Source organism: Seriola lalandi, unplaced genomic scaffold, assembly GCF_002814215.2.
Source record: "Seriola lalandi dorsalis isolate HSWRI2012SDOR001 ecotype SW California unplaced genomic scaffold, Sedor1 jcf7180002054412, whole genome shotgun sequence".
NCBI classification, from domain to species: domain Eukaryota; kingdom Metazoa; phylum Chordata; class Actinopteri; order Carangiformes; family Carangidae; genus Seriola; species Seriola lalandi.
In genome coordinates, this window is record NW_019524965.1 from 1,356,703 (window position 1) to 1,500,881 (window position 144,179).

General features: G+C 42.7%; 4 protein-coding genes and 1 pseudogene across 7 annotated transcripts in view; 4 read left to right on the plus strand and 1 right to left on the minus strand.

The window, feature by feature from the left end:
- Window positions 1-20,537: 20,537 nt before the first annotated feature.
- Window positions 20,538-57,568, plus strand: sdk2a (sidekick cell adhesion molecule 2a). Of its 2 annotated transcripts, none has more exons than XM_087175089.1 (44): window positions 20,538-20,693; window positions 22,318-22,424; window positions 22,684-22,831; window positions 25,174-25,307; window positions 29,190-29,301; window positions 29,718-29,908; window positions 30,195-30,278; window positions 30,429-30,623; window positions 31,120-31,236; window positions 31,510-31,677; window positions 32,085-32,187; window positions 33,025-33,201; window positions 33,463-33,599; window positions 34,289-34,436; window positions 35,576-35,716; window positions 36,060-36,241; window positions 38,991-39,106; window positions 39,342-39,537; window positions 39,628-39,726; window positions 39,850-40,041; window positions 40,235-40,356; window positions 40,504-40,613; window positions 40,972-41,122; window positions 42,308-42,545; window positions 42,642-42,757; window positions 42,892-43,081; window positions 43,441-43,539; window positions 44,042-44,236; window positions 44,373-44,574; window positions 44,670-44,773; window positions 45,059-45,129; window positions 45,256-45,391; window positions 45,589-45,645; window positions 46,117-46,218; window positions 46,308-46,423; window positions 46,547-46,733; window positions 48,306-48,443; window positions 49,104-49,286; window positions 49,388-49,513; window positions 49,616-49,780; window positions 49,868-50,008; window positions 51,156-51,324; window positions 53,845-53,974; window positions 55,396-57,568. In XM_087175089.1, the coding sequence occupies exons 1-44, from the start codon at window positions 20,557-20,559 to the stop codon at window positions 55,804-55,806; spliced, it is 6,543 nt and encodes a 2,180-aa protein (XP_087031215.1). In that variant the 5' UTR covers window positions 20,538-20,556; the 3' UTR covers window positions 55,807-57,568. The 2 variants fall into 2 exon arrangements, with proteins under 2 accessions (XP_087031215.1, XP_023265852.2); XM_023410084.2 differs by having other exon boundaries at window positions 49,125-49,286; window positions 51,180-51,324.
- Window positions 57,569-61,208: 3,640 nt separating this feature from the next.
- On the plus strand, window positions 61,209-73,978 carry cdc42ep4a (CDC42 effector protein (Rho GTPase binding) 4a). Of its 2 annotated transcripts, none has more exons than XM_023410008.2 (2): window positions 61,209-61,469; window positions 70,706-73,978. In XM_023410008.2, the coding sequence occupies exon 2, from the start codon at window positions 70,854-70,856 to the stop codon at window positions 71,931-71,933; it is 1,080 nt and encodes a 359-aa protein (XP_023265776.1). In that variant the 5' UTR covers window positions 61,209-61,469; window positions 70,706-70,853; the 3' UTR covers window positions 71,934-73,978. The 2 variants fall into 2 exon arrangements, with proteins under 2 accessions (XP_023265776.1, XP_087031216.1); XM_087175090.1 differs by lacking the exon at window positions 61,209-61,469 and adding an exon at window positions 69,423-69,665.
- Window positions 73,979-88,907: 14,929 nt separating this feature from the next.
- Window positions 88,908-91,791, plus strand: pmp22a (peripheral myelin protein 22a). The gene is made up of 5 exons (XM_023410094.2): window positions 88,908-89,067; window positions 89,857-89,971; window positions 90,177-90,270; window positions 90,393-90,533; window positions 90,666-91,791. The coding sequence occupies exons 2-5, from the start codon at window positions 89,894-89,896 to the stop codon at window positions 90,821-90,823; spliced, it is 471 nt and encodes a 156-aa protein (XP_023265862.1). The 5' UTR covers window positions 88,908-89,067; window positions 89,857-89,893; the 3' UTR covers window positions 90,824-91,791.
- A 24,171-nt stretch (window positions 91,792-115,962) lies between these two features.
- On the minus strand, window positions 115,963-128,310 carry hs3st3b1a (heparan sulfate (glucosamine) 3-O-sulfotransferase 3B1a). The gene is made up of 2 exons (XM_023410028.2): window positions 127,477-128,310; window positions 115,963-117,915 (listed from the first exon to the last, which is right to left on the minus strand). Exons 1-2 carry the CDS (start codon window positions 127,971-127,973, stop codon window positions 117,297-117,299), a joined length of 1,116 nt encoding a protein of 371 aa, XP_023265796.1. The 5' UTR covers window positions 127,974-128,310; the 3' UTR covers window positions 115,963-117,296.
- A 13,525-nt stretch (window positions 128,311-141,835) lies between these two features.
- Window positions 141,836-144,179, plus strand: part of LOC111657769 (rho GTPase-activating protein 44-like) — a 28,119-nt pseudogene continuing 25,775 nt past the window's right edge. Inside the window, exon 1 of the transcript XR_015437494.1 lies at window positions 141,836-142,155. The product of XR_015437494.1 is annotated as a rho GTPase-activating protein 44-like (transcript). The remainder of the gene's footprint in view (window positions 142,156-144,179) is intronic.

A 144,179-nucleotide genomic window follows, 5' to 3' on the forward strand; every position in this document is an offset into this window, starting at 1 on the left:
GACACACACTTTCCCATTCAAATGAGGAGGAAGTCATGTGACATAAATAAAGTCAAAGTCTGCATATGTGTCATCCCGGTAGGCAGTTACAAAAAAATAATTTTCCTTTAATATGGAGGATTTATTTCATCACTGTTGATCCGAGGCAGTTATGGGTCTCATTTCAATTCACCTGATTGTCACTCTGTGTAATGCTCCATATGTAAATATTTTGAATTAAAAACTATTTTGGTTGTTTATTCAATGACGCTCATGTCCCCGAGGTTTGTGAGTTGGTTTGTGAGAACGATTTTAAAACAGCAGTAATGTAAAGCTTATTTGAATTTAATAGACTAAAACGCACAGGAACAGCCATTATGGTCCTTAAAAAGATCACTAGATTTTTCTGCACTGAAGTCGGCCACATACTTAATAGGAGTCTCTTGAATCTCAGGAGTGAGGGAATTATAATTTAACCTACACAGACAGAAAATCTATTCTTTTCCTCTCGTGAAGCTGTACATAAACACGGAGCAATCAACAACATGCCCTTAACCTATAGTTATCTGTACTGACTGGGGGGGTGGGGTTTATACACTTCGCTGCCGTATTTATGGTCTGTGTCCCGGAGAAACTGACTCTGACAGCATCAAACTGACAAGGCCGGGTCCATCACTATTCAAGCTGATACACCTTCTCACAGTCCTGTCCTCCCACACCTTTCTCTCCGCTCCCTCCACTTGTCTCCTCTAAATAGCCACAGCACCGGCTTGCTATGCATGCAATCACTGTAAAGGGGGAACTCGCAAATCGTGACTTTCTGCAGTGTAGTTTCACCACAGTGCCAGACAGAGGGAGTCGGGAAAGTGATAGACAAATGAAAGCGCAATGAAATGAAATAGCTAGAGTGTGTGTGTGTGTGTGAGAGAGAGAAACGGAGAGACAGACAGACAGAGAGAGAGAGAATAGAGGAACTAAGAATGGCAAAGAGCTGAAGGAATAATAGAGTGAGAGGAATTGGGAAGGAAACAGATCGAACAAGAGCATGCCATGACAATTATAGGCAACACAGCCCCCAACGTCAAAGTGGAACCTTATTTCTGGGAGCTGTCTATTCTTCCAAATGTGAGACAGTAAATACCTTGTTTCTATCTCCCCCAGACGTCATTGTGACCACCAGTGCCACAATGGAAACCCTGATGAGGAGCACATGCAATTGCTCTCTCTTAATAAAATCTCACAGTTCCCATTACACCACAGCACAATAGGCCTCTCGCCTGGCCGCTGATTGAGTTCCTAGTCTCCAGGAGCTATAATAGCAGGCCGGCCACTCCCTCCCACCACCCTCACCCATTTTACCCTGCTTCCCTCCCCCCGCCTACGCCAGCCCCTGTCCAGCTCCTTCCCTGGCTCGGGTTTCGATTTTTTTTTTTTGTCTCAAGTGAGATTTTTTTCACCCAATGCCCCCCGTCTCTCCTCTCCTCTCCTCTGGTCTCCTGTCCTCCCCTCTCCTCCCTTCGTCTTTCATCCTTGCGACATTTCCTCTCTCACTGAGGAAAAAGTGACAGAGACCTGGTTTCTCTGGGTGCTATTGATCTGATTGATAAGTGGCTACTTTTAGAGCGTTACCCCATCTGATTGATGTGAGGCGCACCTTTATCAGGACGGCATTAGTAGCTGTGGAGATGGAGTCTGTCAGGGAGCAGTGCTGATTATGAGGGATTTTGAGGAGGTTTGCTGAAAGGGTCACGAGTCGGGTTGGATTCCTTTCCTGGAGAAAAGGGCGAGATGGTTCTCAAAAGTGGGTTAGGTTTGTGGGAAAGGGGATTTATTTGGTGTAATTGCACTTTCTTCTTTTGCAGTACTGTGGCATTAAGCACCTTGAAGGAGAATTCACCCCAGAGTAGGAACATGACTTAACAAATGTAACAGTGGCTTTAACGGGTCAGTTCATTGGGCTAAAAACAATAAAAAGTATTCAAACTCTCATCGCCAGTTAATGTCAGTATTAACTTTCTTGCATAGACAATGTCCATAAATACAGTTTTTAATCTAACAGAGGAATTTAGTCAGTGGTGGCCGGACCTCATCTGACCCTTGCAGCTTTTTTAAGGTGTGGTTTTGGTGTTGAAATGCAGCAGTGGTTGGAACGGTCGTGTGGTTACTGCAAATTAAAGGATGAGGATGGAACTCTGATTTGATTTATTAAATTCTACTGACTCACACCCACTTTGAGGGCTTTCGCAGCACAGCCCACATCCACTTTGTAGTGGATCAAAGAGGTAATTTTCTTTTCCTTGTTGACTTGTAATGATATAATCAAAACTTTATATTAGCACATACACAACAAAATTATGCACAGACACACATGCATACATAAAAAACTTACATACACATCAGTGAACAGACAAACACACATACACGTAGCTCCTCACAGGTGGTAACCCATTAGAGACCTTTTGATTAGCTGTTTTCAAGATGTGAGTCAGGTAAACCGAGGCACTCCCCGCTGCTGTGTGATGCTAGTAAAGGTCAGCAGCTGGTGGCTCCGCTCCTGTCTACACCACACTTACTCCCTGAGCAGAGCTCAGACGCCCTGGGAATAAGTACCAAAAAAAAAAAGCTTGTATTCACAAGTTAGCTTCATGTGGAGGCCACACATGTATTCTCCAGAGAAAACATACAGAATTGTAAGCAGATATATTTGAAAAAAGCAAGATAGCATGTGTTTATACTGCTTTTTTTAGATAAAAGTATGGCTTCCAGATATCACGTTTCTTTTTTTCATGCAAGGACATTTTTAGATTTCTAAACTTGGCAGAATGTGTGAAAATGAGAAACAGAAAAAGATAAAAAGAGAGACATTCATTCTAGCACTGTCCAGTCTACTGTTTAACTTTACCGAAGCTGTTTCATGAAGGTCAGGCCTCTCGATGCCTCGATGCCGACTTTCTCTCACTCTGATGCTCCTCAGGCCTGGCATCAGCTGCTTATGTCATATTCATTTCATATGGACTAGATGGGCAAGCCTTTGATATACTTTATATTGATTTTTTTGTGTGTTACTTATATTTGATCCAGTTGGCTGACTTGTCTATGTGTGAGGGTACTGATACCATGAAGATAAGGGTGTCAGATCAGTCGGGTGCCATGCTTTATTTCCCCCTTGACAAATCCGCCGAAGTTTTCACATCTCATCCCCGCACCACGGTGACAGCCCGACAGGAGGGGTCCAGTCCGACACACTGCAACGACAGACAGCTCACGCTGACAATAATGCCACTGTTGCTCACGCTGACAACAGCCCATCCTTTCTCATTTCACTGAGAAAGGATGCAGAGAGAGGAAGAGAGAGGGAGAGGGTGAATGAAGGAGATGGAGGAAAGGAGAGTGGAGAGGTGGGAAAAAGAGGGAGGCTGACTGGCATCCAGGCAAGGAGAAAAGACCAATTTTTGAGCTCTACCACCACGATGGTAATTCTTCAGCAACACCCTTCTTCTGCTGTGTAGGTAGACTGTCAGACTGATAAACACACACACACACACACACACACACACACACACACAAACACACAAACACGGATTATATAAACCAGGCCTGTACATACGTAAGCAACTCGTATGCGTGGTAACACACTGCTCAGTAAAATTTTGACGTAGAAATCACATTCAGCCACAGAAATCCAGCTGCCAATACAAATTAATCACTAGTTATCAAAAAAACACATTTTTAGACAAGGAGTCAAAAACATACAGGCACTGATAACACTGAACAATTGTGGAGGTAAAAGCTAAACGTTGTCCGTCAAACAGCTGTATTTACATGTAGGTGCTAACTTTCCCCACCAGTCTCTATGATAATAATATAATAATCTAAAGCTATACATCAGCTAATACCCAGGTAGGATGTTCCTGCTTTGTACTTAACGCTGACTCTGGCCTCGTAAGAACAATTCAAGATGAGCATGCGCATCTCATATTCACTCGTATATATGTATGTGATGTTGACATACAATCAGCGACATAAGCCTGACTGTCTTCAAATGCTTTCACAGTCTTTCTTGGGCAGCGTCGAGCGTTTTTGAGCACAGCTGGTTGTTTGAACCCACGACACAAAAACCAAAAGACGTAGCTATGCTTTCTTCCCCTTGCACAGAAAAGACGTCAAATTCCCTCCTACTGAAAAGTTGCCAAAACGGTGAGTGATTTCACACGACAGTAAAAAGCAGCGAGTCATTTGTTGTGTTAAAGTGTGGGTGTGCGGCTTTTTGAGCCTAATGTGATTTAGCGCTGCACAAATGAGTTTGACTTGACTTTTCTTATTTGGGGTTGGACCTGTTAATCCAATTTTCAGTGTGAGCTTACATCTGTGATTTTCACACCAATAAGTATGATTACTTTTAGCCTGAACTTTTAGCCTTTTTTAATTAGAATGACAAACTGTCTCTTAGATCATTTTAAAATTGTCCTTATTACTTTTGCTTGAATTAGATGTCAGTTCTGGAAATATATATATATATATATATATGTGTGTGTGTGTGTAAATATAAAAAAAAAAGAAAAAAAAAGAGAGATTTAATTGATCAACAACCTGTCCAGCTTTCCCCACACAACTGAGATGTAACAGTTCACATGTTAACAGAATAAGCACAAACGCATGCATTAAAGCGGGAAGGAGTAGGTGAGTGCATGGGTATTATTTTTGAGGAATCCCACCAGTGTTAAACACACGTAGGACAGCAGAACCTGACTACTCAACATATAAACATGACACTCTGTGGCTGATATGCATTGGATTAGATCAGAGTGGATTAGAGAGATGTGGAGGCAGGTTGGTGAGAACAGATCACCTAGATTGAAGAGGGATTTCTAACACTTCTAAATGAGATATGGGCACGCATTCGGAGATAAGAAGCCACATATGAAAATGGGTCAATTGTTCTGCAGGTTTAGCTTGTGATTAAGAAGATTACGTTCCACCAGTGAACAACAATGGCAAAGTCAGACAGAAGCCCAGTTGTACTTAGCCACTCTGTCAGCCTGGCTGATCCCTATTCTGTCCTTTCACCAGCATTCAGACTTTCATGTTTTGAGCGATGGGACTTAAGTACTGAGGCTGTGCTTGTCAGGCAGCAGATTTTCTGCTGGAACAGAACATAACAAAGCACAGTATAATTTGACTCATTCCCAGACCAAAGACTGTTTTGATGAAAGTTTATGTGGGTGCGTTTCTGGTCCTACCACCTCATCCTCAATTTTTTTTTTTTTTTTTTTTTTCTTTTCAAATGAGAGTGATTAGAGCCAGGGCACTTAGGCCAGAACTAGTGGACTGCTACTGATTGATCAAACCTGGCCGTTCAGTCCTGGAGAAGAGGGAGGGTTTTCCACGCAGTCTTCTATTCCTCCCCTAATGAAAGGGAGGCAAAGCTTGTTGCCTCCTTTGATCCAAAAGGGATTAAAAAGAGTGTTGCTTATGGAAGCAGAAAGATCAGGGCTGTCTGTTGCTCTGTCTGTCTGATGTACTGCTGGGAAAGCTATACGGCTCTCTGCTGCGGAGTCTGAGGCTGGGTCAGTTCACGGTGGGGCCAGGGGATCTCATTCACTATATGGTCAACTAACAAACCACCTGCTATCATCCGGCTTTGATCATCGGCATCATCACTCGCTCATTTCATTTCTCCCTTCCACTGGTTTTGTAAGATACGGGGTGTGCCTCTCTCTCTTGTTTCTCTGTTTGATTCTCATTTCCTTCCAGAATCATATCTGTGTTTACTACTATTACATGTTTCCTGTGTGTTTGCGAACAGTTGCCTTTGTAATGCATCACAAGCCTCCCACTGACGGCAGCAGATCTGAGGTTTTTGACAGTCTGTCTGTTCGCAACATGGAAAGCAGGTTAGAATCAATAAGATCGTTTTGATATGCACAACGGCGCCTTGGACAGCAATTTGAAGGAAGTCCTGAAAAACACTAATAAACTTGAAGCCACGCTTTCAATAATTAAAGCTGATTTTCTCTGAGAGAAAACATTTTTGAGCGAGCTGGTGAGGTGGAAGGCTTTGATACAGCCTAGAAGCCTTCATAAAAGTTTTAGATGTAGAGAGAGTAATTGACATTTTTCGCAAGTTGGCAGTCAGAACCACATATGCTTTGCCAAGTGGGCCCTCAAGTTTGTGCGGTCGGTCTCTCTCCTTATCTCTGTGTCTCTCTCCTTTTCTCCCTCTCTCTCTCTTTCTCTCACTCACACACACACATGCATATTTTCTGTCCAGTGCATTTTCAGTTTGATCTGTTTTATGGATTTCTCTCACAGCTCAGTTGAAAAATTCAATTAATTGAGCCATGCTGTGAAATATCTATCAGATGAGGATACAGTTATTTTTCAGAATGTGGACGATGCAGCATTCATATCTGCATGATGCATAGAGTGCAAAACACTTGATTTATGTGCATATCTGCCTGATTTATCTGCAGTTACACACACACACACACACACACAAACACACACATTGAGGAAGGCACTTTAGGTGATGAAACACTCGTCAGGTACTTGCAGCAGGGTCCATGGGAAAGCAGTCTCAGACTTTTGGACCCCGCTGTAGGTGTTTAAGCCCTGGGGCGGTGGAATTGTGTGTGATACGGTATGCGCAGAGACATGTGGCTCTGCTGCAAACCATACACTTGTTGCTCGCCCCTTTTGAAGCCACTCTTTGCATAGCCTTCAAACCATTCAGAACGGTCTGTTTATGCTAAAGCCGGCCACCAGAGGGTTTCTTGTGTGGCTAGTTAACACACGCGCAGTTTTTCCCACACGTATGTTACCACAGAGGGGTGGTGGAGTTGTTAAAGAGACACCGATAGCCGCTGGCAGGAGCTGTAGATCCGTCTGATCGTTCTCTCCAGGAGCGTTGTGCATGAGAGAGCGAAAACACAGCAAGTGGCATCACAGAGAGAGAGCGAGAGAGAGTCTCTCTCTGCTCTCTTCATCCTCTCCCTCCAACTACCTGCTCATTAGGCTGGAGACCGGGAGCTGCGTGAGGCCTGGTAACTGCGTGCCTGCCAGAGAAATGTCTAACATTATCGCCTATTTATCAGAAGTTGCTGAACTCGTCAATGCACTACCAGGCATCAATACATCAATAAATCAGCGTTCACTCTGGGCGTTCTTGACTTCTATAGCTTCCTGCCACCCTGACACACTTTTATATACTCTGTTTTATTCACTTTTTATGTGCCGGGTTGATGTATTTTATCGAGCTAGTTACTACAGAACATAAACTAGGGATTACAACCTTGTGCATAAAAAAGAAAAAAGAAAAAAAATCTGCCCCCAGAGAGAAATGGAAGCAATCTGTTTTTAATATACCCTACTTCTCATTCTCTGCACTGCCTCCACGCCTCACTTTTCCGTCAGTCAGCCTGCCTTCCAATGTATGCAGAGACGGAGCAACATTGTTTTTATATCCTATTATTCCGAGAATTTGCCTGGCCTTCTCAACCCCCGCCTCACACCCACCCCACCCCTTCCCCACTTTACCTTTCTACCTGTTACGACTTGGAGAAGCAGATGCTGTTATCTCCCAGGCTTTCAACAGCCTGTCACATCCACTAGCTTCTCCCTTCTTCAAAAGCTGTCTCTACGACTACCTCGCTGGATGCACTCCCTGCGGTTCCTGATACCTGCTGGGAGGCGCAGCCGGTGATGTCAAACTTGGACAACTGCAGGAAAAAAAAAAAAAAAAAAGGAGGAACCAACACAAGGGGTCAGAATGATGGAAGGAAGTCGAAAGCATATGAGTGGAAGACTGAGTGGTGCCACTGCAATAAGGTTGTTATTTATTTTTTTTCTTCTCTTTCCAAAGCTGACTTTATTGATTTCTCTAACCTGAAACACAGCCGCAGTAGAACCTTCCATCGTCCTATAGATTGGAATTGATTGCCTTGAGGCTCTCTTGTCCTGTAAATATTTGCAAGGGTTTATTGATTCCATTAGTGGCGGGCTGCTATTTGTGACAATGGTATGGATGGTTGCTGTTGGAAAGACTAAACTAATGCTGGGAGGGTGCTTTTTTTTTTTTTTTCACAGCACATTAAGGTCTTTTTTCACACGTGCGTTGTTGTATACAAGCTGTCCTTGCAGCCATTACGAGGCGAATGGCCACCTACTTGATTTGTGTGCCACTTTTTAGAAAGCAAACTATTTAGGGTGATGATATACAAGCTCGCAGCCATTGTCATTAGTCTGTTTATTCATCTTCAAAGAAGGCATCGATTCTCTGTTTAGTGCCAGATGTTTCTGTGTATGTACAGCCACACACGCAGAGGGTGACAGAGATGCGTTTTGATGCAAGGTGTCAAGGGCCTGACCTTGGAGGTGACCCTCACTAGCGCTAGCTGATTTCCACATGATGGAAAGGAAGAGAGGAGGCCACCGCTTTAAAAGAGCCGTTGTCTCACACTCGTAAAGCCTCTACACAATGCTCATATAGGGGCCGGTGATGTACAGTGGATATAGACTGTGGGTGTTTCATCTAATCTGAGGAAGCAAAGGGGCCAGGAGAGTGCTGCTTTAGAGCACAAGGGAGAGCGAGGTGGCCCACGCACTGCTGCCTTACTGCTTCCTCTACCCCCCAACCCCCCCATCCTGCATATTCTACTGTTGTCTCAGGAACACAAAGACTATTTTCAGGCAGCCAATCCATGGCAGAGTGGGAAACTGCAGCCCTGCATGCCCCTAAAAGCCTTCATGACTTTTTAATCAGTGGCTCAGGGGCTCTGCGTCCGGCGGTTTGAGAGTGGACCCCACTGCCAGAGCTCCACTCTACGGAGGGGATCAAATCCCCCCCCCCACCCCGCCTGAATTGCGGGGCCTGTCAAAGCAGTCAGGCATGGAGGCAGTGGACGAGTGGCATCTGAAGGTGAGAGAGGGAGGGAGAGGGAGAGACAAAGTTGGCAGTGGAAAAGAGCTGTTTGCGGTTGAGAGAAGGGTGGATGGTAGAAAGAAGCCAGGAGGGAATGTTTGTAAAGGGAGAAAGAATCTATGTGAAACTGCAGAGAGAAGGAATAGCCCTGCACCAAAATAGCAATTTCTGAGGTGAGAAGGAGTTTGTTCAGTGGAGTTGTAAGAGAAAAGTGATGTGTGAAGTGTGTGTGTGTGTGTGTGTGTTTGTGTGCGCATCGTACGTTCAACCCAGCATTTGGAAGGTGATGGATTGTTACAGCATACCAAACAGAGTGGGAAAGGTGGGTGGTGTATTCTATTGGAGAGCTGGAAAGGTTTTGTGATGAATAATAGTCATGAGTGAATTGGTCATTGTCAGAACCCTCCAGAGCCTATTGAATCGGCAAGGCTAGGGTTTTACAACAAGCTTCAGCCATGAAGATCAGCCTGTTGGGTCGTAATAGATGGAAAGTGAGTTGATGGAGGCAGGAGGTACAATAGATGAGGCCTGCTCTCACCACTGGAGCGGCATTTGTCTGTGAGGAAATGCGCCACAGGAGAGACCTGTGTTCCGCCCACACACTGTGCAGAGATCAGAGAGCAATATGGATACATTTGATGATCTCGTAACAGGCACATGCGCACACACACACACACACACACACACACACACACACACACACACACACTTGCACAGGTACACGCACACATACAATAAGACTCCGAGCATAGCAAGTATGCTGCAAGGGTAGCATGCTGCCTAATGATGCCCTGTTGACCCATCGCTAATGATCCCCCTCATCTCAGGCAGGAACATGATGAGCTTTGATCTGTCTGTCATTAAGGGACTGTGGAGTACATGCACAACTCTTTAATCTGATGAAGAATTCAAATATACATGGATCAACTCAGCAGACACACACACACACACACACACATACACACACACACACACACACACACATTCAGGAGCATGTATCCACATATGAATAATTATAGACGCAGACTCACATGTGAAGACACAAGTAAACACCTACTGTACCCTCAGTACAATCTGCATTTACTGTACATAAAGGCTATACACACAGACACACACACACACACACACACGCAGGATAACACAAAAAGCCCTTGAATCCATGACGGAGATTAAACATGTCATTTACTCGCCATGGTAAAAGAGCAGTAATAAATAAAACAGATGATTTATTAATATCCAGAGTTGTAATCCACTGCATTATATGTGTATTAAAGCACATTACTTACCATGGCATGGTGAGCGTTAAAGTGCTTCTAATAAAAATTTTCTAAGTGCCTAAAGGCATTTCAAAGCAGCAGCAGATCTCTGAGCAGTATCTCCTCAGTGTCTCACTAATGGGACTGATGTAAATATGTTGATTTGTGAATCTTCCCTCCAATTTAGCACTGCTCATATTGTAGATGAAGATTATCCAGGGATTATGAGGCTTGAAAAAAACGCTATTTGATGTGTATTTATGCACGGCTTATAGATGTAGTAATAAGGAATTAGGTCCCATCATGGGTGGAAAATTCAAACGTAAAAAAAAAAAAAAAAAAAATAATAGTGTCACTCCTACCTCCCCCATTTTGGCTCCCTGTCAGGTTGTCATTTAGCGATATTCATTTCCAAAAGTGGAAATTTAACAGACGTTTATGATGCAAATCACAGGCTATAACTCTGTGTGTTGTGTGGAGGGCCACATTAAGCCTTCAAATCACTCATGCCGTCGCTCAGGCGCCAGTAACATTATGCCATATCTGCTTGATCGTTCGCACATATTTCAGTGCGTGATTGCAGCCAACAACAGTCAAAGCCTCCGCTTTGGAGGTCCTTAGAGGCGGAGAAAGTTCAGAGAATTACCAACATGATATTTTTTACACTAGTGTGTTAAGAGCAGTTGTGGGAACATTTCAATAACACAGCGGGGGGAAAAAAAAATACTCTGTGAATACATTAACCTGATAGGAGATGGTGTTCCTATTTAAATTTATGTAATTTCTAATGATAACCTCCAGGATATACCTGACATTGTGTGAAGACTAAAATTGCTGCGGTTGTAATTTTTTTTTTTTATAGAAAGAGCTCCTGCATATGTATAAGACCGTGTCAAAAAATAGAGCCAACCTTGGTTTTTTACTTTTCACAAATTCAAAAACTTCTTTACACCTTCGCATGCTTCACATTCTCTTGCATATGTAATGGAGGTATATGGGGTGCTGGTTTGAATCCAGGATCAAACCAGGGTGGATTTTCCCTTTTAGCAAGGTTCTTCATCCTGTGCTCCCAGCTCAAATAGAAGAAAGCAACTTCGCCAACATCACTGCACCAACACTGGGATCAATGCTTGAGTGCAAGCTCAGGAATATAATTAGATAAACATCATTAACCTCATATATTAGATAGCATTGTTGGCACAGGGCTCCCAGCTGTAGTGTGTGCCAGTGTTATGATAGCTATTGATTACAGGGTATAGTTTTCTTGTAAGGCAGCTTGCAATTTTTAGATCAAAATGACACAATTTTTACAGGCGGAAATGTGGATTTGTTGCATAAATCAGGAGGATAACAGATGACAGGACTTTCAGAAGGTGAAGGGTGATTAAGTTTTATTGTAGGTTCATAACAAATATATAGGCAAGTACAGAGGACGGCTCTTCCACTTTGTTATTATAAGTTGTGTATTTAAATAATCAAGACAAATATACTCATCCTTAATGTTTTGGTGTGGTCTGTCGGAATAAGTTATTCATTAATTTTACTCTCCACCATGCATAATTTCATAGTATTCACATAGGATGTTATTATGCCGATTTTAACAAGCCGTGTTTCTCACACTAAACCATCCTAAAGGATCATGTGGAGAGAACACAACAATTAGTATCTCTGACTGAGAATTTCCCCTGCTTTGTGTGAATCGCATGCTTCTCACTCAGCAGCCGTTACTGTATCTGATAATTGAGATGAACAATGTGGTGTGAAGTCATGTAAGAACCAGCCAAACACTCCCATTAGCATAATGTCAGGGCGTTCAGATCTTTGTCTGCCTGCTGGCGTTGTGATGGCTGCCTGTCTTCGCACAATGCCACAGAGCTGTGTTCCTCCTCTGTCATTGCTCCTGTTTTGCAGGGCATGTGCACGTCAGACACAAGAACGGTGAAAAGAAGGAGCTCCTGTCTGTGTGGACGCCTCTGAGGTCAGAGATGTGGCAGGAGGAGGCTGGCAGCTTTGAGATTCTCTGAAGAAAGTGATTTTTGGGGTGATGGGGTAGCTATCACACCGTCACAGAGCAGGACTTAGTGCTATAGCATGGATGATGGGAGAAAATAGTGGTCAGAGGGCCTCTTGGTAAAGTAGTGGAGAGAGGCAGTGATGTGACAAGCTTCAGTCTGGTAGCTCTCACACTCTAGAGGTCCCAATTAGGAACAGGAACTCTTTGGTCCCTCAGGCTGCCCTGATCGCAAAGGTGATGATCCTGCTCCACATCACACAAAATCTCCACCAAAATTAGAAAAAAAAAATCTATTCCATCCGTTATCCACTCTTCAACTCGACTCATCTATCATCTCTAACTCCTTCCCGCCAAAGACTCCATTGTTACTCATGAGTAATCGAATTCGTGTGACGTATTTTCAATGTAAGAACCTCCTGAGATCCTTGTCCCTGAGTGCACTGACACCAAAGGTGTTTGTCGTTTGCAAAGCAGGTAAATAAGGCATTGCCAATACTGATTGCTGTTCACGCCTGGGCCCAGAGGAAGGAAGGGAGACAGACAGGCAGGCCGTGTAAATGTAATGAAGGGAGATAATAATTCTTTTCTCTGTCAGCTGCTCTCTGCCATTAGCATTTACTGCCAGCCCCTGCCACTCACTGCTTGGCGCCCATGCACTCTGCCACACTGATAAGAATCACAATCACCAGCCATTCCACACGCATATATTACAACGGTAGGCGCCCTGATACCTCGCACCTAGCAAAACACTATTAGCATGCCAGTGGTATCTTTCCAATTCGGAGATTCAAAGGGATCTGCTGGGGAGAAAAGCACGGATGGGACATGGCAGTTTGAGACCTTGCATTTTGCCTGATAATATTCTGGTGTCTGTATCTTAGAGAGGTGCAGTCACAAACACGCAAAACATGAGGGTATTTACACACATTTTCATGCACAGGCACACACCTGTGCACACATATGGTACAGTATAAAGGATAAAGGAAAACAAGGAGCAGACAGGTTTCAGAACATCAAGAGCAAAGATGACTCTCTCCTCCTAGAAAAAAAAAAAAAAAAAGTACAACTCTATCTATATGTTAATGGTGGGAAAGAAAGATCCAGATCCCGCCTGGTGCATCAAGCAATTAAATCGAGACCTGCCTGATAGCTACATCTTCATGGAGTTACCCACAGAGGTCCCAGGATGGACAGGCAGCACAGCATTGCAGGTGCATCTGATCATCTCCATCTCAATGCGTGTGAAATAATGTTTCCCCCACCATACCATCTACTAATTAGGATCTAATTATCCAGCCTAGTGTAAACAATCACAGCAGATGGCATAGCGCGCAGTATTAACTCTAATGACCTGGGGCCCTGTGGAATTCACATTTCAGCGCGTTTGTTTATTTTCCTCCGTTAGTCTTTGCCCTACTTTCTAAATTCACTTAGGCCCATTTCCAACCTTCTCATGCCTTGAGAAAAAGCTGCCCGCCTCCTATTCCCGATGCTGCTCTGACTGTTTTTTTTAATTTTTTAAATTTTTTTATTTCCTGTTTCTTCCGCTTACTGTCGTTTATCTGTTTTGTGTTGCTCTCCCTTGTTTTTTTAGTTTTTAGTTTTTTCCAAACATTGTCAATTAGCTCTCAAAAAGATCAAGTGAAAATTTGTACCTATTTTCTCCCCCACCCGCTACCATCTCCCTTCTCCCTTGTGAGAAGGGAAAAGAGAAAAGTCGGAAAAATAGTGCTGTGATGTCAGTCACACGCGCACTACAATGAGAGGGAAGCCTGGCTCATTTCCCATTGTGTTGTACTCACAAGAACTCTCCAAATCTCACTTCCTCAAGATGAAAACAATTTCATATATCTTGTCGTTACAACGTAAGAAATTGCCATAGTGTCTGGCTTAAGTTGATGCATTGAAATGTTGGCTCCAGGAATATGCTCACAGCTCGCTGCTGCACGACATAAATCTTATTTGAGTGCCACAAAGTCAGACAAGAATCCCTGCTTTATCTTTTTACAAAGCTATGACTATCCCTTGGTGATTAAAGACATAACTTTCTTACATCTAGCTACAGTTGTTCAGCCGTGGTTCCCCCCCACTGTTCATCGGACAAGGCTGAGCCGACTAGAGACTTGATGCTGCAGAGGGCGTGTAATGGTGCCTGTGGGTGTGTGAGGTCTCATTAATTGACGCCAGGCCATGTGCCTGTGCTCCTCTGCGTGCCGTGTTCTCTGCCAGGAGCTGGACTTGCTAATTAGGCTCCTGGATATCACAGACACGTCCCTCGGCACGGAATACAATATACTGCTAGTGACTCAGAGACGGAGTGCTAAGGGGAAGGAGAGAGCATGCAGGGCAAGAGGATGGAGGGAGACGGTGAGATAGGGAGGGGAGAGAGAGAGAGAGACTGAAAAAGATGGAGAGACATCTCGACAGAAAGTGCAGAAGGAAGGGACACAGAGAGAAAGTGTGAGAGAGAGCGATGACAACTGATGAGAGGGCAGGGAGAGAGAGTATGAAAACAAAGCCAGAGATCAAGGCCGCCAAGAAAGAGAGACTGCCACAACACACAGGGAGGAAACTGTTATTGTGGCGGGGAAGAGAAAGTTAAGATGGGAAGAGAAAAAAGTGGAAGGAATCAAAAAGAGAAAGATAGTTTGAGACAGGCAGAGCATAGCAGAGAGGTAGAGTAAGGCACTCAGAGGAGTAGTGAGGCAAACAGGGAAGGATTCCAAACAGAGTGTGTTTGTGTGTAGTGTGTGTGTGTGTGTGTGTAGTGTGTGTGTGTGTGTGTGTGTGTGTGTGTGTGTGTTTGAGTATGTGGGCAACTGTGAATCTGTCTGTGCTGCCTGCTGGAGTGTGCGTCCAGATAATTCAATCTACTGCCCATTGACTGGCCTCCCGCTCCGTCTTCACTCCTAATTAAATCTCCATTTGTTGGCTGGATGCTACTGCTTCTAATTGTGTTGCTGTAGCATCAGATAGACACACAGGCATACCTGTAAGCGCACACACCGTGCGCACATGCACAAAGGGCCCTGCAGCAAGTTGGGCTCCCAGACACGTCACCGCGGTACATTACACCTCAATTAATCACATCAATTACGCATCAATTAACCCGTGGCGATCCGCTAAACACAGCTCTGGTGCAGGCAGCATTTCATCTGCAGAGGACCTGAGGACTTTTCTCCGCAACATCAAAGCAAGCGCATCATCAAAAAGAAAAACATTTTAGACAGCTTAACACGAAAATCCATATTACTGCTTCATCTTTTCCTCTGAGCAGTGAGCATGACTGTATGGCTGTACGAGCTTTTAAAAGCATGTCACTTGGGCCATGAAGTTTATATTGCCACAACATAGATACCAAGGGATCTTATAAAGTGCATAGTCCTACTGAATGTTGGACAAACATGATTTAGGGGCTATAAATACAAGGGGGGGTTAGGGAGACATCAAGCTTTGATGGACTGGCCTCACATGCAGCATGCAGATGCTGATCCATGGGCCATTTCTCGAAATGAATGTAGGGGTAGATGGAGGCTCTTCATCTCCCCTCCCTGTCTTATAGTCCTGGCCTGCTTGTTTGGCTTCTGCTGTAATGGGTCGCTTCACCTTGCTGCCTAGTGTTGGAGGACACTCCCCTCTCTCTTTTCATTTTTCTTTCTCCCCCTCTCAGTCCCTCACCTCGCCGTGCCTCTACATCACTTCTCAATCTCTCTTTGTTGTTCTCATTAAACCCTGCATTTCTCTCGCCATCTGTTTTGCTGTAACTCTCTTTTTCCTCCTCTCTGTCTTTTCTTGTTCGCTCACTTTCTTAATCTCCTTCTTTTTTTGTGTGTGTGTGTGTGTCCACCTGCTTTCTGACTCACCTAAGTGATAGAGTGTAAACCAGCAGGGTGTCTGTCTTCACGGTGACAGCAGCTTGTGACAGAGTGACAGATCAGCCTGACCTTCAGGACGGACTGTGTTTTCACGAGGGAGAGGTGTGAATATTTGTGGGTGTTTGTGTGTGTATTTATGTATTTGCTTCATGTCATGGCTCCAAACGTCCTCATCTCAACTCATAAAGCACCAACGACCTGTGCGTGCGTGTTTGCTTGTCATGCATGTGTGTATCCATAAGGGAGGTGTTTCATCAGCTTTTAAGATGCTTTTAACCTCCCTTCACCAACCCCCCAACCCACACCCTTTCACCAACCCATTACTAGGCCAAGGTCACTGCCATGACTGTTGCATAACCCCCATCAGAGAGGCTAGCCATAACCCATCTCACGTGTTAAAGTCCAATTGAAGAAGCCAAATGACAGCTCTAAATTTTCCTGGGTGATATGATGCACCAGGAGGTGAACTGGAGGTGGTGGATGGAGCAGGGAAGCTGTGTGTATATGTAAGGAGAGAAAGAGCGGTGGAGAAAATACATAGCAAGGTGGAGTGAGAAATGGGGGACAGAGTGGGAGTGGATAACAAGAGAGTAGACCTCCAAATGTTTCAACAGGCATGGGCTCCACTTTATCACTGGATCTCAGTGATACAGTTGTGTCGAGTGCCAGCGAGGATGTGGTTGCATGGGCTCAGACACAGGTGTCTGAGGATTAAACAGAGAGCAGGAAGAGGCTCCCTGCTGCTGGAGTGGAGCTGGGGTAAGGAGGTGAGGCATAAAATAAGCAAGAAAGAGAATACAAGACAAAAGCCGAATGTGAACACCGTTTGTGTGATTGCATGCCAGCATGGCGCAATGGGGAGCACAATGGGCCTTGGTTTATAAAGCTGCCCCGGTGCCTGTGGTCTTTGTCTAACAGCCATTAAAATTCTGTGTATGCTGCAGGGGACCCGGCTGGAGCCATGCCACCATTCAACCTCAGCTGTCAGGTTAGAATAAGGTGTTTTTATATCTGTGGTGAATGAGCTGTGGTGGTGCAGCTTGACTGTTGGGGGGCAGCTGCTCTGCACAGCAGCCACATTAAAGCCCTCCTGGTCTTCCCATGCCAGTTTTTGGTCTTCCCTAGATCTGCCGACCCGCTCCGGTTGGCTTTTATCTGTGCCCACAGTGCGGCAGGAATTCCTGGTCCAGAAGGACTGCCCTCTAGCTTTCCATCTGGATTCGAATGCTTACAGCATGCAGGCTCCGCCACGTACCTGCCAAAACCCGCCGCTGTCTCTCCGTTCATCACTGGCATGGAGGAAGTGACAGCTCTTCTTAGCCAATGCTCTTCCTTTTATTCCTCCCTCCACTGCTGTCTCTTCTAGAAAAAAAAAATGTCAGCTTTACCTTGACATAGAGCAGCCAGGCAGTTGCAGATAGGCACATATCCTCCATTCCTTAAGCTGAGTCCCCGCTTTGTATTTTGCTTTGTCTCTGTGTATGTCTGTAAATATATGCGAGTGTCATTTACAGTATGCTTATGTCCCATGAAGCCACAGTGCTCTAAAAGGAGATGACACCCGAGACAACTTATGGATCAGATCAGCGACGATGATACCACAGTGGAGGCAAACGTATCGACCTGACAACTTAGTGACAGCGACACACTCATTTACAAAGTGCCATCTCTACTGTACATACTGTATATATTAACAGAGCTTTTTACTGCTGCATGTGCATACATATAAGCAAAAAATAGACAAGGATGTTCCCACATTGACGCAAGCATGCGTAAACAGATGCATTACTCATTCATTTCTCTGCAGCGGCTGACAGGCGCTCAAAGAAAACAGAGGAAACGGAGATAACACGTAAAAATGATGCAGCCACTGTCACAAACACATGCAGCATCTGCCACAGACACAAACAAGTGTCAGCGGTGTTTGACCTCAGCAAATCACTGTGAAGATCAAAAGCACAGTGATGAAGAGGAGAATGAGGTCCGGACAAGAGGTTCTCTGTTGGAAACTCATTAGATCCCCGAGGCCTGTGTGCAGAGGAATTGATGCTATCTTCTTTTAGCTGTAAGAATTGTTCACAGTCAGTGGTCATTGAATTTCTCACCTGGACTCAAATAGAAGATCACTTCTGTTGTGTGTATACCATGGAGAGGAAGCTCTTTGAGAGTTTAGCAGCATGGAACTGGAAGTCAATCCTGCATGATGTTAAAAACATTGACTTTTTCCTCTCTCCCTAGCTGTTGCTCTTAAAAAATATATGCTCTCCTCTTAATTTGAAATTGGTCACAAGGGGCACATACAGCCAAGACTTCTTAATCAGGGCTCAACTGAATGGGTCATCTGAGACAGAAACTAGTGTGACTATACAAATGGCAAACAGGTAAGAAGAGTGGTGATTACGGCGCGTCCAATTTCCTGTTCCACATTTCCACATCAGTAACTTGGTATTATACATATTCCTTCTCTCCGACGATTGATGTGTGAGTCTGGGTTTGGCATGTACAGGTCTCTAATGGCGGCTTGTTGATGGAGCCAGATTTTTTTATTTCTTTTTTTTTTTTTTTTTGGGAGCTACAATTCTGAGTGCACATAGCCACCATGCCCCTGAACCACGCTGGAAGTGGTCGGGTGTTGTGCATTTGTGTAGGCATAAGCGAATGTTTTGGGACTGTGTGCGTGTGCGTGTGTGTGCGTGTGCGTGTGTGTGTGTGTGTGTGTGTGTGTGTGTGTGTGTGTGTGTGTCAAGTATGAATGCATTTACTAGTGGATGGAATTACAGCAAAGCCACCACTCCAGCAGCTAGTGCCTGGGGAAAATAGGGATGGCTCCTCCATTTGGGCTCAGACAGGGATCAGTTTCAAGGGGCCTGTTGGATTTGACTGAGTTTGTTTTGGAGAAGTTCACGCAAGGGTGGTAGAAAGAAGAGATTAACCAGGTAGTGGAGTATTGTTATTACCAAACGGGAAAAATCCAAGGGCTGGTTTTGAAAACAGATGGCTGTTTGTTTGCCTCCTCTTATGAGTGGTGTGTTTGTGGGTGATAGAAGGGAGAGTAAGGGGCTGTTTTCATATGAGGTATTTTCTGTGTGCTGGTTCGCTATGTGTGTGTCCCGTTATCTGTGTTTGTGTGTATGTACACGGAGCACGCGTGACCGTTTGTGTGAAACACAGAGGTTTACAGTCATTCTTTTATTTACCGTTTCAATCAGGCTCAATTTTCTCTATCCCCCTTCCCTGCTCGGTGCAAGCTGCCCTCACATTCACCCACTTCCACCACACCATCCGCCGCATTTACCGCCATAAATCTCGGGTGTGAACTTGCGTATGGGTGTGGAGAGACAGAGAGAGAGAGAGAGAGAGAGAAAGAGAGAGAGAAAGGCTCCAGTAATCAGCCATGAGAATGAGTCAGCTCGAGTGGTAGACCTAAAACCAAGGCGCGCTCCAGGCCTTGGCGGCTTACTGCAACTATTAATACAGACTTTAATTAGCCCGCCACTAACACTAGCACAATCGGCTCAGCGTCGCCCATGGCTGGTGAGGCAGACAGATCAATAGGTCTGATCATGCCTTTTTCATCAGCTCAAATGAAAGCACTTTGTCTCCAAGCTCAGCTCTGGACCTTGCGTATCACCTTAAAGGCTTTCTTTGGCTGCACTGGCTGTGTGCAGTGTTGCGAATGGGGCCTGTATAATCTGGCTGCATTAGGGAACTATAAAGATAAATGAAGGGAGGCACAGAGCATAACTCATCCTGTCAGAGAAAGGGGTTTAAGGCTGGGAAACTTTGTGTTTTCTAAAGCAGCCCCTACCGCCCGCCACCCCCCATGGCTTCCTAGTTTCTCACTCTCTCTTCCTCCTACTTCCTTGTGTCCTTTCTTTTCTTTTTTTTTTTTTTCTTTTGTGTATGTGTGTGTAAAATCTATGCTGTATTTTTCTCCATCTGTTTTCTGTCTATTCACTCCTCCCCTCCTCCCACCACCTCCCTACACCTCCCCTTTCTCTCTCCCCATCCACTTTTACTGATGTAGAGGTATGGAAGTGTTCATTTACACTTCTTCTGCTGCACAAATTGCTCTTCTACCTCTTTGCCAGCGCATTTCAATTTGAAATAAAAGAGTAAGCTGCTTTTTGCAGTAACAACTTATTCCATGTGCTTTTTGGCAGGCTTTTCTGTTGACCTTCAAGTTCCCAATCAGTGCAGAAGAAAAATGGAAATAGCTTGTTCTGAGTCCTCATTTCCTGTGAATTGCTGGGACTGTGTTGTGTGTCTCTGCTCACAGAGGTTACTGAATCACTTCTTTTTTTTTTTTTTTTTTACGGCTAACCCTTCTTACTGCTTCACTTTGTTTCTTTTTGTCTCTCTCTCTCTCTCTCTCTCTCTCTCTCTCTCTCTCTCTCTCTGTCTCTCTGTTTTCCTGCCTGTTCCTGTGTCATTATCTTTTTACTTAACTCTCATTTTCTCCTCTCCCCTTCCCTTCTCTTTCCAGTAGATGATGTCCCACCTTATTTTAAGATGGAACCTCCTCAGGCACAGGTTCACCTAGAGGGGAACCGCCTGGTCCTAACCTGCATGGCGGAGGGCAGCTGGCCCCTGGAATTCAAATGGATCTACAATGGGACCGAACTCACACGTTTTTCCTTGGAATACAGGTAAGGAATCCAACCATGCCCGCCAGAGCTGATTCTATTATCTTTTTTTTTTCATCAACTATAATTAGCTTACTACATGAGGACAGTTTAGCGGCATTTAATTGTAACTAATAGCTCAATTGCTCATTTTTATTCATATTCCAGACTCATTTCTATGGATTTATTCAGGACTGATTTGGCTGCACGTCTCCCTTGAGACATAACATCTTGTGTTCAGGGGATTGTCAGATTTATTCCTGTTTGTATCTCACCGTATTCAACGTTCAGCGATGGTGTGAGCAGATAACTCCACTTTTCTCTCTCTCTTACTGTTTGTTGAAACTGTCATTGCTGCAACAAAATCAGAGAATGCATGTTTTTCATCAGATTTTCCAGTGTGGGTGGGCTTGCTTTGCTCTGTCAGCAGTAAGATGCTGTTCCACCGACCGTGGAGTCGTTCTGGACACTTTTTTTTCTTACACACTTCAGCCTCTAAACACAGTTCTGAAGCCCTCTACTCACAGCACAGAGTGTGGTCATCAGAAAGCAGCCTGTGCTAACAAGGCCTTTGTGTGTGTGTGTGTGTGTGTGTGTGTGTTTGTGTGTATGTGTGTGTGCATGTATGCGTCAACGTGCCATGCTTATTTGTGCATGTACTGTATGCCTACATGTGTGTTTACAGGTCACAGTTGCAGTCCACAGTGAAAGCCAGGTTCTATCTATTTCTAGCTCTGTTTTTATGCCTCTCTACTCACAGTTTCATCAGTCCCCTAGACATGGATAGACACTCATGTTGCATTGCCTGATTGCTATCACCGGCTACCCCCACCTCCCTCCCCACACACACCTTCCCTTCCCTGTCTGTCTTTCTCCCTCTGTCTCACATCCTCCCTCCCCTCTTCTCCCCCTCATCGTCTCCTTCTTCTTCCCTCGTCTTTCCTCAGCATTTGGCTGTTCTCTCACGTGGCTTAAGTCTTTCGGTCTGCCTTGCAGGCCAGCCCTCTGCTTGTTATTCTTCACCAGCCCTGATCAAAGAGGAGGACTGGAATCCATTTAATCAGACCCCCCCACCCCAACACACACACACACCCCACACACCCTGACTTGCAGTGCAGGAGGAACATGGCAGGGGCGGACTCCACACTCCTAAGTGTCTGTAGCAAACCAATTAAAAGGGGACTGAGCTCTGGGGTTATCTAGCTAGCATTTCACACAAACCATTTAACATGAATGCACATCAGGGGAGAGATGGAGCTATGGCTGCCCAGGACTAACATGTGATAGGTACTTGTATGATTTGATTCAACTGACTCAAGAAACAAGATAACAATGGGGTTTTGTGAGTCCTGCCAGTCAGGAACTCAGCTGTCTCTACAGTTTTTTCTTTTCTTTTTTTAACTTGCTATCTGCTGTCCAGTAGCTTCATCACCACTGAATGCCCGCTCTATTCTATTGCTAATTTTGAACACATATGTCTCATAGCAAAGTGGAATGCCATTTAAACTGTGTTTCAGGTGCAAACAGTGAAACATCTCGATTCATTTCGCATCTTAAGTGTGGGGGATAAAAGCGGCAAGATGACAAATGTCGCTGTCTCTCACGCTGATGATGACTAATGGCACTTTGTGTTGCGTGTGCCCATTAGGTACCTGATCCCCTCACTGGACCGATCACACGCCGGCCACTACCGCTGCATTGTGAGAAACCGAGTGGGTGCGATAATGCAGTGTAGCACTGAAGTGCAGGTTGCCTGTAAGTGCTGTTTTCTTTTGCATACATCCCCAGTTCTGACAGAGTTAAGGGGAGGACACTGTTTTTGTGAAAGGCTTGTCATGCACAGTATGTGGATGACTCACTCTGAATAAAGGAGCTTAGCTTTTGAAAAAGGTACATAACGTGGTAATAATAACAATTCCTCTTTTTCATCTTCTTTGTTGCTGGCATGCATTTCCAAAAATTCCTCCTCTAGCCTTAATTCTTCTTTTTAACCCACACTCTCTTTCCTTCATAGATATGGGTGGTTTTGTGGAGGGTGAGAGGTCTCAAACTGTATCCCAGGGTGATGGGGCTCTCATCCACGTACCGCGGATACACAGCTTCCCCAGGCCGCAGATCACCTGGTTCAGAGACGGGCGTAAGATTCCCTCCAGCAGCCGTATGTAAGTACTACCTTCTCCTCAGCTTGGTTTGTTTGATTTGAGCAGCATGTGTGTGCTCCGGACTCGTGTGCTTCTGCACGCATCTGAGCGAGTGCTCTCATATGTGAGTTGTTGGAGAACGCAGAGCTGCTGAGGCCGAATATCTTTCACTTCAGAGAGCTCTAAGAAGTTCAATACTGCTCACAGATTTTCTCCAATCCCCCCAACCCCACGCCATGAGTGAAGTTGAGCAGAATAGTTGATGAACGAATGTTGGCGCAGGCCCTATGTTCATCATTGAATCACCTCTCAGTGATAGAGCGGGTTATTATATCACCCCTATTGACTTTGCAGGCGGAATGATTGAAGGGCAGAGATAGAGCAGGCAGCAGGGGAACCAATTAGACAAAATTGGACAAAAGGCCTCAATTGATGATATGTTTGACTGACAGCGCTCACCCCTGGGTTGATATGTGTGTGGGAGTCTATGTGTGGGATCTGTGTGAGGATGTATGCGGACAGTAGGGAGTTCTTGGGGTTACTCTATACCTACGCTCCGAGGGTAAGTGTAAGTTTGGATGCTTTTTTTTCTTTTCTGTTTCTTTTTTTTTCTTTTTTTCTTTTTTTTATGTTTGTTGGATTCATGCCTGTTCAGATATGCAATCCTCCTGAAGAGACACTGTGAAGGTAATCACCTGAGATTAATTGTGCCATCCTGACAAATAGAGGTAGGCAGTCCACAGCTCCTCGGAAACCACCTCCTCATTTATTATTCAACAGCGAGCTCTGCCATGTTGACATGAGGACTTCTATCCTGAGTTGCATGCTCTTGCTTGAGGAACGGATTGGTGCGTGTCTCCTCTGCCTGCGGGGCTCCAGGAGCACAGTGCAAGCGAGAGCTGAGGGGAAATTGCAAGAAAACTCTCAACCCCCTAACCATGAACGCTCGACCAATTCCAGAGCCGGTTACCATGCGGCTGACTCTTATCAGAAATGAAGCGGTGAAGCTTTGCTCTGTGACAATGAGAGGCACTGACAGGACGCTCTGCATTTACCGCTTGTTTGCTCGCTTTGTGTCAGGCTACACTGACATTCAGCTGCGTTTGTGTATGTCGGTGTTTGTGTGTTTGTATGAGTGTCTGTTGCTTCAGTAAGAGCCACCACTCCTAATTGTCCAGGAGTGTCTCTGTTTATCCTGCTCTGATCAGGCAGATGCTGGCAGATACGAAGAGCCTAATCTGCCTGCGTGCTTAGCGTCAGCTCTCATTTAATGGGCCCTTTTCAGACGTTCGAGACCATCAGCCCAACCAGCATTCAGCAAAGCTCAAGGCTGCTGGGCTTCTGCACTTACAAAAAGGATTTTAAAGGGATAGCTTTTTTTTTTTTTTTTCTTTTGAGCCACTTCCTAGTGCTTACATACGTGTGTTTTTTATTCTCATACACCATTTTCCTTTGTATCCTGTGTAGCTTGTTACTCTAAGCACAATTAGTGAATCTACTGTAAGTGCAAAAGAGGTAACACAATACTAATACAACACATTATTGTGAGTTTGATGGGAGAAATATATAAAGAAATATATCTGTGTTTATCACCAAATTAGAGACTTTGTTTGCTCACCCTTTTAGCGTCCGACTGTTGCTGGGACTTTGTGTCTTACACATCTATATCCTTTAAATCCTGTATGTAGACATCAACCGTGCAACCAACAGTTAAAACATGGTCAACTGAGCTTCCATGGACAAAACTCAGACTGATCTATAGTATCTCACAATATCAGCCCACCTTATCTTAACCCCCTTCAGTGATTTAAATGACTTTGAACTTTTTGTTACGACTCAAGTGCTGCAGGAACAGCCAGTACACAGCAGCGAGATGAATTCTGAACCATCCCTTTAAGACATTGTGGCACCTTGTAGATGGAAGTGCTCATAAAAATTGTTTTGTGCGCTTCTTTTTCAACATAATTTATGAGTGTGTGTATGTGTGTGTGTGTGTGTGTGCGTCAGTTTACCCTCAGGATTTATTGACTTTTAGAAACAACTACTCACTGGTTTAATGATATGAGTGTGTCTGTGTACTTGTTAATGTGTGTGTGTGTGTGTGTGTGTGTGTGTGTGTGTGTGTGTGTGTATGTGCGCATTTTAATGTGTGTGTTTAAGGGAAAATTTTGGAAAGCACACCAGCTGACTGAGGCTGTCTGTTTAACTGGTGATTTAACCATATTCATCACTACCTAAAGCTGTTTGTGTTTTTATCGGGGTAAGGTTGAGGTTAGGTGAGTGTCATGAGAATGAACGCACATTAATGCAAGTATGCTTAACGAATGTATAAATGTTTGTGTGTGTGTGAATATTTACATCAGTGCCATCACGCTGGACAACACGCTGGTCATCCTGTCCACGGTGGCGCCTGACGCCGGACGTTACTACGCCCAGGCCGTCAATGACAAGAACGGGGAGAACAAAACCAGTCTACCCATCACACTCACAGTGGAGAGTAAGTACATGTGAAAACACACACACACACACACACACACACACACACTCAGGTGCACATGTACACACACATTCAAGCAACAGACTTCATCACCCACTCAAAAAGACGCAGCTCACCAACAGATTGTTTGTGTCATGAGCAGATTGCATTAACAGGTTGTTGCAGATGAAAATATTGTTTTGAAAAAAAAAAGAAGAAAAAGTTTTATTCCTTTTATACAGTATTTTTGCTCAGCTCAACACTTGAGCACTCATATGCATTCATCACAGCAACAGGTGGCTCAGCTGAAGACAATAGAAACAGAGATAGCGCCCTCTACTGGCCTGCCCTCTACTCCTTTCTGCTGTTTCCTCTTCTTCTTATCTATGCCCAACAGATCTAATCATACCCATTAAGTGCACAACAATAGCTGTCCTCTGGTTCTGCAGAACCTCCTCTAACCTCTGGCTCAAGCAGTGAATTACACTCATATGGTGTTTTTTTTTTTAAGGTGGAGTGCCAGCAACACCTCCCTGGCTGGCTGGCTGGATGTACTAGGCCCATAAAGTGGACCTTCAGTTTAATCGCTGCTCACAAAAAGCAGATTTATGAAAATGACACTGAGGAGCGGGGAATGATTAAACACACACATACACACGCGCACCCTCACAAACACACACATCAGATTAGATGGTCGGACTCACTTACAAACAGAACATGTTCACAACTTCAAATAAAGGTCGGCGTTTCTCATGTTAGTATGGTTGCACGTCAGATCATTAGTGTTTAGCTGAACCTGACTCTTCGCCATCCCCATCCTCCCACCTATAGTCACCTTCTTTCATCTAAACAAAGTCACACAAATCGTCCCAACTACCAATACATACTTTTATCTAAACATACCAGTTCCCCTTCTTACTAAAAGCAGCCAATTAAAGGAGTCACAAAATGTATTTTATAACTAACTGGCTCTAAAGATAATATTTATGATAACATTTTATACCACAAATAGTACATCTTTTAGTAAAATATATCACTGCATCCCCTATGATTTCTGTTATTTATCTGGTCTGGGTTTTGACTGTTGTAGGAGGATTTTAACCTGTTTACTGTGGAGCCGCTCATTTTTAATATCAGCTTCCTGCTCGCTCCAACATCTGCTCATCATATTGTTAATACCGTGTTTGCAATTCAGTGCTCAGTACGCATGACACAGCAATCTGCGGGGACCAGATATCACTGAATATCACTGAATCTGACCTTGCGGATCACACAACTGCATTTTGCATCTGAAAGTCAATAAGGTTTTTACAGCTGCATTTGTTCATTTTAGCAATTCTGCGGAGACAAGACAGAAAAAAATATGCAGAGGAGGGAGCATCTTGTTCCAAAGGGAGCATACAAATGAGACAGAGCTGAATCTAATAGTAAGAACCAGACTGACACTGGCTAATGCTCCAAGTGGGCAGACATTTTGCTTCTTTGTTTTATTCTTCAGAGTGTGAAATACACTACAGTTGACTTAGGTTTACAATTGTCTTTGGACACAGACAGATGTAAACAATATGGTGATATTAGTAGCGAGAATTTGCAATGCAGGTCCCCACGTTGTTTACTTTTCCCATTTAATTAGAAGATTACACACTTGAGGTATTCTCAACAATGAAAGCTTATGAACTGCAATACATTAATTAGTGTCAGCCAAGGAACCAATCATGTCCTCTGGAAAGTAAAATGAGTTCTTTGACACGTCAAATGGATTTGGTTGTGTCATTGGCAGACATAGAAAACATTTTCAGACAAATATTATGCAATTGAAGTTAATATAACCAGCCCATGACTTTTCTATATTTACAGAAATCTGTAAGACATTTCATGAATCTTAAATTGGTATTAATTTGTAATATAAGCAGAAGGGTGAACAGCAGCCATCATATTTTTAACAATGTCAACATGACTGCATCAACAATTACAATCAATAAATCATTCATCAATTATTTATATTATGTGCTGTCTATGCCACAAACAGTTATTAGTAACTAATAACTACTACTTTATCTCTTATTCTTAGAAGGGGGACATTAGTTGTGCTAGAGTCTTCTTCTTCTTTTTTTTCCTGTTTTTCTTCTTCTTCTTCTCCTTCTTCTTCTTCTTGTTCTTCCTCCCACTAAAAGTATCAGGATCTCATAGACCATAACACCCACACCAATAAACTTTCCACATAATCTCACCCATTGATAAGGCTGCAAAAATTACATGCATCAGCTAAATACTGTTATCTTACATTTTAGCCAACAGCTTCTGACCCAAGTGATTTAGATTTTTCCTCATAAATCTCTCGGACTTGAGCAAATCGTTGCAGCCCATTTAATTTCTTCTCTTTCAATTTTTTTGACTCGTCTGATGACTTGACAGCAAGCTGTTCTACATGGATTGATTGGTCCTCACTCTGCTAATTAATAATAACGTCAATGATACCCTGAAGATGATGCTTGTACCACCATGATGAAATGGATTAGTGGGGATGTGTAGTGGAATTCTAAAACCTTTCAGTCAGCTGTAGCATCAGAAAATCTGCCTATTTGCTATCAATCAATGGGTTAAACATCTATCTACATTATTATTTTTTTTTTTCAAATAAAAAACATCACATCTCTTTTAAAGGACAAATGTTGTGGTTTGTGGTAAGGAATGATCTTTTTAATCTGTGTGTAGGTGTGCTTTTCATATGTTTTACTTTCAAAATGTTAAGTGCATTCTTTGGATGTGCCGGCAAAATGTCAGCAGCAGCGAAATCTTTTTTCCTCGCTATTTGTGCTTGAAGCTGCACAATCATAGTTAATATCTGGATGAGCCAAAATCACTACTTTTAGATACAGTTGTCAAAACTTACACTACTGTGAACATTTGTACTCCATGTTTTCATTGATTTTACAACTAATATTTCAGCCTCCTGTAGTGTATTACATAACCTAGAATGTGTGCTACGGGACCCCAACAAAAGTCTAATCTCACATGGTAAATTTTTGATTTCATTTTTTAACGGTAAATTATTCAACATATTGAAGCTGTGTTTATAAGATTGTGATGCAACTGAAATCATGATTTCAAATCCAACAGCTGAAGAGCTGGAGTCTTGAATGAAGCAATCAATTGGGGGGGGGGCAATAACCCATCAGATTTTCTGCTCCCACATTCAAGTGGCGTTAGTAGAGGAAGCGTTGTCATTACTCCGCTGAGATTCTACAAGAAAATGCTCCTTGGAACGGTGTGATTTACAATGAGGTGGCACAGAATAACAACAGTGATAATAAAAACTTGATTAGGGACACTATTAACCTCTGGAAAAAAAACTTCACAGACGCACATGGACACACATCAGGCCCCCACAAACAAATACACGCAGTACATGCCATCAACACGCAATCACTCAAACACATACAAGTGCACAGCGGGCCCGTACCCGTACTCCTGGGAGGTGGGGGGAAAATGAGATCAAATTCAGAGAGAGATCACTGATTGAGGGCAGTGAATCGATGGTTGGCTGGAGGCTCTGTGAAACCCGTGAGTGATGGTGCTGCATTTAATCGCCTTTTGTGTTTGTCTCAATTATGCTACATAATGGCTTCTAACACCTGGGCTAACAGCGTGCTCAGGAAATGCTGTGTGCACTATAGAGAGGATCTAAAGTAAAGACAGGGGTGTTAATAGTTGGGCGATAGCATGCTGGCTACCTGCTGGTGATAGTGACAGATTGTCAGTAGCCTCCATGTCAGGATGTAGTCATGCTCAGTTGGCATCAGGCAGATGCACAGGCTTAATCAGAGGCCTGTGTGTAGTTTATAGATTTTTTTTTACTTTTTCTTTTCTATCTACTTTTATGTGTTTCTGTGTGCGTGGTAGATGTTGGAGGACCTGCAGACCCCATCGCCCCCTCTATCATCATCCCCCCGAAGAACACCAGTGTAACAATGGGGAGAAACGAAGCCGTCATGGAGTGTGTTGCCAATGCAAGGTAAATTTTCATTCAGAGGCTCATGCATACTGAGTATTAAAATTTTTTTTTTAAAAAACACATGCAAATACAGACATTCTCTCACCTCTATATTTGATATTGTGTGATTTGACTGAATCTTGAAGTCTTTTGTTTGAACATGATAGGAAAAGTGTTTTGTACATCTCTCATTTTGTACCTCTCCTCCATTCTTCCCTTTGATTCCAGGCTCCACTCTGTTCTCCCTATCTCGCAGAAAATCCAGCCCTGAATTCTGACTATTATCTCCTATTCAAAGACTTAATCAGAATGACAGATGTATCCCATTGCTCCTTCAGTGCTCTGTAACCTTGAAACAGAATATGAATCAGTATTAAAAACCAGGCTCCCTATCTCTTGCTCTCTTTTTTCCTCTTTGCAACATTTTCATTCCACAGACCCCTCGTCAAAATGAGTATTACTTGGAGGAAAGACGGGGCAGTGGTCAACACAGGGATCCGCGATTTCGGCCGGAGATTGGTCATCAGCTTGCCAGCAGTCAGTGACAGCGGCTACTATGAGTGTGAGGCGTCGCTCCGCAGTAGCAGCGTCCCCTCCGTCGCTGCTGGGGCCTTCCTGCATGTACTCGGTAAATAACCCACACAGCTCGCATTTTGAACTTCGCGCACAGCAGCTGAGCCTAAATTATCCAAATATTGCATCAGCAGTCTAACCCCCATGATGAGAGAGCATTTTGTTACCATTTTATATTCCAGTAATTGAGTTGATGTTGTTATCTAGAGTGGTGCAGATGCTCATTCACCAGAGAAGGGTCGAGATAAAAAAAAAACAGCAGAGATGATTTGTGAGTTGTTTTTAGAGGCTGTAATAGAGCAATGTTTTATGCTTCCTTTTTTTGTGTGTCTTTGAAACAGAGTTTCCTCTGTTTGTAAAAGAGCCACCAAGTCACATCAGTGCAGAGATGGAAAAGGTGGTGGATATCCCCTGTCAGGCACGAGGTTAGTGGTGTTTGTTTTTGTGTGTGTGTGTGGGTGTGGGTGTTACTGCATGTCTGAAAGAGCAAGAAAGCATGAACAAAAAGAATACAAAGAACAAAAGGGTCACAGTGACAAGGGGAAAAAAAAATATATCCTCTCCTCCCTCTGCAGGCACACCGCAGCCAGACATAGTGTGGTATAAAGATGCAGTGCCCATCAGCCCGGTGAAGATCCCCAGGTACAGGGTGTTGGTAGGAGGCAGTCTACAGATCAACGGTCTGCTGCCAGATGACACTGGGATGTTTCAGTGTTTTGCCCGCAATCTTGCAGGAGAGATCCAGACAAACACCTACCTAGCTGTTACAAGTACGTCCCCGTGAATTTTTTTCAAAGCTATCTGCACGTCTAGCTGCTTAATTCTGCTCATCTACCCCTCTCCGTTCCCTCCTTTTTTTTTTTTTTTTTTTTTATTCTTAAATCCGCTCCTCTGTTCTCGTTTCTAATCCTCTTTTCTCCCTCCCTCTCTGTGGTGCCTCCTACACCCATCTATCTATACATCTCCTTGCAGTGACAGATTTGTCACCTTGGATGCTCGGGCAATTATTGGCTATTTATGAATCAGAGAATGTGCAGGAGAAGCAGAGAGATGGAGGCGCTTTGTCAGGTTCTCAAAGCTATCCCTGAGAATGAGACCTGACAGCCGCCCCTTTGTCAAGTCTATTAAGCTCTCAGCTGCCGTCTGCTTTATTAGGGAGAAAGATGTTTATGTCTCTCATTATCACCTCTGTCTTACCTGATTTTGTTTGTGCGTGTGTGTGTGTGTGTGTGTGTGTGTGTGTGTTGCTGACCCCTCCCCTCTCAGGTATCGCTCCCAATATCACCGCTGGTCCCTCTGACAGTGCCGTGATTGACGGCATGTCAGTCATTCTCCATTGTGAGACCTCAGGAGCTCCACGGCCAGCCATCACCTGGCAGAAAGGTGCGTGGGCTAACAGCATGAGGTGCAGGGGAGGGGGTTTCATTATGCTGCATTAGGATTTGCCAAAGTTGAGAGTTATGGTAAAGATTCAGAACATGCATTTTCTGCAAACAAGTTGTACTTCTTTACCTTTGCTGCACTGCTTCCCCCCTCTTTGTTTTCCCTGACATTTCTCCAATATCCTAATCTCTCTTTCTCTCTGCCCCCCACACCTCCCCCATTTCCCCCTGTCCTCCATCCCATACCATCAATCACTTCCACCCTTCCATGCAGGTGAACGTGTCTTGGCCAGTGGCTCGGTCCAGCTGCCCAGGTTCACCCTGCTGGAGTCGGGCAGCCTGCTAATCAGTCCCTCCCACTTGTCTGATGCTGGTACCTACACCTGCATGGCCAGTAACTCTAGGGGCATTGATGAGGCCTCAGCCGATCTAGTGGTCTGGGGTAAGGATAACAGTAACTGGAAACTCCATTCATCTGCAAACCCTGCTTATTACATTAGAAAATATAAAAAGAAAACGAAATATCCTGCTTTTTTTCAAAATCCGTGACTTGTTTACTGATGGATGTGGAATTTAACTGTCTTGTGGAGATATTATGACTATATAGTCTAATGACTCACACATGTACTCATTTTCTGTGCATAAATTCACATTAGCAGTCCTTTAAAGTCTTGCAAAATTCTCCACCCATTGGAAGTACTGCATGATTCACTCTGTTTCGGAAAGACATTCAGTGAAAGATGAGACCAAGTCATGCAAACTCTCTTCAATCCACTGTTCAAACACTGTCTCTGAATGTGTGTGTGTGTGTGTGTGTGTGTGTGTGTGTGTGTGTGTGTGCGTGTACAGCACGAACTCGCATCACTAAACCACCGCAAGACCAAAGTGTCATCAAAGGGACGAAGGCTGTTATGACCTGTGGTGTAACCCATGATCCCAGTGTCACTATCAGGTAATGATGACATCCACTTGTAATAGCATTTTTCTTTTTTTCTTTTTTTTTAAAAATCCCATGCAATTGTAATAAATGCCAGAGACCACATATATTTTTTTGTTATGATTTCTTGATGCAAACGCAGCCTAGAAAAGAAGCTTGGGTATCAATGTTGCACTTAATTAGCTTATGAAATCTGCGAAGGATCTTGTAGTGTTTATCCCTTTGACGACCTCCTATGGGAAGATTTTGAAACTCTTAGAGTCAGATTGAGGAATTAGCCCATCGCTTTTCCTCACTCTTCAGACAGTCTCGAGCATGATAGAGTGTGTGTACATGCATCCGTCTCGGAGGGACTGAAATGATGTCTATGGAGCCCAGTGATTAGAGTGCCTGTCACCTGTGGGCCCACGGCATTGATCAGATCGCGGGGTAAACAGATGAATATGTAAACAGAGTAATAACTTCAGACAGCGCCTTTAATTAAACGCAACACAGAGGAGATTAGCTGGAGAGCCCGAACAGTTGCAATTAATCATGGGAGCCCCTAGTGTGCGCATGCGTATGTGTATTGGGGGGGGGGGGCGCACATATGTGCATATAGGACAGGTTCTGTACTGTATGTGTGACGGAGAGAGAGAGTTGGTTTTCAGAGTCTGAACACTTCGGCATCAGGCTTTTGATCTGTGTCAGCACCTTCTGTGTTTTGCTCTATGAACTGACACAAAGCAAACAGATTTATTGTCACCACACTCAGAGATAGCGTTAAGGTACGAATGTGTATATATGAGTGTGTGTGTGTGTGTGTGTGTACTACACTTACATTCATATGCACTGTATATACTATACTTCTAGGTATGTATGGGAGAAGAGCGGCTCAGTGATTGACGTTAACACGTCGCCCCGCCTGCGGCTGGATCTCGACGGGACCCTGCACATCTCCCAGACGTGGTCAGGTGACATCGGAACATACACCTGCAGGGTGACCTCAGTGGGTGGCAATGACTCCCGCAATGCCCATCTCAGAGTCAGGTTTGCATATTTGTGTTATGTCTCCTCTGTCTTATCTTGCTGTCTATTTTTTTTTTTCTTGGAAGACATGATGGATGGATGTTTTCTCCACTGCTGTGGTTTATCAGTGCTCTCCTCTCCAATCCATCAAACCTCTCCAATATTTACAATGCAAGGCTCTCAGTTTGGCTGTTTAATTCTGTTATTTGCTGCCTCTCTTGTCTGATTCTATTTGGCTTTATCACTTTGTCCCTCCCCTCACACGCACATGCTGTCATGCAGGCAACTGCCCCATGCTCCAGAAAACCCAATAGCAGTTCTGAGTATCTCAGAGAAGAGGGCCATCAACCTCACATGGGCTCAGGCCTTTGATGGAAACAGCCCACTCATCCGCTATATCCTGGAAGTCTCAGAGAACAGTGAGTGGTTTAGTGTTCAACTTCACCTTAGCACCAGTGTCACCATCACATTCACAAAATTCACAAAAAAATGCATTTTATTGTTTCTTTTATATTGCTGCCTGGAAGCACTCATTTGCTACCCCTCTTATTACATTACATTTCTATTATGCTTCAAAATTGGCAGTAGCATCCTCTCTTACCTTCTGCAATGAGAAAACTCAATTGCCTTACCTGTGCGCTTCCTTACAAAATGATCAGGGGAACCAAATTGTGTTGGTGTCCAAAGCTCTTATCTTCCTTTCGCTTGATAAAATCAAAGAAGTGTGAATGCTTCCACCCATGGAGACTGAATCGTTCAACCATTTCTCACTGAGGCTCAGGCTAACTGAGAAGATGACACACTCATTACGAGGAAAATGAATCCAAGGATGCAGATGGGATCTGGTTTTTGGATAATTGAATTTCAATCTGATATTTAGAGGGGGGAGTATACAAAATAAATGGGTTGTGTTTTATCAGTAGCTGCAATATTATTACTGAAAATGAAACAATGGTGTGCAATAATAGTCGGGAATAACATGGAATTCAAATTTGAGTTGTGCCGGTGAGATTTTTCTCAAGAATGTTAATGCTCTCATAAGGTCATTTTCCGTTCACTGGCTATTGCTCACAGCTCTGTCTTAATATGTGTGTCTCCTCCCTCTCAGATGCCCCTTGGACAGTGCTGCTGGCCAACATTGAGCCAGAGTCTACCGGGGTTACTGTTGGTGGCCTCATCCCAGCACGCTCGTACCAGTTCCGCCTGTGCGCTGTCAACGACGTGGGCAGGGGCCAGTTCAGCAAAGAGACTGACCGGTGGGTACTGTTGCTCTGCATCTACTGAATTTTAAAAATGTTGCCGGTAGTCTGTTGTATCTTAACATGCACACCGACCATGGGAACAGCGTTGTTGCACAGTTCTGGAACAGCCCGTTCTTCCCCGTCATCTCGGAAGTTCAATAGAAAAACCCTGTGATTATTTCCTGTTAAGTCCACTTTTTGGTCTTCGCTCCTGTGGGAGTGAGTGAGAGATGAGCCCGACTTCGGGACGGGCCTTTTCATGATGAAACTGTGAATGAGCTGAAATTGCGCTTTGTGAAGACTTGATGGGTGCGCTGACCCAGCTTCATCTGTCTTTGCTGTACTTCACGAGAGTCTTGAAAGAGGCAGAGATTCACACAGACTCGAATCTCAAGGGAATTCTCTCGACTAGTAAGACGAAACGGGCGTAATCACACACAGGCACACACACGCACGCATTCTTAGTTTATCACAATTCACCTGTGCACACTACTGTCTGTCCTTGACCGCATCAATGCAACCCCTTTGCCGCTTTCATACCTGCGGCAAGCCATCACTACCCATCATGCACCTTTTGCACCACACACTCGTTCACAGGGCTGAATTCGGTGTGAATGTGCCCAGACAAGGGCGCACCGCAGGAGGGTGACTGAGCGTCAGTGAGAGTGCGGGGCTTTTCTGAGGCATCTCTCCGGCACACCTCTTTGATCCTAAACACTCTGCTTTATCTCCTCCAGAGCAGTGCTCCGGTGCACTGGGAAGAAATCAAGATGTCATCTTAAATTGACTTAAGGGGAAAGTCTGCCTGGATCTCTCTTTCTTGTTCTTTTATATCTTTCTCTCACTTGCACTGTCTCTCTATTGCGCTGCTCCATTTTCACCAAGGCCTCTTTGATCCTCGTGCCACAGCAAGATGTCCCTCTGCGGACAGTATTGTAGAGAATATGTTTTGGACGGAGACACAGCCACATTTACTCCAACTTTGCTTTATGGTGTTCTGGAAAAAAAAAATACAAAAAGCTGGCTTTATTATGATTTGATGTCTATGATGAAATGGGATAGAAATATGCGAAACTCATGATAATTAATGCATAGCTTCACTCTTTGTCTCCTCTATCGTTTCTCTTTTCCTTTTTCTTTCTTTGCTGCACCAGACTAACTCTCCCCGAAGAGCCTCCCAGTGCCCCCCCTCAGACAGTCATCGCGAGTGGCCGCACCAATCAGTCAATCATGATCCAGTGGCAGCCACCCCCCGAGAGTCATCAGAATGGTCCACTCCAGGGCTACATCATCAGGTGAGATGAGCATGCCTGCCTAATTTCTTGCCTAATTTCCTCTCAGGGATAGGTGCCTGTCTGGGCCACTGCTATTCAGATGTGATAATAACTGTTATGTCAGCTCCTTTTCTTCCTCTCCATTTCCCTTCACCGCTGCAATAGAATAATTGGTGCCAATTAAATACCTTCCTCTCTATTCATCTGTTGTCACCTCTCTTTTTGTAGCCACTTTCTAACCGTTCTGCATGGCTTCTCTTTCATTGCTACTCTTCTTTACTTTCTTTTTATTTCTAGAGGGTCTGGGTTCTAATATATTTATATTTTTGTCCATCTGTCTCCCTGTCTCTCCCTCTGCTGTCAGGTACTGTCTGTCTGGTCTTCCAGTGGACTGCCAGATGAAAAACATCACCAACCCAGACCAGACCAGTCTGCTCCTGGAGGACCTCATCATCTGGACCAACTATGAAATTGAAGTGGCAGCCTATAATGGAGCAGGCAGGGGCACCTACAGCCACAAGGTCACTGAATGGACTCTGCAAGGAGGTGAGTGACTTTATTTACTTTCACAAATTTCACTCACTACCTGCAGCCTCATCAACAGTAGCTCGGCGGATATTGAGCCTGCGGCGTGAAACTTGCGAGTGATAGTTAATCCAATCATCTATTTTTTAACTATCAAATTAAGAGGGCCGTTTTCTTCACAGCACACCGTTTTTTAATCTTTTGCTAACCTTGAAAAGGTGATTCACACACGTTGTTAAGACAACGGCCGTTTTCCTCACTCCCGTCTCAATCAGAACTCGGCAATTAGCACAGACTCCGGCAACCAGGCTTTTAATAGGCATGGTCATGTAAGTGTTATTTGCCTCTCAGCACTGCTTATTTGTTTTTGTCAGGTTTTATGTGGTTAATTTCCCAGTAAATGCAGCAGTACTCCAGAACGAATTATGTGCAAACATGAGCCAATAGCTTAATCAGAGCCTTTTTTTTTTTTTTTTATTCTATCCAAGCATTTACTTAGGTTTTTATGTTTAGATTGATCACTTTCAGCTTTGTCAGCACAAAAAAAAAAGCCTTGAGACATTGGTTGGCCTGTCTGAGCACAGATCAAATAGACTCTGCACATACATTACCAGGTGATGATGTGCGTCAGACTTGTGACACACGTCGCTGAGGGAAGCTGCTTCAGTTGACTTCTCTTCTCGTTGTACACGCTGGGTAATATAATTAGAACACATATTGTGAAGGTGCCACGGTGTCATACAGCTACATATTTCCATCACGCCCAGTGATTCCAACATTTCATGTTCTTCGCCTCCCTCCCTCTCGTTGAAACTCTTCAGAGGATGAAAGTCACATTTGTTACTGTAAAACTACACCGAGATGAAATTCAAGATTATTTCGGCGCCTAGGCAGTGCACATTTCAGATATAGGTTGTGAATCTGGCTCCTCAGATTACAATAAGGATCAACCACACATTAACATGCTGACTTTTTCTCTTTTTTTTCTTTTTTTTTTTTTTTTGTTATTATCAAGAACTACAGCCAAAGTAGGCTATTGCTAATACATCAGCATGTTGAAAGGTTAATCCATGTTTTTATTAGAGGAAGATTAAATAATGCTCTCTTTACTGGCTTTCCTAAAAAGTCAATTCATAGATTACAGTTCAAAAATGCTGCTGCTAGACTTTAACAAACACAAGAAAGAGGATATCGGTCCTGGTTTAGATATGCTGCGCTGGCTTCCAGTTTGATTTTAAATTCCTTTAACTTGAATATAAAGCTGTGAAAGGCTTAACACACTTGCATATCTCAGAATCCCTGTCATGTTAAATCCACTCCATGAACAGAGATCCTCTACACCAGACTCACTAAATATTCTCAAGAGCACTCATAAGAAAACTGGGGGTGATTCCATCTCCCTATTCTGTTCTACTCCCTGCTCAGATACAGTTATTACAGAGGGTGAATCAGCAGATATTTTGGTTGCATTAGATTTTACCAGTGTCTTATATTAGCCTGTTGCGTTGAAGTTAATTTATTTATATAGCTTTTTGTCATGTCAAGTCTAAAATACTACAAGAAATAGAGCATAAAGCATTTCTTATTCTTACCTGACCTAAGCTTTTAGTCTAGTATCCCCCATCACTCACATAAAACACAAACCCTCACTCTCTCTGTCCAATAGTATAAATGTGCTGCAAATATAAACTTTAGCAAAGCTAGAAAGAAGTTGCTGACATTAGTTTTTGTCTCTCTTGAAAGTCGTTTGTCTCGATATGCTTTATCTGATTTTTTTTTCTCTCTCTATATATCCTTATTTATTGGCTCTTCTGGTTCATTTATATTACAAGCACTGAGCAGGTGTGTGTGTGTGTGGCTTCTATTTCTGTCACTTTCATTTGGCTGGATGATTACAAAACACTTCAAATGCTTGAGAAGTGATTGATTCTATCTGGCATACATTATTGTTAAAATCTTGGAGACTTCAGCTCACTTCCTGTATGATGTCTGATCAATCAATCAATCAATTCACAAGTGGGTCCAAATCAGAGTCTGCTGCATCTGCAAATAAGCAAATGTACAGCTTGTAAAGAAAAACAAGAGTTTTGTTTTTTAATTAGCAGCGCTTTGAAAACCTGGAAGGTATGTGGCAAACTGTTTTATTTCCATCTCCCTTCCCTTGCAAAAAAAAAAGAATTTCATCATCCAAGTCACTGTCAGTGAATAACGACAGTGAACAAGGCATTCATGTTGTTTAGCTCAGCTCTCATTAATTGGATGTTCCCATCACTCACTCCATTACAGGCACAAGAGCAGATCACGATGTGCATTTAAATACTTTCAAACAGAATCAAGGATAGCACAGGGATATGAGGACCAATTCTGCCCAATCAGCTTCATTAATATGTGACTCCCAGGCTGTTTTCCGCCGTTACATCAGAATGGCATGCTCACTTCAAACAAACTGCTGCAGGGTTCACCTGGAAGTCGCCTGAGGCAACCGCTCTCACACCCGGTTTGATTGGCATGTTCTTACCTCCCCAAATGAGCCAAAATAGAAAAAATGAAAAATGCTTCAGCCCGATTCTCACACTCTTAAGGAGGCTGGTCTGAAATTGCCTGCAAGTTTGTTTTTTTTTCTACCTTCCCTATCTCATCACTAGTCTGTCTTCACACCTCCTCCCTTCCCCTCTCCCCTCGGCTGTCTGTATTCCCCCACCCCCTTTCTCCATCTCTCTCTCCCCCTCTCTATCTCTTTCGTTTTTTTTTTCTCCCCTCTCTGGATCAGTGCCCACTGTGCCACCAGGAAATGTACAAGCCGAGGCTGTCAACTCCACCACGGTGCGTTTTACCTGGAGTGCCCCGAGCCCTCAGTTTATCAATGGAATCAACCAGGGATATAAGGTGAGCAGCACCCCCCCCCCCCCCCCCCCCCCCCCCTTCTGTCAACTGGCACACTCTAGTGGTCAGAGGTAGAAGAGCACGCCATCGTTGAAATTTCATTACAAGCAGTGGTCGTAACATTGTGGGAAAAAAAGCAGATTTATGTGAACAACTTTAATTTGAATTTCTACTTTATTAAATTTCGAACCTGTAATGTGCTACATTTAAATCCTGCGCCCTGTCGCATCATTTCCAGCTGTTGGCATGGGAGCCCAGTCATGCAAATGAGGTCACCATGGTTACGGTGCGTCCCAACTTCCAGGATAGTGTTCACGTCGGGTACATCGCCGGCCTGAAAAAGTTCACAGAGTACTACGCATCAGTGCTGTGCTTCACTACCCCAGGAGACGGGCCCCGCAGCCTGCCTCAACGGTTACGCACCCACGAGGATAGTAGGTGTCCCCATTCAGGGTATTATATAGTTTGCAGATAATTACATGTCAGGCTGTTCGTTTACTGCCTGTTTTTATTATCTTTTATAGCCCCTGGTGCTGTGGGACACCTTAGTTTCACTGACATCCTGGACACCTCACTAAAAGTCAGCTGGAAGGAGCCACAAGAGAAAAATGGTGTTCTCACAGGTAACCATTAAGGATAACTCCACAATGTTAACATGTCTTCTCTGCTTTGCACAATCTATGTGTCACCAAGGTATGTTTGCTGTGAAAACACAATACTATTCGGATGTTGCCACTTTCTTCCAGGCTATCGTATCTCCTGGGAGGAGTTCAACAGGACCAACACTCGTGTGACCCATTATTTGCCCAACCTGACTCAGGAATACAAAGTGACGGGGCTCACTGCCCTCACCACTTACACCATCCAGGTAGCAGCCATGACCTCTAAGGGCCAGGGCCAGCTCTCCGCTTCCACTATCTCCTCTGGCGTACCACCAGGTTTGTGGTCAAACGAGAAGATGAACTACTCGAGTTGAAATTGAGAATTTATTACTTGAAAGATCTACTTAATAAGCTGCAGAGGATTTTTAGAATAGTCATTCCACCTGCTGTGACTCGGCAGACTTCTATTACGGTATTTCTAACAGCTGTGATGCTTTGAATGTCATTTTAATTTATCCCTCTTCCACAGAGTTGCCCGGTCCTCCCACCAATTTAGCCATCTCCAACATCGGCCCTCGCTCTGTCACTCTGCAGTTCAAACCTGGTTATGATGGCAAGACATCTATTTCCCGCTGGCAGGTTGAAGCTCAGGTGAGACACTTCATATTTATTTTAACATAATTACAACAGTCTGTTTTTGTTGTTTGATGTTTTAATATTGGCTCAGGGGTTTAACAAGCTTATTTGTTTAATTTGTTTGGCTGCTGATATCGCCCCATTTCTCTCTGTGCTTTTCAGATTGGCATAATAGGAGAGAATGAAGAATGGCTGATGGTTCATCAGCTGGCTAATGAACCTGATGCCCGATCACTGGAGGTCCTGGACCTGAACCCTTATACTTTCTATAGGTGAGCCCAGACACCAGTTTACAATACGTAATGAAACTAATATTATTCACACCCGTCTTTTATAAAACACTTAATATGGATGCTGCAAAGTGCAGTATGTTCGAACTCCAAACTAAATTCGTCACTGATTAGCCTTTATCTTTATATGCTTTGTTTGCATTGTTTTCTTCAGTTCTCTCCTCACAAATACATCCTATTCTCTGTTACTGCAATGACCCAGTTTCCTTTTGGGCATCATTAAAGTTTCATCTAATCTAATCTAAAGTAATCTAATCCCTTCTCATATCACCACCGTATCATGATTAAACTCCCGCCTTTAGATGATTTATCCACCACCTGCTGGTTTTCTTTGTCCCAGGTTCCGGATGCGTCAGGTGAACATTGTGGGCACCAGTCCTCCCAGTCAGCCCTCCAGGAAGATCCAGACCCTGCAGGCCCCACCAGACATCTCCCCTGCCAATGTCACCCTGCGCACAGCTAGTGAGACCAGCCTGTGGCTCCGCTGGGTGGTAAATTCTCACAAAACATTGCGCATTGGCCCTGGCTCAGTGTGTATGAAGTTAGCAGTTTTATTAGATTATTATTAGATTTAAAAATGCGTGTCGGGGTTGTTCCTATTCAGACTCAGACTATTGAAACTGTGCGCTGTTTTGGTATGCCTTTGCATGCATATAAGCTATTTCAAATTGCTATCTTTTTTTTTCGTCCCTCTCGTTGTTATGTCGGAAAATCATGTTGTGTACAAGACTGAATTGGCAAAATTCCCTTGGATATTAATTGGATGCAACACTCATAAGATAAGCTTTGTGGAAATCTGATTTACACGATTTCATTTCGCCCATAAAAACCACAAAATCAAATTTTTTTCTTATATTAAAAAGTTCGACATTAAATGATGACTTTCTTGCATCAGTTGATTTAAAAGATTGCTTTTAAATCTCACCAAGAACACTTTTGTACAAAACCCCAATTTATGATTTTGCGCACTTCTTTGAGCAGCTAATGTCACCTTTTCCATCTCATGTGCATCTGTTCTTGTGCTCTCGGGGCTCCTACATGATGAATACAAGAGATGGCACTGATAACATTTTGGAAAGGGTGCATGCACTCTGTCCTTGATTATCGCCGATTTCAGCGTCAGCACTTCGCAAATGAAGTCTTTGCTACATCTGTCCATTATTGTAACTGTGCCAGTGCCTGAGCGAGATGCTCCTGCAGCTCCTGGATTAAAAAAAGGTACATGTTACCTGGATTTAACAGCGGAGCTCTATGATACGGCTCTAAAAATTAATGACATAGCTCAATGATTTTCAAAAGCTGGGTGTTAAACTGTAGTATAATTTTGTGGTCCGCTTCATTGCAATGGTCACGGAAGTCTTAGTCGGCCATATTAATTTCAAGAACAGAAGCTCTTTCACAGCAAAAAGCCCAATACATATTTACATGACTATGCTCACTTATCATGCGTATTCCCATGCATGTGCCAGTGTTAGATATTGAAAACAGGTAGTTTTTATCCTGAGTGACTGTTCGAGTTATTGCAAACAGCCTCAAAACACTTTCTCACAACAGTTAATTTCAATATTAATGCACTAAAAGTCACCCAGACCTGTTTTTATGGCTTGCATAGCAATTATGTTTTTAATGACTTTTCAAGAGGGTAAATAAAAAAATTTAAAAAAACATTCTCGCAGCCTCTTCCAGAGTGGGAGTACAATGGGAACCCAGATCTCGTCGGCTACCGTGTCCAATACTCCAAAGCCGGGTCTAAAGGGGGAGTTCTTTCCCATGTCATCATGGACCGGCTGGAGAGGGAGTTCACAATCGAGGACCTGGAGGAGTGGACGGAGTATGAGGTCAGAGTTCAGGCCATCAACGGTATTGGCTCTGGACCCTGGAGCCAGCCAGTCCACGGCAGGACCAGGGAGTCCGGTGAGGAGGGAAATATGTACACAAATGCCAAGATAAAATGACATGCATAGGTATACTTGCAGTGTTCTAAACATTGGTCTTTAACTCCTGCCGCAGTGCCCTCCAGCGGCCCCACCAATGTGTCAGCCTTCGCCACCACCTCTAGCAGCATCCTGGTGCGTTGGGGGGAAGTCCCAGAGACCGACCGCAATGGACTCATCTTGGGCTACAAGGTCATTCCGCAGCTCATACCATTCATCTCAGTCCGTTCAAGTGATCCAAATCAGTATCACAGTAACCTATAGAAAAAACATCCATGTGTTAATAGGGAATCGCCTAACTGTGTAACATTCCCTGCGTCTCTCAGGTAGTGTATAAGGAGAAGGACTCAGACAAAGCTCCCAACTTCTGGACAGTGGAGGGCAACACCAGCCACAGTGTCCAGCTGAGTGGTCTGGGCAAGTATGTCCTGTACGAGATCCAGGTCCTGGCGTTCACTCGTATTGGAGACGGAAGGAGCAGCTCGCCCTCCATCCTGGAGAGGACCTTGGATGATGGTAAACAGATCTATTTTACCAACCAATTTAATCTTGTTATCACTGAAATTGTATTTTTCTCTAGACAAATTGAAAAATATATATATATATGCCACTGTGCTGAGATAATTTTACTTGTTGTTAATCCATTTGTATCTAGAATTTTCCCACTCTAAGTATTTTTTCAGCAGAATTGATTGAAATGTTCTCCTTGTATGACTAAACATAATAGAGAGGGTTTTTTAATCTTGTTTTGATAATAATTGAATAACAGCCCTGCATTTTGAGATTAATATATTTCCTTGGTGCAGTTTTTATCAAGGGATTGTTATCAAGAGATGTCCCAAATAACACTCATTTTTGTAATTTATGTGTGATAGTGCCAGGTCCTCCGGTCGGCATCCTCTTCCCAGAAGTCAGAACCAACTCAGTCAGGCTCATCTGGCAGCCGCCTGCACAGCCCAACGGTATTATCCTGGGTGAGTTTACAATATACAGACTTTCATCTATGATCTTGTATATTATTGTGAGACAAAGGCAGGGCAAGTTCATTTGTATAGCACCTTTCAATACTAAGGCAGTGCAAAGTGCTGTAGTTGTGACATAAAAGGCAATAGGACGAAAATATAAAAGAAAAACAAGACACATAAATAGGATTTAGAATGAGTGAAATAAAGTGGAAGATTAAGAACAAGCTAAATAGAGTAAGACGCATTAAGCAGAAGAGTAAAAATTATAGTGCAGCTGCAGTGAAGTGTGAGATATGAATACTTCCAAATTAAATGTAATAAAAGGCAGTGGCAAACAGAGCTTTTATTTGAACAAAATATGTTATTCTGTGTCCCGTTCCGAGAAAAGAATTTTCCTTCAACTGACTCCGTGTACTGTTGTTTGATTTTGAAGTGCAGCTGGATTTTTCTATTTGCTTCTGTTGTTTTTATGCGTGACTTTTATGCATGTTAAATGAGCTCGTCTTCCCAGCCTATCAGATCACATACAGAAGAAACTCCTCAAATAGTAACGCCGCCACCGTCGACGTGCTGAGCCCCAGTGCGCGACAGTACACAGCGGCTGGACTGAAGCCAGAAATGGTTTATGTATTCCGCCTCACTGCTCAAACACGAAAAGGTTGGGGGGAGGCTGCTGAGGCTTTGGTGGTCACAACAGAAAAGAGAGGTAACTACTGCAGCCAAAATGTATTATTTAAATGACCCACCTCAAAATATTAAGTCTGAGAGTGACCGTGTGTGTGTGTGTGTGTGTGTGTGTGTGTGTGTGTGTGCGTGCGTGCGTGTGTGTGTGCGCCCTTCAGCTCGACCCCAGCCCACGAGTCGTCCTGTCGTGCCTCAAGAGGAAGTGCAGGCCCGCAGAGTGCTGTTGTCATGGGAACCAGGCAGCGACGGCCTGTCCCCGGTTCGTTACTACACAGTCCAGTACAGAGAGCTGCCAGACAGTAACTGGACTGTCCACTCTGCATCAGTCAGCCACGAGACACACTCCTACATAGTGGATAGGTAAATATGAATGTCCATTTTATCCTCGTAAACAACTGCAGTTGTTTGTTTAGTATCGCCTGTGCACGCATCGTGCTCTCTGTCTCTCTTTAAAGGTTAAAGCCGTTCACTTCTTACCAGTTCCGCATTAAGGCCACCAATGACATTGGAGACAGTGAGTACAGTCAGGAGAGCGAGGCCATCACCACGCTACAGGATGGTAAGACCAAACATGTCACCGTGCAGCACGCCGTCATTATCTGTTGCTTCTCTGTGGATTTGTAGTAGAACACGTTTGTAGTTGTGTGAACATGCCTTTACATCCATATTTTGACTTTGGATTTTCACTGTGAATATTTAACATCAACAGTGTGTGTGTTTACTCTCAAGCTGTTCCCTACCAGAATGTTTGAATTTTAGATCCCTCTCCACAGCTGTGTTGGTTTGTTAACACCAATTTTTTTTTTTTTTTTTTTTTTTTTTTTTTTTTGCTTATCTTCTCTAGCCCCGGACAAAGCCCCGACAATTCTGTCTGTTACACCTCACACCACCACATCTGTGCTGGTCCGTTGGCAGGTACACTGTTGAATTACTCAGCACTGTGTTATGTGAATGGAAGAATTAATTTTATCGGGCAGAGCTGTCGATCGCATCCTACGTTTGTTAAGTATTGTCCGTTAAGCCGACCTCTTTTCTTTCCAGCCTCCCTCTGATGATCACATCAACGGAGTCTTGTTGGGGTTCAGGGTCAGGTACCGAGAGTTACACTACGACCGGCTTCGCAGCTTCACTGTCCGCACAGTCAACAGTCCCTCTGCCAACTGGGCTGATCTCACTGGTGAGTTGACATGGAGCAAGTGAAGCTACCATGTGCTTATTTTCCAAGTCCAAGCATTGCTTTGATGCTGCCATTTAGGCTTTTGCAAGATAAACATATATCTATTCTTTTTCTAATAAACATATTTCTACTCTTTCCTTATCCTGTGTCCCACCCTTGTTTTCCCCCACCTTGCTCATCCTCTTTCCAAACTCCAGCTCCTTACAGCGTCAGGAATTTAAGTGAATCTTCGCTCACCCAATATGAACTGGATAGTAAGTTTTCTATATCCCTTCATGTCTCTGCTCCATCGCTCTCCGTTTGTTTGCATGTCATCTGCATCTATTTTACTTCCACAAAATATGCCATTTGTATAATAATTCACAGCAAGCGCGCATTGCACCGTCCTCCCACTCAGCTGTATCCGCTGAGGGGCTGGTGCTGATTCCTATGATGTGCATATGACTTTAATCTCTCCGAGCTGCCCTGTCATTATTTCAGTGTGTTTTCTTTCTTTGTAATCACTGACAAATCTTCCCCATGTCCCCACAACAACCTCATCTTTTCATCAGTTCGCCTTACAATTCCACCCCTGCGTTATTTTATGGGGGTTTTTTCAGTTCAATTTAGGATGTTGTCTTGCCACGGGCGTCACTATGACTTTGTGTCTCCCTGGAATAACTTCTTTTTTGCTCTTTTATCTTAGCTGTTATGTTATAATGCTGTTATGGGTTCTCTCCTTGCAGATTTGAATAAACACAAACGCTACGAGATCCGTCTCAGCGTGTACAACGCTGTGGGGGAGGGTCCTAGCAGTGCACCACAGGAAGTGTTCGTTGGAGAGGCTGGTATGTTTCCTTCTTTCACTGTGGAACATGTGTGTTAATCTGCTTACCTCTTTATTTCTTAAATGTCACACTCTGCCCCCCTTTTCTAGTCCCGACAGCCCCACCGCAAAACGTGGTGGTCCAGTCCTCAACAGCCACACAGCTGGATGTCACATGGGACCCTCCTCCTCTGGATGCTCAGAATGGGGATATACAGGGTTACAAGGTATGAATTATGTGTTTTTTTCAACTCAAATACATCACGGCCTCCTTATTATTTGAATTATTTTCATTGAAAAAAAAAGACTGAATGAATTCTGCATCCTCAACTCTATTATTCTGTTTATAGATCTATTTCTGGGAGTTTCAGCTCCAGAATGAGACGGAGCGCCTGCGTACCCTGTTCCTGCCGGAGCTCGGCGTGAAGCTTAAAAACCTGACAGGCTACACCACCTACATGATCAGCGTGGCGGCCTTCAATGCTGCAGGGGATGGACCGCGCTCCCTGCCCACTAGAGGGCGCACTCAGCAAGCAGGTGAGTTACACTGAATCCAGATGTGGAGAGAGAGCGATTAGAGTTATCGTTCAGAAGACCAGGGGCATTTATCTTCCAGCTCAAACCTTCTTCTGCCAAAACCATGAGTCATTTCAGAGTCTGAGGCTCTGTGCTTCTCACTGCCTCTCTGCCTTTCCTCTATCTGTCGCTTTCTGTCATCTGCATAGTGACACTTCTTCTCAAAATGTATCCTCATTGTTTAAGTGCCTGTGTAGAGCAGTGTCTCAAGGTAAGCTGCTCCATTCAGTAACAAAAGATGCCTCAAGTTAAGATCATGAGTGCTTCATGGCCACTGTGTCACACAAAACTGCATAAAACTGAAGTGCACATAATGTAAGACCAACTCCTCCTATTCACCAAGAAATAGAACATTTTCACTAAAGAGTTTCATCCAGTGAGATATAGCCATAGAGATCAGAGTTCTCTTGCCACCTCTTCCGGGATGAGCCAGGGGGGTGGAAGCCCAATGACAGCGGAGGAGCAATGAATACAGAGTGCGGGGGACACATGTAGATTAGTTTTTTGGCTGCAGCGGCACAAAGACGTCTGTGTTTACCAGCGAGCGAGAGTCCCTCCTCTGCGGTTTCAGCACAAAAATGGTTTACAGTTTAAATTTCTCCCGTCTTTTTCCGCCCCCTTGAAGGCTGTGACATTGGCGAGGGGTACAAAGTGCTGAGAACTTAAAAACACAGGCAGGAATTTTGGCTCTCTGCACCACAGGGTACTGGGAAGTGAGCCAGCACAAGCTTTTGTGAATTTTATGCAGAATTGCGGCTAAATCCTGACACTTAGCTGGATCTGGGTTGGGTCAGCAGGCGGAATTCTCACAGCTCTTGTTCAAGGTCACAGAACGATTTTGCGCACTCTCCTGTCTACCTTGGGTTTGCTTTTTTGGTGACTCATTTGTGTGTCTAGTCATACTGGATCTGTGTGTGTTTGTTTTTTTATCCACATATTTCCACATTGATCTGGGCCCCACGGCTGCTATTTTTAAATGCACCAAACATTTTATTGTTCATGCTCTGATAATAAGCAATGAACAATGAAACCTCTTTCACTGTTAATCTCATAGTATTCCTGTTTCATGTCAACCAGCTTAATGTGATTTGCATGAATATGTCAAAGCACCTTCCATGCTGTTACTATGAAACCCGCTTTTGGATTTCACTCTGACGTGTTGCGCCGATGCTACTTTTTTGTTGACAGTGTAATTTACCCAAATGTCTAAAGAATTTGAAAAAAATTATTATGAGAGCCCCCGCAACAGGAGCAATTTAACAAATGTGCTAAATTACTATTGTGACTTATGAGAACTCAGATGTTTACTGAAGAGGAAAGTCAAGAAGAAGATACATAAATGTTGCTGAACTTCAAATTGTTGTTGTATAAATGTTTCACTTAGATTTTACCAATTCATTTTCATGAGCATGTACTCCAGGGTGGTATATCCAGGTCTTTGCAGCTCAGTATGCAGTGTATGTAGTGTTTTGTTTCAGTACTGTGAAGAGATCCAGCTGTCATCACCTCTTTACCCCTTTTCTTCACCCAAAGCGCCCAGTGCTCCGAGCTTCATCCACTTCAGCGAGCTGACCACCACCTCGGTCAACGTGTCCTGGGGAGAGCCCAAGCAGGCCAACGGTATCATTGAGGGCTACCGCCTGGTTTACGAGCCCTGCACTCCGGTCGATGGTGAGAAACTCCTGCCTGGAGCCTAATAACTCTGCCATGTCTTGACATTCCTCAGCTGGCTGTGTCAGGCAGTGATTTACAACCTCTAGCCTCGTTACTATGTTCGTTCTTAACCCACGCTGCTTAAGCTCGTGCTCTAATGTATTGCAGATGAGTATAGGCCCCGCAGTAGCATATATGGCATGGCTGATAAAATATGCTGGAAAGCTCTGGTTAAACTTTGCACAGCTTCCTCTCTCGCTAAGAGAAACATGGCTAATAGCTGGCTAAGTGTCGTTGCCTGGACCAGATTGCCTAGTAATTGGGAGCAGAGGTGGAATGCAGAGCTGAGGCTGCTGTGGTCCCTCGGCTATCTGCTAATAGACCCAGAGCAAAGCTGAACTGAGTAGCAAAGACAGGGAGTATCAGCTTGTCTGTCCTGGTGTCTCTTCCTGTCTGGCGATCTCGGAGACTGCTGGAATAACGCACCTTCTCTGTTGATTCTGGAAAGGTGTGTGTGTGTGTGTGTGTGCGCGCGTGTGCGTGTGTCTGTCAGGTCTTCTAACTCTTTGTCATTGTGAAGTTGTCTACGTTCTTCTGTGTGTCTGTTCAAACAAACAAAGCTTGGCTATTTGTCGCTCGTAGAAAGCAGCATCTAGAGTCTTAGTGTTTCCTGTACAGACTCCTCTCCTCGCACTCCAGGTGTCAGTAAGATAGTGACAGTAGATGTGAAGGGCAGCACTCCCTTGTGGATGAAGATCAAAGACCTAGCCGACGGCGTCACCTACAACTTCCGCATCCGTGCGAAAACGCTAACTTATGGCCCCGAGGTCGAGGCCAACATCACCACTGGGCCTGGAGAAGGTGCTTTTTATTCTAATGTTCGTGTCAGTAATTTAATCTTTTTGAGTGCCTCCCTGACAGAATGCCAGTTTTTCTAACTATTCATTTTTTACCTCCCCAAGGAGCCCCAGGCCCTCCCGGAGAACCCTTTATTTCTCGCTATGGCACTGCCCTCACACTGCACTGGACAAGCGGTGATCAAGGCCGTGCACCCATCACACGATACGTCATTGAAGCCAGACCGTCTGGTGAGACACACACATAAACATGTCTTTGCACGAGTCCCTCCTCAATGACGACTACAGCTTGAGCAGCTGATATACTGACATCTTTTCTCATCTTGTCTTCAGATGAAGGATTGTGGGATATCCTCATCAAAGATATTCCTAAGGAGGTGACATCCTACACACTTAACCTGGACATGCTAAGAGAAGGGGTCACCTATGACTTTAGAGTAATTGCGGTCAATGACTATGGCTATGGGTCCCCGAGCGCCCCCTCCCCTTCCATATCAGGTATTTTAAAATGACCAGTTAATGCAAAACCGTGTTAATTATCTAATACATATTTCATTTAGATATTGATTTCTCTTATGTTTTCAGCCCAGAAAATTTCTCCATTCTATGAGGAGTGGTGGTTCCTGGTCGTGATTGCTCTGGTGGGCCTCATCTTCATCCTCCTGCTTGTTTTCATCCTCATCATCCGAGGCCAGAGTAAAAAATACACCAAAAAAGCAGATTCAGGTAGGAAACGCGACGGACTGCTGAACTGAGTGCCAGCATTTCACTTTCTCTCTCTGTTTCTGCAACTTAAGCTATCGACTGAAATTACTTTTCCCCTCGGACAGTTCTGCTGAGAATTGCATCTTAATGACTGCACATCCGAAAGTCTGTTCTATGAAATAAAAACGTGAAGGCTCGCACAATAAAAGTAAACCTGTATTTCCTTACATTGTTTGGCTGACAGGCACCAGTGAAACAGCTGAAACATGCAGATGAATAAACATTATTGTTCATGTTTAACTGCAGTACGGATCGATACTGGGATAAATGGCTTGGCAGTGGTTTAATGCTGAGGTCATTAGTCAGACTGAGAGTAATTATATAACTACAGCGTTAGTGGCTCTTGCACCACTATATCAAGAAGCCAATTTTCATGATTGTGAATTATCCCAGGTGACATTACCGCTGCTGGAAACTCTTTATCAAGGTTTCTGTCTTCAAACCCAAAAGCATAAGGCAGGGGAAGTTAATCAACATTAGTGGACTGGTTGTTAATACATTGTGGTTGGTTGGCAACTAATCACAATGGAGGTACCTAGGGCAATTTTTCTAGTCTTGGTCTGGCCACCCATAAGCTCAGAGTAGTCAGCAGTGGAGACAAACAGAGTGTTAGGAGGAGATGGAGGGAGATTCGCGGGAAAGAGTGAAGGGTCAGGTCAAGCCTTCAAATGGTGACTTTAGCTTAGTCAGCATTTAGCATGATGCCAGGGTTACCAGGGTCAGTAAACAGGGACTGGCTAGACCAGTACAGACAAGGACTGTGTTTGTGAGGGGATACAAAGAGGGCTTCTTAGCCCCTCTCAGCCTCTCCCCAGTTTTCCCAGCCGTGGAGCTGGACTGTCCGACTGGCGGCTGTTTGTTTTACTGGACAGTGGGGCCAGACTGACTGACTGATGATGATGTTCTACAGATGAAGTCATTTTGATGATAATAAAATACGTGTATACACAAGTTAGGTCTTTTTAGTTAAAAATGAACCATGTGCAAGTTCAAGCCTGGAGTTTTATTGTTTTATGTTGAACTAATACTGTACTTAAGACTGAAATTGTTTTTCGAGATTTGACTACAAAGATCACGAATCACTTATTTCATTCCACGACCCACACAGTGTCGTCCTCATACCCCTGTCCAGGCAACCACTCCAACTGCACAGCGCTGCCTCTGACCCATGGAGAGATGGTGCGCCTGGATGAGGGACGCTTCCCGGCCCTGGAGCTTAACAACAGACGCCTCTCCGTGAAGAACTCCTTTTGCCGCAAGAACGGCATCTACACACGGTCAGTGGAAGCACTGCGGGCTAAAAAGATTCCATCAGTCATACACTCACAACCAGCTGTGGTGTTCAGCTGACCCTTGCGTTCATTTCCCATAGGCAAAATATCCCACTTCATAAAAATATTGTTAACTCAGTTTTGCCTAAGTTTCCTCTTCCAGTAGAGTGTGTTACTTATGATACTGACAGGAATTAATAATGTAGTGCTGTGTGCCCCCTTCTTCCCTCAACAATAGTCTGTCATTCTTGAGAGACCAAACCGAGCCTGGAGGAGCCCGGCTGCTGATTTGAGCCTCCTTCCGCTCCCCTCGTTGATATTCCGTGTTTGTGCGCGGCAACAATTTATATAAGGGGACAACACAATACCAGCTAATTAGCATTCATGAGCTTGTGCATGGGCTCTTTGTCTGTCCATCACCGCCTCAGACAAAGGGTGCTTATGGGTCAGAGCCGGCCATTTTCCTTTGGCCTTGAGCCCAGAGTTTCTCCCAAGTGCAGTGCTGTGAGAGCTATCTCAACATAAAGTACGACACTGTCAGTGAGAAAGCACGTCCTTGCATCCGTCAGCGGGACTTTGGCAAGCTGGCTCTTTGGTAATATTTACATAAACATTAGATAAGAGGAATTTCACAAACTCTGCAGCATGAGACGCAAAGGGAAAGTAGAGGCATGGGTCACACATTTGGTGACTGGTCACGTGGTCGTGTTGGGGGATGGGGGTTCAGAGTCTGCTTCTTGTCACAGCGAGAAGAAAAAAAAAACTGAGGAACTTTAGTGTGCACATTATGGTTCAATGTGCTAGAAGGGGGTGCAATAAGGGCAAAGGAATCTATGCTGTTTTCTCCTTGACCAAGACGGCCGAGAAGAGGATCAAAGCGCCCTGAGATCCTCCCTCTCTTTGAAGGGCTCCAATCTGGTTCCGTACTCTCTGCTAATGATCTGTGGACTAAGGAGGAAGAGTGGGAGGGCTCCCTGTGGGATATTTGAAAGGGTGAGGGAGAGAGAGATGAATTAGACAGATAAGGCGAAGAGGAAAAAAAAAATACACTGCTTCTCAATAATTCAAAGCTTGCTGGCTGCATTTTTTGTTGAGTGTGGTAGGTAGCAGGATCCATCGCCCCTCCGCTGCACTCACGTGGCCCCTTCCTTTTCTAGTGTCTGATTTAACCTTGTTTGAATTCTAAGTAGATGTTGTTTTTTTCACAGTCTGCCCCCTCATGTCCTCCCCTTTAACCTAAAAGGAGATGTCCCTTTGTTGTGTCAGTCCTTTCATGGCTGTTGTCATGTTGTGTCTTCTAAGCTTCCTGTTCTTGGCATTCCCAGTGATTAAGCTCCTGTATATATCTCAGCACATATTCATATTTACTTGAGAGGTCGTCAAGGTTGTCTGCTTTATGCTTTAGTATTGCACTTGACATCACAGAGTTTTATGCTTGTCTATTCTGCCCCCCACGTACAGCGTTTTCCATTTCAGATCATTTAAACATTTACTTTCATGCCATTCCCAGTTTATGTAATTCTCTTTTTTTTTTTCTTCTGAAGCCAACTGAGCGAACTCTTCTCTAAGCGTTGTATTCGCCTGAATTACATACCGAGCCCACTGATGTAGCTCAGTGATGTGAAGGTAGTGGTCCAGTTTTGGGCCTCAGACCATCCCATTCAATCTCAGCAGACCTTGAACACAGCAGCGGTCTTTACTGCAGAAGAAGAAGAAATAATTGCCTGCAGATTTCTCTCTCTGCTTCACTTTACAGACTTAATGACTGGAGCCAAAAGAAGCTAGGGGTCTATTTACTTGACCTGCACTCATAAAAGAACTTCATAATACTTTGCCGAGCTCAGGGCCATTCTTAGTTACGCAGCTTTTCTGCAGGAGGTCTAAATCTATGACTGACTCAATCTGTACAGTCATTCAGCTCTAATCACCACGCAGAATCCTTTCATGGACATACTCATATGTTTTTGCACAGAATCCTGTTTGTGTATCTCATGGACGGTTAGAGTTAGTTGAACTCATGCAGAACTCACCCCCTGCCAACGCTCCCAACAGACATTTGGCAAAGATCAGTAGGAAGTAGCAAAAGTATAAAACCAAATATAATCTCTTCCCTGCTTTGTGTATTACTGGATTCCAGGAATGCACAAATAACCCGTTCTGTGCTTGTCTGAAGTAAGCTATCATTTTCATCAATGAGTCTGCGCTGAATCTCTGCATATTCACCCCACTGAGCCCCCCCCCTGTGGGATGATGAATCTCCTTCATTTTTGGAGCTGCTTTGCAGGCTTTCATTAGTCATCTGAAAGGTGTCAGTCACAGGAATGACAGGTTTTAATGTTTACTCAAATGTGTTCTCAAAGAAGAGAGAGCTCTAGAGGTTCCCAAAGAGAAATATGATGATGATCAAATGAAACGTTTTTCTTATATAACCATTGTGTGTCACGCTCACTCAGGTTCTATCTTTTGCTTTTTCGATCTCTCATATACATATACATATAGCAGTCTCCTTTTCTCCAATCTGTCCAGGTCTCCACCTAGACCCAGTCCTGGAAGTCTGCACTACTCAGACGAGGATGTCAGCACTAAGTACAATGACCTGATCCCAGCAGAGAGCAGCAGTCTGACTGAGAAACCCTCTGAGATATCTGACTCTCAGGTAAGCAGTGTCCCTGACTCGCAGCTCATGTCCTCACAGTGAACTTGAATTTAAACTGTTTAAGCTGTCTAAACTCAAAAACACTCATATTCCACTGTCTTTAACTTCTATCGCAGTCGTAGTAACCTCAATTCTTTTTGTCATAATCGCTGCTTTGCTAGATGCAAAGAAAACTAGATGGCTGTTTAATTACAAAGCAGCATTTCTAATGATGAATTAATGACAGCCAGCAAGACATTCAGCCTTAAGTGGATCACCAGTTATCCTCTGTTAGTGCAGGCCAGTCATGGCTGACATCTCTGAGTTTTAATGTTGATTTCTCCCATGGGAGAATGTGCGAGGCCGCTTCTCATGTCTCATTTGTCTTGGAATATCTTCACAACTAATTAATTTTCCTCAAACAGGAAATGTCATGTTAATCTGGCCTGCTGGGTTTCAACTGGTCACGTGACGATCTGAACAAGCTCAGTCTATGTGTGTGTGTGTGTGTGTGTGTGTGTGTGTGTGTGTGTGTGTGTGTGTGTGTGTGTGTGTGTGGAATAGGGAGGTCCAGTGAAGAGATGGGGAGGGTAGAAGTGATGAGAGATGATGGATATGAAAGGCAGAGAGGCGGATTGTAGCATATTCTGAACATCTGTCTTCCCAACCTTGCTCCAGGTCTCCCTTGCCAATTTATCTGGTACCTGCACAGTCAAAACATTGTTCAATCCGGTTTGAACAAACACGTCGCTCCCGAGAGACACAAACTGGTGTTATTCTTTTCCTCCGCATAGCCCTCCCACTGTTTACGTGCCACTTGTGCAAATAAATGGTGCTTCAACATCTGTTAAGCTGTAGTGTCTCAACAGAGCGGTAGATGGGCAGGCACTTGTCAGGCACACAAATGTGCCAAGTGTGCAATGTTTTCTGTGAGAGTAATTTGCTCTTTTTTTTTTTTTTTTTCTCCAACTGTTTGTGTTTTCCACGCCTGTACAATGTGCTGGAACGGCGACAGGATTCACCCACACACACATTTGTTCCTTATAAGGCTGATGGCTTCATATTACAACCAAAAGCAAATTAATCCTGTAAACATTATCTCTGTCCAATTCTAGGACGCTCTTGTGTACGCTTATCACAGCTGTGCTCCACAGAGCTATGGGTGAGCTCCTATTTGTGAAAGGTGCTTGAGAAAAGTGATTATGTGCCCCGTAGAATTGCAGATGGATTAATAGACTCCTAGTTGTCTCTCAGTAGATATTCCCCTGCTGTGTTATGACTCAGTATTGTGCGGTTCGTCACTGAGGATGCTGAAATAGAATTAGCCTTGATTTGTGAACATGTAAGTGTAGCTGTCTTTATCCTCTACAGTCTTTTGTTTTTCACTATTCACTATTTCGTAACTATGAAGGTGTTTTTTTCTGTTCCACGCTGACTCACAGGGCAGCGACAGTGAATATGAGATGGACCAGAGTCGGCAGAAGACCCACTCCTTCGTCAACCACTACATCAGCGACCCCACCTACTACAACTCCTGGCGGAGGCAGCAGAAGGGCGTCTCTCGTCCACCAGCGTACGGCTACTCCCAGCCCGAGCCCCTGGTGGAACAGGAGTCGCGGCCACACCCCCCACCCGTGCCCCCTCTGCCCCCTCTCCTCCCCCAGAGTGCCCCGTCCCCACAGCCGCAGTGCCAGGGCCAGGGCACCCTGTTCAGGCCTAAGGGAAGCCGGACTCCCACCCCCTCCCTGCTGTCCTCTGAACCCCCCAGCCAGCACGGCACCCTCTACCGGCCCCCCAGCAGTCTGGGCTGTGCCGCTCAGGCACCTACCGCGGGCTTCTCCTCTTTTGTTTGACACGCAGCTCTCCTTCCAATAACAACAGGACCCTGAGGACGAGTCTTTGATTTTGTTGTTGTTGGTTTATTTGTAATTCGCTTTTTTTTCTTTCTTTTCTGTCTTTTCTTTCTTTTCTTTCTTTTCTTTTTTTTCTTTTTTCTTTTTTCTTTTTTCTTGACTCTTAACAACTTAACAACAACTCTGTCTTACTGACAGAGTTGTTGCTCAATATTAAGCATTGCAGGCATCTTGAATAGCGCTTTCTCCTCTGTGAAGAGTGTGTGTGTATGATTGTGTGTAGCACGTATGGTTGGTTAGTCCATGTGATATGTATTTCATGAAAAGACAATCATTTGAGAGTTTTTATGCGTTGCTTAAGTAAATTTATTTGAAGGTTCAACCACGTAAACAAGGGATAAACAGAACCCAAGGTTCTGAAAAAAAAATCCTTGTTTTAAAACACTGTATTATTGTTTAATATGAGAGCTTTATGGAAAAACAACCACCTTGGAACCATATAGAGTATGGACCACTTGGCTTGCTGAGACTGGACAATGGAAAAACCCACTCTGATGGAGAAATATGCTGTTTGACGAAAGGACAAACTAGTGAGAAATTGACTCTGACTTGGAGAGAGACGCTAATGGTCTCTGTGGCCATTGGCTGCCTTTGACTTTCTCACTCTGCCTAATCATTGTTGGAACTGCATTATATGTTTACTATATGTACTTGTCTTATATTGTTTACCAGATATTTATATCAATCAGCTTCAAGCTCAACATTTTCAGAACATCACTAGTGACAATGTTATGAATCACATTAAAGCATTGTGGCACCTTTATAGTAGTCTGGGGAATGTGTTGATTGTGTGCTGGTACTCATGTCAGTAGATACACAGACATCGACAACGTTGATCATTGGTGCATTGGGTTGCTTTTATGTTAATCACAGACAGAGGACCAAAAGCACAAATCTTCCTCTTCTTCACATGAGATTATCTAATCACAACCACATCAGACATAATGCTTTTAATAGCTGTCAATGAAGAACAAGAATAACTCGCTTTGATCGAGTTACTAAGACATAAAGAACATTAATAAAAGTTTGATGACATAGCAAAGTAGATCTATACAGGTCTAAACCATGGTGTTGATTTTCACAACAGTGACCAAACTGAAAGCTCTAATTTTGAAAAAAAAAAAAAAAAAAAATTGAATGCAACATTTTTTAAGGAATGTGTTTCTGTGACATTACTGGAATGGCAGTATGAAACTGCTCACTCACAGAGAGTAAACTTTCAAAGTAACAGCTCATGTCTTTTGCAATCTCAGTTTGTTCACGAGACGGAAGAAGCGGTCAGCTTCATTGTGTATATGTTTATTTAAAAAGCTTTATTTAAGGATGGAAAACAACGATAACAACACATGTATTGTGCGTGACATCCACCACCAAGGACTGTGTTGTGACATGATTTGTGTTCAGCGTGTTACAGTGTAACATGGCGTTGATAATGATGACTGAAAATGTGTTTTATGCTCACAGTACACACGTATACATGTGTCATGATGAGATGGCTCCTACAACAACACCTTTGAATATGCTGGGTCTTGAACGGGACATTGCTGTGCTGGGGTTGGACCCATAGTGTATAAACTTAGACAGTTGGTCCACAAATATCATCTGTCAAATTTCCAGTGTGAACATAACTGTATACATCATGAAGGAAATAATATGGACCTATTCATGGTAGCTCTCTAAAATAAAATATTCTATTTTGTAATGGGTTTTTCTTTATGCCTCATCTTAATATTTTAGAATTTAACAGGATACTATACAGACAGATAATGTTGGCAATTGAGGTTGTCACATATGAGAAGATTGGTAAAGCTTTGAATTTCTGACCCTGCAGACAACTATTTTACACAGACAGCTCTAAGTAGACCTTTTTGCATAGTCTGGAAGACAAAGTGATTATAGGTGACACTCGATCCTACAGTGCAGAAATGACCTGATTCTCTCAGCCACAACAGAGACATAATTGGAATGCATAAGAGCATGAGTTACAGGGAAGAATTTGAAGAAGAACCTGATCCGGTGCAAGCACGCTGAAAAGCTGAGGGGAGGGTTGGAGAGTGCGCCCGGGTAATCTCCTTATTTCAGGCCGGAAAACATTGATCTTAAGAAAGGCAAAGGGGGGAAGAAACAGAGGGATCAGGCTGGAAGGTTTTAAGGGAGAAGAAAAAGTCAAGTCAAGGGTACAGATAGTTTGTGTTGGAACATATTTATTCAAAAACTAACAGAACAAAAGACGTTATTAAATTCACAAAAGTGGCTGGATCGTCGTGTGGATAATTTATCATTAGGCAAATGCCATCCTTTTTTATTGAGTCACATTACAACGATGTGGAAAGTCTGACTTAAAGTATTCCCCAACACAAAGTCGAGAATTGCTGTAGCTCATGTTCACTTTACAGCCTAACAACAACAGAAACTAAAGCTTGGTTTTAAAAACTAAATATAACATATTGCTTTGTGATATATTAAATAATTCTATTTTGTAACTCAAAATTATGGTAATTCTTCACACTCAACTCTACCATGACTATTTTCACCTTCTGCCAATTCACTGCAGGGAGTCACACAGAGTAATCTTCTGTTCACACGCACACACACGCACACACACACACACACACACACACACACACACACACACACACACACACACACGCACACACACACAGACGTGGCTTCACATCAAGAAATCTGTTACATTTTTACATTTCAGTTCAGTCAGTTTCCTCATGGGACCGACTTATACAGAATGTGTCCTAATTCTGACTGTGCTTGTTAGAGAGCGTCAGAGCACATTTGCAACACAGCTAACTCATCTTGACTGGTGACTACAAAATTAGGACAAAATCACAATGTGTGATACAGATTGGAATTGGAAGTTACAGCTTTTAGAAAGTTCTGATGAACGAAGACTTTGCTCAAAATGTCTGTTTTTATCACTTCACTCACAGACACAGTGGCGTCCCATACACCTGTCAATATATGCAGTCTGTTCAGGCATCTTGATAAAAAGGTCAGACAGTCATAGTCCTAGTTTTTGTGAGCATGGTCAAAGCCCTGGAATGGGTTCTACATTAGGTATCTCCACTGTCCACTGCAAGACAGCGTGGTGATATTTTTATGCTCAACCAATCAGGGCTGCTTGGATCTAGTATTTGTCCTTGGCTGCTGGCAAACAAACTGCCATGCACAAATAGGCTAAAAGGTTATAGGGTGACGCCTGACTTTATTTGACACCCACTGCAGTGAAATAACAAAATCATAAGATTGATATTATACCAGACACATTTGAGCAGGCCTCCAATCCACTCCAGCTTCCCTTCTTCCACTGAGGATGGAAAGGCAGAAATTGTCACATCACACAACTCCTCTTGTGGATCTGCTGGCACCACAGCAATAGCCACGCAAAAGAGATAAGCAAAAGTGCTGCCAAAAGTCCAAAATGAAAGTTCTGGGAGGTTAAAGGGATCCAATGTCCAATCTGGGAGAAACCTCGACGTCTGACCCTCTAAGCCGTACTGTAAGCAGATGGAGAAATCAGAGGGACAAAGGCCAGAGAGCTTGGGATTTTCCTAAATGTCGGAAATGCCACAAATGAGAAAGAACTTTGACGAAAAATTCAAGAGCATCAAGTATAGAGACAAAACAAAGCTGAGACGCCACTGCATGAACACCCTCCTCTGATGCTCCACTGAACAGAGCTGTCAAACCTGCCAAAGCTAAAACAGCAAGAGACTGTTGTGGTATTGCTCCAGCAGCGGCACCTATAACTGAGCATCAGTGAGCGAGAAGAAAAAATAAGGAGCCAACTAGGATTTTACATGACTTTAAGGGAAATCAGCCACACTTTGTTAAAGAAAGTTGAGATTTTGTTCGTTCGCACCCCCGCTGACTTTGTGTTGTTTTTTTTCCTCTTGACTGTTTGCTAAGAAGTTTACCTTTACATTATGCATAATTTTCAGCTTTCTTGTGATAAAGAACACAGTGAGCACTGAACGCATGAAATGTGTTGTGTTCACTCAGCACAGCAGGATCAGGGCCAGGAGAACAATCTGACCAGCTGCATGTGAATGCAGGTTTTACAGTAATCAGGTTATTGCAGTGTTTGGAAATGCGCTCTCAGATTTCCTGTCTCAATCAGATTTCATTGACCAAGTCATTTTCTGCAGAAAGGTTACGAGCAGTACAACTGATACTTTTAGGGCGTGGGTATGACGAGAAAAAAAAAGTAACATAATATTTGAATGCAGCTTGAGCCTGGACAAAAGGCCACTGCAGTCAAACTCTCACCATAAAGATCCCTGTTCTCCCATCAGCTGGTGGGACAGACTATGCTGGGAACATAGCCAAAGGCAGGAAATAGCTCTTGAATGTGTGTGATGGACATGCTGCTTCTGACATTATGAAATGAGAGATTTTCAAAAAAAAAAGCATGGACATATCGTCTGTAAAAGACAAAAGCGAATAGTCATTCTCTCCAGCTACTGAAGGACAGTGACTTTTGCCCTTTGATAATTATCAGCCAATTCACACATTCCTTTCTTTTGAGCTCAGGATGAACTCGTGCAGCCTTGGGGGCGTACCTTGGCTGCTTCCCACTCATTTCCATTGCAAAAGGTACAAGTGACCAGCCGCTGACAGGGCAACAGGTCGGCCTGGAATACACAAGGTCAAACAAATGGTTCAGTCACTCAATTAAGTCTTCAGTTCATCGCAAAGTGTGAAAGAGCTTTCGGACATCTTTCTCTAAAGTTGACTTCATTTGACTACAATTTGTAGGTTGTGACTTTTAAAAGGGTGAGAAGCCAAAAGGGGACAATGAACTTACCTTGAAGCTATATTTAAACATTCACTTTAATCCTGCTGAAAATAAGCTGCTCCTGTATAATTATGATATCCTGATATAATTGTCTGTGGCTCTTTTGGAGAGTTTTGCAAGCGAACAGTGGTTAAAGGTGTAGAAAATTAACTATCTGATCTACTTATTAGCCTTGTTCGTTTGTGCAATCTATTCTCTATGTAAGATTATAGTGAGGCGTTTCCCCTTAGGTAGAAGGAAAGCATGACACTGTGTTTTGCAATATAGATACAGGCCGATATTATGGTGCTGAGACTGGTTTAGCACAACACATTCTGTCCATATGGTTTCATTTTTATATTTTTAATATTGATATAAAATCTACTGGAAATGGTGGTATTCACGTTATCAGAATGGTTTAGTTTCCTGGTTTCTTCTCATTAGTGTACATGACACTGACCCCGCCTTCCTCAGTGAAGGAAATGATATTGAGCCAGTGTGAGCGGCCGCACGCTGGCAGCCTGTATCTTTAAGGGGCCATGTAGAGAAGGCGTGTTCACGCACACTACCGAGGCAGGAGGCATTGTAGTGAGTTATTGCACTTCAGAGCAGCAGCATCTGAGGATGCGGTGACAGCCATAATAATATTTTTACAAAAAGAAGAGAGACGCGTTTGTCTGGCTGCGGTGTTTGGAGTCGCGAGTGTCGATCCGGGCGTTTTACATCTTTCTTTTGATGAACGCAGCCTCATTGTCAAGCTGCTGGGGGGCCTAAGTGGTGCACCACCCGGCTTTTATGAATGGGATGCTCGGTAAGCGTGTGCGTTTTTATGTTTGTGCTTGCACTTAAACTATATCACTATATCAAATGTACCTTTTACATTTTTTTTTTTGCATGCAGCTCAAATAGACCTGTATGTATTGAACAGGCCAGCTTTATTCAGTGGTTCAGTGGAGCGCACCGTGTAGCAAGGCAGCTGACGCTTTTGTGGTCAGCTACTTATTGTTCTCTGTGCTATTGACCCACCCAGAATCACAGCTTTATTGTAATATGATAGAACCAGCAGCCAGAGGTAAACACCAGTGCTGTTAAATGGAAAGAATTTGCTTTTTTTTTTTTTTTTAAACATTTCCTCGTGGAGGCAATTATTGTCTCAGGGAATCGAGATATTTTCTACAGCCCCTTTGAAACAATATGAATTTATTGGTGTTATTATCTTTATTTGCTTTGTGTCTTAAGCTGCAGTGTCACTTATTTTTAACTGATCACTTTTCTCCAAAGGAAAACTGTTTCATAGGCCTCACTCGGGCCAAAACTGTGTTTGATGACGTATTGAGTGAATGTGTTGTAAATGTGAAAATGCATGTTTTTGCAATACTGATACCTTGAAAGATATGTTTAAACTTACTCAATACTGAGTCAGCAACAGAGGAACTAAATAGAACTGGTAAACTTTGAATTTATGCTTGTTATTGATTTCATAGGATAAGATGACTAAACAAAAAAGCCCCACATTACAAACTTTCAGCCCCAACATGCAGTGCACACCTGGGTTATTTTGTTCAGTTCACCACCCACGTATCCCCTGGGCCTGCTGGCTTGGCAATCCTGTTCAGCTTGCTTGGCATGGGTGTCACAATGGCATCTGATGAGCTCATTGACAGGAATAATAAGGTGATGAGCCTCAGGTCTGTAGGCCATCACTCCATCACCGCCATACTGATAAGTACTCCTCTGCAGTTGTTTGAGGAGATAATGTTATCGGGGGGGGTTCTGCTTGTGAGGTATTCTTCGTTTTCAAAAGGTTTAAATATGACATTTGGCCTGTGTTATCCAAAACATGCAGAGGGTTCTTCTGTGAGACATTCAGTGATGGATTTAGGTTGATGGCACAGCAAACAAGCAAACCTCATCGCCAAGATTTATGTGTCATAGGATTAGCCTGTTTACTTTTTCCCAGAAGTGCCCCTGAAATGCCTCGCTGAGCCAGCGACACATTTTTAACCAGCCTGCACAAGTTCTGCTCCTTCTACTTCCCTCTGTTTCTTAAATTACAAAGCATCTAATTGCCTGCAGGAGACATATGGTTAGTGCCTGAAGGTGAAAGTTATTCATCCTCCGTGTGGTGTTGGACACTGTGCCAAGCTCTGTGTTACTGGGCACAGTGCAGTGTACAGACAGCATTTCCTGGCTCAAAGCCCAGGAAACACAGCCTGCTGCAGAATTTTTTTTTACCAAAGTTGAACAAGTTTGTGCACCTTACTTTCATTTTTGAAGATGATCCACATCCCTTTTGTGGTGTTGCTGAAGTGCAATTTTTAATGTGTTATTTGTGGCCAGTGGGTGTATAGTCTTGCACCCATGTTTGAACATGTCTGCAGTTTGTGTGCTCATTAGAGGCAATGTGTGTGTCCTGTCCAGCCCCTTCACATTCCAGGAAATACCAATATAAACTGCTTTTTTTGTTGTTGTTGTTTTTTTTTCCCTCCTGGAATGCCTACGAGCATGGTGATAGTGAACTGCTGGGTTATTATAGACAACATGACAGGTTTTTTGAATGATGTGCAGTTTGAGGAACATGTTAGGTTGTTGTCATCGGCCTCGGTCACTAAACCACAGGTCTGCAAATGATGCACATAAATCCCAGCTAAGTGTAATTCTTACTAGTTGTTAAACTTTTTTTATTCACTTAGTTTCGATTGTTTGACATAGTTGCCACTGCCACTTTTTATGACCTTGTTGTTGTCCCATCCTTAAACTCTAACAGCGTCTCATGTGTCAGTGTGTGAACGCTGTGTTTGTTCCTGTGTCTTTTGTTTGGAGGCATTGTTTTCTGTTCTTATCCAACATGCTGCATTGTGACCCAGCACGCTGGGGTTGGTACTAAAAGTCGTAGGAAGTGTTCATTCTCTTTTTCCATCCTGTTTCCTTGCCACCAGTTGTAAATATTCTATAGACTTGATAAAGTTGAATAGACAATTACAGGTGCTTATTATTTTGAATAGCACAAATGTTAGAGATTTTTCAGAGTTTAAGAAGTCGGTCTTTATTTTCATCTTGGATATTTTTTGGCTATTTCATTTGTATTAATATTAAATTCTTAAAGAGACCTAATGCAGGTAAATCATCCAATTAAGAGTGACACCGTAGTTTGCCACTCTGTGGAGAAAAATTTCCCACACAAAGGTTGAGTGGTTTCTGATGTTTTTCAGAAAAGTGAAATCTTTGACGTAAATCGACCTCCAGTATAGCTGCTTCTTTGGCTTCCCTCCAGCCTGTGCATTTTGCTGCTTTTTTATGCTCTTCTGACTCTATAATTATGGCACTCTCGCACTTTAAAGCAAGATTCTCTGGATCCCATAATTTCCCTGCATTCTTTCCATCGAGGGGCACAGGTTTCCACTCGAGTGTTTTTCAGAATGTAAGCTCACTCTTCTTCTGCAGCCCTGAAGAGACACCTGGCCAGTCTGCGTCAGTCTGTCCTGGGTGACGGTACGGACATCTGGGCCTGAGGCCAGAGCTGTCATCAGCTGTGACTCAGCCACACGCGATGGAGAATATCCGGTCGTGTTTAGCTTCTAAAATAATTAAATTAACTTCATCCTGCTCCATGTGCCGTTGCATTTGGAGCTGTTGTTGAACATACAGTCCCAGCACTGGCCCGAACCCCTGTTAGGTTATTAAAAACTGAGTGTTGATGGAGATATGAGCTGTGTTTGTTTGGTTAGCCCATCAGTAATACAGTATGATGGAGGACAGCCTTGTTTACATTATGACTGGTCAGGAAGGGCAGGAAGAGTAGATTTCCGGAGAGATGGGAGGGCTTACCGTCTCATTTTCTCCCTGCCCTTCCTGTGGACGAAGACCCCACCCCCCGAGCCCCCCACCCCCAACATGTTTCTCCATGAATTGGCAGCTATGTATATTAAATCTGCTCTTTTGGAAAACAGTAGGCTAAGCGTTGAGTTTAGGTCACTGATGTCGGTCACTTATGTCACTGGTAATTAGTCATATTCCTGTAATTCTGCGTGCATGTGCCATTTTAAAAGCACCCAGATGTCTTTGTGGAGACGGGGATGATTATTCATGACCCGGAGCTTGTTGCTGAGTTTTCATGATGACCAGCTGGGTGAGAATGGAAAAAGCTCAGAAGGTTTTTAGCCATGTCTCATTCCAGAAAACATTCAGAAATAATGTTAAGTGGTTATTTCTGGCATGTTGTCTGCTTGATATCGCCAGTGACCATTTTTCCTCTCTGCTCATTCTCTCAGATTATGTTTAGACCCTCTAATCCCCACCGGCCCCCCCCCCACCTTCCATGTTTACTTAGATGCATTGCCCAGTGCACAGATGACGGTGATGTTGAGCCATGCTGGCTGCGATTTCAGAAGCATGCTTTTTATAATTTTTATTCTGATGAGAGGCGATAACCGGCCAGGAATGGACAGTATTGTTAACGTATAAAAAGGCATTGTAGATCCACGAAAACAATGTTTATAAGTCTTGTTGAACCCACAGAATTGTTTTCGTTCTTGAACGTGATGTAATGGAGTATGGCATTCTTGTCTGCCCTCCGCTGTTTGTGCCTGTAATGAAAGCTGTCGGTTTCATAAAAGCAGAGAACAGAGAGGGAGATGGAGAGAGAGAGAGAGATGGAGTGTTGTCTCTGGAGGCTATGTTGGCTGTAAATGTAAAAAAGACAAGTCATCTCCTTTCTGGTGTCAGAGGTCAGCTGGTACACGTCAAGCTGACTCGCTGCAGGCCCTGTTCTCTGCCAGGAACCCTGTCATTGGCTGTTGGGGCTCTGCTCTGTCCTGGTCATCTTCTGTCTATCACTTCTTTTCACTGGCTCGCCTGACCTGCTTGTGTAACTAAAAAGGACCTTTACTGTTGTAGTATTGATGATCGTGACGATGCTTTCAAGTTTGAAGTTTTGCTCCATTAACGCAGCGACCGTTCCCCACTGACTGTATAACATTAACAGTCTGTTTAGTTGTGTAATCATTTAGCAGTTTGCTGCTGAGTGCTATTTTTAAACACCGCTGAGTTTTGTAAGTTTATTCTTCCAGTCAAAGCTGCTTACCTCAAATATTCCACTTACTGATCTAAGGATAGCAACAGATTTAGCACTCACCGATATCAGTGGTGCCAATTCAAAAACCCACAGGCACTTTTATTAGCAGGAAAGCTCTAAAGATCTGTTGTACTTTGATCCTTAGTGAGCAAAATGTCCTGCTGGGTTGAGTGTGACATTAGCTTAACCGACCGCCTCACACCAGCTTGCCAGGTAAAAACACTGATATGTGATTTCTTTTTTTTTTCTTGATGTTTGTGTTTTAGAAATGCACACACAGGCTTTTGACTTCTTCATGGTTTTCATTGATTAAGGATAAACTGTCTTTCATTTTGTTTTTTGGAAAATGTGTCTCCAAGTTCATGATTTCTTGATTTGAGTATATAGTTATCTTTTGATTTGATCTGTCAGTTATTGTCTCAATTAATTGATTAGGTGTTTTGTGTATAAAATTTCAGAAAATAATGAAAACCGGCCCTTCAACTGTCTTGTTTTGTCTGACCAACAGCCCCAAAATACCATTTAAAAATGGTATAAAGCAGCAGATCCACTGGATGCCCATTATTAGTGTAGTGGCCAGTTAAACTTCCATCAATCAACTGATCATTGCAGCTCTGCCTGTCAAAGTGTAATAAAATAGTTGGTCACAAAACAACAAGCCAGCATGCCCAGGCCAAGGTTGGCTCTGAACAGGCGGCGGTCAGCCACTGCCGGCAGAATCTGTGACCATGCCCAATGTTTCCCCATCATTTTGAGCATTTCACAGTAAGAGAGTTTGGATTTTGGATTTGCTTTGCTCTTTAGACTGCTCTCGGGCTGTATTTGAACTGCATGGCGGAGAATGCCATGGCAAATGGGTAGTGTGGCAGGAGGGCACTTGAGATACCCTTTAGGTCAACGACTTGCTCTGAATCCATAACCCCACAAGCAAATGGCATGCTCATTCAAAGGGGCCCCAAATGGGCCGTTTCTGGCTTTCTTTAATGTAAGCTTTTAGGGGCTTTATTTGTAAATTCTCATTAGATCAGTATGTTTTCTCATTGCCGCATTTATCTCAGAGGGCAGCATCAGCTTGATGTATGTTGTTCCCTGTCTGTGTGATTGAGAGATAATGTGATTTCCACCGTTTGTCCTAGGGCTGCTCCTTCCTAAATGGGATATTCAGGCCTGCTAACTGAGTTGCATGGCAGATACCTATCTACTAGAAGCCATTTGTCTGCTTAATTACTGGAACATGTGTGTGTGTGTGTGTGTGTCTGTCTGTTGGCCTATTACTGAACAGCGGTATACCTCTTACTGGTGGTGGAATGGAATCAGGTTTGCTAAAGGTATGATCGTCAGACTAATTTTCAGTGTTAAACCAGCAGTTTTAGCCCCTGTTCTTCACACAGATTTGGATGCATGAGGCCTCCCCACCCCCTAATGCCATTTCACCCTCAGGTCATTCAGTTGTCCATCCAGGTCACTGGCTTCAAATGAGGCAGACAGACAGCCCCCACCACCACCACAGCAGCAGCAGCAGGCACCCTGTCCCAGACAGTAGAATACACTCTGGACGAATTAAGCACAAAGAAGGTGCATCAATACTCAATTAGGGAAATGGACCATTAGTCATGTTTGAGAGGAGCGTGTGTGTGTGTGTGTGTGTGTGTGTGTGTGTGTGTGTGTGTGTGTGTGTGTCTGCGAGTGATCTCTTTGTATTACTTTTGACAAGCCTAGTGTGAGAGTATTGACAAGAAGTGAAAAGTTAACGTTCGTCCTAACCACAAATTATCTAAGAGGTCAATACTTCTCTTTGGTGTTGATCAGAAGTTTTTGTCATGCAAGTAAATTCACAGTCTTCAAACTTGTGTGTGTGTGAGCTGAGCTGTAAAACATTAATGGATGCATGTTAATTATATTAATGATTTCTGAGTCATAGCTTAAGCTTGCAGCCACTGTTTGTTCACTTCCTCTGATGTAGCATCTGTCTACATTGTTGAGAAATGACTGCAGCATTTCCTTTTGAGACACCAAATTCCTCCCAGGTGAACAAACTGAGCTTATTGTCTGATTTATATTACTGCATTTTTGTTTTTTCACTCGTTCAGTTAGAGCCCTTTTCTATTTGCTTCCTTCCTGTGTTATTTCTGTGCTTTTCCCTCAGAAGAATTGGGTGTGTATTTTCCTCCCACAAAGTATAGCAGCTATAACCATATGATATTTAAGCAGATTTAGAACCCTCCATAGACCCAGCCTAGGTATTTAAATTGATAATTGAGTTGTGTGATCCATAAACAGAGCTAGCATTACATTCCCACAGCAGATATGCGTTTGAGGGAACGGGGTGGAATATCATTTACACAAACGGATGCAAAAAGAGGAGAGATGTGAAGCAGCATTGCCTACAATTTGGAAATGGTCCCAGTGTGCTCAAGTTTATCTCAGTACGTGTGTGTGCATGCTTGCATGCATGCATGCTCTGATGCTTTTTACTCAGCAGCTGCCACATCCACAGGAAGACCGGTCAGTCATCCTTAAAAGCTCTATATCATACGAGGGCTTGACAGTCTGTGGGTCAGAGATGTGTGCTGTGTGTGTTAGTTTTAAGAAGCTTGTAAACGGTTTCCAATTTCCCAGTCAAATTGAAATTGTACAGATGTGCCTCGTTTGCCTGTTTTGTCTGTTTCTGTCCCACATTCTGTGTCTCTAGCAGCCAAAACCCCGAGTGTTGTGAAAGTCTGTTTATAAAGTCAAACCCCCCCCTGCTGTGACCCCGGAGTTCCCACGCTAACTGCTGCCTTCTAAGGCCCTTTCCCACTTTTTCATTCACGTGTACACCCACACGTGCATGCACGCACACACAAAGATACACAAAGCTATAAATACAGCTGGGCTGTGAATCAGGTTTGATGTAACTGTGGAACTGTGCTGCTGCAGAGTTTCCGGGGTCTGGTTTAGATTCAGCTGATGAAGAACAGTGGGCCTGGCAGCCTGAAATGAATTCCTGCATCCATGTCCCTGCAATGGGCACCATTGAGCTTTTCAACTTGATCCTGGCCTGGGGGGGGTGGGATGAGATGAAGGAGCGGGAGGCAGGCTTTTACCATCTGTCCTTGTTTCATCTGCTGGTTGTTTTTCCCTGTCTGTTTATGCCACCCAGAAGCAACTACTCAGAAAAAAAATTGTTTTTTGGCTGAGTGTGAATTATTTCCTCCTGAAAAAAAGGAATCAGAACATGCAGCTTCAATAATAAACATGTTTCTGTGAAAAAAAGGGGGCTTGTTTGTGTGTTTTGGCACAAAACCATTTGAGGTTTATGGAAAGTTTTCACATAGTGTGTCAGCCTCAGTCAGAAATGCTGCAGTTTTACACACATATGCTTCTCTTTCTATAGATAGCTTTATTTCCTGGTCTACAGCACTGGAGCATGTATATATTTTTTTACTTTTCCATTCTGACCAATAAAAAAATACCCACAACATGGACGGAGTGAGTGAGTGAAAACATGACTAGATTAAAAGGGCGCATTGTCTGAGCTGTACATTGACACAGACGGAGGCCATGTGTTGCATGCTCGCCTGAAGCCTTCTACGGCCCGTGAACAGGAAACACTGTTGCTTGCTTGCAGGAGGGTGTTTCTATGGAAACCGAAGCAGGTGAAGGCATTAACAGGAAGTGGAGTGTAGAGGCTCAGCTGGCAAAGACGCGCGGTAGAGACAGAATAACGAGGTCAACGCACTAAAGAGCCTGCCACATTAAACAAAAGAACTCGCCCAATGGTGCTTCTACCAAAAACAACTGACTTAAATATCTTTTTGAAGCCTTGCCTGTAAGAAATCCCAAAGTAAAGGTTAAGTCGCAGACTGTTTTGATGATCTTCCTGTGTTAAGATGAGTAAACAGAAAAGAGGCACAGCGCAAAGCCAGAGAGACGCACACTTGAGACGGCAAGGTAAGCATTTTCTTCAGGCCTGCTTACGTGCAACCGTGGAGATTTTCCACCCCACAAGTCAGAGGTGCATGTGTTTTTGATGTCTGTCTGGAGTAACTGCTTGCGCTTCATTTTTGCAGACCACCATGGCAGTGTTCTGTTTTTTCATGTGTATTTTATAATGTTGGGATGGATCGCTAATGAGACACCCTGCTCCTGTCCTCCAGTGGAGCATCTGAAGAAAGCAGCAGCAGCGGCTAGCTGGCAGCCCGCAGTGAGGTTTCCTCTGTATGGGCTCCACGTTTCAATAATGCAAAAACATGTTTTCTATCAGCTGTCAGTCACAAACCTCTGGGGGCTTTAACACCGGTTTCTGAGGAAAAAGATGGCCAGGGAATATTTTGTCATTTCTTCAGTTGAAATTCCATTTACATGTCTCTGACTAGAAGATAAGTTTTCGGTCTGATAATCTGTGCTGTGCAATCAAAGTTGAGCTTTGCATCAGAAAATGTCAGGCGAAGCTCAGCTCTCCAGATCATGTTGGTCTGTGGTTGGTGTTTTTGCTCTCCATTCTAATGCTGTTTTAAAGCAGAATCCTGTGGTTCTCCACATCTTTTTTTTTTTTTTTTTTTTTTTTTTTTTTTTTTCTTCCCCAGATCATCTTAGAGGTCATCACACAGAGATTTTTGAAGAGTGATGCTTATCATTATGCAGTTGCATAATTGATAGCTTCAGTCCTTGTAATTACTGGATGAGTTGAAATTCCTAGAATTGTTTTTATTTACATGACAGCCAAATGAGAATATTCTGCACAACATGATGTGAAAGCTGCACAATAAATAGACTACAGGTTTCTTTTATTTGCTTCATGGTGCAGTTGATTCCAGCCGTTTGACACCAGTAAATGTGATTTGAAGTACCTACTGCTTGAAGTTTTTTAATGTCTGTGCTATTTTTACTTGTCTTTTTTTAATTCAAAGTTATGTTTTTTTATTTAATAAGAGTGCATCATTCTGAATATGTTCTGTGTAATTTATTGTTTTTATTTTATTTTTTTTCAGGTTCCCAGGCTAATTGGATTTAAAGAGCATCAATATCCATCCCAAGGTCTCTAACAAGCATCACATTTGAGAACTGGAAGCTCTTTTCGTAGTCTGACTGAATCTCTTCTACCTCTTTGTGCAAAATAAAACAACCTAATCAGCCACCATGCCAATCTTGAAACAGCTGGTGTCTGGCTCCTCCCAGACCAAGCGCCGCTCACGCATGGATCTGACCAGGGAGATGATCAGTGCCCCGCTAGGTGACTTTCGCCACACTATGCATGTCGGTCGCAGCGGTGATGCTTTTGGAGACACCTCCTTCCTCAGCACCCGCTCAGGTGAACCTCCCCCAGAGACCACATCCTTCCCCCGCTCTCCCCGGCCTGGCCTCCTGTCTCGTACCTTTAGAAGCAGCAAACGCTCGCAGTCTGTCACCAGAGTGGATCAACAGAGAGACAATGCCCTGGCAGTCGCAGGTGGGTCACCCACCTACGTGAAGAGCGCCATGTCTCTGCCGTTTCTCAATGATGAAGACAGAGGGGACAGTATGGTGGCAAAGAGTCTGTCCTCGAGCCCCTTCAAGCAGCACGGGGAGTTGGATGGGACGGGTGCCGCTGCGGCCCCTCACTTCTTGGAGCTGGAGGAGCGAAGTTTCGGTGAGCTGACTGAGCTTCCAGAGAGTTCCCATCACTATGGAGGTGGAATGAAGCACGCTGTGTCAGTAATGTCTTTCCATGTCGACCTGGGACCCTCCATGCTGGGTGACATCCTGGGGGTGATGGAAAAGGAGGATGACGACCTTGGCTACGAGGAGGGCAAGAGCAGCGAGGGCCGTGCCTCGCCCCCCCTCAGCACCCACGGTGAGGAGGAGGAGGATAGTATGGAGAAGGGAAAAGATGAGGATGCAGAGGAGCAGATGGAGGCGGCAGAAGAAGAAGAAGGAGAAGGAGAAGAAGGGGCAGAACTGCAGCAAGAGCCCTCTATGCACCCAGCTAGCTCTATTGATCTGGGGCCAGAGAATGGGGGGCCCTACACCCCAGAGTACACTCCTGAGATACGGCCCAAACACTTGCAGCATCTAGACAGCTGCTCCATGTCCAGCTCTGGCTCTGCTGCTCTGGATGAGAAACCAAACAGTCAGACCTATGCAGGAGATACAGACAGCGCCACCTTCAGTGCCCCCCCAGAGGAGGAGAGCAACTTCTCCTCTTTCTTGGAGGATGAAGATGATGAGATCCGTGTATGAGATTCCAAAGCCTTCAAAAAAAAAAAGAAAAGAAAAAGAAAAGACAGAAAGTAGGACAGAGCTCTGGAAGGGGTTTATGTGAAACAAGCAAGTCCTTTGACAGTGTGGATTTGCACTTGAAGACACTGTAGTCTGGTACTGTGGGAATGGGATTGTGAAGAAGACGGAGGACTCTTACTTTGTAGGTCTGCAAAGAGACTGTGACTCCATCTGTCAGAGAGCCTCACCCTCCGCTCTCTGTTTGTCTGTCAATCCATCTCTCCCTTTTTGAACAGTGAGGGAGCTGACATGGAAGAGCAGCCACTTTTTGAATATGGAACATTCCAGAAGTGCGCAGGGAGGACGGGTTAGAAAGGAACTTTTGTAGGGGAAAAACACTTTCCATAACTAAAGCTCAGTTCACGCTCTCTCTCTCTCTCTCTCTCCTCTCTCTCTCTCTCTCTCTCTCCTCTTCTCTTTTCTCACTTGATGTGTCACATGTGCTTTTTTCATTTGCTTTGCCTCCCTCTTGTTGTTGTGCTCTCTCTGTCTGGCTGTGGGACATCATGAGGCCTGAGCTGAACAGAAGGTCTCTGTCACCACAGGATCACTGGTGGGTATCTTGTCACAATAAAGGGGGCTGTGTTTTGTCACTGGAGTGTGAAGTCCTGCCTTGAGCCTCCTTTATCTGAAAATATTATCCTGACGTACCATAAAGTACCGTAGATAGTCAGAGTTTTCTTCCTCTATGTAACTCAGGGTCCTTGTGACGCTGCACAAAGGCTGCCATTTCCTGCTGTAAAGCTGGACCACAAAGCCCAAACCAAAATTCTCTTCTGTTTTTAATTCACTGTGAGCGCCACACAGGCTAAATTAGAGAAAACAGGGCTATAAAGCTAATGGAGATACACTGGCCTGCATTAACTATAAAGAATGGTGTTACTACATACAGGAAGCTGGAGGTGTGAGGAGTGTTGTGTGGCACACTGTTTTGTCTATGAACAGATTCTTTATTTCACCCTAAAGGCTTTTTTTTTCTTTTTTTTTTTTTTTGTTCAAATGGATTTCCGTGAACTGACATGAATTGGCTAGCTTCCTTCTACTAATCCGTCATTGCAAATTGAAACTGAAAAGAGTTTGATAACCACTTCCTTCCTTGTTTTTTTTCTTTCATACGTCTGAGCAACTGCAGTGGTGCAAGTGAACTGTGTAAAAGATGTTGATCCTTTTTAAGGGGATACCTTTTTATGTATCGAACAGTTTCCACCACTACTTTAGGGTTTAGGGTATGTATGGTTGAAAATGAGTGCACCACCAGGCACAATTAAACCACACACTACTTCTGTTTTGGTGTTTAATACTGGTTGTTTTTATCCCTTGGAAAGAAAAATATCTTTGCTATATTTGTGTTTATGTCTGTTTGAAGAGTGGATGAAAAAAGAAGACACAGCCAGCAATAGATGTAAGAGCATTTAGAAAAAGATTGCTATTTTTATGCAAGTTGCATAGTCATTGCAGCTTGACAGTATCTCTTGCATCATTAAAAGCTGTGACCAGAAGTATTGAGGCTCAGTTGCGCTGATTGATTTCACTGCCTTAAATGAAACTGACATGTGCCAAAATCGTAATTTTCGAGCCAAAAAAAAAAAAAAAAAGATTTCAGTTGTGAAGCTCACTTTTGGGGAAGAACCCGCACACATCTTTCCGTCGCTTCCTTTCTCGGTAATCTCTGTTGAATTTAAGTGAAGATTGAGTTCAGCTTGCAGGTTAAAAAGAATCAAATGAAAACAAGTAGTGTTTTTAAGATGTCATATCATGCGGTGGGGAAAAGACTGAATTTGCATAACTGGATATTTATATTTCCAATCGCTCAGACACTACATAATATATTCAGGTAATTTCCAGGGTTAATTTTGTGCGAATGGGGAGTTGTCTGTGTTGCGTTGTTCTGTATAATGTATATTATGCCTTACCGTTGTCTTCTTTACTGTATATTTACAGCCTTTTTTTCTGTATTATCCAAAATAACCTATATTTTTCAATAAAAGAAAGCCTGAACATCTTTACTGCTGCATATTTCATTACCTTTTTTTTTTTTTTTTTTTTTTTTTTTTAGTCCCAGTTCATCAGAGGATAATGCAGCAGAAGTGCTTCTCAATCAGCAGCATTAACAAAGGAATTCCTTGAATCCCTTCTCCGTTTCCTGCCACTATTCTCTGGCTCTCCCAGAAGAGGAAGGAAGGAAGCAATTGAGGCCTTAGTTGGACAAGTCTCTTAAGTATTAACTATACAAGCTGAAAGTGGTGTGATGACTCATGAGTAAATGTGTGTGCGTGTGTGACAGAAAGGTAACGCTTACTTTCAAAGCTCCTGTTTGAAACCCCCACGGAGCAGCTCTATATTCTCATCAGTGCGGTTATGAGAGGGGTGAAAGATGGATGGATTTAGGAAGGAAGGTTAATCATTCTATAGAGCTGCATTGATAAACAGTGATGACAGGTAATTCCTCGCCCCCTGATTGGACGATGGATGAGTCTGGCAGCCACGTAAGAACAAGATCCTACTCATCATCATGGACTCAGAATTGTTCTGTCACTTTTGATTTTTTACACCCCACGCCTGAGCTCTTCTCACACACACACACACACACACACACACACACACACACACACACACACACACACACACACACACACTCTCTCTGGTGAACGGCCCTCATGCCTCGGTCAAAGTTCAGTGCACTCTGTTTTGTTAACACTCGCTGCAGACAGTCCAAGGTCTCACCCCTGTATTCCTCCACGGTACAAACTGCACGCTGAGAACACAGCTCCATTTCTCTTTTGGTATTTTTTTTCTCCTTTTTTTTTTTTTTCTCAATTCAATCTTTCATCTCTACTTAAGGGGATGCTTTATCTCCTTCCACTTTCAGTTTTTCACAGTCACATTATACCAGCGTCCAATCTGCTGGAGGGCTAGGAAAAGTCATTATTCTTAGACTTGTGGTAGAAACAGGCCATTTGTATTGATTGCTGTGGTCAATACGAACCAGCAGTGCTATTGATCCCTCCTTTCTCTGTCTGTATAAAGTCATTACTCTCCTCAGATATACTTTTTTTGTTGTTCTTTGTTGTTTCTTGGAGAAGGAAAGACTAAATCTTCACGAGTCACCACTTTTGCATTTGTTTCAAAAAAAGTCTTGTTGTTAATCGCTCTTTGGAACTGAATTATATATCATTCCCTGGTGCTGCTGCCTGGTTGGGGCAAATCACTTTGTTTAAGGCTTGGTATCTACTGCCATCTAGTGGCCGTGTAATGTTCACGTCTGGTGATGGGTGTGTCAGCGTACTGGCTCACTTGATGTTGAGATCTTGAATTGGATCTTTTTTATACATCACATTTCTTGATGAGTTTATTTTTATTTCATTCATGTCTCAGTGTTGGACACGCATATAGAGCTTGATTCGCACCTGCGCCCCTAAAAAAAAAAAAGAAATCTCCAACTCATCACCAAGACTGTCATAAGACATTTTATTGGGTGATTTGTAGTAGGAGGCAGGATGTGAACACAAGTGCTGAAGTTGTCACACACATTTGAACTTGACACTGGAGACAGGCTGATTTGTTCAGGAGGCTCAGTTCACCTCTCCCCCCTTCCTATAGAAACTCATTGTAATCTGAGTCTGCCCCGCAGCTGTTTCTCCCTCTCCAACACCCTGGTCGTAGTTTCTCATCTGCTTCAGAGGCTGTCAAATGTCATTTCCCTTTGGTTTCCAACTCACATTTAAAAAAAAAAAAAAAAAAAAAGAAAACTTACTCGAGTCACCAATGGGAGGCGCTCATTGCCTTTAGGTTTATTATGTCAGGAGCCCCTTCCTGGACCCACAACCTTTTCCACCAAATTCCATCAGCAGACTTGCAGCTCTTCCAGGAGGCCGACGGCATGCTGAAATCTGGAAAGTATTAAACAACCTGCTGGTGGAGGGGCTGGGGAAGGGAAGGTCGGGGGGGCGGATGAAGGAGAGAGAGAAGGGGGAAGTTAAAAAATGGGGGATGGGGGAAAAAAAGAAACAGAATACAAAATTGTTCATGTACCGCCCTTTGCCTTGCTCTGTTCCCTGTCCCCTCCCACACACACACACACACACACACACAAACACACACACACACCCTCAAAAAAAAAAGAAATCCAGACCACTCCCCAAGCAGCCCCAGCATTTTTCTTTTATGTTGGCAGCAGTAGTTTGCGAGTCCTTTTTTTTTTTTTTTTTTTTTTTTTTTTAATGGGTCATAAACAAACAGCCGTTTCTGCTGTGTAGTTCTGCACTGTGGAGGAGAGTTGGGGGAGTGAGTGTGTGTGTGTGTGTGTGTGTATGAGAGAGTGTGGAGTTGTTTGCTGGCAGAGAACTAGAAGGCGAGTGCCATGGTTCGAAAAGCCCCAACTGTGTGTTTGTGGCTGGAAGCTAAAATGAAAAAACTGGATGCCTTCCAGACATCCTTTCCCATGCTTTGATACACATATCTCTGACCAAATGTGTGCACAGTGTCTGGGAGGGCATACTGTACCCCAGTGAGAAGGCCCGCCCATAAAAGATGTATAGAATCTTAAGTGTGCCAAGTTAAGCTTTCATGCAAGCAAAAAAGAAATTCCTCTTCCAAGGGAATAAGCTCTGTCCTCACTGATAAGTGTCGGTGCAAAATTCAGAATTGTCAATACTCTTTTCTTCTGCTCTGTTCTGTTCTGCAAAGTTGTGCAGAAATAAAGTTTGACTGTATGTCAAGTGAATTAATGATCATTACTGTATATTTGTCAGTCAAGACATTCCTCCTCGGCTCTCTTCATTGATTAAATCTCAACACTTATTGCCACAGAAATTTGTCTTTGCCTTTTCAAATTCTCCATGTCTGCCTTAAGTCCAGTCTGCCAAGTAACCAAACAAATTGTAAGACAGTCAAACTAACAAATGTTATCCTTAGGAAACATTTTTTTTCTCCCTTTGTGTTCTCAAAGATATAGGCCGCACTACGGATATTGGTGCTAACAGGAGCGGCGAACATAAACATTCCAGTACCCACTGTTGACCTCTTGACCTCTAAACCTTGGAATAGCAGGGCCGGCACCAGGAGACCACACACACACACACACACACACACGTGGTGGGGGGAGGAGCAGGGAGTTTCTCCGGTGTCCTCGCTTTAAAGACCTTCAGATGCCTGCACTGGAGACTGTGAAAAATTAGCCCATCCTCTAAAACATCATTGCAGTCTTCCCGCTCAGGGATTGTTGCAGGTATGTCAGAATGTGGCTCTCTCAGATGGAAAAGTTATTCGAAGGGAAAGCACAGCTCCTGTCTCTCGTTCTCCCCCTGTCGCCGTGCAACGAGCAGTTTCCTTTATAAATCTGGAGATTGTGTCATAAGCTCTTTGGGCAGAACTCAAACCTTCAGTGTTAAAATGTTGTTTTTCCATCTTGCAGAGCCACAATTGCTAAATCAACCTTCAACCCAGCAGCAGAGACTATGTATCCAACAAAGTTTTATTGTTCTCTGTGCTATAAATGAACAAACAAACAGCTGGAACAATATTTCAAAAGTTTTGATGTTTTTTCTTTTGTTTTGTTTCAAAGTTATGATTTCAAAACTTAGTTGGACAATCATATCAACTTCCACCATGATTCTTTTTGCTGTACTGTGTTTTGCAACCAGCATGTAGCGCTAAAATCTGAACATGGAGAGCTCATTTTTGCCATACGCACAGAAACAATGATTCATCCCCTCATTTTCCATTCTTTCCTTCTGTCTGAGCAGTGCCGTGCTAACCTTGTCTCACTCTGCTGACGAGGAGATCGGTTCCTGCAGCCATGTGTGTCCCCAGGAGGTCTGGCCTGGCCTGCACTCAGCCATGACCACATAGGATGGGGCTGGGGGCTCTGCTGCTCTCTACCCCCTCAACTCTGCCAGAGGCTGCTTCCCTTCCAAGGCCTGCCCACGGCTGGCTGACGCTGAAGGAAGGAGAGCGCTCCTTATACCTCCACGCATGCTGAACTCCTCCGTACTCCCACATTAGGGGTCGCTGTCAAATGTAAAGCTCCACACATGAACTTTTGGTAAGTTGTGGATAAAAATAAAGTATGTTTTTAAAAAACAAAATCCTTAAAATTAAAATGAATGGGTTTGAATCTACTCGACTGTCACTCATTGGTGGGAACAGTCAATTTATGAGTGAACCCAGGATTGATAAAAAGAGGCTTTAGATGTTGATCACACATTGAGGCCACATCCTTGCCAACATAGACTTGGCGCCATCCCAAGAGGAGGCTGTATGTCCATACAATACCTTCCTTGTTTTGTAGACACTGCATGCCCACTGTGGAGCGAAATACTCTAAAGCTGACCAGGAAGTGGGGGTCACAAAGGGTCACCTCCCATAGGCCAGCCTTAAACTTTGACCTTCGAGTCCTTATTCAACTTAATCTTCCCTCTCTCCTGACATAATGAGTAATACCAAGACCACTCATTCACTGCATGGGCTGAAGGGAAGCTGAAGGTCAATCTCAGAGTTTGATGCCTTCAAATATTTAGAGCGATGATTATCTGGAAATAAGTGCCTCTTTTTGTCCAACATATTTCTTTCATTTAGCAACGCTTCTCTTCAGCAAAGTCATTTTTTAATATGTATCAACCTTGCATGTGCAAATTCATTTTTCGGAACGTTTCCGTGTTATTCCAAAACTAATTTCAACTTTTCACTTCCTCAGCTGTACTTTAAATTAAAGTGTACTTTGGCAGATATTAGTTTTGAAGTTTAAAGGTTACAAGCAAGTGCCAGAAAGTATACTTAGTAATGCATCTTAGTAGCTATGACATCACCTCAAAATACTTTTGAAGTCGCAGCTATACTGAAGGATGTTTAACATGTTGCTCATTCACTTCTTACTTCATACTTGGTTGGGTGGGATGAAGGGCTGTGTTCAAGCCTCTGCATTCCTCACTGAGCTTTATAAAACACACAGTGTCCTCTGTTCATGGTTCACAAACCTCAGTGATTTTATAGTGCACCCACTAATATCAGCAGTGGCCGAGCCAATCAGACAGACTTTCCATTACAGTCTATCACCTTCCTGTTTTCATGTGACTTTATGCGCAAGCCCCATTTCACTAGCGGAAAAAACTGCAACAGCTTAAAGGCTCATTCACCCCCCCCCCCAAAAAAAAATCTCAACAGCATCATAAATCAGGGCGTGTCCAGAGATAGACAACAACACTACAGGGTGAAGAATCCCAGAGCTCCATGTGGAGAGATGACTTTAAAACACACTGTGCTGGGTGTTGGTTCTCGATTTAACGACTCTGTCATCCAGTTTGTGCTCCCCTCCCTCTGGCCATGGTTCCCTCAGGGCTGAGCTGGAGAGGAGTGGGGGAAAAGTCCGGCCGATGCTGGCTCTCTTTATCATCCTACCAGCCAGGCTCTGACTCGCCTCCTCCTCTTCTTTCTCCTCCTCCTCCTCCCCCGAGTTTACACAGCCAATCAGAGCCAGAAGACGATAAACAGATGCACTGTCTATGCTTGTGCTTTTGCTTGTGCATGTGTCGGGTTGGGTTGAGTCGTATTTATTTTATTTCCTCAGATTATTCAGTTATTGAATCAGGCTGGATTTACATTTCACTTTAATAATAAAGCAATTCAACACTTTAGTTCATGACTTTAAAAAACAGCCAAGCGTATTGACTGAGGAAGGGGATGATGTACAAAATTCAGCACATACAGTGTATGTAAACTGCAAATGATCTTGCACATATTAAATTCACCCATATACATTTTTCTGCCCGGTGTTCAATGAGAGAGGACAGAACAGCAGTGGTAAACACTCAGACAAGCTGCTGCCTTCCTGCAGGCGTGAATGTTATAAATGTAAATGTTGCACTCAAATGCTGGATTAAAACCAACGTCAAAAAACAGCACTGCACAAATTTTTGATCTCTTAAACAACCTTAACACTCTCACATCTGTCATGAGATATGTTTTGTTTTTTTTCTTTCTGCATGGATTAAGGCTTGAAATCTGCAGCTAGCTGCAGTGTTTATTTGAAATATAAACACTCAATGTGACTCTTTGCATGTGATGTTGAGGCATCTGGCTCTGTGCTCGGGAGACACAGCTGAGCATGAGGCCATCTCCTGGACTCTCTGTATCATACAATTGCCTTTTGGCAGCGTATACCTTTCATGGTAAAGCCTGGCTAAAGCCCCCTCCACCCCTCTCCATCTGCAACTGTTTATTTTGATTGACAGCTCACTGGGATGCTAGAAGAGGCAAAAGAAAGTTGTACAAGATTCATCTCAAGCGAAGCGCTACCTCATTCACACCACAATCTCCAGAAAAACGTCATGTTGACAGCGCAAACCTCAAGCTCTCTGGGAGCAGAGTTGTGCGTATGTGTGCGTGTGTGTGTGTATGTGTGTTCAGGAATGCAAGAGTGCTTACGTGGGTGTTTGACCGACTTGGTGAGTAAGAGCGAGATTGGATAAAATGTGAATCAGAGTAGGATGGAACAAAATAGAGAGGGAATGGTTAAGTAATCATCCAAATCACTTTTTTCCCTCAGTATTCTCTTGCTGCATGCTCCAGCTGTGCTCCAGCTTTGGGCCAGCCAGGAAGTGTTGGAGGGGGAGTGTGTAGGGTGGAGGCAGGGTGAGGTCACCGTGCTGTTGGCCCCTGGGATGGGAGGATAGCTAAGAAGAGAGACACTCGGCCCACTGTTACAGCTCTATCTATTCATTCTCCACCTTATTGTTAACTGAGCCCTTCATCAGCAACATATTATATGTCCTAAGTGTTCGAGCACACGCTACATCTGGAGCGCCACACAGTGCTGCCATTCTGAACACTATCAAACACTGACCCTCTCTTTCACATATGTTCCCATGCACATACAGACAGACATGCACAGTGAGACTGAGTAACCCACAGACCCGTAGGCATATTTAGAGACCTCTGTGTGAGTGCCTGGCCCTGCGTGCTTGGGATGCCTTGGGTGTGACCAGGGTGGCCTGCAGTGTGTATGTGTATATGTGTGTGTGTTATGGTTGCTCCAGCTGCCTGTCATCTGCAGCCTGTCCCCTCAGTTCTCACTGAAGGAAGAGAGCCAGCCAGACAGCCACTCAAGCAGACACACACAGACACACACAGACACACACAGACACACACACACACACACACACACACACACACACAGAGGAAAGGCTACTCAGTGGAAAGAACTGCTGATAGAATTTGGAATTTCCTTGTCACCAGTAGATTTAAAGGGAAATTAAGCGCAGGTCAATTTCAGACTTTGGCTGTGGCACCAATAATCTCATAGAGCTTATTACAGTGATAAAATGGATGAATCATATAAAGTAAAATTCAATAATGAAAGCTACCTGCTACCAGTCACCGTGACATTTGGACACAGTGGTGAGGAGTGAAACAGTCTTACCGTCACCACAGAGTTTCCAGTTTTCCAAGAAGTTTCCAGTCATCCATTGTGCAACAATTACACTGTAGTTTGTCTGCTGATCCTCATGGCTTGGCCAGCACGCCCTACTCCCTCCTCCCACAGCCATGTGTGTAGTTTTTTTTTTTTTTAACAGAGTGAAGATCTACAAACCTAACCATGACCTCAGAGAATTAAATACTCTCCTCGGAAAACCCCCACATCCCCAAAGTGGCATTTTAGGTTGTCAGCTGCATTGTGATTGTATGTGCATTTCTCTCTCTCTCTCTCTCTCTGTCTCTCTCTCTCTCTCTCTCTCTGTCCCTGTGTGTGAGAGAGCAGAGAGATTTTGTTTGTGGCCTCAAATATGTCACTGTTTTCCATGGGCATGTGTCTCCAGCTTGTCCTCGCTTTGTGTATTTAGTCACATGCTTGTACTTGTGGTTTTTACAGTAAACTTAACATAAGTTATTGAGCCCAGAAGACGGACATTAGATCTTACATGAGCCCGGTTTTTTTATTTTATATTTTTTGTAGGCCCTCTGTGATGAGAGCCCAGGTTGTTGTTTTGAAAGGGTAACTTTATAATGGAAAAATATAAAAACAAAGCCTGTTTTCAATTAAGTCTTTCCGTACCATCCCCCCACAACTCTGAAATAGTGGAGTGTTCAATCCAAGCTGCCATGCTATATTTTCTTCTCCGACTTCACAACTTGTCTAAACCATATGAACAAGTATGAGATTTAATGTAATTTTTCTGCTTGCGCTTTCTTTTTAAACCTCAGTTTTTGGTCTTGGAATATGGCTAAGGTCCTATTTATAGTCTTTGAATATTTTTGCTCCAAAAGAAAAAAAAAAAGAGTAAAAATGCTACAGAAGCTAAGTGATTGTTGCAAATGAAAAGATATTGTTTTTTTCCTCTCCTTGCAGCACTGCTTGTTGTTTTTGACCACACCCAACGTTTCTTTTGTCATGAAAGGGTGAAATTCATTACATAAAGGAACTTAGCGGAACACATGTTTTGAAACACTCATATGGGTGTGGGGAACAGGGTAAGGTCTCATCTGGAATGCATAAAAGCATAACAATACATCCCAACATCTCTCATCACGCTGGATCAAGCGTGCGGTCAGGCTGGGATGGGATGGGAGTGGGTGGGATCTGCTATGTTTGAAATCCTGCAGGAGTAGTATAGGCTGTATAGCTTCAACTGTTCTTCCTTTGCATTTCTTCATACATGTGAAAATTTTGCACTTTTGCAGGAGGACATGTTTTAATTTGACCTGAAGTTAGGTTGAAGTGATGATCTGCAAGATGTGTTTTATGGGGATTTTATAGATATGATAAATGGTGAATGCGGCTTTGTTTGTCGCTCTACATTTCAAAGATATAATCCTACAATCAAATAGTGATATATTTTTCCTTAGATTTGTCTTTGGTGAGCGTTAGCATGCAATAACTGCATGCTAACATTTGGTAATTGGCACGAAACACAAAGCCCAGCTCAGGCAGATGGAAAATCAATTCGTTTTTCCAGGTATTTAACCATGAACCAAAGGACTGACCTGATGATGCCGCTAAACAAGAAGCGAAGGGATCACTGAAGTCATTACAATTTGTCCCTAAGGCAAGGCCAAATTTTATTGGAATACATCCAATAGTTGTTTGAGGCATTTTACTCAAAACCACAAATATCAGCCTCATGGTGGTGCTACAGGAAATGTCAAGGGATCACCAAAGTCATTAGGATTCCTCTAGGGACTACTATCTGAACAAAATTCATTCTCATCCATCCATTAGTTACTGAGATATTTCAGTCAGGACCGAAATGATGGGCCAACTGACCAACAGACAAGCTGAATAACTTTGCCTTCCTGCAAGTGAGGCTAATAGAAATATATCATTTTGATGAATTTTCATAAATTACTGCTTTAAGTTCAGGGAGAGGCCTTTTAAAGGGAGTGTTTGGGTTGATCTCTAGGTCAGGGAGGGGCTTTCAGAGCAATTTGCCTGTGAATTTGTGGATGTTTTCCAAGTGTTTGTGTGCATCGTCCATGTGTGAATTTGCAGCATGTGATCTGTCTGCCAAAGTTTATCAATCCATCCTCAGTGGGTTCGGATCAGATCTTGTGGGCGTTGGTGGCTGTTCTGGGCTGCAGTCCAGACCAATGCCGAAGCACACACTGCACAGATTCTCTCTGCTCCAAGCCGGGCTTTACAGCATGGCCACAGTTTCCTTTGGCCAGACTAGCCATATGTGTATCACCGCATTCACCAAAAAACCAATCACGTTGGACCAACCATGTCCTTTTACAAATACAAACAGGAGAAAAAAAACACCATGAGTGTTATGGTTGTCATGATCTTGCTTGGTTTCATATATCAGCAGCCAGATGACTCATAACTGAAGCAGTGAGGCTGATCAGACAGAGATAAAACAAAAAATTTGTCCAGCAGCAAACTCAAGAATGGTCTCATTCATGCTGTTTTTCGCCTCCTTTCTTTCACATAAAACAACAGCTAGCTGTCCTGAAACTATTATTGTGCCGACTCACCTCTCAGCTGTTTTACACAGAAACTTGATGAAAGCCAGTGCCAAGTGTAACCATGTGTAAAACCCGCCTGATGACCTCAAGGTATCTGAGCTTCACTCACCAGCACCAACCATGTAAACAAATCTTACCTCAGGGGGTATGTGAGCTCAGGTTCTAGTCGGTTTACATTGGCCTATCAAGACCTTTGACCCCTGCTAAAGCTGTGTGCATAATTTCTGCAAAGCTAGCCTACATTAAATACATGCCTTAGATAGTCCGCTAATAGCCAGTTAGAGTCAGCTCCTCGCAGGTAGACCTGATTTTTAAAAGCTAGTGCTGGCAACACGTTGAGATAGAAAATATTTGCTGGCACACACCTTATTTCGCATAAACTCTGAATTGGCAGCCAGTAAAGGAAGTGCTGCACTGTTAGCTGTCAGAGGAGCACAGATACACAGTCTGGAAAAGATAGCACAGAAGCAGGAATGAGAAAACCACTGATAACAACACAAAAATTATTTTCTTCCCTGGGAGTTGTAGAGGATTTTAGCTGAGGATCTTAAAGCAAATGAATCATGAGACCATGAGTGATTATTCACACGCATTTGATTGGAATCAAAAATAACTAGCATGGAGTGTTTCTGATGCAGCTTAGATATCTATCCATAGTTTGCAGATCTGTGTGAACGGCGGTGGAAATGAGAGGGAAAGTGATTCAAACTGAATTCTTTCGTAGCTTTTATTGCTTCATTCCAAACCCCTGAGGCCAGTATCACTGATTCCAAGCAACAGTTTGTATGCTGGTCTTGCCTGTTGGGATATGCGTGTGCTGATGACATCGACTCCAACAGGAAGCCAGGGGCTAATGATTAGCACATGTTTAGGATCACTAGGGTGCCACAATCTGGAGTTCGTCATGCCGTATGTCTCTGATTTATTTTGTTGTTGTTGCTTCACAGGGAGGGACAGGCCCATATCTTAAGGGAGAGAAGCGAAGTGCTCCCCCCACCCTCTCCCCCTCTCTCTTTTCAACATTTTGGCCAGCTTTATCTGATTTAGCTCCTAGCCAATGGAGATCTTCAGCTCAGTCATGGTCCATTTTGCAGCTTCAGAGTTTAAGATGGGAGAGGTGAGATGGGGCATGTATACGCTTCAGATGCTCTAATATGATCCTGCTTCACACTTGTGCACAGATCTCGATGTATTTTGTTGCTTTGACACACAGCATGTGAAACATTCTGTGCATATTTATGGTCCTTGTCGACATGCAGTCTCATATCAGTGTCATTGTGCGTGTGTGAACAGCTTAACATGACCTCGCTAAGTGCACGGCGCTTTTACGTAGGTCTGGGACTGGAGGGCTCCTCTCCGGCTCCTCCTGCATGGTCTATGGGATGTTATCTGATAGTCACTAAGTGGCGAAACATAAACACTAAGAGCAGCACAGTGAGGCCAGCTCAGCCCCGAGGATCGGACAGGACCAGGAAAGAGCCAGACACATCCTGGAAAGCAGAGAATGCATCTGCAAGAGGAATGCCACTGTACGGTTTCCAAGTAGACAGGATGATGCATTTGACACTTTATTTTGATCAAGCTAGGCTGCGGCACAAACAGGCCAAACTAACCCATGCTTTAACAAAAGTATGAAGATCTGTGAACAGCTGTGTGCTATGTAGATCCAATGGTTTCCCAGCTGTTACCCGGAGGTGTCCAGTGAGATGGCCTAAGGGCCAAAGCACAGGCGTTGTCAGCTACTCCTGATGACTTTTGACCAGACTGACTTCAGAGCTTTAGCGTTTCCTCTTGTTTTGGCAGTCACTTCCATAGGTGAAGGAGGACTGGGGCGTTCCATCATTCCTTCATATTCCCACAAGTGAAACTGCCTGTCCAGCTGTCCCACTAAGACGTCCTCTAGACAGCCAAGGCAGGGTCATATCCAAAACCAAAACCTAATCCCTAATTGTCTCACTCTTCCCTCAGTCCCATGTTTGCTTTTAGAGCTGGAGCAGTCCAAAAAGAGTCATTTGGCCACTCCTGCAGGTGGAGCCCAGTGTTGTGCACCAGGGCTGGGCTTGAGCTGAGGCTGACTCATTCTGTCACTAAACAGCAGACCATTCCAGTAAAACACCTCCACTCTAACACAAGTCTTGTCTTGACTTTTGATATGATCAACACCTCTTATGGTTTTGAATAGACAAAAACAAAAGTGACATGATTTGCATTGAATGCGAAAACAAAACTGAAAGTTAGCACTTATGTTAACTCCAAGTCCAATCCGGAAATGTTAGAGTAATTACAAATGCAGGTATACATTTAAATAGCCATATCAACATATTATCATTGTAAGAATATTAGAAGAATTCAACAATTTGTACACTTTATGCAATTTATTCTCCTGGGGAGGGTTAGTATGTTTCCCTTTTATAAAAATATGTTTCCAAACAAAGTCACAGCCCAGTTTTTCAAAGCATTGCAATTTGTATTTTCATTTAATAACGGTGAAATCATTATGACGCGTCTGTGGTTTCGTTTTAGATCAGCTGTTTTACTCGAGGCCCTGTAGCCTTTTTTTTTTTTCCACAGATCAGTGAGATTCATTTAGGGAAACTGAAAGTTCTCCAGTTAAACTCCACAAATCTTCTCTCTGCAACTCACCTGTGTGGTGTCGATTCTCTCAGTAAAGAGGGGTGTGGCAGTTTTATATTTCAGCTGCAGCCTCACCATAATGGCAGTGACTATATTTACGGGTAGTTAGCTCCTCCAGCCTGTTTGCTTTGTAATCCTTCACTTTTAAAAGAAGAGGAGCTGTGTGTTTTCATTTAATGGGTTTGGGGGGAGGGGGGGTGGGTGGGGGTTTTGGATGGTTTCCAGTGCTATCAACCATGTAAAAAAAGATCATAACTCTTCAGGGTTATAGTTGAGTTATCTCTGATAGCACAAAGTAATCAGTCAGAGACTGGCACTAATAAGCACATTAAAGAACGCAAACCTACATATTTGTTAGAGCGTGTGTGTGTGTGTGTGTGTGTGTGTGCGTGTGTGTGGGGGGGTTTCATAATGAAATATTTAACACAAAACTTCAAACAGTAATTTCACAAAATTCATTAAAAAGGGAATACGTGCAGGTATTTATAAATATTATTAAATATCCAGCCACTGTCTAATCATACATTTATTGCACTCTCATAGCTTATTAAATTAAATGAAGTTGTAATAAAGAAAAGGGTGGGGCACTTTGTAGCTCACTGCAGTGAAGCTTAATTTGAGCTGAGGAATGTATCACAGATGCTGTATTATGAGAGCTTCCTACAACAACAACAGCGACAGTGTAACTTTATAACTTAAGACTTTTTAGAACTTTAAATTCATTTTTATGCATCTACAGAAAGATATAGGTTGTTTAATACTCTGCTTTGCATATGTCCACTTTGTGACTAATAGTGAAGGATTGTGTGTAAATCCTCTCCGACCAAAGAGGAGTGTCATAGACCACTGACATTTACAGTCTCCACACACACCTGCTCCAGCTGGGCAGTCAGGTTTGACTTCTCACCATGCTGCTGCTGGCACAGCCTTCCCCCTGACCACAGCACCAATTACATCTTCATAAACAGCAGCACGTCCAGCTGAGTGGTCGGCTGATTGTTAAAGGGTTCTCTCTGTCTCTCTCTCTCTCTCTATTCCTCTTTCTGCACTGTCCAGCTCTGCCAGGGCGCACGGCACTGCCTCACCCGGCATCCCACAGCGAGCCTGGGCTGCAGCCCACAGTTCCTCCCCTCGTGTGTTTACAAACACAGACCATAGGAATCCACCTGATTGAGCCAAAAGCTGCGAGGGAGAGGAGAGAGGCAGACACGAGCTGTGTTCTCTGACTGCAGCACCGGATCACACTTGGATGTTTTCAAAACAGCAAAATGCGGGCTTGTTCTTTAGTCTCTTGTTGTCATTTGCATTCTGCTTTGGTTTACAACTTTGTCACTTGTGAGGAAATGGCCCGAGACCGCAGTGTAATGAGGGATGCAGAACCACGGCGGCGGGCTGTGGCAGGCAAATCTTTGTCACTCATCCTTGAATCTTGTGTGCGGAGAGATCCAAGCTGTTCCATCAATTTAGCATGACCGAAACATTGCACCCTGTTAACTCCCTTTGGCACTGGACAAACTCTCCCTTCTCCCAACAGACGCAGGGGTAAACAGGAGGCCTGCTTCACACACACACACACACACACACACACACACACACACACACACACACACACACACACAGGCATTCTGGGCATACCGCGGGGCCTCAGGAGGGCTGGTCTATTCACATGCATACACACACACACACGCACACACACACACACACACACACACACACACACACATACACACTATTTGGACAGAATACTACTGGCCGGGTGTGTTTTATGAAGCTTAATGTTGAGTTCAGCAAGTCAGTGTGGGTCCGTAGATCTGCCCAGCCACCTTCAAGCATGTGGAACAAGGTAAACACTCACCTTAACTGTCCTGACAGCTACAGCTCTCATAGTCAGGATTTCAGGTGTGGCCTGTAAAGAAAAAAAAAAAAACATTAACAGAGATGCTTGCAGCATTTGAATAGTAAAAACCTTGGCACCATAAAGATACATCACAGCTATAAATGACACTGATAACACATGTTAATTTACTCAGCACCATAGGCTCAAAAAGGCCTAGCTGGAATTTAACAGGTTATGTCAAATTGGTGTTTTATTAGTAGGTGTGAAATAATGAGTGTTTTTAAGGGCATACGTGCAGAGACCGACGCCCATACGTTTACATATGAATTTTTAAGGCTTTGCGGTTTGCACAATAATACCATAGGATACTCCATACAATCCTCTGGACTTTAGTGTAATCCAGATGATAGGCTACCACGGGAAGAAAGAAAAAAAGAAAAAAAAAAATTTGGAGCGGGCCTCTGGTGACGTGCACGGCCTGCAGGGCGGTGTTCTCAGGCGGAGAAAGAGACTGACTGGGGTGTGTGAGCCACATCTGGAATAGTAGCGACAGAGAGAGAGTCGAGAGAAGCAGAAACTTGGAGAAACTTCCCCCCAGCTCTTCACTTCAGCACTCCCTCCCTATTTTTTGCACGGAATCAAACCTCTTTGCTTTTGCCTTTCCCCGTAAGTTGGAGTTTATGTGTTGGAGCGTTTTAACTTTCGTTTTTGTCAGTCACCTGACTTTTTCAGTGACTTTTTTCCTCCCCTCATACTGCAGGACGTCACTCTTGGACTTTAAATCGACTTTGGATTTTCTTATGTGGCGCTTATAAGCAACCATGTCTCATATGTCGCTGCTTTACCTCACTACGGCCGCTTTAGGTGTAGAAACTCTGTAGATTAAGAGGCTATAGGTCGGTAGAGGTGGAGGCGCACGCATGGCGGCACTACGCTGGAATGTTTTTCACGCAGATGGGTTGAGTTTGTTTTCCAGCAGCATGCATTGATTAGCCGTGAATGAGTCTCGCTCTCTTACTCATATCGACCCTACGGAGGTTCCCGCCAAAGCTTTTCCCCAGAGCCCCTTTCACTTAATATGCAAACATGCATCGCTTAAACTAACGACTTGTAATTAACCCATTTGGACCTTGTAAATGGATCAAAAGTTCAGCGTAGCCAAATCAACTTCAGAATCGATTGGGTTTCATTACCACAGCCTCTGACTTGAAACTCAACATTGACCACTTGAGCTCCATCGGGAAGAAATTATAGTTCCTTCTTTCTTTCTTTCTACGTTAGAATGTAAGGGGATACTTTCACATTGAGGTAAACATTGCGGTCGGTTCACAAGTGAGGAAGCAGCGCCATCTGGAGTCGAGATGAGCTGATATTGAGCTGCACACCTAACATTGGGATTTGGTGTTGTGGTAAATTCATGTGGACTGACTTCTTCTGTCTCCTGTATCCCTCTAGATCTACTTGAAAACAAAAAAACAAACGGAAAAAAAAAATGCTGCTCATCCTGCTCGGAGTGCTCATCTTGCACTTAGTCATTCTCATCCTGCTCATTGTGTCAACAGCAGCCAGTGTAAGTTCAACTTTTCTCTCACTTCACTTTTAATCTTTGTAAAAGGAAGAGTAGAGCACGGCCGTGATGTGAATAAATGAGCACACACTCCAGCTGCTTTATTGTATGATCATCCACTGTTATTGCTGTTGGCGATTTTAGCCCTGAGCTCCTGTTGTGGATGCTGCTATGTATTGAAATGGCTCTGTGTTGTTGTGTTGACCAGGCATGGACTGTAGGTGGGGATAGGAGCACAGATCTATGGTACAGTTGCCTGTCAAGTAGTGGAGGCTACCACTGCAAGCCAGCCAGCAATGAAGGTTTGTCAGCATTCCTGAAAAGCAAATTATACGATGCTATGTGCCTTTTATTGCCACTGTCATCGAAAAGTAATGAATGTGCTTAAACTCGCGTTCTCTTCTGTTTTCTGCATGTCCTCTAGACTGGATCCAGGCGGTGCAAGCCCTCATGATCCTGTCCCTGCTCTTCTGCTTCTTTTCCCTCATCGCATTCGTGTATCAGCTCTTCCGACTGGTCAAGGGCGGACGCTTCTTTTTCACCGCCATCTTCCAGATCTTGGCAAGTGAGTATGACTTCATCAGCACACTTGACGGGTCACACCCTGAGCACACGTGGGTGGAGTGGTGAGATCATCTGCTTCAGATTTCCTTTCAGATCCGCCTCACCTCTTCTCTCCTCTCGTCTTTCCCCCTAGGTTTGTTTGTGATGTGCGCGGCGATCATCTACACTGTGATGAGTCCAGATGAGGGCTCCGATACACAGTTCGGTTACGCCTACGTGCTGGCCTGGGTAGCTTTCCCTCTCTGTCTCATCAGCGGCCTCATTTATATCGTCCTGAGGAAGAAAGAATGAGAGAAGGAGCACGGGAGAAAAGAGGAGGGGTAGTAAGGAGACCCCTTACCACAACATCGCACTGTGCCTACTGCCCACAGACCATAGACTGACATCCTAAAAGTACAGCAAAAGTACATGTGTCACTAACATTGTAAACACAAAAAGGAGATATGTATCACTGCAGGGGATCTCTACTTGCTGTATTTCAGTGTCCATTATGTTCCCATCATATGCTAACACATATCGCACAAGTCTGATGTGTGAGTTTTAACAAACACTACAAAAACTACATTTCCTGTGGTGACAGATGTGTCCTCGCAATGTGTTTAGAAACGTGTTGGTGACATGTTGACTTTTGTTGCACGGCGGCACCCGACTTCCACAATTCCATCACGTGTGGTAACAACGACGAATAATCCTGCCCTTCTTTAGTACAAAGATGTACATAGTGTCTGTGGTTTTTAGACATATTTATAACATTTTTACATACATTTTGTACATAGTGTTGTCAAGTTAACATTGTCATGCTCAATTTTGTGATAGAGAGTTTGTGTCTCTCACAAGTCATGCAGCTGTGCCAAAGAGAAGCCGCTTCAACTGCCAGAGTATCAAGCTTTTTTTTTTTTGTGACTGATTTGTCTTGTTTTGGGTTTTTGTCAAATGCTTTGAACCATGTGCCTTACTTAGAATATATGTGTTCTTCTTGAAGGAAATGAGTAAATCCTCAGAAATAAAAAAAAACCACCAATAAGTTTAAATAAACCCATGAAGTTTTTCTGAATTATCATTGTACTTGATATGCCAAATAAAAAATGTTTTGCATTTTGTAATCTAGTTTTGAAAAATGGTGCTTTTTTATCTACTACTCTTGAAATGTATAGCTTACTTTGTGTTGCAAGTGTGTCGTGCCCTGTGATTAATTTGCTTTGTACAAACCCAAGTTTCCATTATTGTCAGTATTCTTCTAAATAAACCTTTTGAAATTAGTTCTGCTCACTGCTGAAAAGTTCAGTGATGTGCATTTCTTTTACAGAAGCTGCAGATGAACCATGTGCAGTTTAGGCTGATTATTATACATATAGGTTTCACACCCATGTGAAATTTTGACTTGATATTTCTTGTTCAGTGTTCATACTCTGAACTCAAGGTGGATGTGCTATTAAAGAATACGGTACGGCTGGGACTAGCAAATACCTCTTGTCGTTTGCTAGTACCAGCATGCAACACTGACCTTGTAGTAGCAAGATTTGACCACATGGTGGGGATATGACACAAAACACTCACAGGACCCTGTCAGTCACCTGAGGGAAACATTTAGATATTTGGTGATAAACCTGGAGAAACACCTGTGCACAATATAGCCAGATTAATATATTCAGTATCCAGGTATGACATCACACTGTATAAATACAGTGCAGTAAGGTGTCTTAGAGAGGAAACCAGTAGATCTCAAATTATCCAGTAAATCAAAACCTTTGAAAAGTTTAATTTCATGACTTGACAGACAGAGACTTATATATATATATATATATATATAATTATTCACTCCTCAGCATCCAGATTGTGTGTTTTGTTGTTAATTTTATTAAGAATTCGTTATTTACAGAAACACCGGAGCAGCCATGCACCAAACCCAAGCCCAGCTCATACAGTGGTCCAAATATTTCTATCATTACATCACCATTAGATGTCAAAGGAAGGTTCATTTCACTTGTACTAATATTTCTAGTTAGACCGATTGAATAGATCACCTTCAGGAGTACATATTATCCTTTTAACTGCGTTACAGTATAAACAGCCAGCCAGTTACTGCTCATGAGAATAAGAAAATATTTTAATTTTTCTTCTCATTACTTATAATTCCACTAGGTGGCGACTGCAACATACTTTTGTAGTCTAAACAACCGTTAACTCCACAGTGCTGTGTTGAAGGTTTTCATAAAATAACCAAAACTGTGTAGATTGTTATTTGAGACATAGGGTGCAGAATACATCGTTTTCTCTCTCATACCGAGCAGCCAACTCTGTTTCCTATTTAAAGCATATACAATACTGGGGTAACATGACACTAATCTGCTCTTATGCTCCCTCTCAGAAGTTGACACCACAGTGGATTATTGAAATAGGATTCTGCCTTTGATCAAAAGAAGTTTAAAGATGTCTTATACTTCACATCAGAAGCAAAGTTTATGGCTGCCAGTGCTCAAACATACAGAACTCAGTACAGTATATGCACATGATGTTAAACGACTGCTGAGCGCTGTGTTATCCATCTAACCCAGATTAAAAATGCTCAGTTTGTGCTGCACGGTGATACATGGTGATATTTTTATATTTAGAAAAAGTGCACCGTTTTTCCTTTCCTTTCTATTTTTGTAGCTACCCTTCCTTTGTACATGACGATCAGATCAGTTGAACTGTTGTAGCTTTACTTTAATACTCTCAAAGTTTCATGTCAGTTCCGCGTTACTTCTCCATGACATGAATCCGAGCATCTCCAGGCTCCAGACATTTTCACAGATACCACCGGCAGCCACGAAAGATAAACACCAACCTACGCCAAGGTACCATCACCATTAGTTCACATACTACCCAGCACCATCTGTGCACAAACCAATAAGCACACATGCAGCATGTTACGCCACACAAACATGGGACACATCCTACGCAACCTACGTGCATTTTCGTGCAACAGCTCATTGTGGCTGCTGAACGCGAAGACGGAAGATTAAAATCTCGTTTTCAGGTTTGTTGGTTGAAAGAGCTCTTCCTAACTTCATCAATCCTGACACAAAGGAGAGGCCAGTTAATGCTGCAGTGGTAAAAGTCCCTGGGCATACAGATAACATATTGGGGATGTCAAGAAAACTCCGGAGGCCTATAATGGCCTCACAGCTCCATTTCAAACGTAGTTAACCTTAAGGGTTATTTATCACTGGGAAGGTCACTGGGGGGCACTAGTATTTACTGCAGGACATGCAGGATGGGGGAGAGGGGACTGAAAGGAGGCCACCCTCATCACTATCCTCTGGGTACTTGGCTGTATACATACATCAACACAGTTTAACTAGATAAAGTTGATGATGCTGACAAAGATCAGGGTATTTCGCTGACACGTCTGACTCTCTTCAGTGTTAAACTGTAACAAAACAACAGCCAAGGACAGTTACATGGAGGCAGCCAAGTGCTTTCTTGGTATCCCAGGAACACATAAGGATCATTTCCATAGGCCTATGGTTGGGAATTTCTCTGGAGAGGGAGTAATGGTCGTGAAGCAGCATGTACAATGGACTGCAGCCAGCTGATGAGTCCCTGAATGGGACATGTGAGGACTTCAGAGGAAGCTGCGGCCTTCCTCTCTTTTTTGGCTTTAGATTTGTTGCCTTTTTATGCAGGGTGTCTGTCTCCCAGAACAAGCCCTGGAGCCTTCAGATGTAGCTGAACGACAGAGAAAACGGGCAAGCCCAGTTTATTCAAAGCTGATTTCATCACGCCCATAAATCTCTGAGAAATCAAAGCCCATTTTATGCCTACCCCTCTCCACTCCCTTTGTCTTGCTAATACACATTAGAGTGCGGCTGGCTGCCCACTTTGACAGCATCCTGGACAGGATCTGGGCAAAGTTGCAGATGTGGAACCTAGAGGCACCTTTGACCCATGACTCCTGCCGTTAAATCCTGCCATTAGCATCCTCCTCAGACCCCCGACATGCACAGAAATCTCCCAGCTCCATTTCCTGCCTGAAACTCACTGGGACACATGAAAATATATATGGAGAATGACAATAATAGCTGTTTCGCCACTTCATATAGAAACATTTTCCGATTCCTACACATAAGTACCTAAAAGCTAATGGCTGCACATATGGAGCCGCACACCCACACAAACACATACACGCACTGCTAACCGACAAACACACTAATACCGAACATAAATGCATTCTATCTAAATTATGAGTGTGAGTATAATCCCACAAACACTAAATCATCCATCCCTCATGCTCTTTATTTCCACGGAAGAGAGCAGGGCACAGATGTGAAACATTTTCCTGCAGCAGGGAGCTGTCAGGAGCAACAGAGCTACAAGTTATTGAATGCAAAACTTCAACACAGAATATGGACCACAAAAAAAAAACAGGAATACATTTTCACTGAAGTTTTAGATTAAAGTTTAAAAAACTGCGCCACGATGTGTATTAACTCATCCCAAGTGACCCTGAGTAATATTTGATTCAAAACAAGCTCCTGTAACTTGAGACTTAATTAAAACAGTTTGTCATTAATAATTTAGTGCCAGCTGCAAGACTCAACCAGTCATAATCGTTGAGTGTGACGAGAGGTGGTTGCAAGGAAGAAAAGGAGGAAAAAAAAATCAATTATTCACTGCTATTTTTGCGCGCATTAAATCAGGTTTCATAAATATCAGGGAGGAAGCTGGGAAGTGGTGCTAACATTTGGTGCCTCAGTATGGTGTTTCCTTCAATATTCTTGTGTGCCTGTCCTCCTGTCACACACACACACACACACACACACACACACACACACACACACACACACACACACACACACACACAGATCTCATATTCTTACTTAAGACACACTCAAACACTGTGTGGCCACTAGCCAGCAACAAAGACCTTCTAATCCAGCACTGGCTAACAAGGGTTTTCTATACTGGTGTGACAAGGCTACAGAGGCAAACTTTTCTCCTTTAATTATACAACAGTGAGTTGGAGAATGTCTTGCCGCTCTCTGGTGTTTCAGGCCAGAGCAAAGCTCCTCCAAATTAGAGAGCAGTGTGACAGTGTCGAGATGCATCACTGTGGGGAAACATGGAGCAGCGGTTACACGGCTGCTGATCCATTTATGGGCTTCAAATACGCTTCCCACATTTGAGACGGAGATGAAAATATGCAGATAATTTGAGAGAGCCTGTGAGAGCTTGCACATTCAGGCACATGAGGATAATTACACACAAAAGTGGCACAAAAATGATTTGAAAAAATTATACTGTTGAGAAAGTCTCCTCTCTTCACAGATAGCCTAAATGAAGGGGTGATCTCCCCCAAAATGAGGATATTAAATGTATTTGATATTTGGCTACGGATGTGAAAATATGTTTTTGCTATGACATAAGTTTCTTTATTAAATGCCAGGCAACTGCCCAATGGTTCACATTAAGGCAGACTTAGAGGGTGACAGAAAGAAATCCACCCAGAATTAGTACCCTAATGTATTTGACTGTATCTGCTGCACATTAATAATTTCATGTAAACTCAACAAATTCAGCAAACCCTATTTTGGCACATTTAAATTCCGAATACAACACAGAAGCATCTTGTGAATATTTCTTTTGTTGTTCTTGTGCCTTTATTGGTTTTCCTGAGATAGATAGATTGATAGATACAGTCACATATATGCATACATAGATCCAATTACAGCCACTCATCTGTCAGAGAGCTAAATAAGCCTGAGTGGTGGATGTGATATCTACTGGCAGATCAAATGAAGGATGGCGCTTGTGGCCTAATCGGGGGGTCAAATTGAAGTAGCTGTGTTATTTCAACCTCACTGACCCTGGCCAGTGGCCCCTGTCTCCCTGGTGGATTTCACAGTGTTTGGAGTAGGTGTCTTTGTTTGTCTTCCCAGCCTGGATGCCCCTCTTTAGTGACTGATGATCAGAATCCTGGTGGCTGCTGAAGTCAAGAACAAGGAAAGCTAGAATTACACCCTTAGCAAACACTCCACTGCCTGGCGTTGAGAAAAAAAAAAAAAAAAAAGGGTGTATGAGATTGTTGCTTACACACAGGTAGGGAGGTAACAGATCTGCTCAAACAGATCTGTCTGTCTGACTCTGTGGCCCATTCTGATTGGTCAGCAGTAAAATCCAGCTCCATCACTGCAAGCCAGGTTAAGTTTATTCAGTTCATCCTCATAAAATTTGTCATCACCTGAAAATTTAACAGAGGCCAAAATATATTGCTGCAAGAGAAACCAAAGGTTTCTTGTAGAAAGCACATCTGCTATCCTGTTTATAGCCATGTCCACTTATTAAGACCACCCCATGAGCTATGAGCTTTGTTATTGTCTGTTTCAATTGCTTCTGTGTGTTTTTTTCCACTCTTAAAGTGACTGACAATGCCTGACTGAGCGTGACAGCAAAACAGGTATTTAAAAAAATGATTAGAAAGTATATCTTATCATCTTATCTTATTATCTCACCCTCCACTGGACTTAAATATGCTTTTATTTTTATGAGATCTAAAGTAGTAAAGAGGTTACTTCCTATCTGCAAATTCAACTCTTGGAGTGTATGAGTAAGAATTCCCAAACAGTGCTTTAAAGAGTGTTGATGCGATAGAAACTGGACAATGTAAGCAGCACGGAGGCCAGAAGACCTTTTTTGAAGCTGCTGGCATAAACCTGTAAATACTAAGGGATCCCGGTTGTAAGCAGTCAGTCCAAATCTCGTTATCCCCCAGTTAACCGTGTCAGTGAGAACGTTCAGATGAAAAAGAGGGAAAAACAAGAAAGACAGAGCGAATAGAGAGAAATCTCTGCTTATAGAGTACGGATCCCAGGTTCAGACGGGGTTAACGGGTTCCCCTAAACGTCTGCGTAGTGCAAATATTGACAGTGACTCCATCGTCCCGTCTAATGACCTGCTCCATGTCTTGATCGCTCCTCCGGTCACGTTACCTCCAGACTAAAGAGCCCCAACAGCTGCTCTGTGATCGCTTTACTTCTACCCTGAGCAAACCCAGACCAGTCTGGATATACTAAGACCTGCATCACTGATGATGACCCAGACTTCCCACAGCAGAGATGGGAGGTTTAGGGGTGTAGGCCAGAATCAAGTCTGCTCTGTTGTGTATGTAAAACTTCATAAAAAAGATTATGGAGGGATGGATGCATATTCTATGACTGAGATTTCAATCAGAAGTGTGCAACAATATCTTCCTCTATTAAATCTTTCAATAGATAATTATACAATCATGCCCGGGGAGGGATATTATTTAATTATCTGAATAATGATATCTCAATTTAGCCACTATATTACTGGTTAACAGCTCTAGTTTTAAATATTTGAGCACATGATGATATGATAATAATTTGAGTTAACATGATATATAAGATCAAAACAATCATATCTGTGACTCTTGTGTAAGTCAATCAGTCTCACGTTCCACCTAACAATTAGAATCTGTCGTTGAAATTGTGAAGTAAATTTATGATCTGCCACTTATTCAAAGCTCTTCAAGAGATGTGATTTGTTGAAAACCGCTGCTTCGCCCTGAAGAAGTGTCTTTAGAAAACAACGCATTTTCTATTACGCAGCCTGTGTCAAAATAATAGTTAACGGAGACAAGCCAGGTTAATTCAAACGTGCCTCTAAGTGCCTCTTGTTCAGTTCCTCATTGATGGTGTCAGGCAGAGAATCTGCCCCAGGCCCACACAGTGCTGTGAACTCCATAAATGTGTTTTGGAAAAGTCTGAACGGGCGAGTGAATTGTGGTTAAGCAAGAAAACACTTAAACAGTTTTCAACAAAACATGCCTCTCCCATAAACAGCCGCACCCTCCCCACAGCTGGCACGTACCTCACATATGCCTTTATACCGCTGGATACTGGGATATACTGTATATGCATAATTTCATACATAAATTCTCTATATATCTATAAACATCCCTTGTTTATTAAATCATAAGCTTGGTTGCTCATTCTTTAGAAATGTAGGACTTCAAAAGCCTTTTGATATCTTATGAAGCCTCAAGTGTCAACAGCACACAATGGTTAGCATTAGCCATATCATAAAGAGCATCAGCTAATGAGCAGGTTAACCGCTCAACCTGCAGACACAGAGCTTATGATTGGCCAGTGAAGCCAAGCATGGAGCCCTGTGTCACCAGAGCTTTGTGGACAATCATCTGTCTTGTCTTTTCTTTTTTGTTAGTAAAGTAAAGCATAGACGTACTTTCTCACAGCTCTATGTTGCATGATATGAATATATTTGATCACAAATGAAAACATAAATTGCAATAAAAAAAGGCTACACCATGGACAGACAGACCCCCATCTTTAGAAATGCATGTTCTTCGGATGTCAGTAAACTTGGCTGGAGATTAACTAAATAAACTAAATAAATTAAATTGTTACCTCCTCACTTGGTAGCAGTAACATATTCAAGTCTACCTCTCAGTGTCCTCTGTGCAGGGTGAAGGGTAAAGCGACTTAACCATTGTTACTTAAAACTTCCAAGAAGAATCCATTTGCTGAATAAAGAGCAGAAGGTGGGAAAAAAATATGTTAAACATTTTGTCAGAAATAACCCTCGTAGATATCCTACTGTCTTTGACAGAAGTAACAAGTGTTTTTACAGCTCCACTGGCACATCAAGTGTGCATGTGCACTAATATGAGATTTTTTCCATATGTGGCTGTCATGGTGTCAAGAAGCCTTGTGATAGCGCCAAAGTTCACACCATCTTCGTTTTGTAGAGTTCACCCCTCCCTCTGTCATATGACCAGTGGTGGAGCAAACATCAACAGTAAACTTCTGGGTCATAAAAAGCAGGATTCATGGGAGGAAGCTCTGGGGTTGCATGAGGATTTGTTTGCAGTAAAGCCTAGGGTGGAGCACAGCGGTCAAGTACGGACTTGACATGGCCTCAAAGCTGTTCTTCCTCCCAGTGAAGCACAACAACTCGTAAGTCCTTGTCATCACAGGTCATATTACACACTTCACTTTGTTCAAAAATGTCTTTTGAATTGATATATCAAGAGAAGAAAAGGACTCGACACGATGAACTTGAAAATATAACGTGATATAAGAATTGGCCGCAGCAACAGCTTGTGCATATACACTGATTTATACACTATATACATGAGCACATAAAGAACAAAACAGTGCAGCAAAAACATATTGACAGGAGCAGTCATTTCTCTTCCCAGTCTCACCTTAATCAGAAAAGAATAATGATTCCCAATGTGAGATAGAAGGACTACACAAGGACCGGACTGTATGTCACACACGTTCTTATCTTTGCCCCCTATTTCCCATGGACACAACAAGTGTAATAAATCCGGCTCTGGCCCTCAGCTGAGACAAACATACAGCGGTAAACACAGTCACTAACACATTCCTTTGGACACAGATGGGTTAGCCTTTTAAAATCTTATCTTTATTTTAACTATTATGAATATGAGATGGTCTCATAAAGCCTCTCATAAATCTTTGTGATAATTAAAAACAGGCAGGGTGCACGTGCTGGCTGTACTATAACCTCACATGTAAACACAAGCATACAAGGCCAGTACTCGCCTCATTTCATGTCCAGCTCTTGTGGCTCCTCTCCATCCAGATGGCCGGACCGCAGTAGCCTCATGTTAAAGCCTGCAAGGGTTCACAGGTCCTCTTTAACCACCGCTAAAGATGAGTGGTGAGTGGAGCTGCACCAACCCTGACGGCTGTGGCTCACCAAAGTCTGTTTGATGTTGGTGCAGCCTGCTGAAAAACACTGAAGTGTGTCACTGTGGGTGTTGCAGGAAGCCTGTTGTGGGTTATATGAAGTTAGACATGGTGACATAGTGCTGAAAAAATGTCCTCATTTGGAGGGGGTAGATGTAATTTTAAGCATTTTAAACAAGGTAACTGAATTATAATTATTATTCTTCACTGTATTTATGGAGAAAAAGTATATCCAACACAAGGAAGAATATTTTTATGCTTCCATGCTGGCGAGAGCCAGAACATGTCTGTCCATCCTGTTCTCAGGGACGTGATATCTCAGTAACGCCTAGAGGGAACTTCACTAAATTTAGCATAAACAAACATTTGGATTCAAGGCTGAGCTGATTAGATTTTGGTGGTCAAATGTCAAAGGTCAAGGTGACCTCACGAAACACAGTTTTGGCCATGTGACTGTGATATCTCACTAATACCTTGAGGGAATTTCTTCACATTTGGCACAAACATTCACTCTGACTCAAGTTTTGGCCTCTTGAATGTGATATCTCAAGACCACCTTGAAAAAATTAGCAATAAACTGATTAGAATTTGGTGGTCAAAGGTCAAAGGTCACCGTGACCTCACAAAACACGTTTTTGGCCATAACTCACAAATTCATACACTAATTATGACACAATTCAACTCAAATGTCTAATGTCTTTTACTTTATATGCCATTGTAGTGGTGAACGCTTTCAGGTAGTGTAGAGCCTGTGAACACAGCCCCGGCATGACTCCTCCCCAAGCCAACCTCCTCATCAGGGCCAAGTTAGAAAGGGCACCTGCTGGCTTCTCTCAATCCCTTGCTGGTTCCTGTCAATTGTGGCTGGAAGCATTGGCTGCAGGTAAGTGGTAAAAACAAAAACATCATTTTACGCCCACCAGTCACCTTGCCACTTCCCTGTACTGCCTCTATTTTAGTGGTGCCTCCTCATCCAACTGCTATTTGATATTTTGTTTCTAATAAAATATTTATTGAATTCAAAAACACTTCTGTCTTATCAGTTAACATATCCTGGTGTGATTTCCCCAGGTGACATCGTTGGCCCCACACGCCACATACATAAATAAAATGGGAAATTCAGTAAATTTGTACTTGAAAGAAAGCGTACAACTTCCCATGATGTATCACATGAATTCCTAATTTACACCCCATAAAATTTCTGACATGCTGTATGTGAACGCGAGGCTGTTGCTGAACTTTGAGTTGGATTTGTGTTAGCCATGCACTGGAATAACCAGTGAAGACGAAGATAAGGGCCGGACAGCTATGTCAGCTATTGTACTTCCTTCAGTTTAAATTAAGAAGCTGTTGGTGGTGTGCACTTGCCTCCTGTCTTAAGAAGCTTTCTGAAAGATTATTTGCTTTCAGACCAAGGCTCTTAAAATGTAGGTCAGATATTGAGCTTTATTTCAGTCTGTTCATTATTTGCAGGAGGAGAGGAGAGAGGGAGCAGAGGAAAAGGGAGAAAGCCCTTTGAAAGGAGCAAAGAGCCTCTGAACCTTCTGAGCTACAGTCATGCTGTCTCTGGGTAGAAGTTGAGTTCTTGATGAGCTAAAAGCGAGTTTTTTTTCTTTCAATGTTCGTAGGGCAGGATGCCATCCTTAAAGCTGGCAGGTCTTTGATTCTGTGGTTTGCCATGATTTGTCTCTGATTCATGTGGAATTTGGTCCTTTTCATTCATGTGGATGTAGCCCTTCTGTTAACGAATACACACACGCACGCGCGTATGCACTCATCCTCACAACCTAACTCTGCCTCAGTACAGTCACACTGTGCTGACAGACCAAACGAGATGCCAACACACAGCTGACTCCAGAAAAACTGCATCGCAGCACTGCAGGGAACACAGCCTGTTTTCCTCTAGTTTAACTTGTTTGGAGAACAAGGAAAGAAAAATGTCACCCTGAAGGCAAAATGTATGAGTAAAAAAAAAAAAACTTAGGGAAAGAATTTGCTAAATAACGGATTAGTGATTATCATACTACTGGAAAGTGGTTTCACTGAGAATTTACTGCATAGTTTATAATAAACTGCAGTTCAAGAGAGGCCATGGTAAACAGAGGATGTTCCAGGTGAAATAATAGAACAGTACCTTTGATTTTATTTGCCTTCAGATATAAAATACTTGCCGATGCAGCCAGGAGAAAATAAAAGTGTCAACATTTTCATAAACTCCTGTATCTTCAGTCACAGCAGACTGTTGAACTTCATGCCCTTTCTGTCTCAATTATATGGAAGTGGAAACTTATTTTAACAGCTTGTCCTGGTGAGGGTGATAGTAACAACAAAAATGAAGCAGAGCAGCTCACACATCCTTCATCGTCAAGCTCTTCCAGGCCAGTCCAGGGGTCTCCACTCAGGTGGTTGCTCCTATAGCATCCCCAAAAGGAGGTGTCAGGGTGTCCATACCACCTCTGCATTCTCCTGTAAGTGTGAAGGAGAGGAAGGAGCAACAAAACACCAAAGCTCCTGAATCCATAACATAGACTGAGATCAGCCACTCTGCAGGGAAGCCTCTTCTCAGCCTCTTGATCCCATTCTTTCAGTCACAAACCAAAGCATGAGGCCTGCAATAAAAGTTGAACAGTTAACTTAGATCCCTGCCATATAGCTCAGCACTCTTTGCACCATCACGATCTGATCCGAAGTCAGTATTCCTGCACCCGTTGGCATGATCTGGCTGTCAGGTTCACTATCTCAGTTAGCAGCCACAACCTCAGATACAGAATTCCTCCAATATATTAGGGTCTCCTCTGTGCAGTCTCCCTTTGTTTAATCCACCACACTTGGAGGGTTGTGGTCCACATGATGGACACATCATACTCAGCCACAAGCCACTCCGATGATAATGGTGTGATGAAGCCAAAAAGAAATCGTCTGCAACCAGTAGATATAAGATGACACTGAACTAATATCTCTCCTGAACTCTCCTGTGAATTAACATCATAAAACAAGAGGTGACAGGAAATGCCCTTGTTGGATCCCAGTTCCCACACTGAATGTTCTTGACATTAAGCAATTGAAAGGAAAACTTGTCCTATAAAAAACATTTTGAACTGGTAAATATGAAAAAAACAATCATAATAATCTCAAGTAATGAGTCAGAAAAAAAGGCCACATGCAGTCTATTCTCTATGATACACTCATTACAATGATTTATTGTAATGATGTAACAATGATAAACTTATCACTGCAGAAATAATCTAATTAGCCTGCCTTGTCTCTCCTGATTTAGAGCAAGCCCCAGTCCTCTGAGCTCTGGGTCATGGGTTGGTGGAAATGCTTCACCAAGTGACCAGAGAGAGAAATGCAACTGTGTGAAGTTAATAACTGGATGTAGCAGGGATAATGTCCCAGCGCAGAAAATGTAGGATGACACCAAGTGGAAAGTGTTTATGTGTCTGCCTGTGTATGTGTTTGAGCAATGAGGGCATGAGTTACATAGCCAAACCACCCACCAAGCCACCCACCAACATTATTATCCCTCCCACCCTCTCCTCTCTGTGAGCTGTTGAAGGCAGGAGAGCCAGAGCTGGGCAGGGAGCAGGATGGAGGTGGTGGCCGTCTGCAGGCGCACTCTATAAACATCATCTCTGTGCATGTATCCCTGGCCTTTTGGTGAATATAACATTTTTCAGCTCCTTAAATTTCCTTTCCATCCTTGAGGTGCTACACTGTAATCCTTTTAATCTTTCCAGTAGAACGATGCAATGCAAGTTATGGGCTTGTATCAATCAGTGGCACTAATGATTGCCTCAGTTTTATTGATTTATTAATGTACTTGATGGATTTGGTTTTCAACTCCTAACAGATTTTTTTCCTATACCTCAACCTCTAAATTAGGTGGGGAAACATTTCAGGAACAGCAATTAAATCGCACAAGTCACAGATATATAATCCATCTAAGTATCCAGCCCAGTGCATGAAGAATTAAAACTGTATTGGACAGATCTTCACTTCTTAATTTGCATCCAGTGCCAACATTCATTGCCAGTGCAGGAAGTACATCAGTGCTGCCTTTATGTAGCGAAGCAGAATGTATGGAACGGGAGGTCTGGGTTGTAGTTTGGCATGCAGCAAGGCCGAATTCCTTACGGGAGATTGGCGTTCATGCCCTGTCAAAGACCCGCAGTTATTATTACTTTAAGTCCAACTAGCCAAGTAGTTTAGTTGTCTAACTCTAACCATACCATAACCATAGATTATATTCTGCAATCACAGTCTTTCTCCAACTTTAACCTGTTTTCATGCACAGACAATGCAGAAAGTGAGAATGAGATAAAAACATTGGCAGTGGACATTAAAAGAGGTTGGCACTGAATGTAATCCAGGCCCAGCTCCTTCAGCCAATCAGAGCTTGTCAATCATGGAACACCCTAACAACCAAAATAAGAAACTGCACCTCTTACCACAACTTCAATCACCATCTCAAGACCTGGCGTTGGAACATTCAGACGTGTGCAGACAGTGCACTATTCATTTTACTGTTATTATTGTCTTGTGTGTTGCTAACTTTTCCCATGTCCTTCACGTGCTCCCAGGAGGGTTGGTCTTGCATTGTTTGGGTATGGATGTATGTATGTGTAACCCCCTGGGTTATTTTGTTCATAAACCCTAGGATAGTCTTTTATTTTTCATTTGTATACTTATGTAATATATAATATGTTACAGTGTTGTGTGTAACCATTTACATGGGGAGTAGTGTAAATTTCCACGACTTTGAATGTAACATTAAAAGTTTGTAAGGTACAGTCATCTTCACGTGGTGAAGAGAGTGGGAAAACGTAAACCCATTTTATTCTCACATACTATATTGCTATGTTTTATCCTATCTTCCTATTGGTCAGTTATAAAGCAACGTCAAGTTCCTTGGTTACTGATTGGCCAGGGGGCGGGAGAACACCGAGTGGTGGGAACCAAGAGTGTGTGAGAGCATTTGATCAGACATAGCTGCATCGTCGCAGCTCGGCAAGAGTGCAGAGAAGAAACGCCAACAGTAAAGTGTGTAAACGAGGTGTTATCGCTGTCAATGTGCTTCACAAAGTGTAGTAAGGACATTACAAAGCTCAGTGAGTTAAAGTTAGTGACATTTTGGTAACTGCCGTGTTTTCAGCGTGTCGAAATAAGTGTGTGTTTACGAGCACACTAAGCTAGCGGGCGTGGACTTTGGACTTTCTCAGTTTGAGTGCTAACCGCTCGTTAGCATCTTGATGGATCTCATCAGCCCGACGACGAGCGAGAGGAGACCAGATAGCGTACTGGGTGACCAGGTAAAACGCAGCTGCACCTTTGGCTACGAAGTACTCTCTTGGCTTCATCCACGATCACGGACCGGTGAGAGGAGGCAGCCCGTCCGATTTCTTACGGACAGAAGTAGACTGGACCGATGTGAGTAATCCTGGTATAAAGCGCGGCCAAAGTCAGAGGCCTTCATCATTGAAGTGGCCCAATGCACACCAGCCACAAACAGGCCTGCATCGGAAGGTTTAATTTTATTTCACTGCCGGCTTTTTTTTTTTTTTTTTTCACAGTGTGTGCCACAAATATTGAATGTGTTATTTTATGATTTGAATGCTTTAAGGTTCAGTATGTAGTTAAAGGTACCTTGGAATTACTAAAAGAGTGAAATATAAGTTAAAGGAGTTAGAGAGTAATTAAAGGAAAGTGTTTTTATTTGCTTTAACTCATGGATTTGTGTTTAGTAACAGAGTTAACTTGAATTTGAGTCCATACCTCCCAACAGAGGGCAGAGGGTGAACAATTTGACAGTTTATTTGTTTGCTTTTACTGAGATTTTCCTATACAAGGTGTTTAGGCCGCAACCATGTTGTAACGGACTGGGTGACATGTTAATGTAACTGTTCTTTTATAGGGTTACTGTGTTATGGCTGTAAGTTCAGTTAAGGTAGTAATGGCTCATAATTGCAGATACTGAGTTTTACAGGTTGTCAGTGAATGTGTGTTATGCTTAGAGGCTGTGAAGCCTTATTGCCACAACCTATGACAGTGATTGATGTGAGACAACGTACCTTTGATTGGCTGAGAGTGTGGGGGACAGGTTGTTGTTGTTCCTGTTAGTTGGGGAGCGGGTGCAAAGATCCTCTATACAGAAGATACCGCATTACAGGCAGCGCCAATGGTATTAAATGGGACACAGTTCTGGTCTCCTAAGTGGGCGTTGTCCCTCAGCCCCTCCCTCAAGTGAAGGCAACCGGTGTGAAATGTGCCAGTAGCCAATATTAAATTCTATCCCTGTCTCTTGCATTTTAACACTAATTAATGGATTACTTGTCCCTGCCAAAAAGAATACAACAATACATACGACGATTTGTGCCTTTTTTGCCGCTGTTTTTTATGTACTAACGACATCTGACAGTTCAAAGTCATGTCAATTTAATAGACTAATAATCTGTTTTAGCAGTTGTTAGGCAATGAAACAAGTTTTATTTAAGTTTAAAAGTTTAATCCATGGTTTCACGTATAAGTAAGTCAATCCAAAAATAACTCCATCTAAACGTCTTGTTATCGGTTGGCAAACAATGTCGGCAGTTCACATAGTATGGCACTGAGATAGAGGGAGGTCTCCAATAAAGTTAATTTTCTCCTGATCTGTTCATCATTTCATTTTGATGTCAGAATGTTCTGAAGACGTGTGGCTTGTGAAAGCTGGGTCCAATATTTATTTCGGCAACTATGAAGCAAAAGAATCTGTGATAATCTGTGATCTCGTTCATGTCGCCCATTGGAATAAACCTGAAAATAAACAGAAATGAAGCGCCTCGGTTGCTCTACTGTCTTTGGCGGGAGCTAGTCTACGGCGGAAGTTGTTGCAGGCACACATATTAACGACGGACCCGTCTGTTGATTGGCTCAAAACAACAACGCACACCTGTTTATTTGCATATAAAGCAGGGAAGTGAGATCCGATCACAAGTGGTCAATCAAGATGCATGTGGAGATGCATTTTGAAGGCAGGTGTGAACTGACGAACTGAGAGCTGTCGACTTGTGATCAGATCACCCGAGACAGATGTTAATACCAGGTCTGAACAGGGCCTATCAAACTGTGGCAGGACTAAGCAGACTGCGTCAGAGGACATCAGTATAGTAGGCGGTAATTCAATGTGGCCCAGACCACCTCTCGATGTGGTCTGAGTGATAAGATATCAAATGCGTCTTCAATGCATCTTGGGTACGTTCACACCAGGGTTGTGCTGATGGACAATGGTATCCGTAATCGACGATCATTAGAACTACCACTGATTGCTCATACCTTTGCAAATGTTAAGACAATATTTGACTTGTTTTCCCATTAATGTAGAGCTACAACAGCTACAACCATAATTGTTGTCAGCTCCGATTAAAAAGTTCACTCCTCACTGGTCTCCTCTGCTGCCTCTGTGCTGTGTGTATGAGAAGCTGAAGCCCGACACCAAAGCGCGGTAGTTTTTTTGGTTCATTTGGCTCAGGTGCTGCGCCTTGAATACCCTGCATGCATGGTGTGTGTAAATAATAAAAATGTTTCTAATTCATCGCGTTCAGTCAGTATTTTGCAATGTTTTTATGGCACACGTTCATATCGCGACGATGAAAACAAGGTTAATTGGTCAGCACTAGTATTAACATGCATCTTCAGTAATCCGATCACAAGTGGACAGCTCTGTTCGTCAGTTCACACCTGAAAATGCGTCTCCCCATGCGTCTTGATTGACCACTTGCGATCGGATCTCACTTCCCTGCTTTATACTTTAGACTTGTGCATGCCGGCTTGTGGCTGGCATACACATCGTCATTAAGAGTAAGTTAACAAACCTAGGCACAAGACCATTTTACTAACTTTTAACTCCATCTTGTAACATTTTAGAGAGATGAACTTATTGATTACTCTATTTTATTTAAAGCTACCGTCTATTGCTGCTCTGCATGTCAACCGAACAACCAAATTAATAACTAAATTATAAACCATTTATAAATCCTTTATAAGGGTAGTCTTATTGTAAAGAGTGTGTTGTCTGTTTTTTTGCTTTGTGCTATACAGTATTTACCAAAGTAGTGTTTGTTCTTACTGTATTATTGTCCTAATATTTCGCTGCTTCCAGTAGCTTTGCATGGCCTGTGTGTGTGTGTTTTTTATAATTCCCTTTATTGTTGCTGCTGCTGTCTTCTGTGGTGTCACTGTAAATTTTATCATGTTGATGGTCTTGAAACATCATGCCCAAGGACTGCGCTGGTTAACACTGGCAGATTTACAGTGATGTTGATGAATGTCCCTAAAAGGAAATGTTGGCTACTCAGAGATGCTATCATTTTGTCTGTGAGTGCACTATTCTGTACATGTTCTAGGATTTTTTTTTTTTTACACTCTTTGTGTTTAAAGGGTTAAAGGTCATCCAGAACAGTATATGGTATTTGACTCAAAGCAATGATAACTTGACAGTCATTGCTAACAATAACCCTAAACTCACCTCTTTGATAGGTTAACTTCTTTTGAACTTTTTATGACTGCGTACACACTGACAGGCGAGAAGAGAATTTTAAGCCTGTTTTATAGAAGCTGTTACACTAGATTGGAGGTATTTGATCGAAACTAACTCTGATGGGTCTGGAGCCTCACCTTCTCAATCTAGCACAGTGGCACTCAGCACCCTGAGCAACGCTGCTGATGTAAATGTAACACTCACTCACTGAAAAGTGAAATAGAAGCTGACACGTGAAGGCAAACAACAGAACAAAGACCGTTTTAGCCCTATAGATGGGATGGATGACCTAGATAAAGCTCTCTCTTGTGGTAAAAGCTGAAATTAATTCCATACTGCCACAATCTTCCTGTCCCAATCGTCAGACATGGGCTGAACCAGAGGCAGAAAGAATGGGAGCATCTTGATAGTGCACCTCGTTACTCCAAACACTTTGACTTTGCACAGCTCTGTACATACTGGAGATATTAGTGATCCTCCAGCAGCAGCATCCCTGTTTGACATTATACAGAGTTCCTCTATGTAGTGTACCAGTGGCTGCTTGGTTGTGAAGCTATGACAGAGCAGCTTCATTGTGCCGCGAGGAAGGAAAGAGAAGATCAGAGGAGGTTGTGCAATGGTTCCTCCGCATAACTTCCACCAGCTGGTGTACACCCACAGAATGGAAAAAACTGGGCTTTGGGGTTCAGCCTGTTGTCTCACAGTGTAACTTAATGGAAGTCATCAAAGGGAAAGAGCAGCAGAGAGTAAGGTTTTGAATGAATTAAAGGATAATTGCTAGGGTTTTAGATGTGGTATGATGAAGCGCAGGGTTGGATATGGAGGGAAAGAGGAAGAAGAGTGGGAGGATACTAAGCAGATTCCTGGTAGTTTGGTGGATCTTTGTGTGGGGGGGGACTTGATTTGGGATACATTCTTTGGCAGCTCCACTGTTTGGTTGAATTAATGATTAGTTTGCAGATGAACCATCAGCGCCTGTTTCTCTGATATCTACTGGCATATTTTAATTTCCTGCCTGTTTTGTGTCGACGCAACAACTTGTCTCAAATGAGCAAATATAGCAGCAGAAAAAGAAATGGGAGCTTGTCATCTCAGTGACAATGATTGACAGCACTTCCCTGATACCATGGCAACACAAGGAATTCTACTCAATGGAGCCCATGACGAATCAAGACCTTGATATTCCCTGCTTTCCTACTGAGGGCAGCAGGCGGAGAGAGCGCAAGAACAGAGCTTATTCTGATCAGGAATGGTTTGAAAGCTTTCTATATGAAATTAAATTTGATAGTGTGGATTTCATCCTCACTGGGAACTGATTTGAAGCTCACTATTAAGAATGATTAGTGGCTGTATCAATGTAAAGAAAAGTGGTTTCACAGAAGGCTGTCAGTACTGTGTCTCATTTTGGTAAATGCTGCAATTTTTCTTTAACCCTTTGTCATATGTAACGCCTGATGAAGAGTGTGTTGGGTTTGCAATGAATTGGGCAACGTTGAGATCATAAATAGCACTGCATTAGTGTTGCTACAAGCACTGATGGGGAGAAAAATAAAATATAATCCATGGAGTCAGTTGATCTGTCAATTTATTGAATTATTTTGCTCATTCAGGAAAATGGACAATGCAAAAAACATTAAAAGAAAAAAAAAAAAGATTTCAGATTTGGAGTGCTAAGCCCAATTCAGGATATGAAGTACTGCCGCAAGGTGCTAAAACTCCTGTATAAGTATGTAAGCATTTCTTGTAACCTCATACCAAAGTCGATGATTTTTTTAAAATGTGTTTTTGGTTAGATACCTGAAATAAGGTAACACACTCAATATATTTACATATTTTATTTTATAAAAAGAAAAAAGGTGGTTGGCGAGACTACGGGGGTTGTGAGGGCCATTAAACATCATGACATCAAACATGGAAACCGATCTTCTCACCAGTCTGCCTTTACAACCTCGTTGTGTTTATACTTTGTGGTTTAGTTCGTTTATAGCCTAATTTTCTCATTAGCTTCTTGCCTCTGGTGATTGTATTTAGGCTTCAAAAATCCGAAAAGTGGTGTTCACTTGTGAAGGTTATCGTGCTGAACAAAACGTGTAAGTATGACAAACTTTTCTTTGTAACAGAGCATTTTCTGCAACGGCGAGAAGTTAATGGAAAAATTCTCATTGGCTTTTTTTCGAAGGAACCAGGATGATGCTTCCGGGTTGGCTTACAAAAATACATCATTCCTGCAGCACTCTGTTTCTGGTGAGACTAATAATACTCATAACATAGGATGCAGGCCATCTATCATCACTGCTGAACCTGTTGTGAAAGTTTGCATCTGTTTTTTTTTTTTTTTTTTTTTTTTTGCTCTGCCTGCTTCTGTGAGGCTTTATTGGACAATAAAAAACTGGCCCAGCTACCCACTACTGTCATCCTGGATGCAGCCTTAAGCACCTGACAGCTGAGAATAAGACAATCAACTGTATGACTAATAGATTGAGTTCGCCCCCTGTGGCATCCATCATTGACAGAAAAATATTAAAAGAATATGAAATATCATATTCTTGTTGACACACCAAGCACAAACTTGTGGCCTACTGAAAATAAGCACCAGGAATCAAAAATACTCAAGGCGAGATAAGGGACGTGTTTGTATGGATGGAAGATAAACAGAGTCTGGTGGAGGGAGCGTCTTGGGAAATTCCCTGCTCCACTCTGGCATTGCTTTAATTTCCGTTTAATCCCAGGAGCAGGAGTTTAACGAACCAATTAATTGCGAAATCAGATTAAATCCCTGAAAGCCTTGAAATTATCTCTGTGTGAAATGTTTCTCCGATGCTCAAGGCACACATTTTATTGTCCCTAGTTAATTTTTATTGTAAGATCTCTATGATAATTCTCTGTCTCCGTCCGTTGGTTTTATCCTTGTCCACAGTCATAATGAAATATGTTCCACAACATAACTTTATTAAATGTTACATGTTAAATGATACAACGTGGGCTTGTCTCTGCCATGGCCAGAAGGACCTGTCCTGTATTCTAAAGCACTGTTTTAAAAATATCCTTATCTTTGACACACATACGTATGTACAGAAAAATGTAACTGTCTGATCCTGGGGCCAGCTCAGACAGCACTATACCTTCCACTCCAGATTAGCACCAGCTAAAAGGGCACAGATCCTCCTGCCTGGGCCTCTGTGGAGGTTGCAGACAGACAACAGACCATGCAACAGACAGCCCAGTCAGTAATCCCACTGAGGGTCCCACAAAACCCTACTCCTTCCAGGTCCAAATCTTGGATTATGGAGGTGACATTGGTCCTTAGAGAGTAGGGGCTACACACACTTCATTTCAGAGAAAGCAGGATAAGCCTGGAAAAGCACTCAGATGTCTGAGCTGGGTTGGGTCACAGGTGGTACAGCCTGAGCACCTACTGCTGCTTTTCTCCTGCTCATCCCATGTAAAAGATGTAGTTTAATGGAAATAAGAGCATACATAAAATGCTTTAAAACAATTTGTTGAATTGGATAAGACCAAGCAAGCCACTTACACTTTTTAATATGTTTTGGCAACACCATGTTCAGATATTTTCTGCCACAATTTCAAAGTCGGAATGGTTTTGCAATCAGGGACTGAATGAATGGCTATGCTGAGGTAGAGTGATAAAGTCATTACAATGGCATGCCACAGGGATTTGAAGAGGACTGGTCTGGGCTAATGGAGAGTCCAGAGTGGTACCAGGCTGGCGGGCGACTGCAACAAATAGAGCTGTGAGACCACAGAACATCAACAACATTAACGACAGAACTGCCTGTATTGGTTTGAGAGCATTTCTCCCTTTCTCCAGGGAATCTCTGGTTACAGCATGTGGATTTCACCAGTGGTGATGCAACTCTGTCTTCACAACATCACAGTATCTGTTTGTTCTCTGAACAATATGGACTGATAAGATTTTATGAGTATACAAGTAAATATTTGCTTAATTAGAATAATTGACAAAGAAAGGACTTCAAAGCTCAAATCAACAGCCACATTGAGTGCCATATGTGAAGTCTAATAATCTCATTGGACAATGCCTGAAGCTCCGGCCCTTTGAGGAGACTGGTAAAATCAGCTGATCTGCAAAAGATTAACGGTTTAAAGACAAAACCAATAAAATGAAGATATTTACAAGTGGCATCATAATACCAACAGTTTGAAACACTGATAAACATGAAGCAAAGCTATGTTAATGCTTGAAGGCTAATTAGAGTCAAAGCAATTACCAAAGCAAAAATATGATTAAAAGGAGGTCTGAGGACTCTACCCATCTCCTTCAGCCCTTGATTAGCTAAAAATATGCCACAGATCAAGAACACTGTGAAAACATGTTAAGAGAGAGACTGTTAGATTGATCACACTTACACCTGTAGTGTCGAAGGACAAGGTTTTGACAACTCAAACTGTAAATAATCAAAGTAAGGCAAATTTGAGGGGATTACAATGTTTTTTTTATGTGCTTTATTATTTAATTTATTACTACTACCAGTACAGAAGAAGAATGATCACTTGAAAATTGGAAATGGAAATTCAGTTTTACACTGAATTATCTTTTTTATATACTGAGCCATGATATCTGTGACAGAAAATAAAACATTTGGTTAAATAGATTTTTGTACTAAATCACATTTGGATTGGAACAGCTCTGCTGCGTTTGAACAGATGCCTGTGAAATCTGCCTCATTATTTCAAGAACAACATGTTGGGAAGTGTTTACTTACGCTATCTATTTATGAAAAGTTGTTTTCAGATGCAACAGAGCATTCACAGCCCTGGATCCTGCCAATGAGGAGCTGATGTACAGTAGCAACATATCATAATCTGACAGCAGCACTTAGATTTGATTTGACAAGCCCAAGGTGTGGGTTTGTTGTGCACAGTTTAGAAAAACATCTGCTTCCTCTTCAAATATAATTTCTCACCCATGTTTTATGTGAAGTTATGTAAGTCAAGTTGGTCCTGCTTAACTCTAAGAAGCCCTTCTGGAAGAGGGATTAGATTTGGATTAGCTATGTCAGCACATACATGTCAGCTGCTAGTCTACTGTCTCAGATTAATGCTTGCCCTTGCTATCGGATTAGGATTAGGGTTTGGACAATGCAGAATAAAAGATTAAGGGCCAGAAAGGAAGGCAATTGTCTTATTAACCTCTGAAACAAGGTTTGCGTGGGAATGATTATCTGCTTGTTCTTTTCATTCTGATTTCTGTGCTCTGTAGATTTTATGTTAGTTTTGTCATAGATGTCAGGCTGTCACTAGCTTGGAGATTCATACCTCCAGCATTTAAAGAGGCTTCAGCTGCGTCGCAACTGTTGGGGACACTGGGAATGGTGGCATCATTTTTTGCATTTCTCTGAGTTACTGAGAGATTATTTGAACTAGACCAACCAGACTTTTATGTATTACACCTATCATCTGCTAATTACCCATACCATTTAAAGATGGTTACATATGCCATATTATTCACAATATTTACTTGAATGGAAGAAGATTTCAGATGTTGCAACTGACTTCAAGCTGACAAAACCTGACAAAAACTATTTAATACCCAGAAGATGCATTAAGAAACTAACATGACTCATTTGATACTCTCTGCAGGATTCAACAAATCAGCTTTCAGTCAGTGAGGTTGTATCAACAGCGTCTGTTTAAAAGTACTGTATGTATTGGAATCCTCAACTTATTTTTTTGGCTGGTTTGGGAGGTTTACACTGATTAAACTTTGTAGACTACACTATACACCTGAGATGTTTTTCTTTCATTTTCGTTAGCTGTTCCATCTATCCCTAATGTGACATAAATGCTAAATTGTTGTAAATGGTGATTTGGGAGAACCTGACTAAATTCCCGAATCGCTGGTTTGACAGGCCCACAACTGAGTGAAAAGCAGAGGGGATGAATGGCTCGTAATCATTTCTGCAGGCAAACATATTTAAATCCATCTGCATGACTGACATCTTGGCAGAATACAAAGACTTTTCACTGACATTGTAATGAGGCTACAGTTCATCCTGCTGCCTGCACCTAAACCCCACATTTCTGTACATCTGCTCTCTAAACTAAACTGCTGTTGTATGATGTTTTGTTTTCTTTCACTTTTATTCAGCAGCTCTGATTGTATTCCCCAGTGGAGGCTGCCAAGTGGATGTGTGAAGTTGCTTGATGGTCAGGGCTGCCAGGTGTCTATTTTCCTTGTCTTCCCAACCTTCAAACAACAGAAGCCTCCATTACAACAGCCTGGAGGGATGTGTGCTAACAGCAATTCCCCAGTTGGGAGCCTAGCAATTACAGCACCCCTCCTCTATCCCTGTAATTGCAAAGGGAGTTGCTTCCTGAGTGATCAGACTGCCAGCCTGCCACCAGGGAGACTGGCTTCATCACCTCTGGCAGCCCCAGGTAAATGAGGGTGTTTTGCTGGAGAGTTAAATAAAGGTTGTTCATTAATAGAGTAGGGTGATTTATATCTCGCTTGATCCGTAACCTTTGCTATGCGGTTATCTGTGCCGCATGATGGATGCGACAAGTTGCTTAAGGCAAGTGCATAGACAACCTGTGGTGTCTCGATAAAATATGACAGAGCATATTGAGGATATTTCTGGAATATAAAAAACGTGCAAATATGAACAGACTTTAATCCTGCAGCTGATGATTATATCAGGTCTTGACTCAAAAGAAGAAAAAAAAAGTACCTCATGTTCACATCCACATGAACACATTTAAACAGTGGCTTGAAACATGACCCCACTGCATATTGTGCAGTGAGGGGTGTTAAGTGTTACCCAGGGACAAAAAAGGAATTCCAGCATTTTTCCTAATGTCATTTCTCCTCCACATGAGAAACCTGACTCTGTTATGTGTTTGTGGGGGTCATGGCAACAAAACCCCTCTCACTGGTGGTAGTGGGAGGCTGAGACAGCTAAAAGTAGTTAACTGCACTGCGCTAATTAGCCCGTTAGCGCAATAATGTGCAAGATGGCGAATTAGACACAGCAGTACACCTTTGCCTGCAGGGATCCAGAAATCGATACAGGTGAGGTGGGGGTAGTGCATTAAAGAGTAAGACAAGTTCAACACATACAGAAGGTAAGATGATGAATTCCATTTTTTTTCTTTAACAATACAATAAATATAGAAAGATGACAGAGATTGCATTATATGATTTTGGTAAAACATATTTATTTCTTACTTCATAAAAATGACATGACTGCACCTTTTTAATCCATTTCTCAGTCAAAGCTGTCATTTACATATTTATAAAGCAATTTTTACAGCAAAATAGTGCCTCTACAACAATGGGGGTCGCAGTACATCATTATGAAATGTCTGTTAAAATGCTGAGGAATGTGTTTTTAAAAAAAAAAGAAATAAAAAAAAAGGTTGAATAAAACTCAACCCTATGTGAAACTTAAATACTGGCTGAAGTTGGGTTGGTTTTTATCTTCTTCAGCTATCACGGAAAGTAGAATTAAAAGTATTCAAAGAGATGCTTATTTTTATGTGGCATTGACTCTGTCAACTGATGTATCATGGGTAAGGGCATCATTAACACATCTAGTATCACCTGTGGTAAAAGCAGCTGTACAGAGTGAGCCATATGTGCTATTTTAGTACACATCAGTGAATGTGTCTGCATCAAAAGAATCATTTTGTTTTTTGGAGAAAGGAATAAATGATGAGGCATCATGAAGCCTGTGCAGCAGATTTTTGAAAAAAAGGGATAAAAACATCCAAAATGTATCGTGACAGGGGTCTCCATTCGATCCTGATCAAAATTCTTTTGTAGAAACTGTAAATAGTGGTTAAGTCAAAACATTGCAGTGGGAATTTTATATTATTATATTAACCTGAAGTTGGCTCAAGGGTCAACCATAAACTTACTGCCATTAATGGATCCGTGTTTTATTACAGTGCTTGAGAGATCACGGCAGTGCCATCACTCAGGTCTAACTGACATGATTAGAAGCTATTACTGTATTGATCCACCTGGCAAGTGGCACTGGATCAGCTGAGGCCTGTATCGACCTGACTAAGTGGGTCCATAGACCTCCGAGGGTCAGGCGAATGTTAAGGGGATATTACCAGTTGTTTGTGAAGTTGGATGTCGCTCAGTTTAAGGCGAAGCAAAAGTGGCATTTGGAGAAGTAAAAGAAAAAAAGGGGGTTTTCCACATGAAGCCAAAATTATGATTGAAAAAAGGACACTGACCCCTGCTTGTAATACCCGTAAAAACATTGTGCTTTTATAAAAATGTTTATGTATGTAATGAGAATTAAAACTGGACAAAAAGTGTGTGGTGGATCATGAATAAACCTGGTTAGGCAGCTTAGTGAGTTAATATAACAATAAATTATCATAAAATAGACTTCTGAACTTTTTACATATCCACCATACTGTACATACACTGTATAACAATATCTCCAGAATGGGAAAAAAAAAACAAAACAGACAAGAGACCAGCATGAGTCTGTCATCATAAATTTTCATCTCAGTCCCAGCCAAAGTCATGACCAGTCATCTGGTAAAACTTGCTATTAAAGGGTTTATAGAAGTCCCTTAGCCTCTGCACCACCTCTGGGTCAATGTTAGGATGGGTTCTGCCTTTGGTTTTGCCCAGGCAGTGTGGCTTGCTGTTCCCCTCGGGTCTCTTAAGGCAGGGGAAGCCCTTCGCTGGGTTAAAGTGGAAATGTTTCTCTGTGACCACCCTCCTGAGCCTGAGAAAGTCCTGGACGCGAGCCATCTCACCTGCAGGATCGCTAATCAAACGCTCTCCGCTGACAAACAGCAGCTGCTCCATGGGGAAGAACTGGAGCCAACGCTCAAGGTGCTTGGCATACATGCCGATTTGGACAGCGCTCCACGTGGTGTCGATAAGGCCCGCCGACATGTTCTTAAAGGTCAGGTTCTCAAAAGAGGGGATTTCTGGCTTCTTGGAGCGGGTCTGGGTGTAGTCTGAGATGGCTCGTGTGACAGGATCCCGTACTACTACAATCAGCTTTGTGTCTTTAGACATGGTGTAGATTCGAGCAGGGACCTCCTTGGTGACATAGTAGCTGGGGGTCTTCTCCATGGTCAGCTGGCCCTCTGATGACTTGGGCATCAATTCCCTGCAAAGGACATACACACTGGTTTATATTAGCACCACAGGCTCTGTATGGCACAAAAAAGAACTGTACCATCATATTCTGCTCTTTGTAATGCCACCGGTTTCTAAAGCCAACAACTTACAAAAGCTCCCATAAAGGAAGAAGAGATTAACTCTGACACAGTCTCTCTGAGGTGGATTTAAATATACTGTCAGACAAGAGGTAGTCAATCATCATCAAGAGGACAATTGCAGAGATCATGAGCAATGTTCACAACGTCTGTGAATGTACCTAAAGTGACAGGGACTGGTAGGTAGAGCAGAAGAGCTGTCAATCATTGTGTGATTGTATGTGAAGACAATACACAGTTCCTGAGGTACTAAATACAAACTCTAAAGGAAGACATTCATTTCCTCCTGCTCCATTTAATCTACTTTAAGACCTCAATCCTCTTTCAGAAAGCCGCAATCTTCACATTGAAATATTTCACACCTTCGTTTACAATATACAATAGATGGTTTAACTCTGAATAGGCAGCATTATGCTTTTTAATGTCATGCCAATACATATGACTGTGACTGCACCTTTCTCCCCCATATTTGTCAGTAATTTTTTGTGTAAAAGGGAAGATTTGGAGAGTCCTTGCATTCCTTAGGAGAAAATGCAAAGCTTTGGTGCGGTCTATTCCCTTAACTGCATATTCTTCTTGACCCTGGATGGCTCTGGTTGATCATAATATAGCCTGTTAACTGCAGCCCTGACTGGATAATGGCTAAAGTGAGCCAAGGGGGATTAGGACTAAGCCAAACACACTAGAGCATTAGAGGCTGGTTGACTGCCTTGTTGGCTGGCTGGGTGGCTCGCTTGTCTCTGGAGTGAGAGGGAGAGGGGAAGAGATACTGTACGTGGCCACAACGATCAGAGTTGGTGATAAGTGGTTAATCTGAGGAGGAACACAGAAGAAAAGTTGCGTCTGGACACAATAACGCTAACTCAAGTACAGTTCAGCGCAAACCCAATATAATATGTTCAATTTTGTGTTGAGACTACATCAGAGAGATGTTCATTCAACTGCAGACAACACTTTATGGGGAGGAGTTTGAGGCGTTGTTGCATCAGAGTGCATTTGATAGAAAAATACTTGTCATCCAACCACCCGAACAACACAATGTCATCTAACTTCAATAACACCACTCAATAAACTACAGACTTGTATCGACTGTTCTTAGTGTCATCAAAATTGAATATGTTAAACCATATAATGGCAACCTGTAATGGAGGGTTATTGTACTTGCATTTGTTCATACATGTTTAATAGTTAAATAGTTAAACTCTTCACCAGATGTGAAAACTTCCCTAGTATGAAAACTACTGTATGTGTAACTGGTTGTTAAATATGTAAAAAAAGACTTCAAGGATTTCTTATGCACGAGCTTAGGAGAGGAGCTCAGTGTCTTGAATGCATAAGCAGTCAGCAGATATCGCTTATTATGCTGTATGATATCGCTTATTATGCTGTATGATATCGCTTATACTGCTGTATGTGAGCCATGATAGGATGTCACATGTTCACAAGCATCCTCTCCCGACATACCTCATGCGGGTTTACGCCAGTCAAAATGTAAATCATCCGTTATTACAGTATTTTGGTAATATTCTCATGTTTTGATAGTGAGCAGTTGATCTAAATCGAACAACAGGAAAAGCAGAGGAGCCATGTCATTAAAGTGATTACCATAATTTCCAACCATCTGTTGGTGCAAGCACAAAGAGCTTCAATATTCCTCTCCAACCCCAGCAGCTTTCATCTTACAAATTTATGTGGTGGAAACGAGCAGAAAATGGTCTGCAAGATTTGGCCGTGCAGAGCGCTAGGAAAAAGCTTTAGTAATTGTGGGAAAGTAGGCATCACACCTACCTTTTTAGTGGCATACAAACACACAATGTGTCTGCTTTCTTATGCAATTTTCATCACCTAGTGTCACCTGCTTTTTCCTTCCTCTATATGGAGGCCCTGGGTCTTACACATTTATTCCACTTTTCTCTCCCTAAGAGCCTTAGCCACCATTGTATCGGGTGGAAAAACCACAAACCTAATGAAGGTAATAGGTAGGAGAGACACAAACAACTCTATCAGAAACCCCCTGCAATTATCTACTGCATCTCTTGGATACACACAAGCAACGCTGTAGGCCTTTCTCTGGGCCTCGGGGGACACAAAAACTTACTACCAATCAAACTTTCCACTTAGTCCCTGAGCAAAACAATCTGTGTAGGAAATACATGCATTATTCATCTTAGCCGAGACAGAGCAGGGAAGAACATCTCTGAATGAGCGGCGGCAAGTGAGAGAGTTGCCTTAAGGGGGGGGCAGATGTAGCAAGCTTTCACAATTTGTTCTGCTTAATAAACAATGTCGCCTGGAACCAATAGGTTTCAGTGCATCCTCATCTATCAATCAGCCATGCAACGGCATCATCACTCAGCTTCAAGACAACAGAAAAAAAGCTAGTCCACTCTTGTAGAACTGAGCCACAACACAACACGCTGACTTTTGCCCCCTTCATGAATTTTGCATGTTTCTGTTTGATTTAATGAAGCTATTTAAAAAAAAAAAAAAAAAAAAAAAAAAACACTGCTTCATTCGTATTTTCAAGGTTGCAAAGCAAAGAGTCAAAGCTTGGAAGAATTTCTATCATCAACTGATGCTGGCACTTACACATAAACAATCCTCTGCCCTCTAACCTGTCCTGTAAACTTGCAGGAGAACGGCACGGCTTGAAAGATAACAGAGGAAGGTGGTTAAGAGAATGAGATAAAGCACGAGAGGTCAGAGTGGGAGGAGTAAACAGAGGATTAGATGAAATCAGGTGTGCTGTTGGAGGATGGGGGGGGGGCTGCAAAGGTCGACCCTTCTGACCCTGAAGCCAAAATTTGAAGTTTCAAGTTCGCTGCCCCATCAGATGTTGTGTCTGCATTTTTCTGCAGCAGTAGCACAAGATAATTCACGCCTCTACTTCAACCCGACAGACAGATATTAATCCAGGAGCAGTGTGTTGTGTAATTTTTGTTGTGTTTTTGTCAGCTGGGGCAGTCAGGTGTGTCCATTACTGTGAACTGGCTGCTGGGGAGACGGTGTTTGAAAGCTGGTGCATTGTTTACATTGACTACTCTCAGGAAGCAGGTTCAAAGGTAGGAATTTACAACGCTGCTGCTGTTTTGTGTGGCTGCTGGATGATGCCCTCGGTAATGAGTAAGTAAGGAACAAGTACAGTGCAGAAAACTCCAACAAGTCCTGCATTTCTTTTTTTCGTATCCTGCAGTGTTCTGCTTGACTGACTCTAATTGGCATCTATATTTCAGCTCCTCAGACCCCTGTGACAAGGGACTGCTCCAGAAAAAAACCTCAGCATTATCTAATGTCATGATGGGTTCTAATCTTACGCTGCAGCTCTGAGAGGGGTTGAGCTACTGTGGGAATCGTTCCTCTTCTCAAAGACAGGATGAGAGGTGGTGGTATGCAGCCACTTAGAATAATCAGACCAATTTACTGTGGAGACGAGTTCCAGATAGATATCAAAGAGAAGAGGCAACTTTAGGGAAGGTGTTCTCTCTGGCCATTGCGGCTCATCTTATCGTGCGTGTGAAAGTTGTCGTCATCATGCTTAACACTCAGGACATTGAACAGCACTCGCTGTCTGCACAACAATGAGAATGGCTTTTTGCCATCCTCCGTTATTACTGTCAGTATGCAGAACTCAAGGCCACCTGGCTGTCTGATGGAGACAGGCCGATTTTGAAGAGAGGCAGAGGGGGAGTAACAGTGAGTGTGTGAGCCATTCTGGCTTCCTTCACACAACTGTCAGCCTTGTATTAACACATAACAACTCTGTCAGTCGGTTGTTTATAGAACTAGAGAGCACTTTTTATCAGGGCAGTGGTATTGGAAAAATGTAAACCAGTCACACTGATCATTGATCACATTCCAGGTAAGAGTGATTATGAACAGTCATCAGGATCAGCAATATCATTAAATGTGTGTATGGCTATATGGCTTTCAGCTGCTGTGTTAATAAATAACTATAGTCTAAGAAACTTTGGAAAAATTGAGAGAAATGGAACAAATATGTGAATTTCACTGTGAAGAGGTTTGTTTTATTTTTTTTGCTCTGATTGTCTTTTGGATGACAGTTCAGGGGGATAATAAATAGGTGTTATGGTAGATAGGAAATGTAGGTTACTTACAGAGCCAGAGGTTGAAACCCTAGCCAACAGTGAAGCGCTTACACCATTTAACTTAAAGGGGAACTCGGCTGATTTTTTACATAAGAGTCTCTTTACAGGTATTGGTATTTTACTCTAGAGCTAGTTGCACAAGAGCTGATGAATTGCCTCAAGTGATGTAGCTTGAGTCAGTGTTGGATGAGGCTGAAGACTTTGAAAATGAAAGAAATCTGGGGGGAATTGTTTCCAAAACTGCCCATCAAGAGTCCGGTGGTTTTATAGGACTGCAATGCTGAACTAGTGGAGTACTGTGTTAACAAGCAGCATCATTAACCTGAACTCAGAAAATGACAGATCCAACAAGAACATCACAAAGCACAAAGGAAATTATCAATAGGTGTGACAAAGTGACTTGAGAGAAAAGCTGAGAGAAACCACCAAGCAGCAAAGCACCTATAATACTATACACCAGTGATGATGACGACTTGGTCAAACAAGGATGAAGACACTAACTGGCATAATCAAGTGAGCTTCAGAACAGTTTCTTGAAAAACTAGGTGGAGGAATCCTGAATAAACAAAAGAACAAAAACAGCCCGCAGAAAGAAACTGAAAGAAACAGCTTATAGCCAAGAGAAACAAGAATGCAGATGATGTGTTCATGTCACCACACACGGTTTTATTTAACAAAACATAACATGTAAGAATAAATACTGTAATAACATTCAATTTTTGGTATATTCTGGCACAAATACAAGCATCAATGTCAGGCTAATATATTAGCACAGAGACAAAATACTTGTGCTGTATTGACACATAGACTAAATGCAATATTGTGTTTGTCCGCCAAAGTGCTTTCTCTGACATAAAAACCAGCTTATACTGTTCAGCTCTTGGGTGTATTTGAAATGTTTTCACGTAAATGAATATGGAGATAATTTACATTGTTAAAATACGCAATTATGATGTCATGATATCAAAAGGATAAGGAAATTCTTTGCAGTTAATGTATGTCTCCAACTCTTGTAGTGGTAGTGGTAAAATTAGGTAATTCCCCACAGACAAATGCTGGTCTGAGAGGATCAGCACAAGCAAACAAGACTTCAAAGAAGCAAAACAAAGATGGCTGAGGCAGATTGGCGCTTTCTAGAGTTGCTCTGACTTGCTGTCAGGGAGTCTCTGCAGCTGAGGGAAAGACAGAGGCAGGAAACAACACATTTCTCTCTGAAGATACCATGAGAGAGAGATGAGGAAGTCAACAACTCGAGGGGATAAAATGGAGTGAACTTGCTTTGTTTCAGTGTTTTCAAAGTGCTGTAATAAGTGCTGCGGTTTGACAAATTGCCTCAAGCAAACTCCCCGGGGGTTGCTGCAGCAAATTAAATCTTCAATCTCCAGATTGGGGAGGGGAGTTGCACATTAACAGTATTGACAATCTAGTGGACTTATTAGAGGAATGCTAGCGTCATTTTTAGCCTATCAGAAGAAAAAAACAAATACTGATTTGCTTTGTGCAGGACATGTCGTTTTTAAGGAGCAAAGTTTTATGGTTTGTGGAAAACTTTTAGTAATGTTTGAAGTAACAGCTAGCATGTGTTACGTCTTTCTTTGCAGCATCTCATTATCAATGCACTTTCCTCGTCTTTTCCTGTCAATGTGCTGACACATTAGTTTAAGATGGGAGATACCTATATTGAAAGCTCCCTTACTTACACCAATCCCCCTGTGTCCTTGCAATGAGCTAAAAGTGTTGAGTACGCAAGAAGCCACCAGTGGACTCAAATGAACCTACTCTTGGGAAATGCAACTTTTCCACACACAGAAGTCAACTTTTCAGGCTAGAAAGCTTAAGTGTTGTGTTTGAGTCTTTTCTTGGGCAAGTTCCAATGAATGCTCTTTCTGATGAACTCCTGCTGGGCTTCGTCAAAGGGCACTTTCACCCTTCTGAGCACATTTGCATACAAAGTGAAGGCAGAGAAAACATGTTTCACACTAATTGTCTGCTCTTTTATTGTCGGGGTTAATGCAGACCTCAGGGGTTCTCCAGCATCCCCTTTCATTGAGCTCCATAATACTGTTGCGCTTTCTAAAGGCTCACTTTAAATTTACTGCCCTCTATCTGCCACTGCCCTGCATCTAAGCTTCCCTGGGGCTCTGAGGAGGATTATGCCGTCTTCTCTGACACCCTTAGTTAGTTAGTAAGAAGGCCGCTCATTGTTCTATATGTGGATCCTCAAGAGGGAAAACACCATTTCAATAATGAAGTCACATCTACCGTGCAGAACTCAGAGGATCTTGATTTGAGCGTGCGTTCAGTAAATGAGCAGTTAACCTGCCACAAAACAACATATAGCAGGAAGTTAGATTATGCTGGTATTAAATAAAAGGAGGGGCCAAGGAGGAAGCTGTTCCCACGGCTTTTGGTAGTTGCCTCCTGTGCTCTGTGTGAGTAAGTGTACACAATTGTCTGCCTGCGTCTCTTATTCTGCCTATGAGTGAAAACGTGCTGCATTGTGGTTGGTGTCCTGCTGTGCGGGGGGCCTCTCCTCTATGCGGGGCTCCAGCTAAGACGGACACAGCAGACCTCCAGCAGGATGGACACACCAATCAAGGATGGACACACCAATCACAGCAGATAAATGGTGTGGGCACAACTCAATGCCACCACAGGAACTGATAAGCCCACCCAGGGGACTGCTCCTCTCTCCAAACTACTGCTCACCATTAGTCTGGGGCAATGAAGTGAAACATATGGGCAAACAAATGACAGACATCTTCGCCAGTAAGACCTTCGCCTTCGCCTCTAAGACTTATTTCTGATCAAATAGCGCAGGGGGCTGCATGATGAAATCTTTCAACAGGCCTTAAACTGGTGTGCCAAACAGCAAAGACATCATATAAAAACACTCATTTATGAAGCCGATAATTCAGGAAAGGACTGTGTGGAAATACTCATTCGTGTAGCAACGATGTGCTCCACCACCGCTAAGCTACCCTGGGCTTTTTTTCTCAGCTTCTCTAAATGATCATTAAGGGTCGACTCGATGTCGTGGTGCTCTGCTGTATGGGGTCAATCTGTGGCTCAGCGCTCTCACTGTGACAACTCAAGCCAAGTTGTTTTAATTAGCCAGATCACCTTTCTGGGAGAAAAAGCCTTCATTATACATGTCTCAAGATGAAACGGTTACCCACATCCCCTGGCTGTGTGCTTGCTATGCAGCTGCCACTGTGAACGAGAAGCTGGCATGTCTCAATTATATACAACTGCTTCTTTGACTACTTGCATAATAATTTGCTTTATGCATCTTTAATGAGAGCTTCTCCTTTAGACATTACTCATTCTTCACATGCGTTGCCTACTCATGCATCACTTGTGGATTGTGAAAAAAGTGAAGACTTAACTCAATAAGTAAAAAAAAAAAAAAAAAAGCCTGGGGGCGATTTCAATTTGTTCTTGTTGCTCAGTCTGTAGAGATGGACAAAAGGCAGCTCTTCACAGACTGATCATCCAAAAATGCCCCAAACCTGTCCGGAAATTCTTAAAGGAGTTTAAGCGAGAAGTCCTTTGAACAATGCTTCGCTTCCCCTATTGTAGCTTTACGGAGCCAGCTTTGAAACAGTGTGTAGATCCTTTGACATTTCCTGTTAATCCCTCGGCTCAGTCAAATGGACACTTGAAACAGCAGTATCTCTTATTAACAATGTGGCTGCTCGGATGTAAAGCATTCAATGCCAAACCCTTTCAGGGAACATTTTGGGATATGTAAAAGATCAATCGTTTCTGTGAATGTAGAGTGTTACTGGTTTATTTCCAATAAAAGGAGCAAGTTGTGCAACTGTGCAGCTGAGTCAATAGTAAAGAGTTTGCATATTGAGGTGTGAGTTAGGCTATGGTGCAAGGACAACAGTCGCCAAGACAGAATATACAATAAAAACGTTACATTGTGCAGTGCTGAAGGTGCAAACAGCTTCATATCCCTGATGTCTGCTTTTGACATTGATATCTTTTGGATTGAGGATCAAAACAAATTACTGCCACTGAATCAATACTGAGCAACTCATAATCTTGAATCGTGCCCCTGCTCTGTTCAAGAATGACGGCATGATGTAACTTGCTGACTCCTAACCATAAACTAAAGGCAGTTTATTTGAACTGCATTCAGAATTCAGGTCAAATCTAAATGGAAGTTCTGCCTTATCTTTTACCACCTGATGCCACCCTCCTGTCCTTGTTAGGGAGCCACAGTAAGTCCAGATCCAAGGACAGACGTATAAGAATTCCAGGAACACTGGGTGAAGGTTATGCAAACAAGCAGAAAATCGATTGTGCTTTGTAAATGAACATGACTGAGAAGAGTTGCCTAAAATGTCAAACTGAAAGTTTTATTCTCAGTAGAAAAGTGTGTTCTGCTGCATTTGAGTGCTACTGACATTTCACCTACAGTTGTTAAAACTTTGAGGTTCATCATCTGGATGCTGAAGTGGCTGGGTCCTGCATCAGCAGTTTGTAGGCTGTTTTACATAACACTGTCACCTGAGGTCACACTTATCACCTCATCAGAAGTGTTTTACTGTGGATGAGAGTCTGTTTCATTTCTATAAATACCAATATACAGTACGTACAGTGAGTTTACTGTGAATTTAGATTTAACGTGAAAAATGAAGGTAATAAACAACTTACTGTGAACATCTTTAGTATCCAGTTTACTAAAGACAGTAACATAGAGGAACAAAAGTGACCCTCAGTTTGCCCTCCATTTATAAATAGACACAGATTAACATAAATGCACTGATGATCAAATCTTAATGTACTGTTCATTCAGAATAGAGTGACCTCTTAAAACTGAAAAAATATACCAGCAGGATTGTGTGACTTGATTTTGTTAGTAAAAAAAAAACTGTCTTAAATTGTTTTGTTATTTCTAGTGCTGCAGATAATGTGCAGCTAAACGACTTGTGTAGCAATGCAAATATATAAGATTGCATGAGGATAGATCGACTTTTAGAGGGGCAACGTCTGTTCAAAATGTATTTATATTATTTGCCACAGCCAGTGATTTAGATTCCTTTTTTTTATTTTGCCCATTATAGATACCCCAGCACTGTCTTGTGGTTTAATTATATGATACAAAGTATAAAAGTTGCTTGAACTGGACTGGGTGTGGATGTAAATGAACATTTTTGAGCCTTCACAACTACGATGATTGTGCAGAGCACTATAGGCGCGTGAATGCCGTACATAAAAAGCCCATGGTTAAATGAAAAATGTGAAAATAAAGCATGGTTGTCAGTATACATTTCATTTTCTCTCTGTCTTTCTGGTTTAACTTAACAGATCCCTAATACCAGTGCGATGTACCTGTACCACTCCAGTCCCTTGTCGTAGTTGCGGTCGAAGAAGTGTGGCTCGGCTCCCACCGCCCTGATGTCTGGATGCAGGCGCAGAAACTCCAGCAGCGCCCGGGTCCCTCCTTTCTTCACCCCGATGATTATCGCCTGGGGCAACTTTTTACTTTCCGACTCATTGAGGAAACCTGACATGGCATTATCATCCAGCGCCTTCGCCTCGCCTCTAATTTCATCCCACTCTTCTCCTCTGCTGTCCACATCGTTTTCGTTATTCAGTAAGTCCCTGGACGCCCCTAGAGAGGACTCCTGATGATTGTCAACTTCTGCGTCGTTCTCGTGCCTGTTCACCGAGCCGTACGCCAGGTTCGGCATGGTTGAGCAGTAGCCAACACAACAATAAATCATGTACACCCAAAGGGACAGCATTATGAAGAACACGAAGAGTTTGTTTTTCACGTGGGATGATGGCACAACATGTAGACTGTGTAAAATCGGACTATATTCCATAGGACCGCCGTGAAAAAGTTATATTCCAGTTAACAGACATTTTGGCGAAGGCGCCTCACTCCTCTGCCATGGCTCAGACACAAACATAAATTATACCCAGTATGCCAACTGATGTTGGATTGTAGGGCGCGCGTCCACCTTCTGTTTCACGACCAGTTCTGCCAGAAGAATAGGATGAATAGTTTTATTCTCAACAAAAACAAATATCAGAAGAAAATAATGTGATCATTTAAAAAAGATTCTCAAAACATTAAATGAAAATATCGCCAGGTGAGCGACACGCGCGTCAGGGACTGACTTGGTCTCCCATCACTTGCTCTCAGTGTGTGAGCGCTCACACAGCAGCACCTAGTTATCTACACCAGGCAGCAGCGTCAAGACAGACAGAACACGCGGAACTTGCTTCCGGTAAGAACTTTCGAAGTAAACCGGTTGTCAAACAAGTGGAAAAGTAATCAAGCGTTTAAAAGATATATCTATGTTTCAGGTTTCGTAATGGAATATATCGGTTATCGTGTTTTATAAACACGTTTAATTGATAGTGTTTTCATGTCCATATGTGCCTAATTACGACCATGATGTCACTCTAGCCACAGATTGACAGCAGACAATGACAGCTATCATATGCAAAGTTTCTCAATAAAGTAAATTGAGCATAACCGCTCGTGACTAATTTGTAGTTATAATATACTGTATGCTCCATCAGGGAGACAACTACACGTGTTGTAGATTTTCTTCTGTCATGATTCCATTTAAAACCTTCGACAAGATTTCTTTCTATTTTTTGCATTTAATTAAAATTTTACCCTGCGCAAAATAGCCTATTCCCTCTCTTCTTTCTTTACTTTGAAATATGTAAAAGTTTCCGGTCTTTTTCTGTCTCTCCTTTTAGACATTGACGCAGCTCTCCTCGTCTCAGCCTGGAGGACGGATGACTGCCAGTGGATCTGAACAATCCCCGCAGCTTGAATAGATTACAACCACTAATGACAAACACTGGATGGCATTACAATCTGAGTTATAAACATTAGAGCAGCAGCACAGGTGAGGAAAAAGCATTTTCTTATTATAGCACAACTATAAGGCTGGTGGAAATTTAAGAACTTGAAATCAATCATTCAGTCAGTCTCCCCTCATTTTATAATGCACAAGTTCAGTCTGCACTCTTCAGGCTGTTTCACATTAACCTCCAACTCATTTAAAGCCAGTTAGTTTCTCTTTGTTGACAGAGCTGTCAAGTAATTTGGGCTGGATAACAGGCTACAATCTTACGTTCCGGATTTTGGTGGAAATTTGAATCACAAATTTTGCCTTTAAAAGCCTCAGCACGCTTTTAAAAATAGAAGCGAAAAGAAAAAGTATGTATCATTCTCGAATTTGCTTGACATTTTTCACCGATTCCTGATTCTTCACAGGCACAAAAGTAGGGGCCTTAAATCATAAGTGGATCACACAAATCATGATAAACTCTACAATCAACACATATTAACAAATTTTCAGTGTGATTTTTAAATGGCGACTGATTATATGCATGTTTTACCTGCGTAGATAGAAACATCAGATTTATTATGACTTTATAACCCCAGACACCAGCTGACAAACAAGTGACACAACTGAAAGTATATGTCATGGATCAGCTGTTTCTTTAACAACTTCACACTTTTCCTGGTATTGTGTGTCAAATGGTTGAGTGAGTCAGAGTTAATTGGCATCATAATCCTCCCTAATTGCCCTCGTAATCATTCCAAACAATGTGAACATGCAGTTCTACATAAACAAATCTTATGAGCACATTTTATGGGTCCATAAAGATTAATAATTTACTCAATAGGGCTGTGGTGGTTCAGCCACTGCAAGTTGCAGTAATCATGGTGAAGATGTGTGACTGTGATTTCTGAAGTGCCACTGGAAGTTTGGTTTGTCTCTGTGTGTGTTTGCACCTCCTCTTGGCGCAGGGTCAAAGGCCCCCGGTCCTTCTGCACCCCTGAGCTAGCAGAGGATTAGCAGGATTACCCCAGAGCTGCCATGTCAGTCAGAGTTTCACCAGAGACAACCCTGCCCCCTTCATCTAAGCCCCTTATCTCATCTCTCAGACACTGTTATATACGATAGACTATATGTGTGTGTGTGTGTGTGTGTGTGTGTGTGTGTGTGTTTTCTCTAATCCTAATAGGTGTATTTCCACAGTGCATGAGCACACGATAACCTGTTAGGAAAAATGTGTGCGTTGAGGGATTTGGTTAGAGCTACACAGTTATGGTTTGCCCTTTCTGGTCTGTGTACAGACCATGTTTGTCTTTGCACTGTGTACTAACTCTCTGGGTGTAAGCTGAATGGTTGAGTTGTTAGAGTATTCACTTTATAGTTACTCTGAACACCAAAAAACGGTGTTGTGCAAATAGAAGAAGATAGAGCCATTTAGAGATACTTGGCCATATCATTGACTTTATTCCACACCCAGAGCTCACAATATGAGAAAATTATCTGTAAACATAACTATGAGGAAATTCCTACACATCTGTTTTGAAGGAGGTACAATGTGTTTGTCTAACTTGGCGTTTTTATGACAAAATATTAGTCACAACCAAAGTGTTTTTCTCACAAATTCATTCTGTTCCAGCTGAGTGTAAACACACCGCACGCCCGAACAGCCAGATGAGCAGAGTAATAGTGGTATGAAGAGATGTGTCCTTAACAAATCAAATAATGTTATGTCTGCAAATGTTGCAGCTGATACAAGAACTTTGAATGTTAAGTCTGAATTAAATTTAAAAAAAAATTTCAAATGCGTCCAGTCTTTTGCTTACAGCAGACACAGAGTAAAACTATCATTCTGCTGGATCATGGTTCTGGCAACCTGATGAATGAAAGGCCAATGTTCACTATTTAGCAGCTGACTTTTTTTCTGCTGTTTGATGTTGGGCAAGTAAGACGAAGTGGGCTATTTTTAATATACAGCACATTAACATGATGAATTATTTATAAATAAAAGTTAAAGTCATTATTAACTCCAACCGAGCTGTGAAACGCTATTATATATTGTTCATTTTCAGATGTATTTGTAATGATTTATTACACTATTACACACTACAAACAGGCGGGGTGTGGTAATTTTGTCTGCATGTTTCTCTGGTTTCTTTTTTGTCTGCATGAAGGGGATTGACAGACTTCAAAGTAGAGCACAGTCCTGGAAGGATGAGACTTAGAGTAGGAACAAAAGACACCTGAGGGACGATCTAAGCACACACACACACACACACACACACATGCACACATGCACACGTACACACAGGGTACACAAGTAGACACACTTTTTCCAGAGTTCCATGTGCTGATTTGTTCCATCTGCTATGCTTCATGATGCACGGAGACAATACCTCGTACCCACACACACACGTACACACACAGACACTCACACCCACCCACACACACACACATATACACACGCAGACACTCACACCCACACACACATGGTGCACTCCCTGTCATCTCACAAGGATTCGGGTGAAGTAAACCGGACACACTAAAGAGAGTGCTTGACTTAGTCGACACATCCTCAATACGATTACACTAACTGAACCATGTCAACACACTCCTCTTCTACAGCCTAAACAGATGACATAAACAGCAGCGCTCACCTCATACATAAAAGCCAGACAGTTAAAAAAAAAAAGAAAAGCCCCTTCATCAGGAGGACATACACTGATACTGGATTCAGGCATGTCGGTGTGTATCATCTCCTGTATCGTGTAGCTACAGTATAAACAAATGCAACCTGATCTAACTTTAGTGTATTTGGGTTTTTCGGTCAGCCATCATGGTGTCATCTAGAGAGTGAAATGTTCAAATGTAGAATAGTTTAACATCCTGAGTGTTCAGACCGCAGAAGACTGTTGTTGTAGAATTACTGCCTCCACCAACCAGTCTAATTGCAGTTTACATGCATGTTTGTCCTAGTTACAGCATTGAAGAATGGCCAGAAGGGTTTTTTTTTTTTCATTCAAAGCATTATGATGTCACAGTGAAGTTGACCGTTGACCTTTTTGATATAGAAAATGTCATCGCTGCCTCACTTTATCCTATTAGACATTTGTGTGAACTTGTGTCATAATTAGTGTAAGAATTCTTGAATCACAGTGACCCTGACCTTTGACCTTTGACCACAAATTTCAAATCAGTTCATCTTTCAGTCCAGGTGAGTGTTTGTGCCAAATCTGAAGATGTTTCCTCAATCCACTCCTGAGATATCACTTCCAGGAGAATGGGATGGACTGACAACTCGTAAACATAATGGGCCGACGTGAAGTCATATAAAGCCTAAAGCTGTGTCTTCCTACCTGACAAGGACATGAGGCTTCCAACACATTTGAAGCACAATATAACTGCAACATGTTTTCACTTTTCAGCATTCATGCATTTGAGCGAATAAAGAGAGAATCAGGTAGACATGTGAGCCCTGTGTGTATTTTGGTATGCATGTTTGTGCATATGTGTATGCTGTAATTACAATCTGTGGTAATGTCTAATTTAAACATATAGCCAAATGCGCAAACAGCCGTGCACACACATCATGTTGCACTAACGTCACTGTTGGAGCAACCTCCAGATGTCAGGGATCTGAAACCATTAGAGGGTAAAGTGGACTGATGGATGATCTCATCTGCAGCTTTATCCCAGAAAGAACAAACAAACGCAAACAACAGTAGGACCGACTGAGATCTTACACACGCAATGCCCTCAATCTGCTGACAGGGTTATTAGGTGAGCTGAGAGGCAGATCAAGATGCCTCTCTGGCTCCTTAAGTCCTCCTTCAAGGTCTTGAGCTCTAGGAAAGGCCATTTAAAATGTCTATAAATTCTCTGGAGCCGTGCTTGAGACCATCTTATCTTCTGTTAAGGAATAGCCGTAGTCTGAGAAGATTTCCTCCCTTGATCCTGTAGAAAAGGTCTTAACCCTCACTGATGTCCTTCTTGGACAGGGAGGCAGCCCTGTGGCAGGTTGGAAAGATCAGAGAGGCTTAGATGTGCTGTTCCTGCCAAGTCTTGCACTAAGCTAAAAGAATATCTTTATACTGTTAGCTCTTTTATTCTGCATGAATGTTAAACAGTGGTTCTGTTACATTGACATAAATAAAGATCCACTGACGTTCATACTGATGAAAGTGCGCTTGTGAAATCAAAGCATCCCGCATCCGGTTGCAGCGCTTTGAAAACAATGAAGCAGGCTCTGTTTCCTGATGACAATTCTGATGTGGCACATCAGTTCAATTTAAAAGCATTTATCCAGTAAGATAAATGGGAGCTTTCCAAACACATGTAATAGTATTAGTTAAAGAAAATGACCTCATGCTGACATGGCCTATACTTTTTTTGCCATCCTTTTACCCTATAAGGAAGTTTCTTTGAACTGTACAAAGGGCATAACTTTTCATTGCACTGATTTGTTCCAGTAAACAGCTGAGAGTGTTTAAGTTGTTTCAAAAGTATCACAAAACATGTTATGTGTTGCTGTACGCATGGGTTGTCTGGATGTGTTTGACAGTATCCATATGTTTCACGAGTTAATTATCAAGGTTGCAATATCAGGTATGACACAACTTTATCACCTCATTATCAGGTTTATTTGAATTTAGTTTATGTTCTTCCACTTTCCAAAAGACATGCATACAATGAACTCTCTGGTCATAATAAGCATTGTTTAGTCAGAGTTTAGTCGGAGCATAGGGGTAACAGTCGCTTAATGACACGGAAAGACATTTCAGAATTGAATATTTCTGTTTTGTCTTTTTTTTTGTGGTTTTTCCGTCTAGTACCATCATCAGGGTGTTGTAGTCATTAACTGATCACTGTTCAGGTGTTAGGTTAACATAATCACTTCTCATACCCCTGATGGACATGACTCGTTATGAATGGAGAACTATGGGTTTGGAATGAAATGTCTTTGATATCTGGCGGAGTTCATAATGTAACTTTCATTGATCACCTCAGTTTACTTGACAGCTTATTGAGAAAAAAAAAACATTCACACTCTGTTTTTATTCTTATTATAATATACATATATATTTCCAAAAACAGCCCGACTGGCCAAAGAACACTTGTTGACTGGTAGCGTTCAAAAGGTTGCAGTGAACACTCACTGGCAACGGCAGCAGCTAGATACCCTCAAGTCTAAGGCTCGGAGGCTGGGTGTCCCTCAGGGGGTATATCCTGGATGAAAATGTAGCCCATTATTCGAGCTGAGAACAGGTGCTTTCAACAAAGAGCCCTGCATCATTATGGTCCTGTGGGAAATGAGGGAAAATATCAAGGTCAAAGAATTTACGATGTGGCCTTTTGAAAGCAAAGCAGATCAGATGCCGGGGTTGTGAGTCAAACTTCTGAAGCCATTTATAGAATAAAGATGGAAAAAGAAAGGGAAGCATCTCCTGAATTGAACAGGAGCAGAGGAGCATTTTCTTAACCAGCACACAGCAGGTTAATTGGATTCCTGCGTGAAAGTTAAGAGATTTTATTCTCATGTTTTTTAAATCTTATCCCAATGATTTAATGACACTTTTAATACTAACTGAGTTCTCTCAATGTTCTCTACATCTTCTAATCTACAAAACCAAGAAGCTGAACACAATTTAGTCCAGTTTCATAAACCATCTACTTCAGTTTTGTAACTTAATTATTTGATCTTTATTCTCAGCCGGTATTTATTGTTCACTGGAGAGACTGTGCATGTCAGCAATACTCTGAGGTCACAAGAAAGCAGGGCTGTGGCCAAGAAAAATTTCTCACCGAAGCTCCATCTGGGTGGAGGTCCTCTAAAGACACATTATGCTCCACGTTTGCGCCACCTCTGCTTCCCCATGCTTTTGTTTCAGCATTCCTGACGTGCCTCTCCTCTCGCTCCTCTTTCATCTCGCTCATCTCTCCAGATTACAAGTACTTATGAATCTCACTTTCCTACTCAGATATCTTGAGCATCTCTCGAGTAAAGTAAGAAGAACAGGGTAGAGAGCCATTGCCTCTAAAGCTCCCTCATGCAGGGTAACCTACATGATAACTCTGCCTTTTGCCACCCATGGTGTTGATCAAGTCCTGCTCTCTTAACTCCATGCTCGCCACAGCCTTCATCGAGAACCTCGGCTCCCGTCAGAGCAGAGTCCCTTTGATCTGGGCTGAGATGACAAGGCTGTGTGGTCCCAGCGCCCCAGGCCTCTTCTGTTACCACAGGCAAAATATGACAAGGTCACCCAGGGGGAGGGCAGTCCCCCCCACCCCCAATCACATGACTTCCAATCTACCTGTACGACAGGGTGCTGTAGTGGGTTGACTTTGGCTAGCTGAGGGAAGTGTTTGTGTAATCATGAACATTTTTCACCTCAGTCACATTTTAAAACATGGTTTGGTTAAATCAACAAAACTGCAAACAAATGAGTCAATGGTTGTATGTAACCATTATCCATGGAAGTAGAATGAGTATGAATAAAATCGTAAGACAAACAGTGAACTATTATGACTATGAGACCTGGCACTCTCAAAATAATGCTCTAAATCTAACAATGAAAGCTCTTTGATTTGAAGAAAAGATTTATGTGTATAGCAGAAATAAACTCCAAATAATCTTTGGAGCCTCAGGGATGCAAAACTCAGTTTAAAGTTTATTAAGCATGCAATCACAGCTCTGATTGAAAAGTAACTAACTCAAGGCATTCCCGGGCAAACCACTTAAATAAATCAGAAATAACTCAAACACACATGCTGCTTGCCCCTGAATTGCACTCATTAGAAATGTCCAAGGTCGTTTTTCAGTTTTCCAGTTGTATTTCCAGTCAGTCACGCAGTTGTCATACTCTGTTAGTTGACTGCATTTTCTGCTGAGAGCCAGCTAAAATGAAGTAAAGCTGGTCTGTGGGCAAGCAGTCAGCCCCCCCACCCCCACCCCACCCCAAGGAAGAGACAAGACAAACATGATAAGAGGCTGTTGGTAAAATTACAGACTGCAGGCTGCTCTTAATGGAGTTCAGCTCCGGGTTGTGGGGAAGTAAGGTCAGTCAGTCATCGAAGTTCCTACACTGACATTGATGCTTCCTACATTCCTGAACACAGTGTCAACAGGCGAAGAGGCTAATTATTACATTAAGTCTGACCTTTTGAACACAGATCCTGAGAAGACAAACTTAACTTTATTGTACTTTATCCATAAAGAACACTCATTTGAATGATAATGCACTGATCGCATATTAACAAAGCATAAAGACATTGTATGAAGCCAATACAAACAGTGTCTGCAGGGCTAACCACACTCATTAGCATTGAATAAACACAACGCTGCACTGGAAACCTGTGTAGTGTATGCATATTTCATGAGGGTTGTGACAGTCCATTGAAAATTCAACCTTTTCCAGATTTACTGTACATAGTATAGCACTATGGGTGGACAAAATACCGTAAACCACATAACTAGACCACTTTTGTTATACATACTTTCCTGAAGTCATGATCAAAATTTAGAGCAGTTTTGCCAAATATACATTACAAGGGTCTTAACTCAGGGATTCGGAGCTCTCTGAACATTTGATTTATGGACCCTTTAGTGTTCAGTTTGGCAGAGCCATGCTTGACCTGAGTCTCCAAAGCTTTAGGATAGAACAAGTGCTGTGGGATCCAGCGGTCTGATTCAGCTTTCAAGCCGGCCGCGAGGATGCGGTATTTGTGTTCTCCATGCACATTTTCCTTTTCCCATGGTCTATGAGCAATCAGCTGTAATATCCTGCCTATAAATCTCTCTATCACAAGTGGCTGCCGGCCCAGGGAGGAGTTGGCTTGTCCCTCAGGTTGCTCGCCTCACATCATAAATCCTGGACCATCTGAGCTTAATCTGTCTTTCAGATCCATGAAATGCCAAGGCTACCTCAAGGCCTTCGTTTCCACAAGTGTTGGTCTCATATCAAATGTGCCGTATGTGTGTGTGGATGTGTGAATGATCTGCCGGGATACATTTCTGTACAACAGATGTTCCACCTCCACCAATAATATATGTTGTGGAGTTAACAGCTATGGTCTGCCACATACAGTAACACTATCATCAAATATCATTAACCTCTCAATTAAAATGCTAAAATTCACAGAGACTGATTGATTTTCTGATGTTGGGACACAGACTAGTGTTACAGTGATTCATTAATATTTAGTATTTGCATTGCATTTCTCATCTTAGTCTCACAGTAAAATCTCTATGGTAAGACACAATGGTCCAACCTACACATACATTTTCTTTTCTTTTTAATGCTTTCATAGGGACATGTTTATAGCATGAATCAATGATTAATCATCAATACTGGATAGGCCTTTAAAATACCCATATGCAACCAGTGAATACACACAAAACAGCACAAAACACAAACAATGATACAACAAACATTTCCACCAAACTCAATGAAAAGCACCGTTTATGACAATAAGACTGATTGAACTGCATCAACTTGACTTTAAAATGATACAGGTCAAGGTCTGCAGGGAAGGAGCTCCACATATTGATCCACCAGACAGAAAAAACTGTTTTCTCACAGACATCTGCTCTACATTCAGCCTCTCTGTTCAAGCAAAACCCACTTTTTATTACATGCTATCTTGCATGTATATACATGCACTGTCTGTGAACACAAATACACTGCAGCTGGGGCTCACCACACCCTTACAAACAGTTATTGAATTGGTATTGAAAAAAAAAAAGTGGCAGAAAGTAGCATGCCAGGAACATAGAATTATCGTAAGACTTAATGCGTCAATGAGTTTGCTGCAAGCTAATACCTGTCGTTCTTGTGAACTACTTAGTGTTTATGTGCTGAAGGCTGATAAAACATAATGAAGGCTCATTGTGTAATATTAAGCTGTTATAACTGACATTCAGGGAGTGATACTCACATAATGAAGAATTTAGTGAGAATACATACTGAAGGTTAAAAACGCTGACATTAACTGCTTCAGTATCCAAGTACTGTATATACTGTGATAGACCATATAAATGCTTCATATAAGAAGTTAGAATAGTCTTCTCCCCTATAATCACATCTGTCAAATACCTCGAATATCTTGCAGCTTCTTATAGAACAGCTTTTTAACTGCCTGTCATGCTATTTCTGTTTCCTCGCTAATTTCCCTCACAGCTCTAAGTTGCTGTTGATGTTTCATGTTCTGCTTCCTTCTTATTTCGTGAAGTACTTTTCTGTCACAGTTGCAGTGTATTTCAAAGCAATTAAAGTCAAATTGACTTGACCACAGATTAATCTGTTTTTATGGTGGCTCGGTGGTTAGCTTTAGCTGCACAGGTTGTAACAGTGTCTTTCTGTGCGTATTTACCTGGTGGTGAAGCAGCAACATGTTCCAGCCTTCAACCTGAAATACAATGCAATAGATTGCTGACCAATATTTGATGAATCCTTGTTAATAATTTCATCTTATTCTTCTTTTCATTATTATAGTAAACATAACATAAAGCATGCTTTCCATTGCCTTTAATTGCTCCCTCTTTCTACATTGTGAGGTCTCATTATCATCTATTGTAACATGTTTGCATCCCAGAACATCTGCATGATGAAAGGTGTGCTGAGAAGAGATAACACCTTGATAGCTGATATGAAAGCACCATCCTCTCAACACCTTACTGTTTAAATATAATCCATTAGGTGTCCTGTTAAAGTGCTAAAGCCACCGTCAGAAAGTGGTTTCATGTTTTATTGTAATTTCTTGTTTGTTTATTCCTGGATTTTGAGTTTCCAACACACTGTCACTGTTGAGCGCTCAGCTCGTGTCTCTAAACTCCACGCCTACTCACCAGCAGACGTGCATTTAGTGTCTGAAAGGTGTTTGTGATAACCATCATTTTGTGTCATTTGATGCATGTTAAAACAGCCCCAGTAGTTTTAGGCCTGTAATATCTTTCCCCCTCAGATGTCACAGCGTTTTCATTAGGCCCAGCGCTAGGCCTGCTGGGGCTCATTATGACCCTGGATAACCCTTTAAAGATGCAACACAAAGCCTATCTTCAGCACTCAGGTTTACCTGAAAGGCTGATGTTAATGCCTATGGTGAGTTTTGACTCTCCACACCCAGTCTTCAAGAGGCAAGAAACAAAGGTATACCTTTCTGCCTTTTGTACATTGTTTGACTCAAATCCTAATATCAGTGATCAATAGGATCATGATCTTACTGGATTTGGAATTAGCAAGTGAGTAAGTTTCTCTGAATTAAAAGGGATGCTGGTGTTGGAATCACAGTGCTTACCTGTTGCCTTGCACACACCTCCCTGATGAACATGTCACACTTTTCTTTAATGACAGACCAAAGGCTTGTAGCAACCCACCCCTCACACCCAGACTGATTGATCAGAGTAACACGATGCTATGTGTCTGAAGATAAAACACAAGCATGATGTACGTGGCGACCACACCAATCTTCCCTTGACTTGTGGACTGGGCAGCTTTTAACCTGAGCTCATAACATGCCATTAGAACCTTCCAAACGCCCTACCCTTGTTTGTTTTGAGCCAAGCCGACACCAATGTTTTGTTTCCTGCAGGACCTAAACCATCTAATAACTGCATGCACAGGACTTGTAATTGTTGCTCCACAGGAGTGACTGCAATACCATGCCTCAGTGAAGGAACCACAGGGTATCCGTTTGACCAGGTCACTGTCAAAGTGCAGCCCACATATCAGTAGCAGCAGTGGGTCATCAGGTGGAGAGGTTATGACCCGAGAGAAGGCTTCATTAGGCGAACTGGGAGCCAATTAGTCCCCAGCTGCCCTGCAGAGGAGCATTAGAGGGAGAGGAAGAACACTCAGTCATCCCATGCACCGACAGCAACAGCAGGAAACCAGATGAAGTATTGTTATTCAGATTTTTTGCTTGTTGTGCTCTCATGAGATATGCTGTAAACAGATTATAAACCTGAGGGCTCTTTAATGATATTTGAGGGGCTGAAAGTCACCACACAATTCCCTTGTAGTGACGTTTATGTTCACCCCTTCCTGTTTCTCTACACAAGGCCATACCTTTCATAGTGCAGGGGTTAGCGGTGAGAGTTTCTGAAACAGGCTATGAGGATGTGAAGAATCATCCATGCTGATTTAGAAGCGCCCAGAGACACACTAGAGCAGTAATATTTGGGGGTTGGGTCTGGAGTGGAGAGAACCCCTGGAGATTCTTTCAGAAATGCTCCCTGCTTTAAGGGGGCAGGACGGGTGTCTCGACTGGGACTGGCCAGTTCGTCTGAGTGGGGACTAATGAAAACAAATGATCTGACAAGGTCAGAAGGTCGAGATCAAGGCTGAAGGATCCCCCGCCCCTCTCAGTTTCCAACTTGGGAGATTGATGAGGGCAGAGAACAGCCATTTCTCTGTATCATTTACTCCCTGAGGCCTCTGAACCCTACGGCAGTGGTGTGCAGCCCACCTGTTGGCCTGTTAAGGCCTTATGACAGCGGGACAGAGGGCATCACTCCTGACTGAGGCTCTGTCCTGTTCACAGTGCAGACAGGAACATATTGGTCTCTTCCCAAGGCCTCCAATAGCTGCCTAAATCTTGTGATTTTCAAATGGATATTTAATGTGTGCCTTTTCACTCATTAAAGAAAACAAAGCAACGATTCTTTTCTTACACTGCCTTGAAAAATTACACTATAGTAGTTATGGCAGCATTTGCCATGTGATATGAATACGTCTTATAATTTGACAGTTGTTAAGCATCCTTTGATGAACTCTGCAGATGATGCACCGAGACATGCGCAGTCATAACATGTTATGTGTGTATGTCAATCGTGTTTGAATGCATTACATGGAAACAGATATCCCGAACAAACAGCCCAGTCATGATGCTGAAGCTGATGATTCACCCTGATGTGCTGAGGACTGAAGGTGACTGAAGTGGTTTATAACACAAGACTGCACCCTTCTGGGCAGTTCTTCTAAAAGCAGCAGCAAATCCAAAAATACATCACAACACAGTCAAAACTTATAACCCTATAATAATAATGGTAATAACTAAATATAGCTTATTTAAGGGCTTATTCATACTGCGTATATTCAACAATATGTATGCACTAGTGTAAAAATAATTATAGTTTGGATTTCAAAACAGTATTTATCATTCTTAATATAATAAACAATCAAAATATGACCATAAAAACTGTAATATTATTGCCTATTTTATTTGTTCACTAGTTTGTTTGAAATGAAGAATTAGGTTGTAGGCTACAACTTATCATGAGTTGCATTGGCACATAAAAAACACTAGATGGAGATGTTTGCCAGGCTGAACCACACCAGTGAAGGTTTTTGTGGACACCTTTGTGTTCATGGTAATGTTCTCACATTTTAACATAAAAGAAAAGCAAATAAGCGTAGTCACTTAAAACATGTAAAAAAGAAAAATGTCTCCTTATTGTAAACATATTATTTTATTTTATTAAATTTTATAATATATATTATGTATGTGTGTGTGTATATATATATATGTATATATATATTTTTTTTTTAATCTGTTATTTTATATTTTATTATAAAATAAATAAATAAAATCAAATAAATTTTCGACAGCGAAACCGTCCAGCCGTAAGCTATTTGTGTTTCCACACACACTTTCCTCAATCTATTGCTGTGGCAACCTGCTGAAATTAAGACTAATAAAATGCATTTCCAAGACACATTAACATCATTAACACATATTAGAATATACGACTGTTTGATCAGGTCTAATAGTCCTCTGGGACCCGGCAAGATTGGATTTTTTTATTGAGGACCAGCCTTGATTTACTACATTTCCCACACTGCATTGCTGCGCAGCCGCTACTTGTCACTGCTGTCGCTCTCTGCCTGTGAGTGCCAGCGGTGAATTGGTCTAGCATCCCTGCGCAGGCAATGGGGCGAACGCAGATGTAAAAAATATATATATCATTAGAAAATTTAAAAAAGAAAACTTACTGTGATCGTGGAAGTTTTCGGCGCTGGCAGCTTGCGATGAGGGAAGGAAAATACGACAGCCTGGATTTTGTTTTGCGCCGCTGTGGAGTACGGAGCGTTATATTGAGAGAAATAATGCGGAATATTTCCTCCTGTAGGTGTTAACGCAGAAAATACAAGATGAAGAAGCAGTTCAATCGGATGCGACAGCTCGCCAACCAAACGGTGGGAAGGTAAGCAAACCCTCTCCGTGCACTATTCTCATCGGGCCATGTCAAAGGGAAGAGAAACCCCCCTGTTTGGCCCCGATTGGATGTGAATCATATTCATGCATATATGATTCATGTTATGTTGTTATGCTTGATATATGGAATAGACAATGGTCAGTGCAGTCGGGCATATTCAATGGAACAATAGAATACCCCATGTTCAGAACGCCTTTAGTGCCCCTATGCGTAATGTCCATTGGAAGAAGCTACCGCATAGGCAGCGTGTAGGCGCATTGCCCCAGTACAACCTGCCCACGGAGATACATTAAATATAGACAATCGCAGTATCACAGACCGTCACACAGAGATCACCTCCTCTTTAAGATAAGGTATCACCCCGGGAGTGTGAAAGAAATGCTATAGGGAGGTGATGTTGTGATTACATTTACCTCCTGTCACCAAACCTGTCAATAGGTGAGCGTGATGCAGACGGATGCGGTGTGGGCTGAGACGTGAGGGAAAATGGAAAAAGGCGCAATGTTTTCATTACGCAGTAATCTCAGCTGTGAGGAGGGAAGCACCTCCTAGGCGTGGGTTATCAAGTCCGTGAATTCCTGAAGGTCGTAATCCGCATCTGGTATTTATCTAACATACTTTTTGTTTGAATCATTTAATTAAATTTTTATTCTTTTGAGGAGAATACCCCTATCATGCCACTACAGTCCCTAAAATCCAATAAACTGAGTAAATAACAGGTTTATGTGGAAGACATAAACCTCCAGCCCTTCTTCTTCCATTCCTCTCCTCAGTCTTCTATGTCCTGGACTTGCACTGCATCTAGGTGGTTCTGCAATCCCTTCCCACCTTCAGGAATAGATGCTTTGTGACCTTTTACTCGGGTCCTATGGGTTTATCACACCCCCCACCCCACCCTGTTCATTCACCTCACAGGGAGGCCGAGCAGCTTGATCCAGCAGCACCGGGCCAGAAGGTGTTCTCTGCTCAGCACCAGGGGATTGGGACCAGGAGGTGTGGGTCATTATTATTACAAGGCAGTGTGAGTGGTATGCACTCAGAAGAGAAAGGGGGGGGGGGGGGGGGGGGGACACCTTGCAGGCTCTGTTTGTGCTATCATTTTCAGTTACCCCTTGGTTCAAGCTGCTTTTTCTAGCTCCTGTCTTTTTATAATCATTTCTGTGTGACTCATTAGAGTGTGTGTGTGTGTGGGTGTGATACTGGATATGTGTGTAGGCAAACAGGTTGTGGGCCTTCTTATAAGCAGAGCAGTTCGTTCTTGTAAGTGTGCACAGTCTTATTTGAATGCACTCCCCAAATGTACTTCATGCCCGTGCTGTTGAGAGGATAATATTCTTCTCATATTCTGCTGTTTTGTGCAGCTGTCTGTCTAAGAGTAGCAGCAGCAACCCGCTGAGGTGGTACCACAGAGCCATCATGAGCAACAGTATCCTCCCTGAACAGTCTTAGCAGCCCCCCTACTAATGGTACCTACTGTTCACAGCCAGGACGGCCATTCTCAAAACCCTCAACTCAAAGCATTATCAGAAATTCTCAGCTATACAGCACCCGTTACTTCAATGCCAAGGGGAGCCGCTTGATTTGCGCTTTAGATCAGAGCATGAAGTTACAGGTCTGACCCTGTGGTGACCTTGAGCAGTGTCAAACATTGGCTGTGTAATCCAGGGATAGATGGCAAGAAAGGAAAGGCCAAAGCTGTACCATCTCTAGCAGCTATAGGCCAGTTATATTACAATGAAGAAAGACCACATGAAGCTTTTATTGTGATTGAAGCTAACACTTATTGGTCTTGATCAGAACTGTTTTCATGTTGCTAGAATAAATAATAATATGGATGAGGTCTAGGTCTGTGTTCCGTAAAAGGTCAGCATGCTGTCCTTGTTTATTGACATCTTGTCTTCACCGTCTCCCCCATTGATCGTTCGAAGGAGTCAAAAGAGGTGTTGGCGCACCCTAACCATTGAAGGGTAATGATGTCCCACGATAGCACCACCCAAGAAGGAGAAATGTGC

What these genes read in the sequence shown, in the direction of transcription:
- sdk2a (XM_087175089.1), top strand. Translation starts at nt 20,557, where the DNA reads ATGGAACCTCCTCAGGCACAGGTTCACCTAGAGGGGAACCGCCTGGTC. An exon ending in ATTCCCTCCAGCAGCCGTAT is followed by an intron (nt 22,832 to 25,173) that starts GTAAGTACTACC and finishes TATTTACATCAG; the next exon opens with TGCCATCACGCTGGACAACA. An exon ending in GGCCTTCCTGCATGTACTCG is followed by an intron (nt 29,909 to 30,194) that starts GTAAATAACCCA and finishes TCTTTGAAACAG; the next exon opens with AGTTTCCTCTGTTTGTAAAA.
- cdc42ep4a (XM_023410008.2), top strand. Translation starts at nt 70,854, where the DNA reads ATGCCAATCTTGAAACAGCTGGTGTCTGGCTCCTCCCAGACCAAGCGC.
- pmp22a (XM_023410094.2), top strand. Translation starts at nt 89,894, where the DNA reads ATGCTGCTCATCCTGCTCGGAGTGCTCATCTTGCACTTAGTCATTCTC. An exon ending in CAAGCCAGCCAGCAATGAAG is followed by an intron (nt 90,271 to 90,392) that starts GTTTGTCAGCAT and finishes CATGTCCTCTAG; the next exon opens with ACTGGATCCAGGCGGTGCAA. An exon ending in CATCTTCCAGATCTTGGCAA is followed by an intron (nt 90,534 to 90,665) that starts GTGAGTATGACT and finishes CTTTCCCCCTAG; the next exon opens with GTTTGTTTGTGATGTGCGCG.
- hs3st3b1a (XM_023410028.2), bottom strand. Translation starts at nt 127,973, where the DNA reads ATGGAATATAGTCCGATTTTACACAGTCTACATGTTGTGCCATCATCC. An exon ending in AAGGGACTGGAGTGGTACAG is followed by an intron (nt 117,916 to 127,476) that starts GTACATCGCACT and finishes TGTCCTTTGCAG; the next exon opens with GGAATTGATGCCCAAGTCAT.